This window comes from Calonectris borealis, chromosome 1 (assembly GCF_964195595.1).
Source record: "Calonectris borealis chromosome 1, bCalBor7.hap1.2, whole genome shotgun sequence".
Classification (NCBI taxonomy): domain Eukaryota; kingdom Metazoa; phylum Chordata; class Aves; order Procellariiformes; family Procellariidae; genus Calonectris; species Calonectris borealis.
This window is the reverse complement of record NC_134312.1, coordinates 87,989,568-88,106,638: the sequence shown is the minus strand read 5'-3', so window position 1 is coordinate 88,106,638 and position 117,071 is coordinate 87,989,568. Positions and strand designations below refer to the sequence as shown.

At 42.5% G+C, this 117,071-nt stretch overlaps 1 protein-coding gene across 5 annotated transcripts; it reads right to left on the bottom strand.

Moving 5' to 3' along the window:
• Positions 1-11,546: 11,546 nt before the first annotated feature.
• WARS2 (tryptophanyl tRNA synthetase 2, mitochondrial) lies at positions 11,547-63,142 on the bottom strand. Of its 5 annotated transcripts, XM_075165851.1 has the most exons (7): positions 62,988-63,123; positions 40,096-40,353; positions 25,436-25,516; positions 23,599-23,684; positions 20,846-20,964; positions 18,353-18,797; positions 11,547-13,629 (listed from the first exon to the last, which is right to left on the bottom strand). In XM_075165851.1, exons 1-7 carry the CDS (start codon positions 63,039-63,041, stop codon positions 13,509-13,511), a joined length of 1,164 nt encoding a protein of 387 aa, XP_075021952.1. In that variant the 5' UTR covers positions 63,042-63,123; the 3' UTR covers positions 11,547-13,508. The 5 variants fall into 5 exon arrangements, with proteins under 5 accessions (XP_075021952.1, XP_075021926.1, XP_075021944.1 ...); XM_075165825.1 differs by having other exon boundaries at positions 11,547-18,797; positions 62,988-63,142; XM_075165843.1 differs by lacking the exon at positions 62,988-63,123 and adding an exon at positions 62,562-62,746 and having other exon boundaries at positions 11,547-18,797.
• Positions 63,143-117,071: the final 53,929 nt, after the last annotated feature.

Here is a 117,071-nt window from a genome sequence, read left to right as displayed (position 1 = left end):
CAGCACACACATTTGCCCCCGTTTCCCTCCTTCCCCATCAGTGTGGAGAGGCGTCCCTCACCGGGACGTCCCGCCGCGGGAAAGCTCTCCAGCCACCGGGACGAGCCTCAGGCTGTGGGTGCCCCCAAATCCCCCCGAGGGGGGGCATGCGCAAGGGGGACAAGTGTGGCCTCTTAAAATAGCAGGGCCGAGCGATAGCCTCAGAGTAAAAAATGCCCCCGTAGCAATCCTGATTGGAAGTTTTCTTCCTTACAGATGTCTTGTTGCAGATCGGTCTATTTGTTAACATCTCCCTGTGCCTTGATAATCCTGCCCTGCCGCATTTGCTCGCTCTGCGTTGATGTGGTTTCTCCTCTTGTCTTTCAGGATTATAAAAATATCTCTCTCTCCCTTCCTCTCTTTTCCCTCTAAAGCCGGGTTTCAGAGGAATGTTGGCTAAACCTCCTCATCTGCTGCTTTCTTTCCCCTGTGATGGCAAATTCGGCGTCATTTGTGGACTTGCCCAATGCAAACATTGCATTAAGAAGTATTTCAAGGCATTTTGTTGTTGCTCTGCAGTCCTTTGATGTGGTCTATAGGCACCAATTGTTGATGTCTCCCTGCGACTCCTCAGTGTCAGCATCTCGTTTCTGTCGCTTCTACTCCCCCTTTCCCCCCGCCATTTTTCCCCTTTTAAAAATACGGTTTTTGAATGGTCGCGACAGATCCCACCACCTCACCCGCGGGTCAGTGCGGTCCTGTTTCCCAGGGGAGGGCCACTTCTAGCGGTACCGGACTGCCCCCTCCCCTGGAGACCACGGATTTCCCCGCCCGCAGCTCCCGCCCCGAGACTGCGGTGGGAGGCGGCCCTGTGCCTGGCCGCCAGCCGGCAGGTCTCTTCCTGTCCCCTGCGGGCACCTCGCCTTCCCGCTGGCGTGTGCTGCTCTCCCCGCACCCCTACCCCGCCGTGCCTGGCCTGCGGGGCTCCCTGCGGGGGAGGCAGCGAGCGGCCCGCACCGCGCAGGAGAGCGGGGGACTGCGGCAGCGCCGGGCCCTTCGCTCCCGGGGCCACCCGGGCGGTGACACGCCAGCCCACGAGGGGACTCAGCCTGCGGGGAGGTGTCTGCCCTGCGCTGCCTGGGAGCTTTCGCCAGCGACCGGCAGCTGGAGCCGCCTGGCCCCTTGGCAGCAGCGGGGTCGGAGCCAGGTCTCCATGGTGCAGGTGGCTCGCGTGGATCCAGGCGGCCTTACACCGAAATCCTGCTCGCAGGCGGCTGCTGTAGGTCCGTCTCCACCCGCGCCGAGGGAGAACGGCGCATCCTCCGCGCATCCCGAGCGGAGAGCCCCCGGGCACGGCAGAAGCAGGGCCCGGGCCGAGCTCCCTCCAGCGCGGGCACCCGGCGGGCAGGCTCTGGAAACACCCCCCGCGGGGGCACGACGGGGTCCCGAGAGAGCCACTTCACGCTCTGCGTGGGCTGCAGGGACAGCCGAGTCGGTACCTTCGGGATGCAAAAGCCAGGCAGCGGCAAGAAAATCACCCGCGTTCAACGCCGGGTTCAACACAACCCACGCCGGGGACACGACGCAGTTTGTTTTTCAGTGGGAGAGTGATGGGGTCGGTGTCTCTCGGGTCCGTGTCCCCCCCTTCCTCGCATTCGATTTTCCTTAGCAAAATAAACTTCCGACCTCCGCACGGGTGGGTCTCTCCCGCACGTGTGGGCCTCTCCCGAGGTGTCTGTGACTCGGTCAGGGAGGGGGCGGCCCGAGCAGCCACCCAGGCCCTCCCGGGGAGGCAGCAGGCAGCCTGCTGCTCCCGTCTGGGCGCTCTTAGCGCTGCCCCTGCCATCACCGCGGGCCCGGCGGCGGCCGTGGCCGTGACCGTGGGGACCGGGATGCCGGTCCAGGCGCCTCCGGGCAGGAGGAAGCAGACGAGACAGAGCTGCCCTCGTCCCGGCGGGCGCAGGCACCGGGTCGGGTTGGCTTTGGTAACGCCACCCCACGCATCCCCGAGCTGGGAGCCTTGCAAGAGACGCGAGGCTCACGGTTTTGCCTGGGGAGACCCATTTTGGGGGGGAGCGCTCAAAGAGGGTTGGCCATGCACCAGCGAACGCAGAGGGCTCCCCACACCTCCCGTCCGCTCTGACGAAGAGGGGTCGGGACCCTCTGCCACGCCGGGTCCTGGACCTCGCCGTGTCCCCAGCCGCGCTTTGAACAGCTCCCGGGCTCCTCGCAACGCGAGGTGTGCGCGCCTCTCTCCGTGGCATCGCGCCCCTCCGCCAGCCCCGGGCAGGCGCAGGGAAGGGAAGGTCCCTCGCACGCTCCAGCCAACCCCATGTGCACTGGCAGAGACTTTTCCCTTGTGAAGGAGGGGAGATGTAAAACTAGCCCCGAGCAGATGTTCCCGCAGCCAGGCTCGTTTGGAGAGAAAGCCCCTTCCTTCCCCGCCGCCTCATTCCTGCGCTCTCGGCGTTCGCTCCCCGCCCCCCCGGGCCCTCCCCGCGCTGCCCGATGACCTCATTCCCGGCATGTTTGCCATTACGCTCCGAGTTACCCAACCTTTTTTTTTTAAAAAAATTAAAAAATATAAATTGCTGCTTTGTGAGATCAAAGTAACGATTTCTGGTGCATCTGGAGACTGGAGAAAAAAATTGGAGCAGCAACAGTTGCACAACTTCAAAGTGGTTTTTAACAATGATTTTTCTCCTTCCTCTCCTCCCCAATCTTTCAAGCATCAGATAAAGACAATGGGCTCCGTGGCTGTTTTCCAAAGAAATAACCTGCCTAAAGGGCCGTACAAAATCTCAAGTAGACAGGAAACACCTTACACGGCTTTCTTCTTGCGATCAAATAGAAATAATACGAGACTCGTCTTTCTACTAGCCCCAATCCCGTCGCTACTAAACGGCGTCTGCGGACTGTGTTATAACGTGTAGGGAAACGAGTTTCAGGCTCGGGCTGCCACTAAGTCTTTATTCTTTTATAGAGGCTTCTAACAGCCCAGCACATGCCCCGTATAACACAGCAACCGAGTGTAACCCAATAACTTGTAGGGAAGGAGCAGAGGGCGGTGGCGAGGGGAAGATCTCACCAGCAGACGCCCTCGATCTGACAGGGGATGCAGGGAACGGAGAAAGGCAGGTCCCGGCAGCGGCAGAGAAATCTTTGTTCCGTTTATTAGGAGGAATATGCCTGCCTCGGGACCCTCGGGATCATGGATCCCAAGAAGGGAGAAGAGAGCGGGTGGGGAAACCGCTCTCCGGGGTCACTTCCCTTGGTGGCCCTCAGTGCCATCTCTTTGGTCCGTTTCCAAAGAGAAATACCGTGACATCTCCCTTCCCCCCGTGTCCCTTAAGCCCCGGGGTCCTCACGACGGGGCGATGCCCGCAGCAAAAGGCTGAGGCCGAAAAGGGCGAGCCCGCAGAGGCGGCGGCTCTAATGGCTTCGACCCTGCACTCCTGACCCTCTGCCACTCCCGCTTGTCCCTTTTGTCCCCTTAACGACTTCACGATCGTGCCTTTCAACTTGGAGCAGAGGAGAAGAAACCGCTATATGGGCTGGGCGGTTTCTTGCGAAAGGGAAAAAGCCGATCGCGACTCTTCAGTGTCAGGAGACGTATCTGGAGCCCCGGGAACAGAAACCTTCGCGAAGGAAGTTTTTACAGTTAATGGACACGCGTATAAAAGCAGAGAGGGAGAAGGAAGCACCCAGAGAGCCGGGGAGGAGAAACTGCAGCGCTTTGCTCTCTGCTCGGGAAGCCAAGAGCAGCTCCGAGACTCTCCTCCAGCACCGAAAAAGGCCGAGATGGGTCACCAGGAGCGCAAAAGCCGTTCACCTTCGGGGCCGGGGCTCGGGGCCTTTAGATCCCGAGGCGATCCTTCCCCTCCCAACGCCTATTGCACCGGCGGTGGAGCTGCGCGATCTTCAGCTCCGCTTCGTGGCCGCGGCCTCGCCCGTCGCCTCCCCCGCCGGCCCGGGGGAGCCCCGGCGAAGGCCCCGCCGGCAGATGCGACACGTCTGGGTCACACCTTCCTCCCGCCGCCCTGACAGCGGGCATGCGGGTTGGCCCGTGCGCTGCAGGTTTTACGTGACCCGCTTTTAATCTTCTCTGGTTTTCGCATTGAGTTCCCCCCCCCCCCCCCCGTTTTGATGTTTAAGCGCACGTCTCGGGCAGACGCCGTCTAGCCGGTGTTACGCGATTAATCCTCTTTGATGCTGCAAAGATTTCCAGGGTCCCCATCCCCTCTTTAGGTTTCACGACCGATCCCCGGCGACTCGGTTTCCAGGTTTGCGCGGCGCGTCTCGTAAGCGACGCTTAAAGGCCGCCTTTTCGTTTTAACCTCGGCATTGGAAAACAATTTAGCAAACACTTCCCCCGCCCCGAGAGACCGAGACCGACACGGCGCACAAGCCCCAGAGCCTCGCAGGAGAGAAGACACCTCGGCGGCACCACATGAATCGTGGTGTCCCACCAGCTCTCGGGGTGTTTCCCTGCCAAAGCGGCGGCTCTCAAGACCTCGGGCTTTGCAGCACAGTCCCCCACGGTTCGCGGCCGTAAACCTGAGCAGGGTTGCAGTAAGAGCTCGACCCCTCCCGCCTTCCCGCACTCGGTACAAATAATCATCGTAAATAGCTACAAACGTTTCGGGGTCGGGATCTCCGCAGCTGCAGAGCTTCCCTCCTCCACAGTTTCACGGCTAAACGCCGAGCGGCTCGTCCTTTCGGAGAGCACCTTTTCTTCAGCGTATTGCCATTTTCCAAAAAACGTCTGTCTAGTAACAGAGCTGGGTTGGCGGCATTAACTCTTCTCGTCCTCTAACCGTGATCCGAGATTTCGAAATTGTTCATCTCCCGTTTGCAACGGCAGCTACAACACAGAAAAGGGGGAAATACCCGGGGGGGCGAGGCGGGGGGAACGTAACCATTTCAGAAATCAGATCATGTTTATTTCTGGAGGAAAAAAACCCCAACAATAAGCCGGTAACCTATTTCAAATGCGCCTAGAGGAAGATGAATGTTATCTCTTTTCACACAATACAGGGGTTGACACCTCGTTTACACGGTGGCGCGGCTCGGGAGCTTTTTACAGGTCTATGTTCGTGTACATAAATATAAATACAAATACATTTCTTCCAAAGAAGCCCTCTGAAGTTTGACTGCTGTGATTGGGTATGGTTTGGGGGCCTTAGCTATTCAGGAAGGAGACGGGTCTTTCTTTGTCTCATTACTCAAATAAGAACGAATTCGGGGGGGCGGGGGTGAAACCCACCCAAAACAAACCGGTAAAGGACTGGACATATACTTGAATGCTCACTGATTGGACCTAGGTTGCCTCTCCCAGAAAGCCCAACCCCAAAGGAAGATAGATCGACAGACAGATGGACAGATCAGCAGGCAGGGACACGGACAGATTTTGCAAGTTAGAAAAGGAGCTTGAGTTCAGCCTGGAAAGGGGTGGCAGAATTCAGAGTGGAGTTTAGTCAGATTTATTTATTTGGATGGAAGCATGTATCGCTTTTGCAGGCACTGCCTTGCACGAAATAAAAGCGCACCGACACTTCCCTGTCAAGTTCAGAGGAAGGAGAACGGGGAATAAACTCCTCCTGAGCAGCTGAAGATAAAAATCACACTCCAGACAAGATGGCCTGGCAGCTCAGGCACAGCACAAAGAGGGGTCACAATCAGGGGCTACATCACTCATACTCACCCCCTCTGCCTTGCCTGCGGGTCGTGTGGAGACCAGAAACAACACTTCTAGATGCCTTCAAACAGAAAGCAGGCACGGACACATCCACACACACACAGGACGCTCCCACACACACGCACGCACACACACACTCGCACAGCCACACAGGCGGCGTGAGAGGCAGGCGAGCCCCCGGGTGCAGGCTCCGAGCTGGGATGAGTTTCGGGAGCGGCGCGGGGAGCCCTCGCAGCCCCCCTGCTCGCCCGGGGCCGGGGATGATTTGCGGGGACCCGGAGGCGTGATTTTGTGCCGGCTGCGGGGTTGCCAAAACGCCTCCCCGGGCGGGGAGCCCCCGGCTCCATCAGGCCGGCGGGGAAAGGCAGCAGGGGCCGGCTCAGGCCGTACCTGAGCGCGGCGCAGCCTACCCGACACCTTCCCCCCCGCCTGCCCTCTGCCTTCGCCCCTGCGGGGTGCGCCCGCACTGCACGCCGCATGGCGCGTCAGACCTCGCGTTAACGGCCCCTGCTTGCACCCACGCCCCGCGGCTCCCCCGGCTTTGCACGCGTTCTCTTGTGCAAGCCGCTTTACACGTACCTTCCGGCTCTTTTTTTTTTTTTTTTTTCCACACGGGATCTTAACTCTTATTCTTGATGCATTTGCCATTACAATTGATCTCTCCGTGCTTAGCCTATTTTCCGCAACAGCAATAACGATTTTCCAAGGCATTTTTAGCTCTGTCTTAAGGATAGACTCGCTTCCTCGGAATCCGCTTTAAAGTGCATTTGCCCGAGACTTAGTTTAATCTCTCTGCCCCAACAGATCTCCCAAACCATCCTATACCACTGCAGAGTCTTAGAATGTGGAAGGAGTAAAATACGTATAAATATTGAGCCTTTCCCGGCTCAAAGCTGCCCAGCTCGCAAGAATTAGGGGGAAAAAACTAAACCATATGTGTACACGCCACATTCCGTATTGCACGATAAGATAAAGAGCTTTGCAGCATCGATTCAATGGAAGTCATTAAAAAGAAAACCCAGGAAGATTATATCCCTATTTGAGAGGCAAATGCCTGTTTAGAAAATTTATTTTGGACACGACAACACACGCTTGGGGAAAGTTTGCGAGGCACAACGCGAAATCGCTAATGTAGGCGTCTCAGTCGCCTGAAATAAAAGAGGGAGAAAAGATACGCGGCGGGGCTGACCCCTAGGACTCCGGGAGGAGCCGGGAGTGGAGACATCCCGCCCGGGGTGAGCACCAGGAGGGGCAGGGGAGAGAGACGGGCTGCTCCGAGCCGCAGGAGTGATGAGCTGCCCGCACCCGGCACCGCAGCGCTGCGGGCTCCAGCACCCGGAGCCTCCGCTGGAACCGCGGGGAGGTCGGCGGGATTCGCCAGGCTCTGCTGCGCGAAGAATAAAAAGGACCAGCGGGATTAGCTAAGGCAACTAATGCTGTACCCTGCATGGAACGGTGCCGGGCGCTCAAGGCTTCATTTCTCGAAACGTACCAACTCTCTAATTGTTTTCTGTTTTCTTTTCTCCCCTAAATTGGTTTTCGTTGTCGGGAAGTTGCTGCAATTTTCCCCGCTGAGATGCTTGAAAAGCAAGGGCACTGCAGTCCGCTGCTGCTGCCTCCCTCGCCTGCCCGTTCCTGTGCCTCACGCACGTTGTCTCCGGGGTATTTTCACGTGAACCTGGAGTCTAACCTCTCGCGCATCCCAAAGAGCTGCGGGGAATGTTACATGACGGGGTGCAATTCGCAGATTTATTCCCTGCGTCAGCAAAACACGCTTGCTTTGGCCGAAATAGGAGGAAGGCAATCATTGCCTCGCTTTAACCCCCCCCGAGAGCCCCTGGATGGGGACACAGATGCGTGCAGTTCTGCCCACCCACGCGTTTGGGGCCTGAGGAGGACGGCAGAGGCGAAGGGCTCCGGACTAGTCCCTCTCCTCTATCACCTCTCCCGCCACGCCGGGGCTCGGAGACTTGCAACGCTCCGACCCCACGGAGGCGAGGAGATGCAGGGCCACGCGAGGTTTAGCATCACATTGCAAGGCTGAAAGAGCCTGGAGGTTGTGATACACGGCCAGGATCGGACGCGCCTTCCCAAACCCCACGGCTCTGCTTTCGTTTCAAAGGCATATTTAGCCAGCCCCGGCAGAGGCAGCGGGGAACGAATAAAGCCAAGAGGAGAAGGTCCTGTATCGGAGCTCGTACTGCGACAAAAGAAGGCGGGCGTCTTTATCTGCCGATACATTCATTCTGTTCTCGCTGCAATTAGCAGGATCAGGTGTATTTTGCCCTGTCGATCCTATTGCCCTCTCTTGAAAACAAAATAATGAAACGTTTCCCGGGCAATGTAGCACGCTTCTCTCTCTTTCCCCACGCTTCGGAGGTGACGACTCGGACCAGACTTCGGCTCGTCTCATATTTTTCGTGTTTAGGGAAGCGGGGAGGGCTTAGCAAATAACTCTCGATGGGCAGACTGATCGCGCCTGCACAGTCCCCTCCCGCATGCTTTCACACCGCTCGGCCACTGAAATCCTCCCCAGCCTCCGGCTGGCTTGAGGGAAAGTGCTGGGGAACAAGCATCGGGAGAGGGATGGACCGAGGGGGCCCGGAGTTACCCTCGTTTCCCCTGCAGGGCTTCACTGCCCCGAAGGTGAGGCAGGGTCTGCCTCGTTTTCTGCTCTGAAATCTGCCGGAGGGCGAGGAAAGTGCGCTTCGGGATGCCGAGATCTCGGAATGGCCTTCAGTGCTGGGGCTCTGCTCCGTGCAGTAAGCAAGCACTGTCCCAGAGGGAGGGAGGAAGAGGACAAGGGGTTCGGAAAGGCGCCGCGCAACTGGAGCGTCAAGACACCTCCTGTTTGTTTTTGACGTTTGGGAGGGCTCGGTAGGCGCCCAGAGGCTACGGGGGAGCCCGGGGACACAGCCCAGCCCCCGTGCGGAACCGCGCAGTGCCGGGACACGGAGCTGATGTGAGACCTCATCACCCCGCAAATAACAAGGGCCGAGCCGGGCTCCCTTCCCGTGGGGACTAGTTTGAATTTGGAAGACCGAGCTGCATCTCCTTGCACTCGTGGACTTCGCCCTCTCGCCCCGGACAGAGCGGCGGGGCACATGCAACAGCAGCCCCCGGCTCTGTGCGGCGGAAAGCACGGCCCGGGGCCGGCGGGCCCTTCCTGACAGGGCGGGGGGGGCTCTGCCCTCCCCGCAGCCCCCGCCGCGCCCGCGGCCGCCCCCTGGCGCCCGCCGCCGCGCACTGCGCTCCCCGCCCGCCCGGGACCCGCGCGAGTCGCAGTTCCCCCCGCAGAGGGGAAGCTCCTTCCCACCCACGGCGGTTGAGCAACGCTCCCCACCGCTGTTCAACTCCTGTGACACTTCCCCCGTCAAACCTGTTTTCTCCACTGGCCGCTATTTTCGCGGCGGGGAGCGGGAGAGGCTTGCAACAAAGGGCAGGCAGAGGCATCCCACCCTAGGGACACCCACCAGCAAAGCGAGGGCCAAATGAGCAGAGGGACCAGCTCCTTGAAAAAAAAAACCAAACCAAACTTTTTACTATTCAGGAAATTTAGTAATTATTTTTCCCCTCCCTGTAGTGGCATTACCCTTCTTTTGATATTAGATCCTTGCCAGAGGCCCTCATTTTCAGGCTGCAAGGAGACAAAGATGAAGGAGCTGCAGTAGAGACCGCAGTGTAAGTTTCTTTCAGGACATTTTCAGGCATTTTGCAGCAAAACAAAAAGTATCAAGTTAGAAAGCAATAGCCTACAGGTTTCTGCGAAGCAGACAACTTTGACGCTTTCACTGGATCCGTTATTTATTACTCTGGATTGAACTGTCTGCCCTCCAGCACATGTCACTATGTTTATTCATGCCACAAGCACCGCTAATAGAGCATCTCAGGAAGAAATACTATAACTCAGCACCAAGTGAGGGGATCTTCAACTGGAAGGCTCAAAATGCTTAGCAAATATTAGTTTAGCCTCCCAATACCTGCATAATGAAGTCTCCTAGGCCTTATAGCAAAGGAAACTGAGGCAAAGCACAGTTAAGCAACTTGCTCAAGGGCATCAAAGAAATAGAAGGTAAAATACATTCTTAGATTTTCTTTGCTTAAGCAAAGAGCAAAACTCTTCCTGCAGAAATAATATTAAAGGAGCAGAAAACTGCAAGGCAGACAACAAAGACCCAAATCAGATTAAAAACAACAGATCAAAATGGCCTTGCTGCTGATGCATATTTTGTTGTTTTCTATGAAGTCGATAGGAAATCTTCTTTATTTATTTTATTTCTCAGCTGCTAATCCTCAGCTGAAGATACATTACACTTTTTTTTTAGACTAACGAGAGCTAACGCCCCCCCCAATCTTCCATCATCCATTAAATCTTCTCAGGCCACCCAGAGATCTCCCTTGACGACCCACTCATCATCTACTGAAACATCCTCATAAACCACAAAGACGACATTCACACTTCAGCTAATCCATCTCCTCAAAGGCAAGCAGAGAGTAGAGTGAAGCCCTTTGAGTCAGGACTTCGCTGGCTTAAAGAAGAAAAAAAGTGGAGTTTCTATCCTAAGGCAGCCTGCCAGCATGTGATGCTGGTAAGCAAAGTGGATTAAAACAGCAGTGATGCTCACCACCTCAATTTTCCTGTTATTCTATACAGGTGTATTGTAACTCTGAAGTCTATTTTAACAACACTGTCCCTCTGTAGGAATTAAGCTCATTAGAAATACACACACACCCCCACCCCCACCCCCCCCCCCCCCGCAAAAGCACATTTCATCTTCAGTGGAGCCAGAACAACCTGTTCCCACATAGAAGTCAGCAACACACCTGAATCCAAGATCTTCAGAATCCCAGCACATCCCTGAGCCGTTTCTGCAATGGTTATTAAACACCAAAATGATACTTTCCCAACAGGTCGCACCAACACTACGCAACCTGCGGCCTTCATGCAGCCCACACAGTAAATTAATCCACTTCACAGCTTCCTTCTAGGGGGTTCATGTTGCTGAACGTAAGCCAGGAGTGTCACAGCTTGGATCAGTTGTCTTAATGGCAGCAGTAATCCTCTCCCAACCAATGTTTTCCCAAGGTCCACCAAGGCCCTTCCGCCTTGTGTGTCATCGTGCATGCCTAGCGAATGCGCTAGCTCTGAGAAAGAAATGGTTTAGTCGTTCACATCCAGTGCATTCAGCCTGTGACTAGACAGCAACTCCAGTGCTTCTTGAGAAGTGTTCTTGATGTGATGGGGAGGAGCTTTCTGTGCATCAAAACTATAGTTAAACCCTGGTGCTTTGAGATGCCTTGTCCACATGGATTCCACATATGCCCCAGGAATGTATGACTGGATTCTTTTAAAAGAGACACAGCCATTGAAGCCAGCATTCACTCTGCACACCTTGCTTCCTGCTGCAAGAAAAAAGTGTAACCTATATTTAAGAGCAAGAATCTCAGGAGCAACTTTCTGATCAGAACAGATGGAAGGCAGGACGCACAGCACATGTGGATAAGAAGTCTTGAAGAACCACAGCTACTGTAAGGTAAATACCCACTTTTTTTTCCCTCTGAATATCCACACAACTTCAATTTGGGGGGTTTGCAAGCACTTACATCATTACAGAAAGTTGATGAGGGTTGCCTAAAAAGAATGGATGCCACACTGCCACTCACAGTTTACATTTGGCCCACGACCCTAAACAGAAAATTGCTCTTTTTCCCATTCTTGCTGTAGGAACATCTGCCAGACAGGCTATGAAGGAGTAAGTGTGGGCAGAGCAAGCCCCAACCCACTCAGAATGATCTTTCTTGGCTTGAGTACTCAAGAGGCACTTATCAAGATCTTTGTTATTCAAACACCACAAAGAGAGTCTTGAAATACATTTGAACAACTGTTTCCAGTCACAATAAAAAGTCAGTCTCACAACATCTCACAACATACAAGATTTTACTTTACTCAGAGAGGGATGTGGTTTAGGGAAGGAAACATGAAGGTAAACAGGGTGAATGAAGCCAGAGACCACCTACACCAGAAACTCTGGGTAACGCCAGAGAGTAGCCTTGTTTTGATAAGTTTCATCTGTATTTAGTTTAACAGTATGTTTCTATAAATGCTGGGGCATCAGGAAAGAAGTGTTCACCAAAGATAGAGGAGAACATACATCCAATGTTTCTAACAGAAGTTTCATTAATTTTATCAGCACGTGACCATCATTTCACGTTGATGGACGACAATAAAGTCACACCAACAATGAAGACATGCCTCGGAAATCAGACTGATCGGAGAGTCGTAGATACAACAGAATGTGGAACAAGTGACACTGTCCATGCAGGATCTTGCTTGTGCTTTGTACAACCTGAAGTCCCCACCTGAACTGCAAACATCTCGTTTCAGAATGGCTGAGGACAGCAAGAGAGATCTGGTACCACCTTGCTCTGCCATAAGCTAGTGCTTCCCACCTGTAAGGATTAATCCATTAACCCTTCAAATTAGACTCTTACTGTCTTTACATTAATTGTATCGAGGAAGCAGATGGCCTACTTTACTCCATCATCACATACATCACATACATAGTGTGACTTCTTGTGTCAGCCATATGAATGAGGCTATGGCCATGCTATCATACCCAGGCTTTTACAAGCATGCTGTTAATACCAAACATTTAATAACTTTTAAGGATTTCGGTGCTGGAACTCTTGTCCTGACATTTTCATCTTGCAGATACACCAAATATAGCACATCTGGAACTGATCGAGCCTTCTGGTGTGGCATAGATTTGCTATTCCTGTCTCACAGCCATGTTGGAGTGCTGAGAGCACGACAGCACAACAGACATTAAGCTCAGTGCTTAGTTTCACGTCCACGGGCAGCATGAGACCACTCATGCAGTGGATAATCTTCATCTTCAGTCATGGTGTTCTGTGACAGCAATTTACCGCAGTAGCAAAATATCTTCCCAGATGTTAAACTGTTTATTGTACTGGGCACATGTGCTCATCCCTGAGTGCAAGAGGTTGGCATTTGGTTTTATATAAAGTAATTGTGAAACCAAAGCTGCTGCCTAAAAGCAAAATGATCAATGAACCTGACATTTGCATAATAACGTGGGACTGTTGCAGGTAGAATGATTTTTTCATTAGCACAAAACAAAATAAATACTTTTCTGTCAAACCTTCCACAATATGACCATTAGCACAACCAACAAAACTGACAGTGGGAATCAGCACAGAATCTTTTGTGACAATAAACAGAATTTTCCATTACTTCAGCTGTCATCTGGTCACCAAAGGACTATGCAACAGAAAGCTTGGTTGGAAATTCAAAGTTTAACAAAAGTCTTCTCTCACAATCTAGTAGTTAAAAAAAACAAACCAAAACACAAAAGCTTTAATTAGATCAATGAATGTCACATAAGATCACAGTTTTGCTGCAGCATTTTCCCTGAAACTGGCTCAGGCAACTAGTGAAGTCCCACAACGTAAGAGACTTCTGAAATGATGACAGGAGATGTCTGGGTCCTTCCAAGACTACACAGTAAAGTGACATTCCTCTTGCAGCTATTATTGCCAAGTTCACCCAGAAAGAAGAACAGATCAAATCATTTAAAGGAAATTAGATAGTCCAATATAGCAGAAAGAGGGTTTTTGTTTTCCTGGCAAGAACAGGTAACATCTTTCTTGAACAGAAAACCTTTTCCACTAGACTCTCTATGCTAGCATGCTAGACTATTTTTCTCTGTGACGCAATCAGTCATAAACAAACAGGTGGGAAGAATCCAGGAACTCAAATGCAGAGATATCAGTACAGGAGAAAGATCCATCTGTTGTTCTGAACATAAGTCTAACCAAGCTGGACCACTGAAAGAGCATGCTTATTAGATTCAAGACTCAAACCCACCTGGGTCCATATTGTTGCTATTGCCAGAATCACACACAGACGCTCTCTGAGTTTTGACATGATCCTTGAGCCGTATGGATAAGCAGAATGTGCATCAGAGCAGCAATGAAAAATACGAATGAGTCATTCAGAACAGACCTCTGGCTCTTACTGATCCTACAGCAACTACTGAAATTGGTATTGTAGCTTGTCAAAAGCAAGCTGTTTTGGGAAATCCCCATTTTGGGAAAATATCCAAAGGCTTTGCATCTGAGGATTAGATTTGGCTTTGGCTAATGGTTTCCAAACAGGTTTCTGCTGACACAATCATCTAGCAAACTGTGGAGACCAGAAAAGTTTAAAGTTTCATGTTATAGTACAGTCCTCAACAAATCAGATACAGAGTTCCTACATAAGCTGACATAAAGGCTTTCATCAGCAGTATTTACTGCTGTACTGTTGTCAGGATCATGATGGCCCTAACCAAGGATAAGAAAACACTTGCTCTGATAACCTATAGTCCCAAAATATTCAGATGCAGGTCAGTCCCCAAGGATCCCATTTCACTGTCCTTCCTTAAACTTTCAGCTCACTCATATGAACTCCCTAACCTGGAATGGAGGCAACCATAATCCTGCTAAGGAGTTTTGCTTGAATTGTTTGTAGATAAACACACACTGAATCAGAACTATGCACAAGGCCTTCTGGAGAATCTGAGAACCCAGATCACGGTGTTTGAAAACTAAATATACTTCAACCACATCTTTAAGAGTTACAAACAAATTCCAGTATACTGTACAATATCCATACACTCCAGTTATTTGAGGCGGGATGTATGCAGATGCTGGAGCAGTGCCAGAGTTAATTTATGAGGCCAATCATCATCTGGAGCCTCTGCTGAAGAAAACATTGTTCCTGAATCTAAAATTCCCAGTAAATTCTGTGCTCTAAATAGGGAGCACAGAACTGAGACTCACTATCAGTGTCTTCTGATAAGTGGTACGATGACTTCCTAGGAACCAATGGCCGCAAAGATAAACGTCTCAAGCGTATAAATGTTTTAGTTAGATCTTAGTAAGTTATTCACTGTGGAGTTGATGTTCATCTCTAAAGGTAAGTGAATCTCTTCAGTTATCTGGAGATGCTAGATCTGATACTGCAGATGTACTTCCCATGCACTGAATGTACAGGAATGGGAAAGGAGAAGATTTGGAGACTAAGACACAAATTACTGCACATATTCGAGGAAAAGGATTACTGAAGAAAAGGAAGCTGAAACAAGACCAACACAGCAAGTGGTAAGGATACCTCTCCACCTTTCAACTCCTCTTTCTTCAACTAGGAAAGATGCAATTGTATCTCTTTCCCACCCAGTCCCGGAAGAACACTTTACAATGACTTCCACAGCACCACAGGGCATGTCTACATGAGCACTGCAATTGGGATCAGGAGTGTGCTTCTGCAGAAACTCCCCACTGTCCCCACTAACTGTACTTCAGCAGGCATCACAAAGAAGTCTCAGAGAATATGAACTGGATGAAACCAAACATGAAAATGCATTTCAGTAGCACAGCTACTGCACTCCAGATGTAAACAAACAGTAAATCCCTGGCACACTGGACTAGAATTAGCATGAAACAAATTCTTCTGAAATACATAGCATCAAGCCTTCCCCAACAACTCTTCTCTAAAAAGCTGCTCTAACTCATCTGCACTACTTTGCTAAAGTAAACACTGCCACAGAACACCATCTAGAACGGGTGCTTACAAAAATGTTCTGAAGAGGAAACAGGGAGGTAGAAGAAGAGCAAAGAGATCAAAGTAGCTTGGTATCAAACAACTTTTACTGATAGTAGTGAGCACACGTTGCTTCAAGCTCAGCTTCTTCCTGCCAAACTCTTCCCAGATGCCAAGTAAATGGCTCAAGGAATGCAAAGAGGCAGCCAGGCTAGGTCCAGCTGGACTCTTAACCTGAATGCCAAGATGGTTAACTTCCCAGAAAAGCCACGCTCTAAGAAAACTGAAATAGGCAGCAGATAACCTGCAAACACCTACATTACAGTTGTCTCCTCTCAGGGGACTTTAATGACCATGGTTGTTAGTGGAATTGGGATTATTTCACTCAGACTCAGCTTTTATTTTAAGAATTCCTCCACAGGAGCTACTAAAATAAAAAGGCTAAGTCAACAGTCAGTAGGTGAACATACTCATTTTACACAAGTTAACTTTCCTGAAGAAGAAAAAACAGGCATATTTCCTTACTTGAAGGAAATAGGTCAGGCAAGTAAGATTTGTTTGACTGACAAGGGAAAGAGAAGGAGAAAACCCCAATCTATTCTTGAATTAAAAACAGAGAAAATAGTAAATTTGATTAAAACACTGCTAAATATGTAATGTATTAAACCCCTACCCCAAAGAAAAGGGCTCTTTTAAGCTTTTCTTCCTGCTTCACCTATGTGATTTTCTGAAAAAATCTAACAGTTTCGGAAAGACTGCTCAGAACAGCTTGGGTAACGAGCCAGAACTGCCTGTTGATGTCATCCCCTCCCCCCCTTTTTTCTTTAATAAATTGTATTGAAGACATATGAATACTCCTATTTCCTTTTCACTGCAAAGGGGGTGAGTGCTGAATGCCAATCCTATATGTTAGGTGATTTGAGTATCAGAAGTGTAAAGACACCTTGAAACTATGATTCTTCTTTTGAATACATGCTCCTATCTTTGCTAGTGAAAAAGAGGAACAGGTAGAAACTAGATACATTAGTGTTAAAGATTTTCAGTATCCCCATGAGCACTGTGCTAGCTTCTCTTAAGGAACCTATTGCGGGACCTTTGCCAAAATCAACCCATGTTAAAAAGTGTCACAGCAAACACTTTATGCCAAGTCAGTAAGCAGTGGTAACTATGTGCTTAATTTTCTGTCTTAGTTCCCATGCAGACTAATGCAGCTGTTAAACACTGACAAAAGTTTTGTAAAAATACCTAAATGTGCACAGTTATAAATGTGCCCTTTCCTAATCCGCTGCAGCTAATTTGAAACCAGGGACTATTTTTGAATACACTTATGCTTTCCAGAGGACATTACCTTGGACTTGTCTACACCAAGTTTGGTTTCCCATCATTCTGTCTCCATCCACTCTGCTCTTCTAGTCTTGACTAACTTTAGAAAAACCCTGTCATCATCAAGTTCTTGCATGGCAGTTCTCTTCTTCAGATCCCTAACAAATGAATACAGGTCTCACTCAGTACAGATCCACAGGTGCTCAGTCCACAACTTCTTGTTTTGCAGAATTAAATAATTCTTTCTGAATCACCTCACTATGATAATTAACTAAATTTAAAACTAAATAGCCTGTTTTAAAAAAACAAACAAACACACACCTGCACTACATAGAACCTCCCATCCCAGTTTTACTAACTCGGTCATGCAAGACTGCAATCCTTCATGACAAATGCCATAGGTGTATAATGGTTATGAGCTGCTGGAGTATGGGATGAACTAAATTTTCATTACAGTACAGCAATTTCAAACACAGCACCAGTTAAGTGCAATGATACACCTAAATATGCTGGCACAGGACCTGTAGGGCTTTCATTACCTTTTAACATGTACTACTACCTGTTAACATGTACTACTACTTTCAGAAGAGGGCGTCTCCTTTTGGCAATTTCCCTTTGCCACACATTCCCCAACAAATGCCATGGTCCACGGGTCCCAGTCTGCGGGTCTTGTGTGGCCTAAGATCAGTGGAGGCTGACACTGTTCTCCCATCACTGAGTTTTCTTGAGGCTCAGTACTGACATTTCATAAAGATCTATTTAATCTCATCCTGTCTCTGACCTCAGCACAATTTTCTAAACAAGTAATTTTGTAATTTTTACAGAAAGTTCTCCGATTTCTCAACCTAAGATTTCTTTCACACAGGATTACATCTTTTCCCTTGCACCTTTTCTAAAGGAATCCCAGACTTGAGGCTGAACTGAAAATCCTGGAGCTCCCTGCTAAACCAAACAGCATGTGGAATAGGAGCAGCTGAAGCACATGTCGTTTCTCACTGAAGTACCTTAGACCTGACCAGCAGGATGACACAAGTGGCAGAAGTGAAATTAAAGTCCACTCTCTGGATTCTTTGGAGTGACTATCAAAGAGGCCATCTAGCACAGTAGTCACAGGGAGTTTTAGAGTATGGATATCCATACCCATGAGACTCATTGACTCACTTCACACAAACTAAACACAGATACAAAATTACACTGAGTTTGAAGATGCAATAGGGAGAGGCAGTAAGCTCTCTCTCTTCGTCACCCTGAGCATTTTGATTTGTAAGCCTGGGCTTTTATTCTGGTTATCCAAGAACACATTCAACCACCATATCAAAGCTGAATAACCACCAATGGGATGAGTTGTCCATCTGTAACAAGATCACATGCACAGCTAAAGATGTTCTTGACAAGAATACAAATCTTTCTGCTAGATCACCTCGTCTATACCTCAGCTTCTTGCAGTGGTTAATGGAAAAACCCAAAACCCCATTTGGGCAACCTTATATTCTGCTTTTGCAGGATTTCTTTGTGAATTGTGATTGCTTCCGCCCTCCCCCTTTGACTATCCAGACAAGCTCAATGCTGGTCCCACTGGAAATATCTGGCTTCATGCACCTTTTTTAATGCAAACACCTTCAATGTTCTACTTGGATTTTCCAGGGAAAGAAAGATTTTGTTTCAAACCAAAATGATTAAGAAGATACAAATAACAAAATGTCTGTCCCAGGAAACAAAAGTCCTTGCGACTACTCAGCAGTTTCTACTGAAATCCCACCAGTTGTCTTATTTCTTGATAGATGGGGGCAGCCAGTTCCTTGGCTTTCTCTGCTCCATCCTCTAAAACCTTTATCAGATGGGATGTGTCTTCCTGGAGTTTCTTGATTTCATTCCTGATAGGTGCAAATTTTTGAATAACTGACTCTGCTACCACCATTTTGTAGTGAGCAGTGTCGAGACCAGCAGACTGATGCAGCACTTCTTTGATGCTAAGCCCCGTTACTGCAGCATGAATGGACACCAGATTGGAGACACCAGGACGACCAGCTGGGTCGTAGGTCACCTCAGAGGTAAAGTCAGTCACAGCTTTGCGGAATTTCAGCACTATTTCATCAGGGCTGTCCGCTATGTTAACAGTAGCTAATTTCTGTGGGTCTGACTTGGACATCTTCACTGTTGGATCTCTGAGGGATTTTATTTTCTTTGTTGTACCTTAAAAAAAAAACAAAAAGGAATAATTACGAACACACACAGACAACCATTTCTTATGACAACTGCTAAGAACACTTTGTAGCAGCATGACTCAGTTCTCTGTTTATCCTTGCTTAAAAATGAGTTGTGAGCAAAATCGCATACGCTCCTATTTAGTCCTTATGCCCTCCCTGTCCTTCTAAGCCACTTTTCTCTTCCCACAAACTAAATGAAAACCTGCTCCATTTCTCCTCTCCTCACTAAGCAGAAACTTCTGCCGGGACACTTCCTAATATTTTCCATGGCTACATGCTGATCTTCCCTGAAAACTCTCTCCTCTCTTGTATTCCTGGCACTGGAGACAAGTTACCTAGACAGCACAGACTGCCCATTACTGAAAGGTTCTGTAACAGTGGAGAAACAGGTTAAATCCACTGGTAATAAAGAATCCCAGAACAGTTAATCTTCCACCCAAAATCTCTTGGTAATTCTCCTAAATATCAATAAAGACAGTTATTAAAAATTCCCTAACTGAACACTAACTAGCTCCATTAGAGAGAAAGCACTGTTCAGAAAAGAGAGGTGTGGGTATTATATAAACTACTAAGATATATGCGTGTACATGAAATAGAATAGTAGCATATGGGAATATTGCAAAGTACTTTCTTGAAGAGCATAAACCCAAACAGTTTCAGTCTTTCACCCAGAAACATCATTCATGGAGTACACAAAGTACCACTGATCTAGAAAGTACTCACACCAATTGTTTTTAGACACCTAATACAGCCAACTAAATTACCTGCATACTCCTCATAGACGGCCTATGTACTCAGTGAAAGGATAAGTGTTCTTCCAGGGTACAATTCAGACTGCCCCAGAAATTGCTCTGTTCTGAATCACCCTTTGGAAGGGTCTGTCGCTTTTCTGTACATTTGAAGGAGTCCAGGTAATCTAACTGTCTGCAGCTAGTGAGTCTGAATGGGTCCCTAACTCCTCCACTCATCTAAGATATTTCATTAGTTTGCATATACTTGTCCATTTATGAAGGTATGCTTTTCATGAGGAAAGTTTAAATTTTTTTTTTTTTCTTTTCCTTTTTCGAACTGAGCTTTTTATTTCCTGGGAAACAGTCTCACCTGCATCATAGGCTACACTCAGCTCCTCATTACAGTGCTTAGTATTTAATTGTTCATTAGAAACTGCAGAGCTTGCAACACCTAGTATTCTCTAAGCTCCACTCTGGGTCTAACATAATTTTTGTCACTGAGGCTTGAAAATTGAGAAAGGTTTATTACTGCCTGTCTTTTCTAAGGTGAGAGCTCCTTGCCCTTTTAGGGGCGAAGGTCTCTGCTGTGCATTCCTCTACATTACTTACAACAAAGATGCAATGCTTCTTCCTTGCCCAATTCTTCACGTTTCTTAACAAACATGCCATTTGCGCCATCTGACTCCTCCTCACCCCCCGGCCTATGACCTTATAGCTCAAAAATGGCTGAGAAGATTTTCCTTCTAAGTCTCCCTGAATCTAAGATCAAAATGGAAAATCTAAACTCTGTAAGAGACCCTTACTGAAATATGCAAGTATATATTAAACACACTTAAAAGATTTTTGAGCATTGTAGCAATAAACTTACAAGCTGTTTAGCATGCTTCATGTAAACATCTACCACTCGGATACTGAAGAATTCTGTTTGCTAGAGGTCTCGTCTCGTTCCTTACATGTCTCCTGAACTAGCAACATGGATCAGAGACCCTACTCTTAAAAGGTCCAATACTTGAAGAGCAAGGCTGACTGGCAGCAGCAGAGTGCATCTGGCCCCCTGGACTAGAATACCAGACGTCGCATACATTCCTCTACCGGGGATTTGTAAAGCCTTATGTCTATCTTGGGAGTTCAATTTCACAGCCTTTAGTCTCTTGTTGTCAGTTTTTAATTTTCCAGTCCCTTGGCATCAGTTTGCTCCCTTTTCTTGGTCCCTGAAACTACTTGCACAATATTTAAATCCATTTTCAACCTTGAAGTGCAGTTAAGGGGAAAGAAAAAAAAAAGCAAACCAAGACCAGCTCACTTAAAATGGCTTTGGGCACAGGAAAGAATTCTCCGTATTTCTTGTTGAAATGTTGTGCTATATCTTGGGCTAGTTCCAGGTGCAGGACTTGATCTTCTCCAACAGGAACATGTGTCGACCTTTTAATAAAAGACAGATACAGGAAACTCAGCAAAGCTCTCTGGTTCTGCTGAAATGTTACTCAAGAGTGTCACAGCTTCTGCCATGACTGAGGGCCAGACTGAGCCAAACACTCACTCCCAACTAGATATAGGTGCTGTGGGAACAAGACTTCAAACTGACTGTAGCCCAGGATGAGTCTGCTTTTTGTGCTGAACTGAAGCACGTCTCCAAGAGCAAAAATAGCCCTTCACAAAAACGTATATGGTAAAGATACCGGTAAGAGTAATTCATTAAACTCAGCTCAAAGAAAGATTTTTGTAGTATCTCCTGCTGTCTTTTTCGAGATCAAAGAGCACGTGTTACAGTGTGCGAACAAAGTAAGAAAGATCTGCAAGGCAAAAAGTGCAAGCACCCTGTCCTGTCAAGTCTCAGGAAAACATAACTGTTGTTGAGAAGTTAGTACTGTGGATTTATCAAGGAAAGGAAAGAAGAGAGTTGTTCTTCCTCGTGGGTCACCATTACAAAAATATCACGTGGGCCAGTGCCTCTACTGCCACAAGTGTTATCATTCATAGATTAGAACTGTTAGGATCAAAGGATGATTTGATCTTCTGTATTGAACTCAATAGCTTGAATGCAGTTCTGGAGGAAAACACAATCTGCATCAGAAGACATGAGGAGATGAAAAATCCATTACTTCCCCTGGTCATTCTTTCCCACAGTTAATCATACTTGCTAAAAATGTATGATTCTTTTAGATAAGGCAGACTTGAAGTCTTGCCAGCTTCTGATTACTCTCCCCTCCCCCAGCAGATTTTTTTTCTAAGGCTTGTGGGGTATTCAGCTCTGAATCCTGGATATGTTCCAGTGTAAGAAAGTTCACTACGCATCTTTTAAGTTGCCAGAAAATTTCAGTTCAACACGGTACTCCTTCCTTCCGATTCTGAATTACTGGGCTGACATCCAGGAATCAATTTGTCCACCTTTATTCCCCACCAAACAGTCAGCAAGGCAACTTAAAAACAATTACAGTAGCCAATAGGAAATCACAGTGGCCCACAACTAACAGAAAGAAAATCAGTTACCATAATCAATATACTTTAAGCAGGTCAAAAGAAATGTTTCCATATGCCAAAATGGTTCCATATTCACAAAGTTTGCCACTAAACAGAAAACATATTGTCTTTGTAAATGCCTCTGCATGATTCTTTGCCCTTTTCCTTGCTGTTTTTTTAATATTTCTGTTCTGGTGCTATTTTTATTCCTTTCTGTCATATATTTACCTTCTGTCCGTTTTCCTGTTTCTTTGATCCTTGGTTCATCTGAATTAGTACTGTTTCTCCCCCTCCTCCAGATCTTAATTCTTCTTCATGACTGCCGTTCCCTTTCTGTGTTTCCATTTCTCCCTGATTCTTGTTCCCTATATTATGTTTTTACATTAAAACATTTCTTATTAAAGATATTATGTCAAATTTCTTCAAAGAGATATTGTTTTTCTTTCACTTCCTTGTTTTGTGCTCCGTCTGGACAGCCTGCTGTTAATACACATGGTAGCAAACAAACCACAGGCTTCACTAAGGAATGATGAATCACATGATCTTATTAGAAATGGAAAAGACATATACATGGTTGAGCTCAATCAAAACAAGGTGATTTCTGTTGTTGTCTAAATTTCACCCTTAAACACTGCTTGACAATCAAATGGGACTCGCTGCTTAGATTATTTTAATGTTCAAATTAATTCTGACTTTTGCTTCCCATTATTTTTAGTTAAAATTCAAGTGAATTAGAAATATCATCTACTGGTCTTCTAACATTACTGTTTTCCCTTACTAATGATCACTTAGGATTAAATTTCTCTAGATAGATTTTTCTGGGTTAACAACTTGCCAACCTTGGTTACTCTGTTCTCCTAAAGTTCCCGCCTTCATAGTTCTGTATTACTTCTCTGTCCCAACAAATATTCACAACTTCACTTCAGAACAATTCCACAAAGTACATACACTCAGAACATAAAAATAATTAATACATAGTGCATTGTCTCTGACATTTACTTATTGAGACAGTTTAAAACACATTATGAAATACAACCAGTAATGACTACAAGTTCCATCAGCTAGGCTACAAACTTAGGCAAGCTGAGTCACCAGTCCCTCATTAGAGTGTATTTCCATTGCAGCACATAGGAAATTGAACTAGCCCAGGTACCACAAGGTTCAGTAAATTACTCACTTCTTCATCAGTATAAACAGGCCTACACAGAATCCCACACTAATACGGTATATTATATACAGCCAGCTTAAGTATCTCTGCAGTACACGGCATAAAATAAAGCATAACTACTTAAAAAAAATGTATATGTATGTGTGTGAACATGTAATATGTATAATTAAACATCAGTGTGTCATAATTCCCTAAGAACTGTTTTGAAGTGACCAGCTTTTTCTCTTTACAGCCCTGTCAGTTGCTTTCAAAGCAGGCTAGATTTCAACCAGCCACTTGAGAGGTGAAAAAGCTGTCATCCATTTCCAATCTTCTGATCTAATCACACCCAGCTCCTCCACCTAATAAGTTAGCATGTTGACCTAACGAACATTCATTCTAATACAGCTGAACAGACATTGCCCATGGGCTCACATTCTGCCTCTTACTTGTACAGCAAAATATCTGCTGCTTGAAGCACAGGATAAGTCAACAAACCAACAGTTCCTTCATTATTCTGGCTGGCACGCTTCATCTGTTTGCAAAAGAAAAACAGAGAGAAATCACCCTTTTGGCTAACGGTATCAAAGTCCGTGATTTTAATTAATTAGAATTCTGATTCATTTGAGTAACTTATTGTGTAATTCTAGAGAAAAGTGTGCCACGTAAAATCCTTTCCTTGTGAATACACACATCCCATTTTATGTTCTATATTTATGAATTTCCCTACACTGTTTTGATATTGTAGTGAAGAGAAAACACAGGCTTGTGTTTTCTTTCTGTTTGTAATCTTACTAACGAAAATGATAACAAATACAGAACAATCAGGCTGGGTTATTATACTTATTATTGATAACCCCTACTTTTTAAACAGCTTTTTCAGCAGTAAATTTTTGAAACGCTTTCAAGTAAGATATAAAAAGGCATTAATACCTGTGCTTCACAGAAAAGAGATCAAGACATAGCGATCACACAAAGTCACCAGGAGAGTCAGTGACCGTTAGGAGGAGAACCTAGAACTACGGAGGCAGAGTCCAGTGTTCTCCCCATTAGTTCACACTGCTCCCAACAATCCACCCACTGTCCTGAAGTCCTTTACCGCTCTAGGATATGGATCATTTAAACCAAGACAGTCAGGCTACAGATGCTCATGCTGTTCTAGCAACGGCATATTTACTTTTTGCTTTTAACAATAGTTAAATACACTAAAATCCTTAAAATCTTAATTATTTCATTAAGACTATTCAAATATCTTTAGATTTTTCTCACCCTCTCATACAGGTCCTGTCTTCTGTCTACATCTCTAAGTGCCTAGGGTTCAGGGGACCTAATTTGCAAAGCCTAGTACCTGTAACACCTAGCTATAGAACTGGAAAGTCAATCCAGTCAAAGTTGGATTTAAGAGCTTAACTTTAGAACCTCAGGTTTGAAAAGGTTGGCTTTAATCTATGCCATGCATTAACGCTGGTTGCTGTATTTAAGTTTTACTGTTTTTATTTAATTAAGAAGAAAAACAGGAAAAAAGAAAACATCTGGAGGTATTTAAGACTGCTCTGAACTCTGCAAGCTAAACTGCTCTTACGATTTTTTTTTTCCCCCTTTTTCATACGTCTCTCTCCTGCCTTTTGGTTTCTCTGCTTACTAAATGCCAAAATACAATACAAGGAAATTAAATGCAAGAATTCAGTTGATGCAGTCATGCTGATGCAGTACCAAGATTAAGAAGATGAACACTTGAAACTTGTAAAGGCAAACATTCAAGGTGCATTTACTTTATCACTCAGCACATTTTTAATATTTATAATTTCTGTACTCCTCTTCCAAAATATGCTTCTTTTGCACCCTCTTCCATAAAATCTACAGAACAGCCACTCTTCACGGTGGAAAAAGAAAAGCTGTTTATGGAACTCCTTAATCAGCAAGGCTCAAGGTTTCCACTGCAATACCTTGTAGTTGTTTTGCATTATTAAATAAGCATTGAAGTAACTCCTAGCATTCTAGCAAAATCAGTTTAACAACACTAAACAACCCTTCTATTTAGTACAGTTTCTGCAAGTCTCTGCCAAAAATATTATTCTGTAGCTTCCAGCAGAAAAACGTTCACTGAAAGCAACAGACTTGGAAAGACACATTTTGCTCCTTCCACCATAGGACTAGAGAATTACTTACACCTAAAGCAAAGATAACCAAGCTACAGTTGGTACTTCACAGATAACAAGTATTTCAAGGACAGCAGCTCTACTGAATTCTCATACATCTCCTTTCAACTTATGAAACTCTCCATACCTTCCATTGGGGCAAGCGTAGCAGACGTGGCACATTAGTTAAGCACCCAAGAATCCAGGCAAGTTCTGCGTGCTCAGGAACCTAGAAGTACAAAGTCAGAATCTATTTTAATCTTCTGCATTTACATGCATATTTTCTCAAAATCAATATAGATAAATAGTATCAGAGATCAGAAAACCATTTATTTTTGTCTATTATTTTTTCAGTAAGGTCAAATGACAAGCGAATGGACACCGCATGGATTGAATGCACTACACTCAAGCAGCATAGCAAGGTTCTTGATCCTATGCAGTCATATTCTAAAAAAGAAAGAAAATGCTTTAGCAATAACATAGTTGAACGCACGTGTAAACTAACCAACTGCTGGCCACTGTGCCACAGCCTCCACACACTTTGCAATAATACATTAATAGTTACAAAACCTCTTTGTCTTTCTCATTTCCGGTGCCAATAAGTTACCCAAGCTTCATTTCTTCTGCATCAGGGCCCTGAATGCACTAATTTCCCTTAATTGTCCTCACCAGCCTCACCTGAGCCCTCCACCCATACCCTCTGCCCATGGCCCCAGGAGCCCCATTTAAGCTCAGGCCAGACTTCCCCTAGTCCTTGCCTGAGTTACATTACACTGCAGCATGTCTGGCAGCGTAATAACTGCGGGTCCTTCCAGAAGCCTGAGCTAACGGCAAGGGAACAAGAAGAGCTGGGTTGCTCCACAAGGCTGTGGCTGCAGACAGCCAGAAGCCAGGCAGGAACAGTTACCTCCCTGACCAGGACAACATCCTGCAGTATTTAACCAGCGCAGGGGTGGTAACGGTGACAGTCTGGTGATCATCAGACATAGCAAGGTAATTAGTCACATCTGAGGTCAATCCAGGAAGCCCAGTGAGCAAATCGGGGCAGCAGGGACAGGGTTGAGCACAGGTACACTGTGATGTAGCTCAGGTGAAGACTGGGGGCCTGAGCTTGAGCTTAACTGGAGCTCCTGGGACACTGGGCAGAAGGTGCATGGATGGAGGGTCCAGATGAGGCTTGTCAGGGCTTTGGGTGCACCAACAGGTCTTAATGACCCTGACCTGTCTGCAAAACAGGGATAATAGCTGAAGTCGAACTACAGTATGGCCTGAATTGTGGCTTAATTCAGTTCTGTAATCCTATCAAAACTAATACTGATCTGAAGGTGAAAGAGAAGGATCAGGCCTCCACGTACCTTTTGCTGCAAGGGTGGTCTGAAAAGATGAGAGAGGAAAGAAGATCCCATCTAAGCTCATACAACAAACTCTTAATTTAACATTCTAGGGAGACTGCGGTGATAGTGGAATTTTCATAGTTTCAGAAAGACATCAGACAGAGTGATTGCCCCCTCATGCTAAGAGGAAGACTTTCCACAGGCAGAGACAAGAAATGTGTTGTGCAACAACCTCTATTGGATGAATCCATGTTTAGTTTCTTTATACACACCCTTCAGGTTTTGCATTTCAAATATTCATTTTAGGATTAATAAAAGAGGCAAGCATTGCTGGTGCATATGCTGTTCTTTAATTTCTTTCCTGTCATTTTGTCTGTTGTTAGTTAGCTATATATACGATAATCATCAAAAGGAAAAGGTGATCTATGCTCTGCTCCTTTGCTTACATGTTTGATTTATTCTTTTCAATATTGGCAGGTTTGGATGTTTAAGAGCGCGCTAACTGTCTCAAAGATGTTCAAAGCTTCATGCTTGCAACATGATATAACAACCCAGATGGAAGGCAGTAAAAAGCGTTTGTTAACAAGTAAGAATTACTAGCATTGTTAATGGCAATTCCTTTGTTGTCACATATTAAATGTAGTCATTTGCTAGCTAACAGTCATTAGACTAATTTGGTTGTCAATGTTGTATAGAGGTATCTGACCTCAAGACAACAGCTCAGCGGTTAGAGATATGAAATATTCCAGGTTGATTCTCTTTCCCTTCTTTCTGCCTTTCCCACAGGCTTTTTTTCTTTTAATTTCCTCATGCTTATTTGACCTGCAATCTTCTGCAGAAGACAAAGTGCAGCAGGATGCACCAAAGGTACTTCTGCAAGATACACTTGATATCTTTATCAATGATCTGGATGAGGGGATCGAGTGCTCCCTCAGTAAGTTTGCAGATGACACCAAGTTGGGTGGGAGTGTTGATCTACTTGAGGGTAGGAAGGCTCTACACAGGGATCTGGACAGGCTGGATCGATGGGCCGAGGCCAGTGGTATGAGGTTCAACAAGGCCAAGTGCCCTGGGGTCCTGCACTTGGGTCACAACAACCCCATGCAACGCTACAGGCTTGGGGAAGAGTGGCTGGAAAGCTGCCCAGAGGAAAAGCACCTGGGGGTGTTGGTCAACAGGTGGCTGAACATGAGCCAGCAGTGTGCCCAGGTGGCCAAGAAGGCCAACAGCATCCTGGTTTGTATTAGAAATAGTGTGGCCAGCAGGACTAGGGAAGTGATTGTCCCCCTGTACTCGGCACTCGTGAGGCTGCACCTCGAATACTGTGTGCAGTTTTGGGCCCCGCACTACAAGAAGGACATGGAGGTGCTGGAGCGTGTCCAGAGAAGGGCAAGGAAGCTGGTGAAGAGTCTAGAGCACAAGTCTTATGAGGAGCGGCTGAGGGAACTGGGGCTGTTTAGCCTGGAGGAAAGGAGGCTGAGGGGAGACCTTATCACTCTCCACAACCACCTGAAAGGAGGCTGGAGCAAGGTGGGTGTCCGTCTCTTTTCCCAAGTAACAAGTGATAGGAGGAGAGGAAATGGCCTCAAGTTGTGCCAGGGGAGGTTTAAATTGGATGTTAGGAAAAATTTCTTCACTGAAAGGGTTATCAAGCATTGAAATAGGCTGCCCAGGGAAGTGGTTGAGTCACCATCCCTGGAGGTATTTAAAAGACATGTAGATGTGGTGCTTAGGGACATGGTTTAGTGGTGGACTTGGCAGTGTTAAGTTAACGGTTGGACTTGATGATCTTAAAGGTCTTTTCCAACCTGAATGATTCTATGATTCTACGCAAAGCATAAACTGAACTTTATAGAAAATACTAAGCTCAAAATCCCTATTCCATTTAGAAGGAATCACCATCTGGTTCAAAGTGGTTTCTCATTCCTTTCTTCTAGTCACGGATGGAGAGGAGATGGTGCTCTGTTGCACTTGTGTTGACAAGGACTCCCTTTAAAAGCTATGCAGTCATTGATCCAGCTCTGTCAGATGTTGCTTCCACAGCCAAGACTGCACGTGTGTTTCATTGCATCAGTGGCTTTGACATTACATCAGTTACCAAAACACCAAGTGATCTAAACAGCATTTGTTGAGTTGAATCTGCCGTCTGGGTCCTAGCAAGTTATACTCACTTCTAATCCTCAAACACACACAGTCCTTTCCTAAGTAAGGTTAAAGTGCTGAATACTGTGAAGAAAAAGCCTGATAAAAGGGGGAGAAAATATAAAAAAGTGCACAGAAGGGTAGAGATTTCAGTTGGAAAAAAATTCAGTACTGGAGCCTAATGAGTTAACATTCATCACGCAAATTGCAGTAACTGACTGTATGTTGGTCTGTGAACCAGGAGGTACTAGGTTTAAACCACAAATCATTTGTCAGACTAAATCATGGTTTAAGCTACTGTGTTTTACTTGGCAAGAGGGGCAGGTAATTGCTGCATTTGGTCGGTCACTGTTCGTCAGCTCAAATGTGGTTACTCGTTAAGCTACAATACTCCATCACTTTGATTGGATAACTTTGGATACAAAGAAACTGGAAGAAGTGAAGATGTATATGATACCAGTAAAATAAAGGCCCAGTCTACTCTTCCTTTCTGGAACTGAGCAATACCAATGGATCACAACTAGGAGAAGCCATTCTTGAAAAACTCAGCCTCTTGCCCCAAGTCCATTTAAAATTCTGAGCAAATGTCTTCATTAAACAACCAAAACATAAGAATGTAAGAAATAATATTGTACTGAATCACAATAGAGATAGCTGTAGCCTAGCACTCTGTTTCCAGGAGTGGCAACAAGAGATGGCATTTAGAGCGAGCGTATGAGCCTATGGCTTCCTATAGTATCTTCCTCTCATACTTCTCCAGCATCCATAATTGTTTTACTAGGGAATATCAGAAGGTATCATCCCTGGCCCAGTCCTGTTAGTATCCATGTTCCCCATGAATGTGCCTAATCCCTTTCTGAACCTGCTGATACTGCCCACTTCACAACCACATGCAGCAACAAGCTCCAGAGGTTCAAACCTGATGTGTAAAGTACTTTCATTTATCCACTGAACTCTTTGTTTACTAGTTTTGAATGCCACCTGTTTCTTGTACTGCACAATTTGGTGAACAATTCCACATTCAGTTTATCCAGTGCTTTTCTGATTTTGTAATCTTTGATTGCATCTACACCTCAGCCTTCTCCTCTTCGAATTGAAGCATCCCAGACTTCCACATTTTTCCTTTTAAGGCAGCTACTCTATCCCCTGTAGCATTAATTCCCCTTCTTTTTATCATCTCTAATTCACTACTTCCTTCTTGAGATGCAGACACTAAAGCTCTTCCCAATGTTCAAGATACGGGCACACTAAGGTTTTGTATAGTGACAAAACATCACCTCTGTCTTGTTCTCAATACCCTTCCCAGTGATATGGTGATGCCAACATATTGTTGGCCTTCTGAAAATTACTTGTGCTGAGCCAATGATTTCAGAGAACTGCCAATGATGACTCCCAAGACTTTTTTCCTGCTTTGTGACTCAGCTCAATACTGTGTAAAAAAGGTTTAGATTACTTTTACCTAGATGCTTTATTTTGCATTTAAAGCTCTTCTACCACTAATTTGCCTACTCACTCTCTTTTACGAGTCCTTTTGGAGTTCCTTTCTTTGGCACAGCATTTGACTACCCAAAAGAACTTAGCATTGCCCACAGACTTCTGTTCACTGCCTTCTTCAGGTCGTGAATGAAGATGTTGACCAGAATTGCTCCCAGCATGAATCCCTGAGGGACACGACTACTGACTGTGCCATTCAAAAAAAAGTGATCACTATACCCTATTTGGCTTTCAACCTCTAGCCAGCTGCAAGACTAGTAATGAACATTTCCTCCAAAACATTTTTTGTTTTTAAAATAAGAATTGATATAGAACCTTGTCAAAGGCTTTTCAAAAAATTCAAATACATTATGTTCCTGGGATGCCCTTTACCCACATGTTTATTGACACCCTCATAGATTCCAGTAGTTTAGTGAAACAGGCTTTCCCTTTAAAGAAACCATAGTGACTCTCCAAAGAGACTGTTTATTCATGCACTCAGCATACTATTCTTTGTTGAAGACTCTACCAATCCTGGTAAGACGAAAGTCAAAATCATCAGTTTGTATTTTCTGGGGTCCCATTTAGAGCTCTGCTTGTGTACTGCCAACATGACTTCAATCTCGTATTCCTCTGGCACATGGCAGACTGCACACTTTGGCCACCAGTTCTGCCATTTCACATCTGAGTTTTTTTCAGACTCCCAGCTGAATGCCAGCTGGTGTCTAAACTGTCTATCTTCACCTACTAGTTTCTGTAAATTTACAATAAACTGACTTAGCTCTTCTGATCTGCTGCTACAAAATGCATAAAGTGGCAACCTTCCCAATACCTTCGGCAGCAAAGTCCAATATCAAGAACTGAGCCTTGCTCTTAGGGCCTTATCAACCCTGAGTGTCTCCTGTACTTTGCACTCACTGATCCCCTAAATGACCTCCTGTTTTTGATGCCAGACCACTTAGTTACCAGCTTAAGAATCCTCTGCAGGGTGCCCCCTTAATTTTTTGTTTTAAAAAAAGGGGACTTGCCAATTTTATATGCTTTCTTGGTTTTCTAATTTGGGCAAGTTTTCCCTTCTGAAAATCTAATCTTTTCCTATGATTGCATCCTAACTTATGGAACCATGGAAAGGGATTTGCTGGACCAATGTTTTATTCATGGGTGGTGTCACACATTTAACTGTTGGTTTTGTTGTGTTTGGGTTTTTTTTGGTTTTGGTTTTTTTTTTTTTTTTTTAAAATACATATGTTTTTTTAAAACACGACCTCCAGGATAGTTGTAGCTTTCTTCCTTTTTGTTTATTCATTGCTGACAATTAGACTTCATTTTCACCTCGCTCCCTTTCCTGAAAAGAACATTCACCCACTTTATTTGGTCTGCTTTCTCCAGCCACAATGCTAAAGAACTGCTATATTGAGGTTGCTACTACTGAGAGCCCTCCACTAAAACATCCTGAATTAGGTCCTGCACACCACCCAAAAGCAAATGTAGAATGGCATAATTTCTAACAGATTGTAAAACTAGGAAGCATAGTTTATTGCATTCAAAAATTTTACCTGTATGTCTCATCCTGATAAAGGCTAGATGTGGATAGTTGAAGTGTAATACTATTGCTCCCTCTACTAAATTTGCAGCTTCTCTCATCTCACTTAACATCTCCTGATCACTATCATCATCTTGATCAGTGGGTCAGTAGTACAATCCCAGTAACAGATTTTCTGTTAGATTCTGGTATCTTCACCCACAAGGATTTTTATTTCCCCATACTATTATGGAGAGAGGCAATCCCTCCAGTAAATTCAAACAATGAAATGAAACAGAGAAAAGATATCTCATCTTTGTATCAATCTGTCAAATGATTTCCAGTTGCTTCCCATTCTGTTAGGTAGCATTTATCATGCCATCACAAGGAAGACCTTTGTCAAAGAAGCATCACTTTTCACGCAATTTTCATTAAAGAGAGTAGAACTGTTAGAGAGGTCTTTTGCTTGCCTTTTTTTTTTTTTTTTTTTTTTAAAGGAGTTAATGCAAAATCTAACTACGACTCTAGGAAATGAAAGTACATACAGTTCCAATCAATTAAGGTTATTCTGTGTATACTTGAACCAGTAAAGAACTTAGTTTGGTCTGTATTTTAAAATCTGTCAACAGAAGTACCTTCTGGAGCTATAACATACTTCAGGAACGCCCCACCTTCCTGAAAGAGAACAGATAATAATAAGCTCAGCTCTTCTCCAATGAAGACATCAGTTTCTCAGCAGTGCTCTCTCCCCCAAATACCCCAGTATAAAAATACTACAAAACGCAGAAAAACAGAATTACATCTCCAACAAATAAAACTCACAACCAGTGACAGTTCCTGAACTATATGTCAAATCAACTTCCAAGAATGTCACAATCATTGGTAACTCTGAAAAACAGCTATCTAATCCATTAAATCCTTCATGTCAACTCCAGCTACTTTTGTGTCCTGAAAGAATATAATAGCCTGTTTTCAATATAAACATTATTTTCTCAGGAAATATTTCTTGCAGCTTGGCTGAAAATATTTGGAGGACTAACAGTCTTGTAAGTCTTCTATTTATTGTTCCCCTTACTAAGCCAACGATTTTCCACTTAGCAGTTTTCACCAAAAAAGCTTAACCAGATCCATATAGTGAACCCCTCTTTTCAGACAGCCCAAATCATACCCTTTGCTTTTCTCAGTAAATACATCAAGGTTCTCTCTTTTTTCCTACTCTGTGCTCTCTCTCACTTTAACACAGTTTTCCTTTCTAATTTGTTACAAGTCTGTAAAAACCATCAACATTTCTCAAAGGGTCGAGATGGTCATCTCTCTGCTACTACCAGCGACACATTTCCTCCTTCAATTTCCATTGCATTAAGCAGCCTGGCTTACTGATCACTAATCAGAGAGTTATTTCTAGAACAAACTACTTACATTCCTTCCTTGTGGCTCGACAAGCCTGAGTCTGCATAGTCAGATTCCTTTTATTTATTTTTTTTTTAAGCACACTTATTTAACAGAGGTGAGCACTTCCAAATGATAATGAGCAGTTATCTAGAAGGCACAAACATCTCTGTTTCTTCACCTGGCTGAGTGCTCTGCTCCTCCCTCTTTACAGACAAATAGCTTCTTAATTGTTCACTTATGCGGCCATTTGACATTAGACTTTGCCATTTGACTCAGATCACACTGTACACTTGGATCATCTCTGGGGCTTTATACGCTGAAGTACAACCTCACGGCTTCACCCTGCAGATCTATTACTTTGTCCTTGATCCCAGCTATTCCCTACCAAGTTATTGCTGCTATTCCCTGGCCACAGCCACAGTTGATGATATATACATGGAAAACCAATAGCTACTTTTAGTCCAAGTAATTCTAGATGACTTCTCATGCTGAGACATACAGCTGAGGAGGACAGCAAGCAATGAGATTCAAGAACAATAACAGAGGGAAAGGCACGGATACTGTGAGCAGATCTGAAAGCAGGCAAATCAGCAACACTAGAACTCAGCTTTCTGAGGTTTATTATACAAAGTTGTGTGTCGGCAGCTGAAGTGCAAAAAGAGATGCAGTGTTTCATTTTCAAGATGGATTTCCTCAAGTTGCAACCTATAGCCCTTCTCTGTAAGGGACTGCAAATTTGCTGCATGACTGTTATGTGGAAACAGCTTCCCCTCAGCAGTGTAACCTCATTAAGGGCTACATTTTAAATGGGCAATAAATTTCAAAGATTTGATTTTGACAATGTAAAGGACAAACAAACAGGTCTGGGGAGGTAATTTGGAGAGCTGTGTACTAAAAGAAACCTGAACAGAGGAGGGAAAGTGTCCTAAATTTCAAAAGAAATGAAACATTTTTTTAGGATTTTTGTCTCTCCTAGAAGCACCAGTTAGTGCTTCCAAAAAATTTAAGAGGCCTTTTAGAAGAAAGTGCTGCTCACATTTATTTTTCATGAATAAGAGGTAAGATTTTATTAATACCTGAGGTTGCAAACAATATGTTCAATATACTTGGTAATGCAGCTCTATATTATACAGCTAGAGAGAATAACGGGGCCATAAACAAGAAAAATTAGACTGCTCTTGAATCAAATGCACACAGCAACTGAACACCCAGGGAGACACTTTTATGACAGAAAATTTGACATGGTATCCCAAATTCCTGTTCAAAGAAATAATTCAAGTGTAGGCAGAATATGTTCACGGTTACAAAGGCAACATCTGATTTAAAGAACATCTTAAGCAATGTATTGAATTGGGGAGTGGTTATCTAGCTGTCACTGGTAAATCTATCAGTATTTACAGCTATCACTATTACCTTTGAACAATTTAATAACCTATCCTTGCTTATATTTGGCTAAAACTTACAGAAATAAGATCTGTCTCTCCTTTCCAAAGAGCCTGACCAAGAATACCCCTACTGAAATCAGGTTATACTGGTTATAAACCCAGATAGAGCACATTAATTTGGCCCAGGCACCCTTTTCCCTCCCTTCATTCATTATGAAATGAACTTATTTTCAGAAACATTCTCCTAGTCTAACCCACAATACTATTTCAGTAATTAGCTTGGTGCATCCAGAAGATTGGTGGAGAGAGGAACATATAACAGCTACACAATAGTAAGAAATAAACCAGGTAAATTAAGGAAGAAAGAAAAAAAAAAAGAAATCCTACTGAACCATGACTTTTCTTCCCACTGAGCTCTAGTTATGTCTAGCCCTGTCCTATGGGGGAGGAAACAGAGGGATGAGAGAAGCAGAATAATTTTCTAAATTAAATAGTCACATACTTCCTCTTATGACAGGAAGTTTTTAATGGACCATGCTAAATTAATGTACTTAAATGAATTTATAAGCTATGATGCAATGGAAGCTTTTAAGCCTCTCTGAAAATTGGACACAAAGTAGCGTGAATCCATTCAAACTCTGCCCACAAAACAAAGCAGCTGGATATTTCTGGAAAATAATAGCAGTGAAACAGTTAGTGCACACATTTAAATTGTTGTATTTTGGCTTTTGGAGTTAAGGCTAAAACAAATTGGCAAATTCCCACCTCCCAGAGTTACTGCTTCAATTTGCTTGCACACTGCAAGAATACTGCAGCTGATTATACTCAAAAAATAAATCACCCCATCCAGAAGGCTGAAAACTGCAATTTTCCGCCCAGAAACTGAACGTTACATTGTCCAGAAACTCACAGGACTCCTCAGAGAAGTGTTAGTGCAGCATATCAACCACTGCCTGCTGAATCAACTCTGATGGAATTTTAGTTTCTCTTGGGACGTTTCGCATGTGTCTACTACGATAGGTAGGTGGACAGGAAGAACAGCCTGAGACCACATAAAAGCAACAGCAGTTTCTAAAATTGTTTTGACTGGGAAGCAGATGAGAAACAAGATGGTTATGGGTAAGAACTGAAATGTGTATTGTACCCACCAGGAATCAGAGAAAATGGTTTATACCATATAAGCTTACCATGTGTGCAGATTCTTACTGTCTTCCTTATTTCCCCCCCATAGTCCTTTTTGTTTTTAATAAAACATTCTAAGTTTTATGAAAGACGACTGTTACAGCTTTTATCAGTTATGGTACAATTTAAGGAATATATTTGCTCTTTCTTCTAGTATTCTCAGGATATGTTGTATAAGTCATTATTCTGTAACTTCTCTTTTATGCCTGGTAGGCAAAGGCAGCCACTCAAAGCGTATCTTGACATTATTTTCTCTACGAGCAAAGAGCGTTTCATACATCTTGCAGCTGTGCTCCAAATAAAATGCGTAATTTTGAAATATGGAATTATTTTTATTCTTACAGAAATTGTCACACTTCTATGACTTGTATTCCTACTTAAGAAAATTTAATTCATCAGCTTCTCTCACTGGGAGGCTCTTCTGGTATCCAACATATTCCACAATTGTGTTTTCCTAGATACTCTAATTAAATGTGCTTGTTTATAACCCTTTACAGACAATGCAGTTCCAAATACTACCCTAAATATTCATCATCATCCTTCTTGCTTCTAAGTATTTTCAAGTTATCATCACTTGCTCTTTGTAGCCACTACTTCCCTAAGCTGGAGTTCAAGTTTGTATATGGTAATGTAAGTGTGGGAGGTATTTGGTGAACTGCTATGTATGGAGACCACATATACAGCTGGCCATTAACTTTTTGTTTATATATGTTATAAAAAACCTGTAATTTACAAATAGTAGATTCTGAAGCATACAAACCTAATTTTCATCAAACTAGCACTTTCCATTTATAGGTAACTTAGCTGTATACCTGATACATAAGAACAGAGGCCATATACCCTCTAAGCAATACAATAAAAATCAGCCTATGCAAAATTCCTCTCACTTTTATTTCATTTTACTTGCACTGAAATCAGTTCTGGGACTCCAAGACAACTTTACCTGTATCCTTATCGTAGCAGCACCTTTTGGATCTAGTGTAAACATGAGAGGTATCTGTTCTCACCACACTTTTTCCCAGCAGTCAATCTGTGATTAATATTGTTCAGCATTTTGTCTCTTATCTGTATTGGAAAGGATGATAAAATGTGGGAAAACTCTGGAGGCAGGTATTTCAGATAGCTCTGGATTAGAGATCTGCATAAACCCTGCTGTAAATAAAAGCCTACTGACAGTGAAACCCTTACCAAATGCACATGCCTTTCGAGAAACAAAGTAATCAATATTTTTTTCACATATGGCAAACATATTCCAGAGAAGCAATACAAGAAGCAACAGAAAGAAAGAACAGAAAGAGTAAGCCAAACAAATAAACAAACAAACACCCCCCCCCCCTTCAGCAACTCTAGACCATTCTTGCCCAAGTTAACCCAGAGGAAGTAAGAGGACACAGGAGCATTTACAATAGTGACTGCATGAACAATTCCCTTAATGGGAGCTTATCATTACTAGCATACTTTTGCAGTGCAAGAATTTCGTTCTGCTATATACTGCTACAGAATCAGGGTGCTATAAGCCGTTAGTTGTAGCTGGTTTTGGTGATTAAAACCAAAAGTTTTTATTTCATAATAATTTCATCGCATGATGTTTGTTTAAAAAAAATGAACAGAAGTGTTAATCAGAAGTAACTGCAGTAGCACTTCTGTGATCTATAGATTTGGTAATTTTCAAGACAGAACTGAAAATACAGCAATAATTGTAGCACGTTAATCTACTGAGAACTCTCTTATCAGTTTGATCTGGTATTGAAAAGAGAAAGCTACTTTGCCCATAACCAAATACCTAAACCAGTTCTCTATTTGCAGCTGGATTTTCACTGCTTTCCTGATGACCTCTGGAAGTACAACCTATTTCAGTATACAGTCGGCTTTTGTCACTTTGCTTTACACCTCAGCCAAATATTTGTAAACAAACTGGTGACTTTTAGACCACCCTTGGAGACTGCTACAGTGGCCGAAAAGGAGAGGCCAGCTCCTTTTTTGAGAACTGAGCAATTACCATTCCAAAATCAAGCAATAAACTTTCTTGATTAGCAATAGCTGCAATCCATCTTACACCTTTGCTTTTGGGAACAATCATCTCAATATTATGACATTCCATAACGTACAATTTCATTATCATATTAAAACAATAATCACATTAGCAAGGTTCCTGTCTCCTTTCGTCGCATCAAGAGCTACATGCAGATATTCCTTTTAATTGCTTCCAGAGAAACGTCTGGTCCTGCCAATGCAATTGTAACAGACCATAGTGCATCTCTGGGTATATCTGACTACTACATACAGCTTGAATAGACTTGTTTTTGGGAAGTCAACAAACCACTTCAGCGTGAACCCTTACTGAAACAGGCTGAATTCACAAACAACTGTAATAGTCCTGCTTGCAGTGTGACAATGAGCTTACAAAAATCTGCTAGAATCAGCCACTTCTGAAAGTTGTACTGATACATGTGTGATAAGTATTAGTAAGAATATGGTTCAAGACATCAGACACTGCTCACAGAAAGCAAATACTTAATGGTTTAGATTGAATAAGAAGAACAACCTTTAGATCTGGACAGATAAGGACACCCAGAAAAATTAAGATAAAAGGTAGTCTACTTAACAGAGGCCAGGCTAACGACTGTAACATAAACCAGAATCATCTTTGGTGGAAACTTTTGTTTGATTAAGCTGAACATTTTTCAAGTCTAGCTAGCTAAAGTTTTCATTGGTTGTTTACCAGTCCTTCATTTCTTGAGTCCGATACTTTCTCTTTGGGGACTCAAAGACTCAATCTCTGCAATATTATATTGTGAAAGATATAACATGCTTTCCGTGGCTGACTGCAATGTAAGATTCTCACTGATAATCTGCTGGCTTCAAGGGAAGTCTCCGTGTTGGCTTTAGCAAGACCTGGAACAGCAGTACTTTAGCTTTTAGACTCATAAGAACATAAGAAAAGCAACACTGGAACAGGTCAAATATCCACCTCTGACAGGAACCAACAGAAAAGAGCGTAAGTACAAAAAAGCATAGATACTCTCCCAACTGTGGTTGCAGCACTTCCTGCAGAGGTGGCACCTCAGGTATATAACAGTCCTCAACAGATTTTTCAGATTAATTTGTCGAGCCCTTTTCTGAATTCATACACATTTCAGCATGCGTTATATCCTGTGCCAATGAGTTCTGTAGCCTAATTGTGGACTTCATGAAATGCAGCATTGTTTTACTTGCGCTGAATCTACCAGGTATTAACTTATTTTGATACCTGTTAGTTTATGTTCTTCAGTGGGTAAAACAGTTGTTCCCTATCTATTTTCTTCATTTCAGTTGCAGTTTTATAAACCTTTACTTTATTCCTCTCTAGCCATAACCTGCAAATCATCTCTCTTCTAGGCTGAAGAGTCCTCTCTGCGTACCTAGTCACTGATCCTGTGTTGTAATCAACTGAATCGTTCAGTTGCTTGAAAACAAGGAAAAAAAACCCTCCAGACTGATTTTTACTGCGTCACTGGCTTGTAACTCACCTTATTCCAGCTAATGTCAGCCTCAATGTGAATTAAGTTAAGTCAGAGTACAGCCAAACTAAAACCCAAGCTGCTGACTTATTTAAAAGGAATAACATATTTGAACAAAGGATAAATTAATTTAAATGTATCTCCACTAGAATTCTGAGCTAATCTATTTAGATTAGTTCTTTAATACAGAAGAAAAGTGAAGCAGGAAGTGTATCTGTCTTCATCATTTCAATATCCACCAGGGATATGGAGCTATGATTGTCATTTGCAGTTTGACAACCACAGGAAACTCTGCCTGTAAAGAACCATGTTCAACGGAGGGATGTAATACCATGATTTCATCTCGCACTGATAAAATTCAGACCCTGTGCACATCACCTTCGCAGTTCTGTTGCAAGTCGGACATCCATTTAAAGATGTCTTCACAAGAGCAGAAGCTATGACATATCTGCCTCTGTGGGAAATTGCAGAAGTTTGCCAGTTTAGAGACAGTTACAGAAAGCTAATCAGGCAAGAAACTAAGTTGTGTTCCAGGAAAACGCAGCATGCGATAGACTAGGCTGCCAAGTTGGGAAGGTAAGCCCCGTACCCCTTGGTGTGGGCAGGAGAAGCAGCAAATATTTCACATACAAATTATCAGATCAGGTGGAAAAAGGTGCATATGAAGAGGAGGTTATAGCAAAATGAACTTCTCAATCATGATTTCAGCCACTTCAAAACAGCAGCAAGGGATAACTTTGAAATCCAACATTGCTAACATTTTCTAGGACCACCGACATAAAGATGATAAAGGAGTTCAGTAATGCTATGCTCATTCATTAATGTGTCTGGAAAGCCACTTAATGAGAAACAAATCTTAACGTAAGAGGAGCACTAACCAGCGATTGTCGGAACAGGAAACACTTCTTTGGGTCAATACCGCAGGCAAGGATGGCAGCAGTGGTGTCCAGTATGTTCTGGCGCAGGACAGCTGGCTCCTTGGGCATGGTGAGAGAGTGCATGTCCATAATGCTATACAGCACTGAGCTGCACTCTTCCTGCAGATTCACCCAGTTCTGAATGGCTCCAAGGTAGTTGCCCAGATGAGGCATCCCAGTTGGCTGAATACCAGAGAAAATCCGATCCACGACCATATTCTGTTACAAAGCATCGGTAAAATTAACATATGCATTTTTTTGTCAGATTCTTTTATATTTTAAAGTAATTAATAAAGCCTCACTTATGCCTGTCTCTTCTCTCCTCCTGTCAGTGCATTAATGTATAAATTACCTCAGGATTGACTAAAAATAATTGCAGTAAGTCAGTCAAAATACTCTATCTTACTGCAGAAAGACTGATAACTAGCATAATTTTAAGCTGTCAGACTGCGTATCAAACAAACATAGCTGTAAACAAGATCAGTGAAAACTAGATCTCAGAAACCAAGTGGTAGATTCTTTCATCCTTTTTTGCGCCGAAGCTGTATGTTTCTCTTCAGTACATTATCCACTCTGATACAGAAACTTAGGACCACAGTGTACAGAAATTAAAACATTTTTGTTGTAAACATATGCAATATCCAAGTAGATTGCCATTTTAACTCCCATGAACATCGAAGTCTTATTTTTCTAGCTGCAAAGAGCATTTTGAGCAGTTCCTGAAAGAAACCTAGTCCTTGACCCAAAGGTCAAAGAATAATGAAAGAGATTATCAAAGTTCTGAAACTACCCATCTTGGCAGCAGTAGAGTTTCTAAGAGGGCTCTACAAATAAATACTGCTATAGCTCAAGATCACACCTGGAATACTGTGGATGCATCTGTAGCAGTAAAATGTCAACATCTGAAGAGTTTCACAGAGAAGCAGCAAAAAATGATTAAGACGCTGAGGTTGTAAGCAAAGACTAAAAAGCTTAATGTATAGCTTGGCTAAGTGACAGTTACCATCTTGGAAAGTTTGTTTTCCCGCATCCCAGCTCTCCATCTGACCATTTTCTCACTGCCCCAAGCTGTCAGCGTATGATCAATTACCTCCCCGACCTTTCCAAAGAATTCCATCATATCCAGAAAGTAACTCAGCAATGTTTTATGTGAAAATGCTTGTTATGTGCCAAGTTGTAAGAGCATGCAAGGCTGCTCGACTTACAAATGAGGGTCCCATCAACCTCAGCAGGAGTCCCAGTCACAAAGCTGCACAATACAAACCCTCAGACTCTGTTGTGCGGCAGGAACATCAATTTCATTATGCCTCTGGCTGCATGATTTTTTCTTGCTGAATTTTATAAGCAACATCTATAACAAAGTATAACAAAAAAAACAAAAACAAAAACAAAAAACCAAAAAAAAGTATAACAAAGTAGAGAGAATTCATTTACTGATGTAGTCCATTTTCGTGAATCTCTTACAAATGTATGGGGGAGGAAAAAAAAAAAAAGTCATACAACTATGAAACCACAAAAAACGGCAGTAAAAGTCAAGGCCAAGTACCATTATTTTTAACTATTAAAAAAAAGGACTTCAAATTGACTTAATTAATTTTGACTCAAACTCAAGAGAAATTAATGAGAAAGTGTTTCCAAGTGGACTTTTTTTTTTTAAACATGATCTATAGTTCAGAAAAGCCTAGCCCATTTCCTTCAAAATTTGCTGAAAAATTCTCTTTGCTTTCAAAGTAAGCCTGTTTTTCAGATCAAGACAATTTTCTTATTCAACGTTTAAGTGTTTGCACTGACAGGTAAGAAGCAGGTTTGGGCTAGCAGCATGCTAATTCCTCCTGCTCACATAAATATCTACACATTTAAGTCCAGGTGGTAACCCCCTCACCCCATCCCAAATATCTCCTTGATATACTTCTAGGTATATTCTTGAGTCAGTTTCTAAGTGCTCTTGGAATACCTCCAGCACAGGAGCTGCAAGGTAGTCACTGCAATGAAAAGCACACCATTTCCTCCAACAGCAATTCTAACTTTCAGTTCTTGTGCTCCAGTTCTTGACCACCCATGCCTCTTTTCTCCATTACACAAAAAAGGAATTATGCTATTCAATTCTTTGTTTGCCATTTGATCCCTTGTTTTTCTAGGAACCTACATCAGAGCATTCATCACCACTCGCAGAAGCCCCTCACCTCCCACTAAGCTACTACCTGGCCCAAGGACTGCAGCCAGCTTTTTGTTAACACTGAAAAGGGCCAGGTACTCACCTAGAGAAAGAGGCATACAGAATCCCAACATACATAAATTAAATGAAGTTTTGTAGAAACTTGGGATTCACTAGGCTTCAGAGCTGTACTTCTATTATTAAGGGCATAGAGCAGTTGCTAGGCAATGCAACAGGTACTTCACAGGCATAACATTTGTCTTTTGCTTCCCATGTTCCTGCTCTTCACCAAGAGAATAAGAGCTCAAGAAGAAAACAAGGCTATAAATAGATGATCACTAAGATGGTGTCCTGTCGCTACAGGGATCCCAGAACAGCTGGTTGTTTGTCAGAGCACATTTCCTCTTCTCATCTCCCTGTTTCCCCTCACTCGGTTCAAACCCTGATGCTCCTTCCCAATATTATTTCTCCCCACAGTGCTTCCTGCTTTCCACTGCCCATTTAGATGCATGTTTAACCACACTTTTCTACACAGGCTATAGCTTCTTACAGCCTACTCTCTATTTTCTTATCAGATAGTTTCATCCCTCCCATGTTCCTGTATTCTTTCCTTCCTCCACTTGTGCTTCCCCACCTCCTGCTTCCCAGAAGAGCTCTTGTATGGATTATCAAGACAGTAAGGAGGCACAGAGTATGCCATATGGTAAGGAAGCTATTACTGTCTTGACTCCAGTGACTTTATATAAAATATGTTTCCTACCTGCACTGTTAGAATAGCTGAGAAACTTTACGATGTTCTAGAAATCCACCATGGATGTGCATCAAATAAAGTATGTTAGGATGACCATGGTAAAGTATGGTGCAGAAACTTGCACATCTTTCAACTGCAGTTTAGACAAAGACAGCATCACCTGAAATGTCTCCTGATGTTATTCCTTGTTTTCCCTGGGACCCTGAAGCTAGTACTACTTCAGTGCAGAAACAGCTCTACCCCCTGGGGTAACTGTTATACCAGAAAGCGGGAATCTCTGTGCAGTCAGCACAGATCAGCTCACGTGCCAACACCTTACCCAAAAAGAGCTTGCACCCGGAGCCGGTGGAGAATAGTTCTGCCTACAAAGCTTGTCGGTCCCCAAGTTACGCAGACTCCATTCCCTTGCAGCCGCAGTCCCTGCTTCATATGCTTCCCATGACATGTTCATTATCTGCCTTTTCCCCTTCCCAGATCACTGCAGATTAAGTCACTATGAACATATCTGATGTATTGGCAAAATTATGTCCCCTAATTTGAGACTCACACACTCAAATAGATGGTACAAATGCAATAGAGAAATTTAAGTAGGTAGTTCGAGAACATTTTTCACCAAGAAAATACAAGATATCAGTGTTTCAACATACACTATACATTCAAATTCTGTACTAACTCCAAATATTTGAAGGGTAACAATGATTAAAGACAGGTTTATTGTAACACTACGTAAGTTAGCATCTGGTGACACACTACACGTTGGAAAGAAAACACCCAAGTACAATGTAAAACGGACGCAGCTTCATATAAAGAGATAACAAAGTTCTCTGTCTATCCAGTAAAGAGTATACCTGTGAAAGCAAGTATGGCATCTTTAATGGTGCTTATACATTCAAATGGTAAACAACTACTTATAAAAGGTTTGTTCGGTATATGGGCAATACACATCAAGTTAAACATGAGAAACGAACAGTAGCAGTATTATACTGAGTCTAAGCTCAGCAATTACTTAACCTAAGTATGGAATTTGCAGAAAGACGTAAATCCAATAATGAAAACTGAGCTAGGCTGGACCTGGGTAAAGCACTAGCAAATACATTACAAAGAACAAACCCACACAGGCTCCCAGCTGAGGGACCAGTTGACTAGGAGTCTTTCATCTTTAACTCCTCTGATTCCATTTAACAACATAAAGCACGAGATGTTACAGCAAATAGGGTGGTATGAAATATTCCATTGTGTTAGCAGAAGCCTATATTAAAAAAAGCCCACACAAAACACCCTTAAATGAATCCTGGATTTCTAGCACTAAAAATATACAGAGAACATTGCTCCTTTGGAGAGAGTTTATGTTCCCTGTTTGTTCACTCCGTGAGAAGCAGCGGGCAGCATAGCAGCGTGGCAGGGGAGTTCTGCCTGGTACCATGAAATCATGGGGCTGGAATGCACTTCAATGGAGCTGTTAGGTCAGGGGATGGGAGCTGTGTGCTCTAAAGTACTGGAGTTGGAAAAGGATAAAAACAAAAGGAGTGAAGACTTCCCAATGGAGCAGAGTGAAAGCCACAAGACATGCAGCTTCAGCCCACAGGCACTCACTCATTCAGACATCTGTAGTAAGCACAGTGTGAGCCTGCTGTTCGTATGTTTAACTCTGTGTGGTGTGTGCACCTACATCAGTAGTGCTGCATGTTAATCTTCACTCCTCTTAAGAGCGTGGTATCTGACAGATGTTTTAACATCTATTATTTGTTCTCTCAATAAGACTTCTGCAGGGCAATTCCAAACACCACAGTGCATTTCTCAGCAGCATTTCCAAATGAAGCTTGGCTGAAAACCTATTAAGATTCAGGTGTTCATGATGAGATGAACTGCTGCTTCTTATACTGAAAAACTGTCAACATCCAAATGCTCTCAAATAACCAGGAATAAGCGTTACGTTCTTGTCCCAGAGCAGGATGGCTAAAGTCTGGCCCTGACACCCTGCAGTATGGCCACATCCATTTTCAATGCACAGGAGTATACTGGAAAAGATGATAGCTTCCAAAATCCAATGCTGCTCTCTTGGACTTAAGCAGAGCTTTTCTCATATGCCACACCTGTATTAAGGAGAGCTACAATTGTCAAGGCCTCAATTCAGCAGTCAAAACCACACTCATTCCCTGCTCATGAGACAAATGTGCCAGAACTGGAGAACACACCGAAGTTGCTAGAGTTAAGGAAATCCTATCTGCATGTCTCCTAAAGACCATCACAAACAGCTTTATTTTTAAAGGGAAGAAGGTGTTAACAGCGTGCTTGTCTAATTGAATTTTATGAAAGAATATTAGTAAAGTCAACTTGATGCTGTTCAGTTATATAGGGAAATGTATGTATAATACACAACTTTCTCATGTTAATAATGACATGGGCAGACTGACTTGAAGACCACCGAATCTTACATCTTTAAAGACCACCAAATCTTTAAAAGAAACATGCAAACTACCCAAAATTTATACTCACAGCAATCTACCAAAGTGAAAATTCTTCGAAGAAGGGGGGGCTCAAAAAACACAGCTACCTGGGATTGAGTTTCAGTTTGGTTTTTGACCTTAGTGGGCCGAACTATTGTCACATACTAAGCATGGTCAGCCATTCTGTATCAGAAAACACCACCTTTCACTATTTATAGGAAACCCGGAGAAGGAGGGCACTCAATTTTAGGGATTAAAATGTTGACCTCAGAAAGCAGACACAGGAGTCTCTTGTCTGTTAAAGAGCACATAGAGAAGCTTCCAAGCTCTTCCACTACCCAGCAGCACTAAACCCTAAAAGCAGCTATGCAGTTCTTTGGATGCTGGTAGCTGTACATATTGCATTTCCAATTGTGTTTAAAAGCTTTTTGCAACCTCCAGAGCAGGATGCCATATGCTCCTTAAACCATCTGCAGCTGTAGAAAAAGTTTCACAATAAAGTCTCTCTATTTCATTCCATGACTTTCAGCTGACTCAAATTTACTGTTAATACCCTCTAATTTAGACATCTGTACAATCTGAGTACATATTACTCTTTTTTATATATATATATATAATTGATATCTAAACAACACAACAGCTACAAGACATCTTTAAAAAAGCTAAGGATGTACCAAGGCAAAACATTTACAAGCTCAAAAACGGAAATTAAAATATTAATAGTTACTTTAGAAAAATCTGTGAAAACATGTCTTTCTTAAAAATTAAACATTAAAGAGTTTGGGAAGTAAGAGTTCAAGATTCCTTTAAAATCAAGCATGGAAGTGTACAGCTAACGATAATCTAGAATTGTTTTTCCAAACTAAAAATCCCATTGCTGAAAGCATTTCATTGTATCACTGACCATAAAGTTACAGGGCTCCTTCCATGAGCTCAGCACCACATCTGCAACATTTAAAATAAGTCTCCCTTTGTTTATTAGTATAAGAAGCCACCTCTGCCTCCCTTAAAATTATAGGAAGTTACCCTTTTTCATTTCATTTTTTTTTTTTTAAAGATTTTTAAGACTTCACCAGGAAGATTTTTTGTTGTTGTTGTTTTTAAATCAGGATAAGCACCCGGCAAACTCAAGCGTGAAACTCTCACCATACTGAAACACAAACCATGGATACAAAATACAGCTATTTGGAGAGGTAACTAGTGATTTGGGAAGCCTCAGATTGTGTTCATTCAAAAGAAGAAACCAAATCAAATCTCTGAAAGTGCTGAGAATCCACACTGAAAAGATCCATGCAGATCAAAACATCTCATGTCACTAGCCAATTCTTAGTATCCTGACTATAACTTTCACGTTTAGCTTTACAAATTCTGTGAGGGTTAAATAAAAGTATTTACCTGTTGAATACATGTATTTGCCTGGCACAGTCAACAGAAAACTGCTTCTCAAATGTGTAGTAAAATCAGTCATAATACAGCTCCTCCACTTCACAAAGGAGTTACACAAATAAAATCAAGTGAAAGCATTCACAGGACTTAAGTTTTCAGAGCCTCTCTTCTTTATAACTCCACATAATTATTGCCAACATACACTTGAAATGACAGCAGACAAGCTACAATTATAAGGAAACCTTACGCCTTATAAACACTTTCATTTCTTTGTGGGTTTTAAAAACAGAAAAAGCTAGCATCCAGTCAAGTAGGTAGGAGAAAGCCGCCAATAGACAGACAGTTCTCGGGACTGCATAGGAAAACATTTATACAATTACATATAAGTATACATAAAAGTTGGGCTGGTTAGAGTCTGTTTTAGACCTATTATTTAACACAACAGACCACAAGATGATGACATTAATCCTGCCGTAGCAGTACAGAGGCAGTACATCTCAGCTTCTCAACCTACCCGGTGATGGGGGAGACAGACACTTATATTTTCAAGACCCCCACTAGCTAGATATAGAGATATAAAAATCGACTCCCAAAGAATCTTTTGCTAATCATATTCTTTGAGTAACTGAAGGTAAGGACAAGGCTTCAGACTAATTAATTTCTTTAGACTTTGTTCATAAAGCTGTCCAAGCAAGCTAACTGATGGGAGATAGGTTTATGCCTCTATCTATAATGTATCTAATAAATATCTTCATCTTTACATTAAATAAAGGCTTGCTCACAAGCTCACCTTTGGGCTGAAACACAAGCAAGAGATTTCAGACCTAAAAAAACCCCACCGTTACAGAAAATTATGACAGTATTACAATAGCAGCAGTACAATAGCAGCTGCAACAGAAATCACCCCACAACCCACAGTGGTGGTTACTATTCACATGCTATAGCATTTAGCTGCTCTGTTTTATTTTAACAGCTATTTAGTCAGGGCAGAACAGGTGAAGAGCCAAGTGAGATCTGCAGCATCAGAGCTAATTCTAAACACAGGTGGTGGGCACGACAGAGAGAGCAGGAAGCCGGCAGGAGAATCACTGCTGACATCTACGACAGGAAAGATTGATGGCTTCCCTCTCTAGTTTTCCCCACTGTGTAGGCACGCAGGGGGTGGGGGAAAGGGACGGAGAAGCTGCTGTGCTGGCGACATAACGCACCACACAGCCTCCACAGCACCAGCGCTGATTAATGAGACTGGAACAACTCAGGAAACAGCAAAGGATCATTCACAGACTTTGCTCTTCTTGTTATAATTTTATCCGTGGCAGTTCACTTTGCCCTAGTTGTCCCAAACCGAAGCAAGTTCAAATTTGCCAGAGGAAAAGAAAATGTGAAGGTCAAAGGGAAGAAAGAGCAGCATTAAGCAAACACAGACACGAGTAAAACACACAAATTGGAAAATCTGAAATTTCAAACATGAAGATCCTCCCAACAGGGATCAAAAAGGGTAGGGAAAAACCAAACAAAAACCAAAAACTTGCCTCAACCTCAGAGACAAAAGAAATTCTTTGGCTGACAAATGTCCCCAACTACTGCATCTTTTGCATCTGTCTATGATTTTTTTATTTCCCTCATTAATACTTTGCAACTTCAAAGCTCTCATTGCTAAAATGATATGCTCGTTTGTTAATACTGGCTTAGCAAAGCCTGTCTTCAGACAGCTATTAAGCAGCAAAATGAAGGGAAACCAGACGAGTCAGATTTTACTAGCTAAAGCATAAATTTTAAAGCCTAATTGGGACAATTTAAATGTTAATGTTATTAGAGATAGAAAAAAATTGAAGGAAAAGGGAAACTTAGAAGCAGTCTATGTACTACAGACTTCGCTTCATTTATTGCTTTTTAAGCAAGTACTTTTCCGCAAACTTGCTGTAGAAACCTTTAAAACATGTTTATCTTGATCTGGTAATTCAATACATCAAATTCATCTGGTACAAATGCTATTTCATCATGCTTAATTCTTAAAATTAGGGATTAAAGATCTAACAGTAAGTTAGAAAGGAACATATTTAGACCAGAGCAAGTTTTCAGATAAATAGCTTCTGAGAAAGGATTAAGTTGTTGCCCAGAAACTGAACTAAATTAAGGTTTAAACAGCACTGCCTGGTACCCCTTTTTTAAATGTCAAATGCATTTATATTTAAACTTAAGTAAGATTTTAATATTTATATTTAAAATGAGAAACACATTTAAAGAGGAACATTTACAGCACATTCTAACCCCACCCTATAAATTTAACTCTGCCCTCTAGGGCTAGCAAAAGAATACAGTATAACTGCATTTGGGTTAGGCTGCCCTCTCATGCTGCCTTGTTAAAGATGACTAAGCAAACGGATCCTTTAATGTGGTACGCTGCGTCCCGCAAATGTATTCTCTCATTTGCCTTTATGAGCTCCACGTGCCACTCAATGTGCTAGTGACAGCTGTACTGACAGACGCAAGGATTATCTACAGCAGGTTGCCACAGCTCACACTGCCACGCAACGGAAGGTACCTCTGGACCCAAGGCAGCCACGGACCCTCCCCTCCCGTGCCGAGTGAAACAGCTTATACAAACTCTGGCTAGGGGACTTTTAAGCAGCCAGCAGTCTACAAAACAGAAGAGCTTGCTCAAGTACTCTGCAGAGGTCCTAGGACAAGAAACAGTGATAACATTTGTCAGAGCATGAAGGTTTGTGCGCAGTCCGTGAAGGAACCAAACACTGGGTACGCAGCCAACGGCAGTCACCAATTTTATTCTAAACCATGATGTCTTCTTAGCAAGGACACAGCCTGATAGTCTTTTTTTTTTTGTGCTGTGCTCCCTACAGTTTTCCGCATCAACTGGAAGGACAGCATATTATGGCATCTGTTCAAAGCTGAGACATACCCCAAAGAGGTGCAGTTACAGAGCAAGTCCAACACATGCTGACACATGCGCTATTTCTGCACCTTCTGGTTTTCAAAGACAGACATAGACCTGCAGTTAATGGTTTCAAATGGTCTAAGACAGGCAGCAGCCTATCAGTCTTAACCCTGCATCAACTATTCTCAAACCATTTACTTCCCTTTTTTTAAGCTAAGGCATAAAGCTTCGTTAATCAAACTACCTAACCACAGACGTTAACTGCAGGCCTTATGAGCCCATTTCACCCAGACTCAGTGAAAGGGTAAATGACTTAATAACACTATGTTCTTAAAACTACTACACAAGTAAGGTGCTAAGAGATAAACCAAATTAGTGTCTCACTGATGGGAGGCTGCAGTGGGAGCTAAGCTTGCTGAACTATCAGCAGGAACATTCTGGCCAGCTGGGCAGGGCATGAAGGTCAAGCCAGTTCTGTACATGCTGCTTTCAAATCCACTAGATGATGCACACAATGCTCAAAGCTGAAAATTTGATAGTTACAGTACTGTAGGCATTGCTTGGAGAAGGTGGCACAACGGAAAAGGAGAGGGAGCGGAGACATCGTGGAGAACACCCGTAGACACAAATCCATAGAAAAACTAGTTTACTGTTCATTGAACAATGTGGCTGAACCAGCAGCAACCAAACAATTAAAATTTGAGGGCACAGTTGCCTTCTGGAAACAGTTCTTCGAAGCACCCATCAGGTCTGCCTTCCTCCTCATCCAGCTGCAGCCCTGTGGGCTGGCAGAAAGCACACTGGCACAGTAGCAATGGGCCAGGGAGCAAGCAGAGAACCTCATGCTCCACTCCGGGACCTCACCTAAGTGGAGTTACTCTGTATCAGTCAGCTTAACTTCAGTTCTTGGAAAAATACAGGAACAAATAAAGAACTTAGAAGAAATTACAGCTATAAACAGCAGACAGCAGTATCTCTTACGAACTAGTGATGTCAGATCACTCTAATAACCTTCTATAGCACAAGAGATGCTAGAATGCAGAAGTAGTACTAAAGGTTATATCCTGATTTTCATTAAGTTCAGATATTATCTCAATTTCCCACAAGCTATAGAAATAGCACCTAAAACATAATATATGCTGCAGGTGGAACTGGAAAGAAAAAACCCGAAACAGCACTTATTGATGGCTTTCAGTGGTTGTGGAAAGATATACCACATACAGTTTTACAGGGTTTTCTCTTGGATCCAGTATTATTTAATATTTCAATATCTTCATTAGTAATCTGGATGATGAAATAAAGAGTATTCATTAAATCTGCAGATGACACAAAGGTGGAAGGATGATAAGGGCTCAAAATTATATTGACAAAGTGAAGAAACGGTTTGAAAAAACAGGAAGCTATTTACCAGGCAAAAGTACATGGACTACTCAACTGCACAAACACAGGAAGGAGAACAACCGTCCAGGCAACAACTGCAGAACAGGATCTGGGGTTTGCAACATTTTTGAAGGTGAGTATGAATCAATATTATGCTGCAGCAAAACCACCACTTTTATAAAATACAGCAAAAGTTGCACAGGAATATATGAATATGATTAAAATCCAGAAAACACAAAACAATTTAGTCATCCTACTCAGGATGAGAATGGTCTCAAGCTGGAGCACTGGAACATGTTTTAGGTCCTGTGTTTCAAAACAGGGGTAGAAAGAGGACATAGAACTACAATCAAGTCCAATGAGAGACCTCAGAAATAACACTACGGAGGAAGGCCTGAAAGAACTGAGGTTTGGTCCAGTGGAAGGAAGACTGTGGAGGGACAAGGTCTTAAACATGCCTTAAATATGTAGTCTTCTACATATGACTTTTGGGACCATGGTTAATAGAGTAAGAAACAACGAGCTTAAATTGTAGTAAGAAAGATTCAGACCAGCTGTAAAGAAAACTTTCCAACAGTAAGAAAAAGAAAACATTTCAGAAGAGTACTTAGAGAGGTTCTTTATCTAAAAAGAAAAAAAAAAAAAAAAAGGTATGTCGATAAAGATGTAGGGGCAACTGATTTTTATTTTGGGCCAGGGGAAGCACCAGATCACCTCTAGTTGGGTCTCTTCTGGTCCTCTGAGCCCAAGATCTTATATAGGCATGATTAAGGTCAAAGTGTGATGACCAAAAAGGATGGAAGAGAAATTAGAGTTCTATTTAGATAGGCTAGATCTCATGGCATTTCAAGATTCAAGTCTTTCTACCTGCATTTAACAAAATTTAAGAATTGAGGCCTTTTCACAGGTAGCAGCTGAACACTGACGTGTTTTGAAAAACCATTCCATGTTGTCAAAAGATGTGAAATACAGGTTAACATTTAATACTTGTAAACTGATATATACCTACATTCAGAAGTATACGCTGCTTCAGTAGGATCAAACTGATAGCAAGAAGTGAAGAATTAGCACTCATTTTGCTACATGATGCAGGCGTTACTGTCAAAATGTAAAGAAAAGTGTATCATATTTCTAAATTATAAATATAGGTTATTTGATATATGAAATGTTTATCTGCTTTTAAGTTAATAGATGAAACCATTTTAAGTATGGAAAACATCACAATCTTAAAGCAAAACAAAACAAAAAGCTAAAGAATTCCCCCATAACTAAATACTTCCCTCCCACAGAAATTAAAGAAGTTTTATGTTTTTGATCACAGTAGTATCCAGATCTCTTAAAAACATCTGATCACTCTTGCTCCTTCTCTAACCTCTAGCTGAAAGAGAGTTTATTATATTTTTTATATATTTTGTTCAAGTGAGGAGTCTGCTTGCTACTAAGATTGCCCTATGGGATATAAACAAAGACTATCGACTTACATCTAAAGGGATGCTTTTTAAAAAATATTTTTTGTTTGGAATTACTATGTTTCTTCAGAATATTGTCCTAGAAACTCAAAGAGTAGTTCATTTCCTCTCCATTATTTTATTTGGCAATCTCCTGTAGCAAGGAAAAGTTGGCTTCATTTCACATGGGGCCAAAATTAACACAGCTGTTCAAAAACTTTCACCTTGTGGTCACTGCCTGAAATTCATCTCAGGTGAAAAGGAAAGTTTTAAAACCACCTGATGGCTGTTGAGAGGCCTTAGGACATGGAAGTCTCAGTAAATTCCCTAATGGTACACACATGCACAAAGAAAATGCTACAGCTGGTCCTCCTTGTCTGTGCTGAAGAGAATTCTGCCAATTTAAATATTTTAAACATAATAATCATACTTGTATCAGGGACTTCCACAGAATTTTAAAATCTTTTTCTGAAGACAGACAATACTCACAGACTACATTTAAACTGTTTTTATCAGTGGAGGTTGCTCCTGAAATCACCAGACTGGTCTGTTTCCACAGAAAGGACAACCAATCGATGAGGAATGGATGAGGGGGACAGAGAGGTTCATTTGTACTCAGGTCTCACCCTCCAAGAGGAGGTAGCCAAGGCATGTTCCTGTGTCCAGGAGCACAGCAGCTCATCCGGATGCCCTAGCTTAGATACAAGCCGTGACCCCAAAAAGTAAATGGTCAATAAAAGCTATAATTCTCTTCCTAGGGAATTTAATTCAAGGTTGCATTGAAGATAGGATGAGTGCAGTGTCTGTATTTCCATTGAACAAGCAGACTGAATTTACAACTAATGAAGTTTTCTGTATACAGAGCAAATTCTTTGCTTACAGGAGAGGAAGTTCTTGTAGGACTGGTATCTCATGTGCACCAGCATCTTCAGTCACTAGCACAGTAAAACACTGCTTTAAAAAGTCTGCCCCTTGGTCACGAACATCTAAGGAATGTAAAACCAAAAGCAACACACGTAAGGATTTGTAGCAGTACAATTAAGGGTTATCGTATTTGAGACCTAAAGCATGTAGAAGTTTATAGAACATTACCTGTGAGACTAGAACGGCCACAGCACAGGCCACTCAAGCCACAGCAAACTGTAGTCACAGTCCCGCTTATTATACACCTTGAGCCCAGAAACGTCAAATGAAAAGTTCCCTAGTTCTTGTGTGACACTTATTGCTTTGTTTTAAAGATGAGCTCTCCCTTGCTAACTTACCTGTATTATTCAAACTGGCCCATAGGAAACCAGGCAAATTATCAACTCTCAATTTGGATGTACCCTTTGGAGTACATCAGCGTAAAAGAAGCTGACTGTCTGTATTGCAGGTATTCCAGAGATGTGTAATACTCCATTTTTCTTTGAGTACTGGCAAGTATTCTACTAGAGACTTACAATCAATGTTGCATGGCCAACTGTAAAAATGTCCCTCTGAAGGCAGTGACAGCACCTTTGGCTGTTCTGACCTGGCTTAATGCTTGATGAACATGCAAAGTGCTGACATTGCTTTAACTCTGCAAAGATCTCAAATGTGGATATCTTCCAGAAAACAAAACAAAACAAAACAAAACAAACCAGTGGAAGTGTATGAAGAGCAGAATGTGTACTCATTCTTGGTGGCAGCAATTACACGGGCTAATTTGTTGCCAGCAGAGATGCAAAATGAGATTCCGTCAGGAATTCAGAGGGCTGGACCCCTCATTCCCTTTACATAAGCAACAAAGAGGCTTTGAAATGTTTGAAACTGTTTTGTTCTTCCATGCAAACGGAAAGCACCCTATGGATGCCTATTAAGTAAAATCTTTCCACATCTTGGCAAGTAGTGATTTCAAGAAAAATATTTGCAAATGGATAACCCAAGTCAAGTAGAAGTCAAAGACCACCTTTGAAAGAAACTTTGATGTGGCTATAAAAAGATTATATTTAGGAAGGATAGCATAACGTTGTTGTGTCATCAAAAGTTTGTAACTCCCCATATTTCTTTGCTGTTGTTAATGTAAAAATCAATGCCCGTGAGACCTAGGATTAAGGCAGAATCCCTGAAAAGAACTGTTCCTGCTGTTGGATAAGATCAAAACAGGCCATTTAGCAATCTCACCACCAAAGGACAGGGATATTAGAGTATCTACAAGTGTAAAAGGCAAGTGACAGAAATAGTTGCTATGTGAATCTTCAGTGAGATCATCAGGAAGCCTGGAGTCTTTTATTAACATAGAAATGTTGCTATATCTTTTCCAAGGCACAGCTAACATGGCAGATTGCAAAGTCAGAACTATGCACCTGGCAAAAGGAAAAAAGATGATGGAGAGCCTCAGAAGTTGTGAAGATGCTAGCAATTCCATTTCTTTGAATGCTGGCCAACAACCTTCCAAATGAGATTAATAGTTCAGCATCCAGATTGTGAGGAGGACCTATGAAGACCAAAGTATAATATTTGATTGTCACTGAGTGTATGTGACCTGAAACGACAGCAATGGGATTCAAAACCACATATACTTCACCTGTCAGTGTGGGAGTATGTATACAATTTCATCTCACTTTAGTTTCTGAATACTTCTGGGAATTAGAAGAGATATACAGGAGCTCTGAGCCTCAAAAATGGAAACTTAGCACTATCCAACCCTGGGATCTTTCTGCCCAGGAACATAAATATTGACACCTACTTAAGTAGGTGAACTACATGGGCTTCCCCCACCTTGAAATATCAACAAGAAGCACTTAATTCACCTTCTAATGTGTACTGTAAGGCTCCAAACCCCTTATCTATAAACAAGGTAATCTAAAAAAAAAAAGTTCCTAGTTTGTACAGTTATGAAAGTGCCATCTAAATACAAATGAAGCATAGCAGGGTTTTATCTGCCTGGTTATGAAGATAACATCAGCATCCTGGTAGTAGTTCATAACATGACCTATGTGCAACACCATGAAAATTGAGGAAACCCCTATTAGTGCTCCCTCCACACAACACTAATTCTTCATTCAGATACTGTGCAGACATCACTGAAGCAATCGGGTAAACTTCACCTTTCCTTTACTTCTGCCAGCTCCAAGAAGTGGAAGCAAGCCCTAGCATAATTCAAAGAACTCAAAGTTAAAAGTAAAAGCAGACATTTCATTTCTGATAGCAATCATCACATTTCAGCACAAGAATGAGGGAAATGAAAAAATAAGTATACATACTTCATTGTATATATATGTGTGTGTGTATACATATTTATTTCCTTTCCCTTGCAGTAAGAACTTCAGCACACTCTCAAGGTGGACATCTCGGGAGGCAACAATGTATTTAATCCTGTCCAGTGGATACATAGATTTGTATGATATAACAGAAAAGTATAAAATCTGCCACGTGATTTGTCTGAGTTGGGGACTCTGAGAATGGTACTGTTACAGTCAAGGGCTCAAATAACCAAAAGGAAAACAATTTCAATTCACTACTTATGAACTCAGCAGAGCTCAAAAAATATATGATCTAAGGTGACTTAACTGACTTAATGTTTAGGGGTTTTCTTCACTTCAACTTCTGATCCTACTGTAATTTGAGTCAACTCCATAAAATGTTTGTTCATCTAACCCTAGAGTCCCAGCATAAACCACAACTTGTGTCATGGAAAAAGTAATTGTTGAATGTCTAGAATAGCGCTTGCTGTATTAGTAAATGGAAATTATATCTGCCAATGAAACAGCATTAAAACAAGACCCCCAATCTGCGGTCTAGAGACAGAGGTGATCCACTACAGAGTGTACAATTCAGAGTATGTTTGTCCAACATATGCACCAGAGAAATTTACACAAAACTTCAACATCCAGGATTGCCAGAGCAGCATCTTTCATTGTACAAAAACAAGTTAATAAAAACAGAAGTCTCTCAAGAGAAAAAACAGGCTCAGCCAAGAGACTGAAAGCAAGGGCCAGAGGGGGAAAGAATGGTGGGACTCTACCCAAGCTCTGCCAAGACGCCAGAATAAAGGGCTGTTTCCTGCTAAAACAATCTACGTTTGCCAGACTTTATTGTTAGAACTCCATTATGGAAATGAATAGGACCCATTCACGCCTCAAAGATCCTTCATTTCTGTCTACAATGGGGGTTCTCTCCTGTGCAGCTACAGTAGTGGCCAAAATCCGCTAGAGACAAGGCATTAAGCAAGGCAGATTAGGAGAAGTCTCTCTACGACTAGAAGGTCTAATAAATCTGTGTGGAAATCCGAGTTCTCTCAAACCCAGTAAAGACCCAAGAAATGTATATTCTCACTGCATACTAACTTCCTTTCAGCTCTGAAAATGATATACAAGCTAATGGTTTCATTCTGGCATAGAGAACACTTCCAATGCTTTATCTGAAAGATAAGCCAGTTTCCCTAGAGGATTAAATGTAAGTTATTTAGTGATTAAAATAAAAACAAATGACTGATTAGGAAAGACTTCCATTCCAACCTGGATAGCAGACACTAAAGGTTTAATCTAAAGGCTGGAACATGTTGCTAAATTCAGCTGTTTTCAGGGGCAGTTGGGTAACTAAGTAACTTCTAGTATCTGTGTCCAACAACAACAGCCAAAGTTAAAATTCAGGAAAATAGGGAAACAGGAAATGGAAAAAAAGAAAGGTACCAATTTCTACACATGAATCCATGTAGAGGCTACCTGCATTTGGAAAGCATTTCTCAAGTCACTGAGATCTTTCCTAAAGGCCCTGTAGATAACAATATACTGAACAACCCCATACTGGACACCAGGAAACAGCATGGGTCTTTGCTGTCTAACAGGTACTTGCATTTCCAGCTTTTGTTCTCAGTCAAAAGCACTTTGCTACCTCCAACCTTCACGCTCCCTACAAGAAAGAGATGCCACGCTGGGGATTCTGACAATCATAAATCCAAGGCAGGCACTTAAAAAACTGTCTGTTCATCCATCAATCTCAGTACACGACTGCCTGGACGGACGTTCTGAAGCTGACCTGCTGCAGTAACCTGTGTATATGTGCAGCTTGTTACATGCATCTGGGGACTCATTTCATTAATGGTTAACAAAGTGATCCCTATGAGACAGAACAAATTCAAGATGGGAACGTGGATGTTAAATTGTTTGCATTTCATTCATAACACATCTGAAGGATACTAAAAATTGAGCTCTCTCTCCCACTATAGTTTTAACTACAATCTTTGAAATCCTTAAGGATTAGGGCCTGGTAATTTCAGTTACTTCCTTTCTCCGGAACCCATATGGTAACGATAGCTAAAAATTTTCAAGATTAAATTTGCAATCTGGGAAAAAGCATTTTAATGGTCTTCTCCAAAACAACCCTTCAATTTTTATCTAACTGCCTTTTTCACAGCCATCTTCATTAAAAAATAAGAAACATGACCAGTCATTAACATGACTAGCACAGTAACAATGGAGTGATCAGGTGGCCTGAATACAGAAAGAACAATACTTCCTCAAAAAAATGAATCAAATTTCATCAGAGCCAACCAGTCTGAAGATCTCTTCTTAAAGTACTGAGAACACTGGCCAGAATCATTGAGGTTCACAGAGGTCTAGCAAAGTATCAGAAGACCAAAAAAGGACAAATGTCATTCCTGTCTCCGAAAATACAGGAAAAGAGGAGCAGTCTGGGAGGTAGTCTGCTTAGCATCAATTCTCAGTGAACAAAAACCATCTTTTGCAATTCCCTAGAAGATAACTAGAGGAAAACAACAGCAAACATGGATTTGTTAAGAGCAAAGCATGCCAGATCAGTCTAACTTTGACCTTGAGACGCACTAAGCTGTCACAGTAGGGGAACACGCAGTAAATGCATCTTGATTTTAGCACCGCCTTTGGTCACAAACTGTAAAACAAGCTAGAGAAACTACCTACAGGGATCTATCCTGTGGCATTTTTTCAGATATTAACTCAGGTAAAGAAACAGGAACATTCCTAAATGAGCTGCTAAAATTACCAACACGTTGGCTAAGATTCCTTGGATTTGAAGTTCTCGTACTTGCAGTGGTCCTGACTAAACATTCACCAGAGATGTTTCCTGTGCAGCACTCACCGAGAGGTAGAAGAAGCACCCTTGGGACTGTGGGACTCAAACCAATCTTCTCTTTGTATGATCTGAACAGTGCCTGCTACAGTCACTGTCCTGAGTTTCATTACAGCAAATCCAACTTTGAGTGCCAGAAAAAAAAATACTGAATTTTAACACCAAAAAGGAAAGGAAACTATTTTCTATTAAAAAATACCAACCCTTGCGGCTGGAAAATGCAGTTCTGCATCACATAAAGCTAAAAGAGAATCCACTTCCCGATGCATCAACTCCTGTGAAAGTTGACAAGAGATGAAGGTTGTAGGACATCAAAACGTACAGCTTAGCAACAACAATACAGCTATTGTAATAGATCATGTGTGAAGGCCAGGGAAGGCTTACCTATCAAAGAGGGAAGACCAGGGTAGGAGAAAAGGCAGCAAAATGAGAGGTTCATGTGTTCTTTAAAAGACGCTCTCAGGAAGAAAAGCAATATAGATATTAGAGTATTCTTACAATAACTATAACAGTGATAACTACTTTGCTACTAGAAAAGAAAAATGGTGCCAAAGACTCCTGACTTCTTTTTGAATAATAGGCAAATAACATCTAAAAGTAGGCCTCCAGCTGGGAGCCTGGAAAGCCATCTAGTGATGCATGAGTCTCTGTAATCAAAAGCAAGACCTTGTCATTCTTCTACTTCACTGGGGTAACAGTGAAGGTAGTAAACTACCTTCTGGTATGTCTCAAACATACTATGTACCAGGAGCTATGTAGATCAGAGAGTCTGAAGGGGGTATGTGCAATGCTGACAAGGCTCCTCTCTGAACAAATTAGAAGTCCATTATGATGTATAGAGTAGAAAAACAGATACCCTATCCAAGAGCTTGAGTTCACACCACTACAGAAATGGTCCACAGTTAGTCACTGGCATTGGTAGTACTGCTGATAGATAAGATTTTCTTCCCTAATCACCTAAGCACAAACAGTTCCTATCTTTACTTCATTCACTTACTTAAATTTTTTTCATCAGCAGCTGTTACGGTTAGGAATGAAGGTCTGGATTGGAGAAAAGAAAGCCTACACAGGCTGGGATTCAACCACTGGCCACTTCTGATCTTAAATGATTCAGCTTTGCAACCGTGAGACTACAGAGAGGTTATCAGTTGAAGATACTTTTGTAACAGCTAACCCATGAAATTCACTGATTGACACAATGTGAGGCCTGATTTAGTAAGATTTAAGATATAACTGAACACTTACAATAATAGCAACAAACTTCTAGAGCTCTGCTGACAGGACTAAACCTAATTCATATTTTATCAGGTCATACAACAACAGCTGACTGACTCACCTTAGATTAAATTTTCCTACTGACAGCTTATGCCATAGCTGGATTTCTCAGAATTTTATCAGTAATTCCCTGGAGTACCTGTTAGTTGCCATTTTTAAGAATGTCTTATCAAAGAAACAGACTTGATGAAATGACTTTCTATAACCCTGGGTTAGAGACCACTGAAGAACAGTAAATCAAGGAATTTGAAAATAAGCTCTTAAAAGTCAAGATACCCAAAATATAATCAATCTCTCAAACAAAATGTTACTTTCTTCTTAACCACGTATATTATGCCTACATATTCTAGTTGTGTACTAGAAATATGTACAACAAAAAGTATAGAGGAACTTTTCCACAGCATGATAAATCCAGCATAACAATGAACTGTGCACTACAGTGAAACAAAGCTGAAACCACAGAAATTACATTTTCTAGTAACTATTATTGCATTATCAAACGCTTAAACACCAAAACTATAAGGGTGCCAGTAGGTATATACTGCTCAAGCTTGAAGATAAACACATTTCCAGCTTGAAATTTGAATTTTCCTCATTAGCAGACAGCAAGTTCCAAGCTATCTGCCACAATAGTTGAACTACTCTGAAGTCCAGTCTGGCAACAGGAACAACATAAATTAGGAAGCCAGTTTTTTTCTTCAATTCTTTTGAAGAAGCACTGAAGTACCACTTCAATTCCAGTGCAGTTCTTTCCAGATAGACATAAGAGGGCACTTAGAGAGGAAAGTGACAAAAGCCCACAGGATATTGGACTTGCAAATTTAAAATCAGAGAAACAAATTACTCTGTTATTTGGGGGCGGGCGGTATGAAGTTACATAACCAACACTAAGCTGGGCTTCTTGCTTTTTAAATTAAAACATTTAAAGAATAATAGGAAAGATGTACATTCTCAGACCTATCACATCTAAAGGACATCAGGTAACAGTAACCAGGTGACAAAGCACCTGATGAGTAATCTTGATCTGACGGACGACTCAGAGGTGGCAAAGCAGTTCATGTCAGAGCAAATACTAAGATATAACAGAGCCAAGTTCACTCAGAGCAGATTTCTCTATCATACAAGATAAACCAGAATCCTTTGCTACAGGAATGAAGGCAACGGAGGGTACCTTCTATGATACTGAATGGATCCCAAAGAGCCACGCTGAGTATCTGGAAAGATAAGCATATACAAACCCTTTCAATATTTTTCAAGGTGCATGTTGTTTGCTTTGGCAAATGTATTACAGGGACAGTGTAACTGTTCAAATTTTAAGTGTTAAAAACCTAGGCAGATTTAGGTACACATAAGTGAAATGAATTCAAAGGAATGGAAACACCCAACAAGCTTATTAAGTGTGCCATGTCAAGACTCTTTAGGTCTTCTATATGGTTAAAATTCAAAGTAGTCTTATACACAAACAAATTCTGAAACAAAAAATGTAAGTGGAAACCTTACCGCTGCCTCATAGTAACACCTAGGAGGAAGCATACAGTTACTAAGTAAAATATCGGTTGTGATAGTTTCATATGTGATAACAAGTTTTCCCTCTTTCCTTCTCACTCTACGTCATCAATAGAAAGAGCAGAATCAAGTTCATTTGCATGCTATTAGCTCTCTTGATAAGTAACTGAAATATGCCTTAATTTCTTAAGTTTAACCTTAAAAATCCTAGTTCTGAAATAACTCAAACATTCCTGCAACTTGTAGTTTACCTAGACTCACTACTATATACACCAACTTTTTGTGTATTAGCTTGAAATTCTCAGAATAACAACTCCGTGGTTGAGGGTAACAGATAGAATTCAGTTGCTGCGATGTCACAGGTAGCACCAATAAACTGAAAGCCATCTTTGATCTTCTACTTATCCTATTTCTCCTCACAAGCAACATAAGACTCGTTTACCCTGACACCCATTCTGGATAAAGTGTTCCATTATGGAAACATAGCATACCATTCAGGATTTGGATGATATATGAACATGAGCATGATTTTAATGAAAAAGCCAATTGTCCAGCTAAGGGAAACAAACATCCACTAAAATGACACAACATTAATATTATTGTAATCAGATTGTTTTAATAAATAATTCTTCCACTCATTTTAAAAACAAGACTACAAGCTACATAAAAATTTAGACTCATAAGGCAAATCATTTATAGACAGAAAACTTTATGAAGGAAGTTGCCTACAATCACATGCTTGCTGAATATATTCCTACCTGACTTGGCTGATTGCTTAGGATATCTTCCCAAATACGATCAATGCAATCAATTGCTCCTTCACTTCAATTTTGTAATAGAATGGCGGGGGGCAAGGCAAGTTCTGTTCCTTATGGTTACAATGAAAATCTCAAATGCCTTAAGCAAATTTAACCACTACTACACCCCACCGAAGCTGTGTAAGCACCAAGGCGGAGAGTTGAGATACACCCTCCAACTAATGATCAGACACCTATGCGTTTTTTTTTCCTGCTGGAGAAGACAGGAGTTTGTAGCCTGTTCGTACATTTAAAAATCGGAAGATAATGCTCTAGGGAAAAAGCAAAGACCAATGCTGAATAACGTCCAGTGGTACCTCAGCGCTTGAACGACCACCAGGACACCGACCAGGCGCGGCGGGAGCAGCCGCTGCGCCCCCACACCTCACTTGCTGGCTCAGGCCTCCCTCTCTCCCGTGCCCCTAAACCCCGCGGAGTAAAAGCTCCTACGGCTGAGAGGCGCCAGAGACAACCAGCTGGAAAGCGGGAAGGACGGGGCCGACAGAACGGCGGCCTGAGGGGGCGGCAGCCGCTCACGGCGCCCAGCCCCGCCCTACGCCACCGCCCCGCGGCCCCCCGCCCCCGTCGCCGCGGCGCCCGCCGCCCCGGCCAACCCACCGCGCATGCGCGGATCCGGCCCGCTGCACGGGGAGGCGGGTTGACGGTTGGGCCGGCCCAACCGGAGAGACCGGGAAGGGACCCCGCGTCCACGCGGGACGGAGGAATTGTCCCAGGCCGGTTACCTGGCCGAGGGTCCCGCGGTGCAGGGCCCGGATCAGTCCACTCGGTGTCGCCATGGCAAAGGCGGGAAGGGGTGGGGGGGAAGGGAAACAGGGCACAGACGCCCGGAAGAATTAGCGCATGCGCTCGCCAGGGAGTTCGCCGCCGTCATGAAGGCGCATGCGCAGTGCCGGAGTGGCAGCTTGAGGGCGCGGCCGGCGGGAGGGCAGCGGTCACGTGGCAGCCGAGCGGCGCGGAGGGCGGTTGCGGCGCGCGGGGCTGGCGCTGGCACGCCCGTTGTGTAGGGGGGCCGGGGCCGGGGCCGGGGCCGGGGCCGCGGCCTGTTAGCTCTGCCTTGCCCGCGGTGCAAACGCCAGCGCATCGCCTCTCTTCTTTTAACGGGTCGTGCCTCACGTGCATGTTGCCATTGAAACTGCCCTTCTCAGCAGTGTGCCCCCCCTGCCCCGGTATAACCTCCGAGGTCTCCCCGACCCCTGCTCCCTTCAGGCCGCCTGGCCGTTCCCGCAGCAGCTTTTCCACTGAGAGATCCGCAGCCTGGCCCCCTACTTGAAGATAGGCGGCTCTGGCCGTCTCCTCTTCACGCGTCAAACTATGTGCAGTCAATCCCCACGGAAAACTCTGAAAAGCTGCTCTCTGCCCTGAATCTGCCCTGCTTTGACCCGAAAGCCAAGGCCGAAGCAGCCCTCTTCATCTGTCACCCCTGACACGGCGCATCCCCAAATCCGGTCTTTGTGCCCACGTCGCTTCTGATGCACCAGATAACAGAACCAAAACAAATAAGTAACACTGAAGTTATAAATGAGGTTTATCATACTCCTGAAGACATTGTACATCAATCTTTCATGCTGGCTCTTTTGGGAAGGGTGCCAGGTTTCTCCCCAGTTAATTTCTACCTAGTTCAATTCCCAGGCTGGGAAGCCACAAAACGCTTGTTGCCGATGTTCAGGTGATGTGAACTGTGGCTCATCTGCAAAGCTGGAAACATCTGGGGCAGTGACTGTGGGAATGTGCTACTGCAGGATTTGGGGAAACAAACCAACAATCAGGAAAGAAGGTGCAATTGTGAGTCTTATCAGTGGCACTATGCATTGTACAGGTGATTATTTCCAGTAGCCAACTCACTACTGAGCAAGATTAGTCCAAACCCTATCACTGAGGATATTACCATAGAATGTTCCTAACTGTAAAATTCTGAAGTAATTTTAATAGCTAAAACCACTGTAAGTTTACATAACTGTTTATTTATTTTCACTTTGATGCATTGGTTAATAACCATTTTTAAATTTTAAAACTCTGTATGTACAGTACTTAGTACATTGGAGCCTAATCTTCATTTAGTTCCCCAGACTAGTACTATAATACAAATTGTAAAAAATCTGCTTTGCACAATCAGTAAGAACTTTAAGTTTAACCCAGAAATTGTACATATAATTTTTTCATCATTTGCATCATCACTTTAGATATTGTTTATAATTTGAGCTGAAACCTTCTATGTGCAATGTTCATCTTTGTCTGACATTTTTATTCAGTGTTATGTTTCAGCAAAAATGTGTCAGCCGTTTTTGAGAACGTAAATAGGCAAAAATCATGTGAAGCTAGTTGAATTGTAGGAGACATCAGGGAAGAAGCTGAAAAATGGAAAAGTCCACGTGATTTTTTTTGAGATTTTCCAGTCCTAAGGCCAAAAAATACTAGAGCCTGTGGCTGCTCCACTAATGTGAGACTGAAGACATGCTTTGAGTGGAGCATGAGGCGACAACCCTCATGGTTGATGCACAGATACCTTACCCTCTGTCTCACAACTAGAACTGTTCTCTGTTGGAGACTAATTGGAGCAGGCAGAGCTGCAGTGAAGAGGGGGATGCTGAAGACGCAAATGGAATATAAACTTAGCTTCAAAAAGTTGTGAAGAAAATTGAGATAATGTGATAAGGAAATGTTAAGACAATTTTTCAACTGTAAAGAATTTAAAACCAAACTCTTTTCCAGTATGTAATTACCAAGGAGAAAGATTTCAGCATCTGCTAAATATAAATATTATAATGTTACTATAAATCAGTAAGTCAGACATTGGTTTGAGGGAAAATGATGAAAAAAGCTGTGTGGACTTCAGTGATAAAGGCTAAAGAATGAAAGTGTAGTTAATACTACTTAAAAAGTATTAGTGTTAATTTTCAGGGTTATTAGAATTTAAGTTAATAAATGGAACGGTAAAAGGTGATACTTTTTAGACTTTTGTAATACCTTTGACTTAGTACCACAGAGCATTCTAATTAAACATACCAGAGAAGCACACATTAAATGACTAACGGCTGATTAGCTGACAGCTTTCCAAAAGTACTTGTTAAATTTGAATTGGGAGACTTTTAGTAGAGTTCTATGGTGACCTGTGCTTTGCCCTACTCAATACTGTTACTGGTAATCTGGAAATAGATACTGAATAATTTATGTTGAAATGTGCCCTTAACACAAAAATTGACAGACTTGTAAATAATGCTAAAAACATGGTGATCAATGGAGACCATTCTGATAATAGGAGTGTATTAAAACAAAGCATGTTTTAAAATCAAATTGAAACCAAAGTAAAAACTTGAATTAAGGTGGTTTTTTTTTCTTTAACCAGAACTGAGCCTGAGTTATTACTTTGAAGTCTTTGTTGAACCCAAACTCAAGCTGAACAAAAAGAAAAAATTCAATACAATATTTACAATAACTCCTTAACACAAGATTTCTGTCACTACTATGACAGAAATCTAGCAGGGGCAGAAGAATAAGCAGAGAGGTGCAGGCAGATAGGGAGAGGTGTGAATGTGCAAGGTGGGTGAGAAGAGGAAGAGGTTGGCTTGAGAAACCCAGAGAAGACGAGACGGCTTGCATCCTGAGAGATGGCCAAGTTAGGGGAGGAGGAAGATTCACTGCTCATATTTATTGTCCTCTGAATTCTGCTGCTGCTGCTGAAACTCTTCTGACCTTTCTCATGTATGATTCCTAGACACTTTTCCCCTACCCATATTACCCCAATGCACGTTGTGAATCCATACAAGACTGTTTAGATGTGCAGAATCTGCTACTGAGCCCAAATTAGGAAAATGCCAGTAACGGGTGAACACGAACCAGAACTCAGTCAAAATATCACTAGTCCAATCCTCTGTTTTTAATACCGCCAAACTGACTGTTGACTTAGAAACAAGAGTTGTAGACTCTGTCTTTCAGATGAGTGTGTGTCTCCTGGGACATAGTGATTCTGCAAAAGATCTAGAGTTTGTGTTGGACAAACAACTCTATTTGCTGGTGCAGTCCCGTTGCTGAAATGGTCAATTAAGTGATTTTTTAGTACTGCGGTACCAGTCAATTAACACTAAGTCCACTTTGGGTTTCCATGCTTAAAAAGAAATGCTGACAAATCAAGGAAAAAACTACAGACAATAGCCGTAAAATGATTTAAGAGAAGACTTAGGCATATGCTCAAATAAGTGATTAGTGAAAATGCAGGGTAGTGCTAGGAGCAGAACAGAAAGTCTGCGATTCTTTTTTCCGGGTAGAAAGACCTCTGTAGCTGGGCTACAGCCCACAAAACTTTTATTTTCATGAAGTCTTGAAGAGGCAGTTCTTTACACAGGACCCAGCCTTGGTTGGTCTAAAATGTGAATGGGGTCCTGGGAATTAGTTAGGGATATGTAGAGAGTTTTTATGCACAACCTCCTCATCTTATTTAACATAGAAATTAGAAGTTGTTTGGTTGTTGGCAGCAGATTGTAAAAAGGAAGAATGGTTGAAGAAGCTGAATAAATTTTGAAAACCTGGCTTTATTCCTTGCCTCTGTCAAAAATCATGTATGCTAAAATATTTTGTGTTCCTCACCTGAAAAATTAGCAAAAATTCTGTGCACTCCTAGCTAAAAGCTCATTTTTGCTACTGTGCTTCTACCATGTGCTACAAACATGAAACAGCCAAAAGTATTAGAACCTATGTCTATTAATTTAACATGTAAGATTTATGTTTTATGCTTAATCTATTTGTGCTTTAGCTCCCATCTTTGAAATAGAGTAAGAGTAACAGCTATTCAAGTCAGCATTGTCAAAATAATTTCACTAATACTCTTGAATCCTTCACATTCTCTGATAAAAGTAACAAAGAATAATGTAGAAGGAAATTAGTAATTTTCTGCTCAATTGAGGGATTATGACAGAAAATCCTGTGGTAAGAAAGTTTTAGGACACCGTTTTGAATAAAAAATATTTTAAAAAATGAACAATAATCAATGAAGCAAGATCCTTGCAGAAAAAATAGTATGCTATTATATAGCTAGAGACAGTATCATAATATTTATATAGAAGAAGAAAGGGAAATGAGTTAAAATCACATCACAAAATTGATGCTATCATTTCTCAATTTCTAGGTGTTTGATCATGTTTCTTAATGTAGCTTGGGGGAGGGGTAATTATAATTACAATTGTTTTTATTGTTTGCTACGGTATTGCTCAGGTGCAGTCTAAAATAGGATCATGCTATGCATTGCTCAAGCACGCACTAGGTGACGGGCCCTGCTCCAAATAGCTCATAGTCTAAACAGACAAAATGGACACAGATCAAATAGTGTATGACACACAGCGTGATAGATGAATTTGCAGAAATTGCCATGTAAATATTGTGACTCCCGTAGTTTTTTAAGTGAAGGATGTCATTAGCAAGGTACTGCCTGAATGAAAGAGCAAGGAAAGGGGATTTAGGCAACCTAGAGACGGCAGAGAAGGGAGACACCAGGTAGGGTGGCATCTGAAGAATAGAGCAAGAGGAGAAGTTGGAACAGGCAACCAAAAAGCACAGGAAAGAGTCCAGTCAACCCCTTCACATTGTCATACCTAAAGAACTTCACTTGAGACGTGTGGGTTGACGTAGTTTAAAAGCACATCTTTGAAATTCTTGAGAGCCTAGAGGTTAGCAGCAAGACTGGCTGAAGAGGGTGAATCACTTACTCTTACCTGTTTCATTTTACATTTTACACATGCTATGGAAGAATCTTTGACTGTTTTTATATATCTGTCTCTTCAGTGGAGCTTTGGCAGGGTAGTCATTTGAAAGCGCTGAAGATCTGGCAGAGAGCATGAAGAAGTGTATTATCTTTTGTATGCTGAAACTGTTGATAGTATCATAGCATTGCAGAGAGCTATATCCTGAAGTTCATGGAAAAACACTGTACTGGTAGCCACTGAGAAATAAAAACACCTAGAATCTTCTGAAATCTGTAAACCTTTTCTCCTTATAATATGTTGGGAAAAAGAAATCTTTCCTACATGTTCTTTTGTATTATCATCAGTTATGGTGACTGTGTTCTTTACATTCATTTTGAATCTGTGTTTCCTGTCATGAGCAGATTAAAAACAGAAGAGAGTGGAGTGAAAGTTTTCTATTGCAAACATCTGTGTCTGAAAAAGGATTGTATTTCCATGTCCTGGAACATCAAGGGGAAAAGCTTGCCCTCCCCAGACACACACCTTTGGTTTGCAGCAATAAGGAGTTTATAGACAAGGTTGCTTTACTACAGTAAATAGAAAACCCAATTCTGCTATTATTTCCGGTGGTTAATCCAGCCTGGGTGTCTGAGGAGACCTTAGATCATTGTTCCCAGCAGAGAGCTATCTTATTCTATATCTCTAAAATGCTTAACATATTTTTGGGTGTAACATAAGCAGTGCTTTTAATAACTCCTGTCTTTTGTATCTGAAATTCAGTTTTATATGCAAATATTGCTGTCCAGATAAGTGTTCTTAGGGACTGTCAGCAGAAATGGTGAATGGACAAACACCCTCTATAAGTTAAATGAAATCCACAGACAGAAAAAAATTGCTATGTCAATGGACTTCACAAAGAAAAAAATTAGTGCTGACGTATCATCCATATCTGTCTGCTTTTAAAGAACACAAGACTGGAAAAGGAGAGAAAAGATGTTATAAGAAGCACTGGGGGGCAGATATATAGTACTTTCTCATACTTTCTGGTATTGTTACAGGAATGTAGCCCTGGAAAGAAGGAAATTTATTGGTTTAGATGCTGCCCTGAGAGCTTCCTATCTCCTACATAAATGCCCTCCTTTTAAAACTTCAGTATACTAATATGCAGCAATGCAAATACCACCCAAAATATATTTCAATAGATGCATGTACTCCCTCACCCTGTTGTACCCAAAGATCTGTTAAGTTGTATGCAAAACTGGAACAAATCTGGAAAACAGTTCGATAAAATCATCGTCTGGACTGGTTCTTCAGTCATAATCATCTTGGGCACTGAGGACGCTTTTGATGGTATGCAACAGCAGTTCTTCTTTCTGAAGTGGAAGCACATCTTCAAGTACCAGTCCACGGACTAGAGTTTTACTTTGGGCAACATTATTAGTGAGGACGGTCTTCTCTCTCCTAATCATTTCCCCCATCTGCCAAACCTCCTTCAGGTATACCCAACTCATGGTGGTATTTCCGTACCTGTGAACATATTAAAGACTCTTAAGACTGCAAATATTATTACTAGAATTAATAGAAAAATGAAGAAAACTTAAAAGTTTTAAACAAGGTCGGCAAAGTTAAGAAATTGTCTGTTAGGAAAAATCTCATTAGCAAACATTCAGAAAATTTAGGAATAGGTAGGAATTCACACAGTCTGAACCTCTGCTTTGTAACTGGTTGTTCAGTTTAGTAAGAGAGCCTCACAGCTGCCTTTTTACAATGGCAATTAGCATGACGTCTCTCTCACTTTCTCTAGAGGATATATTACAGTGTGAACATTTGCCTGTGACTTACATGGCTGCCCAAGGTTCTCAGAAGAGACTCTGCAAAGAATAATGAAGTGAATCCCTCAACCTGTTTATTGGAATAAGGATCTTAAAGATGTGAGAGTAGGGTATAGGGAGACCTGCTTGCCTAATTCGCATTTAAATCAGGGGTCATTAGGCACCAGACACTTTTGAAAAGTCATTGATGTAAAACCTATGATTTATTTTTATAAATTGTTCCAGTTCCTAAAAAATATGCCCTATTTCCAATATAAATTAGTCTAATTTCACTTCCTAATTTTAGATTGGGATATACACATGTATAACCTCATTGCCTTTTAAGCTAAAACATGTTTTACTTTCAGAAATCTTCTCCCCTTATAATCAAAGAATGTTTTTTTTTTTTTTTTCCTTAAAGAAACGGCATGGACTGATTTTTTTCAAAACTGTCATAAAATAGGCTTTATACATTTTAAATTACAATTATGGCTCCTTAATCGGTTCAGTTTTTCAAGCTCTTCTGTTCAGGGTAAGCACCAAACTGTGCCACAATACTGTTGCTATTCTCAATATCATTTGTCTGCTTCTACTCAACCATCTGCTAAAAAAAAATAGAAGTGTTGCTAAGAAAGTTTGCAGATGATGCACAGATTGATAGAACAATAAATAACATTTATATATCTGAGAATAGCGTTAGCTGCTGCACCGCACTGAGAGCTTACATTCTTTCTATCTGATCTCTGTCTATCAATTCCAGTGTCAGTGGTTTCCACAGTCCCCCAACTTGTGAGAGTGACATAGGTTTTTTGTTTCCAGGTGTGTGACCTTCCCCATTTATGTGTGTTCAGCCACATTGCTTGAATGAGTTCCCCTTCCTACCAAACAACCTAGCTGTGTATAACTGGCTCTTTCTCAGTACTGTTTATCATTCCACCAGGCTGTGCATCATCTGCAAACTTTACTAGCAGTGCTTTCATATTTTCTTCTATGTGGTTAATAAAAATACTGATTGCTAAAATGAGATCAAGGGCTTAACACCCATTGAGCTGGTAATGATTTAACATCCATTTAATATACAGTTCAATATACACTTCACTAATTATTTTATGTTAATTTAAAAAGCAGGACTGTCACGAAGTATCAAAATAAACACTTTACAAAAATGCAGATATGGCACAGCCAAATGTATTTCTAGATACCAGAAAGATTGAAGGGCATAAAATGCAGAGTTGTTATAATTATCTCTAAAAAAATCACTCGTGTGTTAACGTAATACTAAATAACACTCCCAGATAAAGATTTTCAATGTTAATTTTTTTATTTTACCATTTATACACATATTCATGGCTATGCTCTGACTATTGTGTTCCCATCTGGGGAACGCAGAACACCTATAGTTTATGGGAACCTTCGATCGGGTTTGCAGCTGCTTTGCTTCACCAGAGCAATGAAAAGTTGCTGAAATAGACTCTAGCACCCTTTGCTTTCTGCACTCTAAATTCCTGCTGATTTGTCACCTCCCACCATTAATTATCTTCATACATGACCCCCTTGTTTGCATTCCCTTAGCCTGGCTTTATCCCGTGAATATATGAGATTCCCCAGGCTCGCACAATCCCGCTCCCCTTGTATGCCAAGCTGGCACTTAATTCAGGCAGAGAGCCCAGCTGCCTAGAGCATCAGGTTGGTTGGGGGTGACAAAACCTCCCTGCTCTGCCACCTGCTTTTCTTATGCCACAGGCTCAGAGAGTCAGGCCAGCCGCCGCTGCCGAGGGGGCGAGGGGACTGCATGGGCACCAGCTCTGGCTGGGCAGGAGGGCGGCACTGCCAAGCAGCATCGGTCCGTGTCTCCAGCTCTTCTGGCCTCTTGGTGATGGTGGCAGTGACTGATCAGCTCTTCACAGCTTTTCCCTGGGCCCGCTGCCTCAGCCCCTCACCTTTCCTCCATCTCATAGCAGAAGTGACCCTGTCCCTTCTCCTTTGGGCAGCAAAATACGATTTTGCCCACATTGCTTACAAGCCTGAAGCCAGCCGTCTACACGTGTCCGCGTTCCTCTCCATCACGCCTCCAGGGAGGGTGCTCCTGGCTTCCCCTTCAGTGCAGAAAAAGCACACTGCCTCCCACCTCCCTCTCAGCTTGTCTGTAAAGAGGATCTGGCACAATAGGTGCTTTCCTCCCAGATGCTTCGTATGAATGGCCATACTTGCTGTTATTTTTTGTAACTAAAAGTTGTTTTGTTGTTGTTGTTGATTTTCCCCCCATGCAAAATTGTTCCCTTTTGGACTGGCCACCATCATCCATTGTTCTCCATGAAACAGAAACTGCCGTTGCCCTCGGGGGGAGATGGTGGCTGCCTATACTGTGAGGCATCATAAAACACAGACCCCGTTGGGAACAATGGGGAAGAGCCTTCTCAACGTGGCCACCAGCTGAGGCCTGCCACCGCTCTCGGCCCGTCCAGAGCACTGGGGAGCGGCAGCCATGTTGAGGGGAGGCGATGGTCCACCGAGCAGCCTCTGGGCCCTGCCTGAGGGGGAAACAAGATCACATGCAATAGGAAAAATAGCCGAACAAAACCAGCTTAATTACAAGAAGCAAGTGAAATAAAGTCTTCGTGCAAGGTTACAATGCGTTCCACTTACGTGGGAGCTAGCAGAGCTTTTAGCCAGTTTTGTAGGGGAGGTTGAAGTCCTTTTTGCTGCTCTCTCCCATTGATGCCTTGACTCCCCCTTAAATACTAAGAGAACAAAATTCTTATTTGACAGTTTTAATAGGAAAAAATTTTTGTCACAGAATAATAAACGTTTCATCTATGAAGATGTGATATTTTTCCACCCTCCCTTTCCACTGGGCAGCCTCCTGCCTCATATACTCTTGGGTCGCTGGAGTCTGTATTGTTTTTACCAAGATAGGAGACAAAGAGAGGTCTAATAATGGGTGGTCCATTTTTTTAAATGCCTGATTTTTAATCTGTAAGCAAATTAGTATATTCAAATACATCTTTGAAATTACAGGAAAATTTGTTTTGTAATCAAACCATACATATTGTACTGTTAAGGAGAGTAGACTGTGTTTTTCATAGAGAGTAAAGAATAATCAATAAAGCATGCCTGAGTTTGAAAATTCTGCCCTGGCTCCAGAGTCTGTAATTGCCTTTAAAACAGGCATTCAGTGATAGAAAATATTTTCAAAGATGTTGAAATTTGAGGGCATACATCACCAATAATTTCGCACAATCCATACTGTAGGAATGTTGCGATAATTTTTGAAAACAAGCATTGTGATTCAAGGAAATAAACTGGTAAGATCTTACTTAATAGGAATTCAAAACATTCAGGTAGTTAAAAACACAATTAGTATACTCACCCAAGTCAAACTGTAATCCGTTAAAATCCCACCTACGTAAGCCTCCAGATCTCCATACTTTTACATTTACAATTCTATAGGATGAACAGTCATTTGCTGCCATTATTCTTCATAGCAGAAAATTTCCTCTTGAGCAGAAGTCTTAACCCTGCCACAGAGCGACACTAAAAACCTTTATAATTATGCCTAAATATGCTCTCCTCTCTTCAGAGTAGGGAGTGTAATTACTTTGGAAGTAGCAATTCATCTAGAATGATGAAGCTGCATTCTCAACTGAGGCACTGAGTTACTGGTTTTATGCACCTAATAATGTGAGTTTGGGAGCTGAGAGGCAGCTTTTTGGTTTTGAATCATCCATAAATCCCAGTCAGGGTGCTAGGTGGGCTCACTGCCTTCCACACTGGCTAAAAGAGGGAACACCCTGTGTTTAGTAATAACTTAAACAATGGAGGCTACTGCCCAAAGTAAACATTGAATGCAGGGTCAGAGGATCGATCAGAGTGAATGAAACAGTGGAAAGCGGGAGGAAACAGGCAGGGAGCAAACCCAAAAATCATGGTACAAGAAATTAAGTGAATACACAATGGCCTTGAAAGAAAGCCAAGGGAAGGAGCTTTTTGAGCAGAGCCCTGACTGCAAGCAGATCTGGGATCATGAGCAAAGCAACGGATTCCTGTTCAATCTTACTGTATTTCAAGAAGCGGGACTTTGTTTGTAGTAAAACAGGATTACTTCAAAGAAATACCTGGCTCTTGTAATCAATTTCTCATTCTAATGGAAACAGCCTGCGATGTCGTGCATACAGGCTAACTGCTCAGGCCACGATGGAGTTAGACAATGCAACCAGAGAGAGCAAATAATGAGGAAAAACAGGGAAGGAGGACAGAGGCAGATTTTAAAAAAAAGACATGGCAAGATGGAGGAAAAAAGAAAACTTGCAGGAAATTAATCTAAGGCACAGAGAGATAAAAGAATATGGTTAGGACGTATTCTTCAGTGTGATAGTCAGTCAGCTGGGAGATGCCAGTGGCTCTGGGGAAGAATAATCCCTAAAGCGTACCCATGTTAGAATTTCTGATAAAAAAGAAGACTCTGTTCCTCCTGTCCCATTGCCATTTCAGAAAAGCAGCCCTCTCAGACAGGCAACCAGGCACCACGATGGAGGGTTAAAACACACGAAGCTGCTGCCCATTTGGAACACACTCCGTCTCCTTTCACATCTGCAGAGCATTTAGCTGCTTGCATCTGGTTGTGTTTGCGCAAATATAATTCCATATTCACTAATAATTCCCGAGGCTAAAGGCCCCTCTCCTGTAACCTTGTTAATATTCTCACAAGGCCTGGTGTGAACGCCTCACAGCATTTGGATTAGAATTCAGTCTGGTGGTTTCCCCCCCCCTCCGTCTCTTACTCTTTCTCTCTCTCGTACTTTTCTGGCCTCCAGTTTCCTGGCCACCCACATGACGAGACACTCTCCCTCCCGCTCCCTCCCCATTCTCAGTTTCAAGGAATTTCCTTTTGTCAAAGGCAAAGTGTGATTGACATATTTCCCCCCTCTTAAGTGCAGTCTTCTTAATACTTGATTTAACTATGTCCTTATGGGGCTCATATAATCATTACCTAGGTGAAAAAGAGACCCCCTGCTCCCTCTCTACCATCCGATCATGGGCTTCGAGTGCCAGACTGCTGGCTACTTAGCACTTTTTACATGTTTTTTATTCACTTTTTAAAGACATTTTTATTAATTTGGTGGTGATGAGGGGTTCCAGATTTACAGCATTGGAAACTGAAGTCACTTGTTTGTCCAAAACCAGGTACCACCGAAGCAGCAAAACTGCCGGCTCCCCTATCAGCGTGCCTTGGGATCCCCTTTCAAAGCACCTCACCCAGGCCAGAAGAGTCACCTTCTCCTCCGGCCTTTCTAGGGAGAAGGCAATTCAATTTTCTAATCAGTCCTCAACCCTGATGCTAAGACTGGTAAAAAACTGAGCCAGAGCTCACCCTGACCGTAGTGCCACAACAGTCAGGGACATAAGCATTTTGCTCATTCACTTCTGGTTACTCCTTTCTTTAGCACAACAAACGATGGTTTTCGGTTGCTCTCCAGCCTATTTTCCACATGACCTGCATAGCATGGGCCCTGGCCAACTGCCCACCCCAGGTAGAGACCAAGGTGTGCCATGGTGTTGGGGGCAAGGGGTTGAAGGAGAGCGGCCGTGAGGCTTGGAAAGGTGGATGGGCTGCTGGCAGGAGAAGGAGAGGAAGGCGAGTCCCCAGGCCGATAGCTTGGAGTCGTTAATGATCCCCTGGTTAATTTGTACTGGGCACCCTGCTGTACTACTCCGGTTTTGTCCATGTCATGTATATTGGGACAGGAAGGTAAAACTCTGCATTATGATGGCTGTGGGTTGGCTGTGGGAATTCAGTTGAAGAGGTTGCTCAGACTGAGCCAAACATTTTCAATACAACATAGGAAGGATTATTAAGAAGTTTTTGACTAAATATTTGCAAGATCTTAGCACACCTTTTAATCAATATGAGACCTAAACAGAGTTTTGTTTTCCATTTAACAGAAATAGTCCTGGAAACTAGTTGTTATAGGATTGTTACAAGGAAATATTTACGATTAAGTATGTTGAAAATTTATGCCACATCATTATAATGCCTTGTTTTCAGTTGTGTATGAACTTTGCTACATTTGAAATAACTAGGGTGAAATTTCCCATGCCAGGGATTATTCTCTGTACCTTGCATCCTTCTTTTCCCCTTTCTTTGAAAAAGGGAGGAAAAATAATTAATTGAGTTTTTAGAAAAAAATTAGGGAGACTTTATTCTCATGTATATGCGAAAAAAAAAAAAACTGAAAGGGATACCAGTAAGAATTAATAATCCCTACCTAATTTGGATGAAAGACTTGTCTTTTGATCAGTGGTTGGGGCGGAGGATCCCTCTGATGTCAGGAATGTGTATTTGCCTATTTCCGTGAAAATTTTCCCACATTTACTCAAGTCATGAGCCTCAGAAAGTCCTGCTTTGCACAAAGACACTAGAAATGCATGTTCTCTGAAGGATTTCTGCCCATTCTCAAACCCAGGGGTGGATGGCAACCTTCTCTCTCACCGGAGCAGTAGGGTACGTGGTGTGGCCGCTCTGTCTCAGAGCTCAGGAGATGAACAGTGTTGCTGCCTCCGCTGTGGTCTCAGTGTTTGTCTGACAGAGCATGGGAGAGGAGAAGGAACCTTTCTGGCAAGACTGCAGAAGGTAGGGAGCTGGGACCGAGGTACTGGGAACAAAGACATTGGGACAAAGAGCTGCTGAGCTCAATATCCTGATGTTCTGAGAAAGGGTGGGGGGCTTACAGGTAGGACTGGAAACGTGACGGGGGAGAGGCGTGGACCTCAGATGCTTGTCTCCAGAAACAGAACAGGAATTTCCACACATTGGAAATTCAAAAATTAAATATAACAGAAAAAAAACCCTAGAAAATTAATGATTCAGGCTTCAGAGCAGAGTTTGGATGATATGCAGTAAATAAGACAAGAACCACCTATTGAACAATGAGTATAAAAGAAGACCTCAAATATACGGGATCTTCAACAGAGATCAGTGGAAAATTGATATGTGGTTATGTAGTTAAAGACGGTAAGGTGGCTCATAGGGCTGAAATCAGGTCAGGCTTATTGCTGACGATCCTTAACATCCGAATGTTTGGCTTTGCAACATTAATAGTTTCTTAACATAGTATTATTTATACAATACATAGACCTGGTATAGCATATAGGCCAGGACCTACACTGCTGCAAAGTGAGTTAGATTCTGTCTCTCATTAATGGCTTAAATTAAATTAATTAACAACTATTACCTTAGCTCTGGCTCCAAGTGACAAGGATTCAAAAGAACGCATCCTTTGCAAAGCCAGCTTCTGTATATTCTGTAATGAGATGGGACCAAACAGTAATGATATAAAAAAAATCCTTTCATTCTTGTCTTCCTTTCTTCACACAAATATGTGCAGCTGTGGCCCATATCTGCTGAAAATAGTCATCACCACAATACGGCAATGAATATTTTCAACCATTCTTTTAAGAAAGCTTTTATCTTTTCTTGGCCTCACAATGACTCCAGGCAATCTATCTCCATTGTCAGGGCCTTGTTTAGTGAAGTATTGTTTCAAGAAGCATAGTCCAGGACTTTTTTTCTGGTATGTGCCTGGAAAGGAGTTAACTTGTAGATGGCTTCAGCAGCTTATCAGATCACAGCCCTCAGCCTTGCTGCTGCCACGTGCCAGGACTGCCTCCCGTGCCACGAAGAGCCTATTCCCTGGCTTTGCGTGCATTTGGCTTGCAAGCTGGCCAAAACCTGATGTCAGGTACCTGACTACAGATATTGGTAAAATACTGTATTTACGCATTATGGGCAAGTGCCAAATTCCATTGCTGCAGAATAAATGATTTAATGAGGCTGTGACTGAAATGTTTTGAGAAGGTGACGCGAGAACTGTTGTTTCCAGCTCCGAGGCAGCTCTACATTGCTGCAACGGTTTACCTCTGGTTCAGGTTCTCACAGTTATTTCCAATTGTCAGAAGCTTTTTAAAATATAAGCGACAATTTCAGGAGTGTGATTTACAGTAGGTGAGTTCTGCATGGGCTGCAGAGCTGTGGGAAGCAGGGGCTCTGACGGCGCAGCGGAGCAGACTGTGCCCCCCAGACCAGCTCACACCGCTCGTGATTGCTGTTCTGCCCTTTCCTCTGAGAAGTTTCTATCGAACACCTTATGCCGCACACTCTTGTGCACGTCACCTGTGAGATCAGTTCTCCACCCTTGTGTCCTGTTGGGCCGCTCTTCTGTCTGACGTTTGGTGAAGTGTGTCTCGCCTTCGTATTGGCTCAGCCTCAGGACTGTGGTGTGATGTTCGGATGGTTTCTCAGGCTTGCAGGACTGCCTTGTAAACAACAGTGCTCTAGGTGAAAACACAGAAAGCAAATTCTGCAAATTGTGAAGCAGCCTTGGCTTCCAGAATGACCCCAAATAGTTCAGGAGACAAGTGACCTGAAACCTGCTAGAATATTTGTGTACTCTGTTTTTTCTGAAGAAAATCCCCTCTGTTCTCTGTTGACAAAAATTGGCAGTAATAATGTTTTTTTTAAATTCAAAGAAGCAAACAAATAATCCTGCACTTTCCCTGCCAGATTGAAATATCTTTAAATCTTTTTGTCTTTTAACTGAATGCTTGGAGGGGGTGGGGGGAAGAAGGAAGAAAAAGCGGCTGCAATAAGTTGCTGATGGAGCGTCTCAGTGTATCAGGTGTTTTCCAGGCATTGTGTAAAACAGTCCCTGCCTTGGTGTGCTTACAGTCTCAAAGAACAGGGTACAGAAAACCTGGAACTGAAAACTGAGAATGGGATGAAGCTAGTAGCAAGCAGCATCATGGTCCTGGAGAATAGGGCTGGAGGGATCTATCACCACCAGCGTCCAATTTGGAGAAATCGGAACACAGTCTAGAAAGCATTTGAATCACTCCATTGTCCTCAAGTACCTGTGAAGTCCACGGGCAAAGTATGCCTCACCCCCTTTAATGGCCTGACCAAATATGAAATGGCAGTCTGCTACTGCTGCTAGCAAATTGAGAAACAAAGGCATTTCTGTCCCTTCATTCCGCCCCCAAGCAAATAGCAAGCATGAGGGATGCTGGGCCTTTTGTTCTTAAATCAGTAGTTCGACAGCTATACTGTGAAACATTGACTCATAGCAAGGACAAATGACTCTATTAAGATGTGGAATAAGATAGTGAGAGAATCCCAACCCAAAACACTTTCCCCTAGGAACAGGGAAAACTGGGATATGGCAACTGATGCTTTTGTTCAGACACAGTGATCAGGAGCTCCCTTCCGCATCCGATTTTGAGCTGCCTGCAGACATGTAAGGTGCTGCTGCGGGCTGAGGTGCGAGACAGAGAGCTTCTTTAGGCTTTCCAGGGGCAGCTCCTGTTCCTGTGGATGCTTTGGACAGTGAATGGCATTGTTCTGGGGGCTGAAGCTCGCACTGAGAGGATTTATACACAATGTCAAATCCCTCCTGTCCTGACCCCTCCTGACTCCTGGACATCTGTGAGGGAACACCCCTGAGAGGGTATCTGTAAAGAACCGTTTATTTTGCAGTGAAGGGGTAATCTCATAATAACCAGGGAGTTCCTCCAAGTTCCTGGGAGTACCGGGTGAACGTTGCCCGGTGTTGCTGGCTGAAACGCTGCAAACACAAATACAATGGAGGCTCTGAAGAAGGCAGAGCGGCTCAGCACCCACAGCCCATGTTTATTTTCTCCAGAGATGAAGGGGGGACTGCAGGTCAGCAGGAATTGTGCATTCTGACTGGTATTTATTGACTCAGAAGTCCTTGCTGACAGACAGACAGACAGACAGACAGGCAGGGAAGGGTTCCATTACAGTGACGTCGTTTCTTTCCCTCTTCGCCCCCGAGGCTTTCACTGCTGACACTCTTCACACATTGCTGTGGCTTCTCCAGCTGGTGCTGGGGCGAATGGCAGCTGCCTTTCACCTCGCTGATGGTGGAAGCCTGGGTTTCCCAAGGGAACACGACTGTCAGGCTTTCAGCGACATACCGCAGCACATCTATCAGAGATGTAGCAACAACACAGGGCTTCGTGTTCAGCCTTCCCTCCGAGACCTGGGTTAAGACTGGAGGTCTGGGTCAGATGCTGAAGGTGAACTCTGGGTGGCTACTGGGGGTCAGTGTACAGGGTCTGTCTGAAAGAGAAATGTATCCCTGCGCTGTGCTCAGCCCCATTCCCACCTTCCATTCCCTGATGCAGTCACTGCTAATTAGGTCTTTGATTGCCCTATTCTAATATTGTGCTTTAGGAGAGATGTGAGTCCATTCTGTCAGTGACGGTGAGGCAGATCTACTCTCAGCTATTTGCAGGGATGCTGCGACACCCTGAGCAGCCTCCGTTCGAGCCAGGAGTCATGGCTTCAATACTTTTGATTCCTAGTATTGTTCCTCCAGAGGGTCCTTTCAGATTTAAGACCATGCTGGAGACTTACATCTGTTGCAAGCAGTACAGTCACCTATGCTTTTAGCCATACGCTAAGGGCAGTGTGTGGCTAAGCCAAACGCTGAGGGCAGTGTTTTTTAATGAGCCCTCACTGGCAATGCAAGATACTGGATCCTTCATCTTTTGTCAGAATGGAGAAGCAAAATGTCCGTGTTTAAATAGCATTAATTGTTTCTCTTGTCCCCACACTCTCCGTTGTTTTTTTTAAGATGAATTTTCTCACTTTGAGTCCAGTAAACCAAAGGTGGCAGTTTCTAAAGGATGCAGAAGGCTGGGGTACAGGATATCTGGAATGTTTGCAGGAAAGCAGTGCTGGATAGATCAGATCGTAGGTTCTTTCCTCACTTTAAAAACATCATACTTGCAGCGTGGACAAGTGAATCACAGTGATCTCTTGCTTAGTGAAACTGACATTAGGGATGCTAAGAAGTTGCAATATGAGGGTGTCCTTTCAGATTCAGTCTTTATGAATATGCTGCCTCTGCAAATACATGCGAATGAGAACCCAAGCATCAGATAATTTAGTCCACTTCTTGATTGCCAATGCAAGATTACGTGCAACAGTGCATGTTTTGTTTTAACAGTCTTAAATGATGAGGTATCTTCCACATTTGGATTCTGGCTGTTTTTCTAGTAATTCGATTCATGCAGTGAGGCATGGTTGCAACACTTTCTGTTCTGTGACAGAATGCTTCTTACATCACCTAACATATATGGAATTCTTTTCAGGCTCTACCTCATTAAAAACTGATGCTTAGATCTCCTGCCTCTCTAATGTACAGGGGCAGATCTAGGCATATTTTCACTTTGAAAAGATTTCCTCTCCTTTTCATTAATGACAGCTGTACAGCTGCCTAAAGATTGTGGAGATTTCCCTCTACACTGCTGGATGTTTACTGTCTTGGTAATCTGTTTGTGGAGAGCCACATGCTTTTGTTCCCCCAGTAAAGCTCCTTTAAGCATAACTTATTTTCCCTAATGTGGCCTTCCCAGTAAATAGGAGTAAAGAGGATGAGGGGTTCAATATGTGTACGGTGGATGCCAATGATGGGATGGTACTGCAAGGAAAATGCTTTCCTGGCTATTAGTTGCTGCTACTAGTCTGTTAGTTGCTGAGAATGTCTTATGTCAAAGGGCTGCAAGAGTGGAGCTCTCTTTGCGACGGTGCATATAGAGCACCTTCAGGATGCTTATAGGTGCACATCAACTTACAGTTGTAAGTATAAGAAGGCCAAACCTAAGCATTTTATCATCTAGCCTTGCTGAGCTTTATGTGTAACAGGGCAAAATATGTTACCAGCATGCAAATACTGGGCACAGTTATCGTCACTCTAATGGGCTTCCATGCCTGAAGAGGGAGTCACTGGACTATCGAGTCTTACCTGAGGGCTGACTTACACAACTGGGATGCTCCAAGCTAATTCCTCTCTAAATAAGAGCTCATACTTAGAAACAAAGGAAACCTTGATTTAAAAGCAAACTTGATGATTACCAGTCTGTTACATGACTGGGCCACTGTAACTTTCTTTTCTCTATTTTTAATCCACTGCTTTTCTCATCTTTTCCCACGAGGTGCGGTGTCCTTATGTCAGTGGCTTTCAACTTGTGATCCACAGGTTTCTGGAAATCGGGGGAACTGCTTCTAAAGAATCTGTGAAAGAAAAGCAATTTATACGTGCTGTGCTGTAATCTACGTATGTGAAATTTCTAAAGAAGATAGCGTGATTGTGTGCCCATTGGGGTGGGCAGGAAAGTAAGATGAAAGGTTTTTCTTATGGGAAGAAGCAGGGGATTTAAATCCTAAATTTGTGGCAGTTTTGAAATCTTTAGGTTTCTTTAGTTCTTCTCTGTTTCAGGAGAGGCATGCTGGCTGGTACTTTGTGGATTGATGGAACCTCTCAGGAGTGTCGTGTGTGCAGAAAGAAAGGATGCATAGTACAAGGGGTGTTCGCATTAGATTGGAATAGGTTCCCTGCTACTGAAGTATACCGTACCTGGCCCAAATTCCTGTGTGAGGACATCTTGGACATGACATTCATGCACAGGGAAGATGCTGACATCAAAGAGTAAAAGTTACCTCCTTAACAAGAGCAGGCACAGATGCAAACACGTCCTGGATTTGGAGGTGAAAATTTTTTGATCCTGTGCAAATTACTGTAAATGTTATGTTTGATCTCTAATTCATATCCTATTTAATCCCTTTGAAGGACACTCCATTGTGTTTTCTTTCTTCCACCCTCTCTCTTGGTCAAAGTGCTACCATGGCCTGTTCAGCCACCATGTTAACCTTTGATCCTAGGTTTGCTCAGCACCTCTAAGCCCCTTTTCTTCAGAGCCTGTGATTGCATCTGTTTGTGGCAGCTGTATTCTAGAAACAGCTTCTTTTGCTCTTTATGCATTCACTCCAAAATAAGTGACAGCCAGGCACAATGGATGTAACAAAAGGTTACATGCATCATTACCTGTAGCTAGATCTTAACTTTTCCTTGCAAACCTCAGTAAACTCCACTTAGCTTAGTTATCTCCGTCACTGCAGAAGGAGAAAGAGACTTTGTTGTTTTGCCTCCTACCAGTGAATCCTCACCAATGAAGGGTGCTGACCACATAGACAACCTGCCCATGTAGTGCAGGTTTACATCCTTACTGTCAATGATCCATGGCTTAGGCCTAGGAAAAATGAATTTTGGTAATGAGATTAGAGGCAGATTAAAGCATTTTTTTAAAATACCAGACCTCTGGGTTCTTTGACAGATCTCCTTTTCGTTTTGCTTCCTTCCCAAAACATCTTGTGATTTTCTGCAGTCAAACAGAATAATATCAGGTATTATGACATGTATACAATGTGATGCACCTAACTGATTCTCCACATAAATATATACTCACAATTTTGTAGGTTTATAAGTTTAGATACCTTAACTGATGCTGGATATCCACAGATACTGGATGCTGTATGTATGTACAGAATGAAATTAAGGTATAGTTATACACTGGAAGCTAATTAAAAATATCCCTGATGGGATCAAGTTTGTCTTTCAATGATGCCGGAGCATACGAGTTTATATTAACACACATTAGTTAGGCACGTGAGTTTAGATCAACAAATTGAAATAGAATCAGACAATAGCTGGTTTCTTTCTGGCTTGCACATACTTGTTATATATTTAGGTCCTACTCTGGACAAGCAGAGCTCAGTGCGGTAATGTATTTCTTTTTGCTAGCTTTGCATTTCACCTGATGATAGATTCTGGAGGACCATTAGCTTCCCCTCTTTAACGTGTTTCAAGAATGGCCAAACTATGGCTTGCAAGATAAGTATTTCCTGACACATGGTTAGTCCAGCATGCAGTCCATTTCTTGCCATCCTCTTCTGAAGGCCCTCAAGGCATGTGTACGGAGAGCAGGTTCTAGGCTTTGTGGGTTGTACTCATGGTTAGTGCTACAGGTAATCCCTGTAGTCCTCATTCCCAAAGATACTTGTAAGTGATGTGATACCATGTGATAGGACACATCAGGTGGTGGAAATCCAGCTATAGATCACATAACAGGTATGTAACAGAGAACGACCGAAAAATGTCCCCATAGGAGGCTGTAGGGCCCACCTCAGCAGAAAGGTGGGGAGTTAGTGCTTTCCCAGGGCATAATGCCATACCTCGTGCCTTCTCCAGCACATTGTCCATGCCCTTTTGCCAGATTCTTCGAGCAAGCAGGATGGCCCAGGTGAGCAGTGCCATGGAAGCTCCTCTGTGTCCTGGGGATTTCCAACTCACTAGTTCTGCCACTCTTCCAGTCCTGGTACAGAGGCCACAGTGAAATACAGCCTTGGTTTTTGTACATGGATCCCCCCCACTTTAAGCTAAGCTGGTTCAGCACAATCAGAAAGAAATCGGTAGGAGTTAAAAGATACTTTTCTAAGTAAAGAGAAAAATCACTCCTCGAGATGAATCTGGATTGAAGATTGAAATATGAATACGAAGAATGAAGAGGTAACATTGCAACCTGGTCATTTTGTTGAACATTAGGGCATTTTGACATATGCAAGGATAGGGGAAAAATAGTTAATTAAATTTTGTTGTCTAAAATAAGCAAGGGTGCACTCACCAAATCCTGGGCAGAAATGTAGTTTTTGTCACTGGCTCTTGAGCATACATATTTAAATTGGAAAACCCAAAGCTTTTGGGTTCAAGTGTTGCAACATTGTTCACTTGGATTATGAATTGGGAATTATGAAATCTGAAGTGGCAAATGATGCTTTTCTTTAAAGGCTTGACTGCTTCCCCTTTTGTCTAGTTTTCCTTCTGTATGTATCCTGTGTGTCCTACTTTATTTCCATTTCTCTCACCTGCACCTCACATGCCTGTTACTAACATGTACTGTTAATACTATAGACTTAATTTTCAGAGGGGCAGCGCAAAAACAAAAGCAGCTGCCTTTGGCTTCAGCTGGAATTCAGCACCTCTGAAAATCAGGCACTAATGTTTTTCAGTTGGAAGAACAGATTCCCTTCTATAAAATAACGCTTTGCATTTACAATTTAAAGAACTTCCAATCTATGTAGGTTTTAAAACACTGTGTACACGCTACTTTCACACAGGAATCTGGCAGCCATTTCTAGGGAGCATTAAGCAACAAGATCTTGTAGTGAACAGCGGAATTATTTTTTATTTAGAGATTACATAACTCTGACAAAATGGAAACCAGCCCCCGTGCTTCACTGTAGACCAGAACTTTCTCTTCCCAGATGGAGGATGACCTTTAATTGTGTCAGTTCCACCCCACATCCTCAGAAAACAAGGGCAGCTGCTTCACACATGAAGGGAAGCAGAGCCTGAAGCAGCCATGTTGATCGAGGGTAGATCATGACTGAGGTAACCTTACAAGAGCTACACGAATTAGGCGCCATCCGTCAGTCTGGTCTGCGAGAGTCTCCAGGCAAAAATAATTGATCTTAAACGTCACAAATTGAATTAGCCCCTGCCTACCTCTGTCCCTTTAGCAGCCACTGTCGTAGCAATACTGACGCATCCAGAAAAGCTGCCTGTCACAGTTAACCCATGGGGGATCAAGCGGGGTTTGGTGCCAGCAGTGCAAAGAGTGACACTGCACCGGAGCCGCTCACCTAGCAGCGGCCCTAGGGGAGAATTGGGCAGACGGGGAGCTGATAGTGCTCTCGGGCTCAGTCTGCTGGAGGAGGAGGTGCCGTGCAATCTTCATGTAACTGGGACTCATAGCAAAGACAGAGAAACTAGAAACACGCCAAGTATTCTGCCCTGAGTTAATTCAACAGTACTCCCATACATGCCTTATCAATAATTGTCCTAAAATCTCCAACACCACTTATGCTCCCTTCTCTTTGTTCCAGCCACTCTCTTAAACATTCAGGTTTTTGATTCTCTTTCCCTGTTCCTTTAATGTCTTCATGGTGCTGAGGGGGTGGGTAGGCAAGAGGTGCTGGGACCCCTTCTGTGGAGCAGCTGTGATTGCTTCCCGAGGATGTGTGAGAGTTGGGAAAGATAGCGAGGCATGATTTTTTGCTGTACGCTGAAAGGCTTTCTCCATCAACCTGAAGAAGGACCTGAGAAGTGGTGAAAAGGTATAGAGTTGTCAGCCCCGAAACAAAAGCGTTCGCACAGTTGGGAAGTAACTGGACAGTGTCTGCATCCTCTGATGAGCTGAGACAATTCCATTACCCACAACTTGCTATAAATCAGCAAGTCCTCTGCTCCGAAATAGGCATTCGGTGTTTGCTCTGGTATTCCTTAAAGTTCAGGGCTCTCGGTCAGAGAAATTACTTCAGTGCAGTGGTTGGCATGGAGTCACAGCAGTAAAGACTTTATCATTTCTTTTGACAAAATTGTCACTGAATGCAGTCACATGCTAAAATACAATTTTAAAATATGAATTCACTTTGACTATGTTTATGTTAACTTTCTGTGAACAGTCAAGCAATTTACTTTTATTGACAAGAAAATCTGTAAAAAGTCAATGTCAAAGATACATATGTGTGCATTTAAGTAAACTAGTTTTAAGTTCTCATGCATAAGCATTCAGTTTTGAAGTGCTTACACATTCCCTCAGCCAAAGGAATGGAAACAATACAATGTGATTTATCTGACCAATCAAACCTATCCCAGACAGCTGCAGCGCAGGCTCTCCTGCTGGCTGCCATTTCCATGCCGGCAGAAGAAGAGGGTAGATGCCTCAGATGATTGTATTTTTGTTGTGAGCTGGTCACTCGGCTCTTCTTGCTGATGACTCAGAAGCTAGAAAAAGCACAACCTGCCTCGAAGGGTCAAATGTGAAAAGCGTAGGAGCCCACTAAACCTGGCGCTGACCGAACAACTGCCTATCGATGGTATTCACTAAATTTGGCCTTTCATTTCTGTATTTACATGTGAGTATGTCGATAGGGAGCAGTTTTGAGTGCTGTGCTGGATATGAAATCTCACCTCCCCCAATTGATTCAAAATTGTTAAAAGAACTGTTGACAAGTTCCATGCAACAAGTAGCATATTAGGACAAAATGGTGAAAAATATGCTGACATTTGGTGTCACAGTGTTGTTCTCGTGTAACATGGGGGATGCATGATGTCATCACTGAAATAACAGCTTCAAGCTATACCTGGGTAACACTCCTGTGTGAATATTCCTATGAACAATTCAGAAATGAAACAAAAAGGCTTCATTAAAAAGAAAAAAAACCACCACCAAAACCCAACATCTCTCAAGGATATGCCAAAATGCTGGCAAAGCTCCTTGTGACCTCGAAGGTCTGCCGCTGAGCAGTTAAATCTTGACCGCATTAGGTAGCACAGCACGTCGCCTGCAAGATCTCGAGAAGAAAACCGGTGTGGTGTGAGCGGGATTCCCCTGCGCACCCCTCAGGTTTGTGTGATACCACAGAAATCGGTGCCCGGGATTCAGGCAGGTTATGCGCGTGCTTGTCCCATCGCCTCCTCTGCCGGTGATCCCACCCGGCAGCGCGGATTAGTTCGTATCTCCCTGTCCATGCTAGCTCTTGCCATCTCTCTTACTTGTCTTTCCTCCATCTTCATCCATCGCAGGGAGCCTCTGCAAAGAACTTGGGAGAAAAGGTAATCTGAGGACAGATCTTCTGTGTTTTCCAGGGGTGCATTTTGGGTGAGGTGTGGATGTGGAACAAAATGGCACTCAGAATACAACGCTCCTCAAGTCATATACTTCATCAGCTCTGGTAGCGTGACCTGCTTGCTGTCTAAAGTGTGTTTTCAAACAGAGGTCTCCCTTGAAAAAAAATATAGTTTTGAAAATCACAAAACGTGGGTTTTTTTCCCTTTTTAAACCAGAAATCAAACCCAGCTGGATTTATAAGCTTGTGAATACCGTGATTTTCGGCTGGCCGCTGACCCCCCCACGCTTTCAGGCGAAACCCGAGTGCAGCCCGGCGTGCCCGTTGCGGGGAAGGGACCCTTCTCCGAGGCGGGGGCGAGCCCCCGGGGCTGCCCCGGGGGCCAGCGCGGCCCGCGCCCCGCAGGGCGGCCGCTGCCCTTTGCCCCCCGCCGCCCCCTGCTGGCGGGAACCGCCGGCCCGGCCCGGCCCGGCCCCCGCTGCCCCGGCGGGGCCCGGGCGGCGGTGGCGGGCGGGTGGCCGGGTGCGCGAGGGGAGCTTCTGGTGGCCCCTGCGCGGGCGGCAGCGGCGGACATCTGCTGCGCAGGTTTTATTTATATCTGGTTTGGAACGGCGGTGCGAGTGGCGCGGTAAATCTCACACGTTTTATCAATCTGTACCCCAGGCAGGTAGGATTGACAGCTGGAGAAAACCATATATTCTGAGTGCTAAATAGGTTATCCACCGTCCGTAAGAAAGAAAAGCAGTGAGCTTTACAACCGTGCCTCCCAGCCGTGCCCTTGTTTTTGACTTTGCCACTGGCAAGGCTGAGTGCCTGACCCCTGCTAACGTGCGGTGCCTTTAATAAGGAGAGGGCGGGAAGTAATTTTATACTCAGCGTGTGAGTGATTCATGTTCTCAAAGGGGATAAAAACGTTATTAGAAAATTCTCCTGCCAAATGTGTGGCAAACGAAACCAATTTATTAATGCTGTGAAGCCAATGTGTGAAATTGGGATAAAAGGTGAGGTGCGGTCTCACCCCCGTGCTCACTGCTGCAGAATGTGCTGCGAGACAAAGGGCTCTTGTCCTCAGAAAGGGGACGCTGCTGTTGTGGCCACAAGCACTAGCGGCAAACAAACAAAATGTTTTCTTCAGCTCAGATGCACTTCAAAGTGTTGGAGTGAGAGATGCCTAGTCTGAAAGAGCAGACCTTGACCACGAGCCATCGAACTGCTGCTTGAAACCTGTAAAACATTGTCAGGACACCTTTGAAAGGGCTTTTATTCTTTCCGTAGTTCAAGGCTTCCTCTTCATTTAGGGTTATTATTTATTTTATTATGTGTTAAGCAGTCTCGGTGTGCTCTGTGTTGAACAAGACACAAAACAAAAACAGTCCCAGACCCCAGAATACTCCCGATTTGAAACAAAGTCCACACAAGTAAGGCATGGTTTTGGAGCCAAGCAAGAGGCCCAGACATGGGCCATGCTTTTATACTGATGTATTTTACATGGGATAATGGTGAAGGTGACCATATGTTCATGAAGTACCTATAAAGCAGGTGCTGTACTGTTGACAAAAGCAAGGTGAAAGAGGTTTATATTGAAGTGACTCCTGAAAGGTTAAGAGTCCTCTGCCTGGTGCCCTTAAACTGAAGAAGTCTGTGACTCTTCCTGCATCCCCCTAATTTTTGCTCTCTCTGCCAATGCAACCGAATAAGACTGAAACAGCACAGATGGAGCTATAAGCAGGATGAGCAAGTCTCAGCTCTACATCTTTTTACCTCATATGCAAATAGCGTTATCTCCCTGTTTTCAGCACCTGGAAAACATCAGCATACGGGCAAAGAACAGCCAGGCAGAGCCTGTCAGGACAGAGGAAATCTGTGGGGGAATTTCTGCCTTGAAAAACTCATCTTCTCTAGAACAGAATGTACTCCTTCATCTAATGGTATCTGACTTCAAATTATCATGTAAGTAAGCATGCTCAGTTCTTCTGGATTCCTCCTCTTCCTGAATAGCCCCCAAAACATAGATACTAATAACTCCATTTCATAGCTGCAGGTATCTAGAAATCTGGGCCTTGTTCAATCAGATTTTGATTTCACTGTGGCAATCATCATCTCCAAGGTGGGTTTTTGCATTTTTTTATACTTGGAAACAAGGCTGAAGATTGTTCTGATCAATTTCTGGAGAACTATAACCCAGCTGTTAGCTCACTTAGCCCATCCAAGCCCAATTTTTCTGCTCACCTTTCATTCAAGAAAGCACTTACCATATTATCCCCAGAGTCTGGCAGTAGGGCAGAAGAGGTGATGTGAAGTCAAACTTCGAACAAAGAAGTGAAATGTATTCAGAATGTTCCTGAGCAAGAAGAAGTGGGAAAACTGTATTGTTCTTTCAGACTAAAGAGGAATGCTCAGGAATTGAAAGCGTGTAAGGAATAAAATTTAGCTGCTGTAGTCGAGCACGCACATGCTGCACTACACACACGAGCATGCTGAGTGGCTGCATATCTTTTTTCATTTACTTCATGGACTTGACCTCTAAATAAACTTGTGCATATTTAACTATTCTCAAAACTATGAGGGTTTCTTTTGTTGTTGGATTTGTTTTTTTTTCAGTCTAGCTTCTATTAATGAATCTCATACTGGTAAATTTATTCAGATACAGGATTTCTTCAAGCTTCCCTCAGCTCCCATTGTACCACTTTTCTGCCTGCCATTGAACCAGCAAACTCATTCCACAAGATCTTGACATTATTTGTATTTTGTCTACAGCAGGGATAAATTAATTAGTTTCTGACATAATATTATTACTGTAAGTCACAGAGCACGGTAGCTCAGCCAGAGCTGAGTGATCCAGAATCCGAATTAATTGTTGGAGTTAGTATAAAGTACCCACAGTCATCTGTCAGACGAGTGTCTCTGTTTGTGGCTGGAGTCAAAGGGTGAAGTTTGCAGAATCAGTAGCTCTGTCCCCGTACTCCATATCGTCAGATTACAGCATTCAACTTTCTTGCCATTACACACAAGTCCTTAGAAGAGTGAGATAACTGCAGCTGATTGTCAGGACGTAGTATTCTGAAGTAGAGTCCAAGGTCTCTAACACATAAACAACCATAAATAAATAAAACCTACCACTGATTGGCAGACAAAAAGGATTCAAACTCTAACTCCATATATACCTCAGAGTTCTCAGCTCCATGGGAGGGTCCTGTGTCACACTCCTAATACAAGCCCCACAGTGCTTTTACCTTCATAAGCTGGTCATTGTTGTTGCAGGTTCCTGGTTCCTGTGTCTCTTAACTTTGTGGGTGAGCTTCTACGTACTCTACATTTTAAGAACAGCTTTGAGACTCAAAGCTTAATTCTAGCGTTTGTCCACCCTCTTTATGAAAGTGACCTCAGAAATACCTGGCTTTGGGCTCACTCCGTTGTTACAGCCAAGGAAAAATCTTAGGCGTTTATTGCACTTTGAAATACATTCAAGTATACACTTGCCTGGAGTATGGATGTACTTAGTATTTTCTGTCTGATTAGCTCTTTCCATGTATTCTTTGGGCCCTTCAACAACATCAAGAACCCGGTACAGTCAATCCATGGACTTTCCTAGAAGGGCCTTCAGAGCAGGTGGAATCTGTTGACAACCTAGGCAAAGGATACCTGTGCCTAGATTAAGGCAAGATGACACCTGGAACTGCATCTCAGAAGGCCTGAGATGAATAGGCTGTTCAAACCGTTCTCCAACAATTTGTTAACTGTATTCCCACCATTTCTTTTCTTTTCTCTCATTAACATGAAACTATCACTACAGTCCACTCAGCTATCAAGAAAGCCAGGAAATTGTCCCTGTTGGTAGAGGAAGAGAAGTCTTCTCCATGGGGTCCCTGGAGAGCATTATGTTGCATTTCATGGGATCTAAGAGTTTACAGCCTAGTGCTGATTCTGGAAGTGTATTCCCTGAATAGAGGCTGTTATTTTCTCAGTTCCAGTTTGCAGACCTATTATCTGAATTGGCTAATCCCTATCATGGGTCAATGATTACAGAATAGTATAGTCTGAATAGCAGTAAAGACAACAGAAGATAAATTCTAGAATTAAGGGAACATGGTTGGCATCTTGTGGTAGTTTAACTTTGGTGTCTAATAATGACACCAAAGAACTGAAGCTCTTCCTGTAATTGCCTTCAAGAGTGGCTTCCTGAATGGATTCTCTGGGGTCAGTGAAGAGCTAAGCTTACCTTGCCATCTCCCCATCAGCAGGGAAGCACTGGTAAGGGCTCTCCTCAACAGCTAGTGATTGTCATGTTGACTATCTGGAGTTAATATCGCTGAAATAGTGTCACTTGTGTCAGCTACAGTTGAAACTGGCTAACCTGTTCAAGCAACATTGTGAGAATAAAGAGAATAGAAAGGAAATTATAAGCAAACTTCCATCTTCCCCTTCGACAGCCCACATGTCTCTATAAACCTTGCTTCCTCAGGAAATGTTGTAGTTTATCCACTTTGAGCAGCAAAACCACCCAACAGTCTTTTCTGCCACAGTTTGATAATTTTATATATTGCATGGAGACTTAACAGGCAAAGCGATAGAAAGGACAGTTAACCTGTTTCTGTTGTCACCTGTGCTGGTGTGTCAATCCTCTGGAGCTCTGCTGAAGTCACTGGAATTACTCTGCATTCCCACTGGTATGAGCAGATCAAAACGTAGCCTCATTTGTGCTCTAACTTACTTTTTTAGGGAAGCATAAGAATTTCATTTTGCATTAAAATACTTAATTGGGAGTTGTTTATTATTATACCATTATTATCATATGGCCTAAGTGTTAGTGGGCAGAGTCATCTCTCAATGTAATTTTGTATTTCCTGGAATCCCAGGTCCTTGGGTGTCTCAGATACAGTGCTTTAGCCAGTAGCAGCGCAGATGTGACTGAGCTGTAACAACCTCCTGGTATTGCTTTACCATATAAACGGTGATTTATAGCTGTGTAGCATATCATTTGGATTTGTTGTTGTTTGCAGCTATATGACAGCAGTGCTCTTCACAGTGTGCCAGAACTGTATCTGGTCTTGGATGTTAACATTTTCACAACAGGACTGGGGCTAGTTTGCATTCATATGTATATGCATATATATATGCATTCATATACATATCCTCTTCTGCCTGCTCCACTGTTCTGCGAATCCATTTGATGCTGGTCTTGTACAAGTAGCACAATTGCTCTGTTTAGGGAATTCCTCAGAAGGAAGTTGTGGGCCATAGGCTGGCGCTCTCTGTTGAAGTGAGCCTGCCACCTGCACGACGATCAGTGCGTCAGCCATCAGGAGCGTTCATTACACGGGCTGCCTTCTGCATGGAGCCGTAACTGCACTCCTTTGCTCGTGTTTTCCTGCAAACTCAAAGAAAGACATTTTCATTAGTCACAGTTTACTCTGATCATAATGCTTATCTGTAGGAAACCTAGTATTTGTATCTCACCAACTAGACGTTTCGAAGTATTGAGGCTTTTTTTGTCTCACACTGCCTCAGCACGAGTGGTTTGCCCTGCAGGGAAAGATGAGGTGGGAGCTGAGGGTGACAGCAAGGCAGGCAGGGGCTGGGACCTCACCGACAAAGCAGCACAGTCCCACAGCACCCAAACAAGTTGAGCAGGGCAGGTCCGGTGAAGATAACAGGGCTCAGCCAAGAATCCAGTGATGGCCACACAAGTCCATAGCGACAGGGCAGTGCAAGGTCAAGCCAGGAGGTCAAGTCAGGGAGTCAGGCACAGGATTAATGTGGTATGAGGCCAGGCACAGGCAGGGACCAAAGGTGAAGCCCTAAGCCTCAATGCAGTTCCTGAGCAAAGGTGGGAGGCCTCCGACAAGGCGTCTTACAACTCTTTCCAGGGCACCTGATCCAAATTACGCAGCTGTGCCATTTCAGAGCTGGTTGTGATCCAGGTGGGGAGGGAAGAGGTTGCGGAGCATGTTGATACACTCAGGGCAGGCTCTGCACTTTAGTTCATGCGTTTGTTCAGCAATCATGGATATCTCATGGATTCCTTGTTCTTATCTAGTCTCCCTGTATCCGAAAGAAAATAGACAAAGTTACCTCCTCCTTCTCTTTTATTTACTTCAGGAAAGCTTTTCTTCATTATCATATTTCAGAAAGCTTGAAAATAACCAGTGGCCTTTTTGCTGTCTCATGGTCTCCTTGTGCACCTCTGCCTGTCTAGTGTCCCCGCTTAAGGACAGTCACCATTCTAAGAAATAGTAAAATTCAGAAGCTACTGTCTTGAGGTACTATCTGAAATAGTTTTTCTGTACCAAATAGTTGTTCAGGTTGTTCGTGTTCACGTAATTTGGTTTTTACATTCAGCTTTTTAGTGCATTCTTCTCTGCAGTTAGGGGGCAGCAGGGGCCGTCACAGTTCTGGTGCTTTCAGTATTTGAAGAAATACTGCTTTGATCAACACAAGGTCTATGCACAATGAAGGTATAGATTTTTCTGTATGTCCAGTATCATATGGAGCATGGTGAGTTTTAGCACATCCACTCCCTGAAGACCAGACCCTTCTGCCTTTGAAAGACTTTCCAGCATTACAGAATATTTGGACTCAGAATGTTACAGCTTTGGAGTCTATTCTGGGCTGCTCATGTGTATGGAAAACATTCACCAGACTTTCTGCTAGTTCTAGGCTGCTGGTTCCCGACATAAGGACACCTCAGGCAGCAGGGACTAGGCAGCATTGGAAGTAGTTGTCTGGAACAGAGGTAAGACAGGAAAATGGGGCAGATAATGTGTTCCCTAGTCTTACCTTTCCTTTAATTTGTAAGTAAGTAATGCATTTACCCAAACACAAGGCAACATTGAATGGAAGATAGTCAATATTTTCTGTGTGTGTGCATTTTGGAAAAGGCATGTTTAACTGCACACAAGACAAAATATGGTGTTTCCCTATATTCAGATTACAAACTAGGTCAGGATTGTCCAGTCTTCCAGCACAGCAAGCCTGCTACTTTGAACTGCTTCTGTCTCCGTGTGAGGTGCTGGGAAGCATGCCTCCTTGGGAAGCGGGTTGTAAGCAGGGGTCGTGCCTGCCCTCCTCTGTCAGAAAGGGGAGTCTATAAGCATTCAATATAGAACGAGACACTAACGTGGAGTGGGAGTTTAGAGTGTGTTTTCTGAAACTCTTTCTTTGGCCATCCCACAAACGGTCTTATATTTAGGGGAGTCTGAAAGTTTTTTTTATTTTTTATTATTAAAGTTTTGAAGAAGGCCTTCAAAAGTACAAAGTGGATTCAAGATACATCTTCCTGATTTTGTAGACCATCTGTAATAATAAGAAGCCATGTGATATGGATGCTCTGTTTGTATTGGTGGAAGGTACTAGATTCCAGTAATAATACTTAAGTATTACAATGTTTATCACCACAAAGAAAGAATGTCCTGACAAACAGCTACGCTGGCATTTCCCATCACCTAGACTGTGAGTTCCTGATTGAGGGATGAAGGTCAAGGTGGGACACGTGGTAAATATATGACATTATGATGAAGAGTCTTTCAACAGTATGTGTAGGGACAGTTGGATTTATTTACCTAAAATTTGGGAAGCACATCTTTAAGAAGTTCACTTCTTAGTAGCTGAGTATTGCCAGGGAGCAGTGAGGGCCAGCTGCTCCCTAAGGGACAGGGGGCTGGGAGCTGAGGACAGTAACATGCCTGGCAGGGCAACAGCTTTACCAAGCAAGGTCTAGTTCCACCATACCCAAATGAGGCGAGCAGAGCATTCCAGGGCCAGGTTCAACCAAGAGTCCAGACCATCAGGCAAGCTTGTGATGATGAAGCAAGTAAAAGGTCAAGCCAGGAAGCCAATGCACAAGTCAAGGTTGGGTCTGGTGGGGGGAACAGATTCCGACACAGTCCAGTGATCATGGAGAAGGTCTGTAGTGACAAGTCAGCTCCATGGTCAATGTCCAAATCAATGGGGTTCAAGATCAGGCACAGGCAAGGCTGTGGCTGATCTGGAGACCGGTAGTCCTACAACAAAGCTCAAGCAAGGGCTGAAGTTAGCCCAGGGTTGAACTTGCAGGGAGCTCCTGGGCCCATGGGCAGTGTCCAGAGGTAGGGCTGGTCAGGGCAACTAAAGCCTATTAATGCAGTCAGGGTCCTGACAGCTATTAAACTGAAAATACTGTAGGAATAGTTAGAAATTTGGCCTCATTGTTTAGATGAAATTTTTCTCTGTACAAAACGCTCTGTAAGTATCTTTCCTATGTGCTTGAATTCTGCTTGAACTAGCCCATGTGAAAAAACCATTTTCTATCAGGAAGTAGTTTTTTCTATCTAAATTGATCACTGTCTAGAGCCAATGTGAGGCTGCACCTTCCCTTGCAGGAGCTCACAGAGGAGCTTTGCTTGCAAGCTTCAACCCATTTCCAGGGAACATGGGTGGTGTGTGTTCTTCGAGTTTTTTCTTAGGCTATTGGTCTCATTTTGTGTGAAAGGGAGTCAAGAGCATGATCTCTTCTCTTCTCTTCTCTTAATAGAAAACAGATGCTATGCTTTCAGTTTGTGGCAGTATTAGATTAGGTTAAAAGAAGCACTCAGCTGAGAACAGGTCTCCAGAAGAGACTTGTTCTACAAACAAGAGAGATGTATCTTCACCTTCTCCAGAAGATCTGTAAGCTAAGTGATTCAACTACATTGGGGGAAACTCTGCTTAAAGTCCCTGTGCTGCCTGACCCACACTTATGAGTCCTTATCTCATGCATTGCCAGTGAGAACTCAGGCCAGAGAGCTGTTGGGTCTTTTCTGGAAATCCAGCAGTTCATGTGGCAAATGCCACTTTCTATGACTAAGTATTAATTGGAGCAGGGACTTGAACCTTGGTTTCACCTGCACCAGACAAGTGCCATATCTGCTAATCTGCAGAACCAGTCACTTGGAGTCAATGGGAGTCACTTTGACTCCCATTCTGGCCCACCAAATGTCTGATTGTTTATTTGAAGTGGAATCCTGTCAGCAGGAGAAATCAAAAGGTAGAAAGCTTGTCTCTTCATTTCCTTCTTTCAAAGACCAAAATCTCCTAACTTTAGAATAGCAGTAGTGAACACAGTGCAATTCTTTTGTCTCGTAGCTAAAATGGCTTCAATTGTTGGTCAAAAGTATTGTTAGTTTTCTAGTTAAAAAGGCTCTAAGTATATGCAGCATAGTTTTCATACAACCAGCAGCATGGTGTTTTGAGAGAAGTTTAAGTAATTGGGTAAAACTCAAATCCGTGGTTCTGGTCAGGAAAATAGGTCTGCAGCAAGAAGTCCTTTGCACCATTAGATCAGTATCATTACAACTCCTAGTGATTGCCATCTCTCCTAGCACTGGACTATAAGGTGTTGGAGTTGATACTCCACAACTGAGTGGAAGGAAAGAATGCAAGATAATAGGAATAACATATGTTGCTGTCTTGATAGGATGCTGAGCATTGTAAATCAGCGTGGACTTCAGCCAGAAACAGTTTTCAGCCCCTGCTGAGAGTGTCAGCAGCATAGAGTTCCCCAAGTTTATGTCCCTTTGCACAAAACTTGTGCAAATTTGAGCCCCTCCTCTCTGGTCCAATAAATTCTGAAATAGAGAAATCTTGATTCTCCATTCCTGGAACTGCTGATTTCAATCTCTAGGGATTTGGCTTTTTTTTTTTCTGTACATTTTCCCCTTCAAATGTCTTTAGTTGAATGAAATAAAATTGTTTTTCTACAGTGTATTGGCAGAAATAATAGAACATCAATCATAGAATCCCAATATATTTCTAGCCAGTGCCTACAAGCCTGTTCAGATGTGCTGAGAATGGACAGTCAAACCCAATGCTGGCCTTAACATCAGCTAGTGACACATTGTCTTCAGACGAATTGCATCACCTTACACTAAGGTTAAATAGGGTATTTGGAGGGCAGTTTCTTTATGCTTTTGCTCCTGTTTTGACAGAGCATGCCCTTTGTGGTGAGCTCTTGGAGTGAAATTCCACAGTCCGCAGCTGGAATGCCAATAGAAGTGGAAATCCTTAGGTGGTGAAAAGTGTCGTATCTTTAGTTGGCCAAAAGTCAGGTGAATAAACATAATTTCCATGACAAACGTAACCCAGAGTCGATGAATGGCATGATTGAGTGGAATGTGATCAATTTATTTTTCTCTGCCTGTAGCTGAGCACTCAAGTAGGATTCTGTATCTAGAAATAACCCATACTGGGATCTCTCCTAGACTCCTCCTTACCTGTTAAGTTTCTTCCTTTTAGGTTCATGTCCAATTTCCCTCTCTCTCAGGATTTAAATGGTGCAGCCTGCAGAATTCTTGCTGAGGTGTTACACAAAGGATATTCCTTAGGTAGCAGGAAATGCAACTTAAATATATTGTCTGAAAAGGAACTGGCTAGATCTGTTAAATCCCACAGTTAGTGCCATGCTGTAGGGGTGAGTTGTCAAAGTGCTCGTATTGTGAAGTTCTGCATGAGGCTGACACAACGTACTTCTACTGGAATAAAGTCCGTTTTTTCACTTGTTTGCGGTTAACGGAATGCTATACGCTAGTAGGACAAAGAAAGTAGGTAGCCCTGGTGTGGTGAAGTCTATCAGTTGGGAAGCAGTAACTCGTAAAGGAAAGTCCAGCTTGTGGTGAATGACTGAATGTGACCTTTTGGTGCAGTGCTATGGCTGAGTGAGCCCAGTGAGTGATGGCTGGGTAATCAGTGGGTGTATAGACAGGCAATACTCAATAAAGAGATCATATTTCCTCTGCAAACAGCGCTGGTGATACGTATCTGGCACTAGATGCGTGCCCGGTTCTCCTGTCTACACTTCAGAAAGGTGATGAAAAAATGACGAGGGTTTAGAAACAATTACAAATATGACCGCAAAGGGAGTCTTCACAATGAGAAAGCAACTCAAGTGGGACTTAGAAGAAAGCTAAGCAATGGTCTGTAGGTAACTGTACGGACAGAAGATTTTGATCAAATAGCTCAGACAAAGGCAGAAATGACCCAGAGATTGCAAATTTACACATTGTGAGATAGACAAATTCATGCTGAAAATCAAGTTCAGACACTTACGGTGAGGCCAAAAAGTTGCTGGAAAAAACTCCTCAGCAAATGCAGTGTATTCCTCTTTACTTGAAGTGCCTGAGTAAATTTACATTATGGCTGGCTGTTTGCCTGTGAGATGTCCTCCAGCTGAGCAAGAAGTTTTTGGGATTTATATAGGAGTTCTGTGCCTTGTATTGCACTGGAAGTCAAGATAACCTCCCAGTTTTCTCCTTTAGCCATAAAATCTATGTGCCTACCTGTTCATCTGCTTCTTTGGCATGTGGGATTGCTTATTCTCCTTTGGGGTGGGCTTTGAGCACGATCCTGAAAGCTGAGATAGTTTTCTGCTCAGACTCTACAGGAAGAGTGAATTAAAGTCACTGGGATCATCTTTCAAACTCTCATCATAAACAAAGAAGCTTGCCTATGCTTATTTCAGTTTTGTTCTTGTCTGAAAATGTCACGTTTGGCAAATAACTGAGATCTTGCTGCTGCTGCTGCTTGTGTCTTCACCTCACTCCTCAGTTTCTTCTGGCCAACTGCAGCTGTTGTGTCGGTGCTGAGTGGCTAGGAAAATAATGATCTGGAACTCAGCAGCATATTGTGTGCGAGCAATGAATTTATTGCCAAGAGTACGTATAAAATAAATTACTGCCACGACCCATTTAGAAATCCTCACTTTCCTTAGCTATGGCGTCTCCTGAGACAGCGCGGCCATTGCTGGCAGGCTGGAGCTCTGGCAGGGACCGGGTGTACCTGGGCAAGAGGCTGTGACTTGGCACGTGGCGGCAGGAGGGCAAGAGAGGGAATCAGGAGGGGCCGGCTGAAAGGCCGAGGCTAGATTTTGCTCTGTCGTGGTGTGGGGCCAAGGTAATTTTTCTGAGGCAGGCAGCTGTGAACAGCTGGATGAGGAGAGCAGGACTATGTGCCCGAAGGTGAGAAAGAAGCAGGACAGAGACACATAGTAGGATGGGTTAAAAGGGTCAAACTGGAAGGAAAAGGAAAAGTCTTCATTCCTTTCCAGGCTCTGGGTGAAAACTGAGAATCATGAGTTCCCTTTTTATTCACTTACCTTTGAATAATACTGTGAGAGGACTACATCTCTATATGTAGAATTAAAGAAGTTGACAACCTAATATTGCTGTCAGGTATTTGATAACACAACTTAGAGCTGTGTTGTGTGAAAAAATCTCTTATCTTGTTGGTGAGCTATACATGTGCCACTAGTGTGCCATATTTTAGTGGTTGTAATTTTTCAGCTCGAAGGTGAAACTTTTAAAGAAATCATGTCATATGTGTAATTAAAGGTAGAACCATAGTGTGCATCTGCAGGAGAGCCTAATTAATGTAGGCAGGTGCACTAGTTTATTTCTGACTTCAGATTCTCTGTCATTGCAATGGCTACTAGTGGTTTTATAACTTCATTTTCTGTTTGTTGAATAGTATGGTTCAGCCCGGCAGGTAACCTTAGTCTGTAGTCTAGTAGGTAGTGACTGCTTTTTGCAAGACTTGTGCCTGAGCACACTGGTGTTGCAACTCAGCCTCTGCCGAAATCCTCAGTCTGCCTTCATTTTCTCATACTCTTATCATTCCCTTTCTATGGCTTCCCTGAGTCCCAGCTGTCCAAAGGAGCACATGCTGAATTCTGCTGCCCATCTGTTTGTCTACACAGAGAAGCGTGACCACATCCCCACAGCCTCAACCAATTTCATTCACTTCCTGCTGTCTTTGGATTCCAGATAAAGCTTTTTTTTTAAGAAACCTTCCCCTAATCTGTCCTCTTACTGATGTTAACGTGTGTGCTTTCATTTAGAAGGAGGCTTTGTCATAATTGCACTGTATTGGCTGTATCGCCCTCCTAAAAATGACTCTGTAAGTAAGTTTGTGACTTGAGACCATGGGGAGGGCATGCATTTCTTTGAGTCTGTTCCCATTATGCATTCAATCCTGGGTGTCTCTACATTTCAGCTGTCACCTGGTTTCACCAGGAAGTTCTCGTATCAAGAATTTGCATTTATCCATCGCTATGTTAGCAGTAGCGTCAAAAGCCCCAGTCATCAATATGGCCCTCTTATGCTTGATGTTATATGAGCACGTGAAAATACAGCCTCTTCCCCAAATTGCTTACAATGTGCTAGCACCGCACAACTCATACGCCTGCAGCAAGCAGTTCTCTTCTCATTTTATTCCCTGGTATGGATGCCTGCAAAATGAACATCATCTGGAGGCAATGGATCATTTTACCTAGGCCACCAAACATATGTTCGTTGCTAATAACGTTGGTTCGCTATTCAAGCATGGCCAAGCAAAATGAATGGTCTGGGTTCAGAAGCCTTTGTATCCCAGCTCCACTCTTCCCCACACATTATTCTATAACGTAAGTCCCTGATCTATGGACGTTTGTTTTATAGCCCTATGTAAAGTACCATGTGTTTTACAGAACAGAACAATAGTGACAGCCACATCTTCAGTCAATGTGGTTTGGGATTTGTATGTCTTTTTTCTCTCGCTCTCTCCTCTTTAGGTCACTGTATTGTTTTCAGAACTGGCGTATCTCAGCAATCAGCAAGTTACGTGTGATCGGTCTCTGCTTTACCTGGGACCTCCTTGAGTCCTGTGCCAAGAGTTTTTCATAAATTTAAGACATGTAGTTCTTAGAAAAGATAATCCCAGCAAAGTGGTAAAATTTAGCTTCTTTTTTGCAGTCATGACATCCAAGCAATGAGTAAACCCATCAGAATACCTGTCTGGCAGCATACGCGACTGTTGTGCCGGTCTGTAAGCCAAAGCACTTCAAGTGATGACCAGTGAAAGCAGGACACCATTGCCTGGGAAACCAAATAAATAGAAGCACACAACCATCCATCACTGCCATCTGGAAAAGATTGGGCTGAACGTCTTCCTGTCAGGATCTGCTACAGTATTTATTTGTATAGCTGAGCTTTGACTTTGGGGATTTCAGCAAAATATTCCTGTCAGCGATGATTCGAAGAGAAGATTTGGGTCTGATTGTCAGGCTAGTGTTAATTCCTCTGTTCAATTTTGTAAAATTACAATTGTAACTAATAGTTGCATTTTTTTTTTCACATGTAGGGACTTCACATGTGGGGCAACAACATGTAAGAGATGATCTCATTTTGGTATTATGTACACGTGTTACCAAAGCACCATGAATGATCATGAGTTGGTGACATGTACAGGTGTAAATGATTCATGATGGATGAGTTTGCTCCTCCAGTGTATGTCTAAACCTGATAAGAAGCACAAGTTTTTGCTTAACGCAAATAGTCTGGTGGGTTCTCCTACCATCAGAAGATAAACAAAGGCTGAAAGATGGAGTTATTTTAAACATTAAAAATAGGAACATCTGAATGTACTAATGTACAAAGAGCTTGTGAATCAGATAGTAGTTCTGAGGATAAGGCTGTGCTAATGGATGTATATTACAACGCGGTAAACAGACCTTGAAATTTAATAAAGTGATTCTTAAAACTGGAAGGACAGCATGAGGCGTACAAGCTATACAGAACAGAAGAGGGTAAAGAGGCAATTTTAGCTGCCTACAACTTAGCAATGAAAAGTGTACTGATTCATTTTTTTAAGTGAGGACACAAGAAAAGGGAACAAACAAATGTAAATGTGCATTTTCTGCTAACCGCCAAGGTAGAAGAGAGTAAGAACAAAATGTTCTCAAACCAGCAAATGCCACAAAATGCCAAGTTTAGGGAGGAGCGTAAGCTTTATGTATGCTGATAACTGTCAGAAATTCCCTTTAGTCAAAGAAGGACACAATAGTTTCCTGAACTGAATGGGAAAAATAACTTTATTGTTCAGAAGCAAGGGAGTCCAGTCAGTGAAGACACTGTATCTGCTTTGCCATCTAAGAGGGCTGGAGAGGATGAGAGAGGCAGAGAGTAGTTTGGCACCAGGACCCAGGAGGTTCTGCTGACAGAGGACATGGAGCCAATTACTGAATTCGCTAGTGTAGTGAAAAAGTAAAAGAAAGAAAAGAAAAAAGTTAAGAAAAAAATAGAGAGGATAAAAGAAGATTAGGAAATGTAGGACCAAACCCTCAATCCCATGTTCATTGTTTACTTACTTTTTACTCAAGTTGGCTCCATTTGTTTTCCATGGGAATTTATAGGAATAAACCCACAGTAAAGTAGAATTGGGGGATTGCAATTTTGATTCTAGCGAAGGAGGGAACAAGCAGTAAAAAATTGGAATCCTCAGTGGAAGAGGAAGGGCAGCTGTGTGCATTCATATCTTCCTTTTCTGAATGGACATAGTGAGGCGGGCAAAAAGCTAGTTCTTCACTTTTATACCCTCCCGCTAGTGTTAAATGTGCAGGAGCAGGGAAATCCAGAGCTTTTGCACAGATGGCCTTGCCTTCAGTATATCCCTGAGGATTCATGTGCTCTGGGAGAGGAACCATTTTCCTTCCTGGGAGAGCTGTGTCCTTCCCATAGCCCTCCTAAGAAGTCACCATGAAGACATCCTCACAGAGTTTGCCTTTCCCCAGAGCCTTCTCTTGCAGACCCATTGTAATTACAGCACAAAGAGCTAGCATTCCTTTATGAAAAAAACATTTTCAGAGAACAAGAAACAGGCAGCATATGTAACGAGGGGCTGTTCTGAGACGGGAGATTTGAAATGCAACTGATCCATAAATGAAAATGTTGGGATACAGAGCGTCAAAGCAAGAGTTACCTGAGACTCAAAGGGAGAGGAGAAGAGCAGCAAAGGAAGAAGAATGAGTTAATGCTTAACCTAGATTCTTTAAAATCTGTTTTTCAAAGGGGAAGGAATGAAGAAGGGCAAACCATTCAGTGAGCATGAATTATTGAACTAGATTTCAAAAAGTCTAGCCCTTGGAAGAATGGCTGCTCAGGAATATAGATGATTTCAAATAATGGATAACTTTTTATGTTATTTTTTATTTCTTGCGTTATCGGTGTAATTTTCTAGACAGGAAAATGGAAACACAGTGTGCTTATTCTGTGGGAGGAAAGGCAGAGATTTAATTAACACATTCAGAGAAAGAACCACTAATAGTCAAGGACAGAATTCAGGAGTCAAACACTCTTTAATCTGCAAAGCTCAAGTGAACATATTTGAGAGTAAGAGCCACTATTAAGGAAAAAATCATGCTACGGAAGACCTTGGTCTGGCCAAAACCAAGTGCTGCTGATTTGCAGGAAATTTATTTATAATAGCTTTGGTCCAGAGAAAACTGAACATCAGAGTATGTGCAGACAAGGATCTTCCTTACCTTTCAGCTCTTTGCTAAAACTGTCATTCTTTCCGGTTGAGTATGTGCTGCCAAATAGTTTCTGAGAGCAATAATACATAGGTGAAGAAATAAATTAAGTGATAAACAAAGGTGAAATTATATGCTTTCAGGGATCAAATTATGTGGTGTATAGTTTCTGTATTATTTTACAGGAAGTGTTATGAAACTGTCAGACTTGAAAGCAATGACATGAGAGCAGGAGATGAAATTTTCCCAGCAATTGGCTTGCTTTCCAGTGGAGATGGGACCTTGGCATTCTGTGAATAAAATGTAGAAACTCCTGTCTTCACTGAAGCTTAAAACAACAACAAAAGCACCACCACCAACAACAACAGAGGGCAAAGAGGAGAATGCAAAAGGAGGAGAAGAAATAAAATTAAAAATTTCCTCAGCTGCTGGACTGTGGATTTATGTTGTTGGGATAATAACTCTGGGACTTTTATATATCATGCTGATGTATGTACTACCAATGCTTAGATGGTTAGATGGACAGATGTTGCAGAGATGCTAAAAAAATCACACCTGCTTTCTATATCCAGTGTCTCGCTTACTGGGAGGACTCATTCTAGAGATGTCAAACAGCATTGCTTCTGCATTCCTTAGGTATACTCCATCGGAGTTTTATTTTCTGCTTAGCTCTCTAGAGAAATCATGATGCACAGTTATAACTCGGCGGTTGTATTGTTACCATATCCCTAAGGACTTTTCAGCTCGCCGCTCTTCCTGGGCAATGATGCCTTCTTTGGCTGCGTTACTGGCATGTAGTAGCTAGCTCACAGTGTCCCGCCAACATGGAATGCATTATCAAGGCTTCTGGGTGCAGATGTCTTTTTATTTTTGTTACCTTATATTCTGTCTCAGAACTTGGAGAAGGGAAGCATCGGTGTTTTTCTAAAATCAGACTGAACTTCCACTGTGCCTTTGTATCTCACTTCATGCTGCTAATTCATACTATTTACCTGTGTGTCTTGTGATAGATAATATTTTGGTTTATTTGTTTTGAAGAAGGGATTGTCTATCTCGTCCTTTGCCCTGTAAAAATAGTGTATTTGTATCTTAAGAGGGGCAAATGTGAAAACACAGAAAGACATTAAAAATATTGCAGTTTATTATTTTAAAGTATATTTCATGACTTTTAAGTGAGTCTAACAATTTTCTTGCATTTGAGTCATGGTTTCTGAACTCTATGATTGGCAATGCTTTAGTCTGAAGCTAACGGGGAAATTTTGCTGTTGGCTTCCATAGGTCCAAAACTACACCACTATGTAGGGCTCAGATCAGTTGACCTAATCGCTGCTAATAAACTCAGTTTTATCTTGTTTATGTAAGCTGCCTCCAAATATGCTGTATGCAAATATGATGAGGGAGGGATTTGTGTCATTTTAGAAAAAAGATACACAGGAAGTCTCTGGTGAAAAGAAAGAAAGGAAAAAAAAAAAGAAAATTGCCTGCTTGAACAGAGGCTAGATTTTGCTTTGATGAAGCCGCAAAGAATTTGAGCACATATGAAGAACGTCTTATGAAAGTTTTTAGAACCCAAGTAAGACATACTTCACCCCTTAAAGCATTAACGTAGCGCAAGCCTTCATGTCCTGTTTGGTACATCAGCCACAACACATCAAGCACCTTCCATTTATCACTCTGACATCTCTCAAGTACCTTCTGTTCAATTGCCTCCTTCAACCCAGGCAGTTGTCCTTATTCTAGGACAGCTTTAAGTGCAGGAAGACTAGGAAGGCAGAAGAAGGACAAAAACACTTCAGCTTATATGATCCTACTGAAAATTATTTTAAAGTGATAGAAAATGAGGGAGGAAGCAGGAGGCTGAGTGAAAGGAAATGTAGAGCCCATCACCAAAAAAGGGAGCAAGATTGCTGCTAGTGAATGCTGTGGCTGTCTCAGACGGCATGCAGGCTACCAGCTGGACTGTTAGCTCTGATATAAATACTTCGGGGTTTTTTTTTGTAAAATATTCATGGTAACTTCTTGAAAACATTTTTCTCATTTCTTGAGTCACACTCTATGAACTGTAAAGTCACAGTAATGTGCTCCTTGGCCAGGAATTGTTTAGAGTCAGGAGTAGAGCTGGTAGATATTTTTCACTTGAAAACAATTTTTGATGAAAAATGGCCTCTTTTGTGAAACCTTCTGTATTTAATGAAAAACAGAAAGCAAATATGTTCTTTGAGTCTAAGTTAAGAGTAAATATCATCCCAAGGCAGTGTGAGCTCCACATGAAGGGGAAATCAAAGAGTAGGAAAGCGCGCACACTCCCTAGAGCTTCTTTCACTCAGAACCTGTCATTTCCTCCATAGGGGTGCTTTATTTAAACTGGTGCAGGATACAAATCTTGAATCAGAGGAAAATAACAGTTACAGGAGGAAGACTACAGCTGTTGAACGCCTTATCAGAGAACATCAGCTAAGAACTGAACATAGTTGTCTTTAGCTCCGGAGTATGTGGCCCACCTGTTTGAAAGACTTACCCACGCAGTGATACCTTCTAGGTACTTTTCATTTTAGTGTTATTCATAGTCTTCCAGTGATTCTGGAATATTTATGGCTTGACGTAGGTTCCCAAACACAGTGAGCTGTGGCTGAGGCATTTTTCAGTCTAAACATCATTACCTTCAAGTTGTCATCATTTCCTGATGTGCTTAGTCTCTGTTTAGAGCTAGTAATAAGCTGGATTTCTCTCTATCATTTAAGTATTTGTGTAGTAAATAGTTTTGGAGTCATATGTCATTGAACATCTCTGTGCTTAAACATATGTGAACTCTCAAGGACTAAATTTAATCCCCAACATCATGCTTTGTAGGGGGTGCCAGCCTTGCATTGTACAAGGGGGTTTGGTTATTGACTAGCTTGGTGCTTCATTCCTTAAGCACGTAATATAAGAGAGACTAATACTGTGGCTGATTGCATTTCATTGATGGACTCGTATAAGCTGATGTCTTAATTACATTACGTGTCAAGGGGAAGGGTTACAGACAGTCCCCAGAGGCACAGATACACTGAACAGGACCTCTGGTGACTTGGGGTTTTCTTGTGGGAATCTTATCCCACATAAAGGTCCCTCTTCAGAGGAGCAATGAACAGAGGCCATGGATACCTAAGAATTTAGCTGGCAGCTCTGACAGCTGTGAAATTGTCCTATCAGCAGTCTCACTGAAGGGAGCACCACACAGGTCCTGAACCGGAGCTAAATGACCAGGTATCCCCTACTGGACTTATGTCCTCATACTTGTTCCTGAACCGAGTAACTTCTTCCCTAATGGTGCATCATGTTGGAATAAACTTCATACTTTTCCCTTACGTCTGATCTGGTCAGACAGCACTGGGAACGCTCTGCGTGAAGGAGCGTGTGCTCCCTCAGGCTGTCCTGCAGGTGTAGGCGTCCTCGCTCTGCAGGACTGTCCTCCACTAAATTGCAAGGAACACATGGCGTTTGGGAAGGGAAGTCTCCCTTGGTGAGCAGTATCCACAGCTCATTGGCAAGCAATAGCAATCCTAGAAAAGTGTTAGTAACTTGCCATTGACTTCATTTTCCATTGACTCCTAGTCTAATAGCACCTCTGATGTCCAAGGTTGTTTCATCTGCACCAAGGTGAGTCTTAGATAGCTAGTGGAGGCTGAACCTCAGCCTGTCTGAAGTGTAGATGTGCTCCCAACCTCAGATGGAAGAAGGAACAGTTGCAAGTCAATGACAAAGCTTATCAGTATCTAGTGGGGATGATTGCTAAAGCTGAGGCTGCAGGATTTTTTTCAATTCAAAGCCTCTCTTTGATTTGCCCGTCACCATCTGAAATTTTCACCCATGTGACTCACATTTTCAAGTTTGACCACTGGTCAGATTTTTTAAAAAGTGTGAGCAAAAGTGATTTAGTTATTCTTGAGCATGAGGAAAAGTGCAAAACCCATGCTTTCTGACTCTATAAAGAGAGATGGAAGTGCTCTAGTGATAAAACAGCTGCAGACAGAAACTTCAAATTAGGCAGAAAAAACCTCTTCGATAAAGACAAAAGTTGTGAGTGTTGTTCTGATGAATATGGATTTGCTTTTGTCTGAATAACAAGCACTCAGAAATCGCACTCGGTCTAGGCTCCGTTCATTTTAAAGAGCTCTTGTGGTACTCTTAATAACAAAGGCCCACTGGAGCCTTTACTGTGTTCATTGTGTTTCCTGTATATAAATTATTTTCATGAACTGTTTGTCTGGCATACGCAGTAGTGGAGGGCACTGTACACGTGTATTTAAAGTAGGGGAAATGGTATGGCAGAAGTAGGTAGATTTCATTGGTGCTGTAGCATTATGATCACCATTTTAATAATTGCCTTGGTGTTCTTGTGGATCAAAATGCTACGGAAACACGAGTTATAATGTAGTTATATAAAATTAGAGCGGCAGTAAAAATGAGAGTGGGCTAGCGGCAGGAGAGGATACATGAGAAAACAATTCCTAAACTGAAACGTGGATTAAAGGTTCATTTAAGCAGGTTGCTATGTAACTCTGGACTGGCCACAAGCATGTTAAGGCAGCATTCAGCTCCTCTGTAAAACATTTGCTGGTCCACAGGAAGAGTTTGTTGCATTAAATAATTTATGGGGTGCTAAGAAGTTCCTTAAGCTATTATTAAAAACATACAAAATCTTCCCTGGTTAGGACTCTAGTAACTCAGACTTCTAACTAAGCAGAACTGATAGGGCAGGCCTTTTGATGTTTAATGAGTTCTGAAGCAGATGTGAGATGTGATAGACAGGGGAGCCGGGGTGATTTAGTGCTCATGGAACAAAATGATGAGATCCCCTCCTGAAAAAGAAAATGTAGCTAAAAAGGACAGTTTTTTTTTTTTTTCCTTTTTTTTTCCTCCCCTTCTTCCTTCTCGGTGCATGTGTTTTTGATTTCCTCACCCCGTGCCTCTCAGTGCTGGCTCGTTTCCATTCAAACACACACAGAACACTGAAAACTAATTAGCCCTGGATGCAGCCACAGGAAGTTAGCCTGCCAAGTCCCCTTTCCCCCACAATTCCTCAACTTTCTCAGCTTGCCTCAGGCCAAGGGCCTTGCACTGGGCCTCTCTGTGTAGGTTGCCAGGTCTAATTTTACAATTTCCCTTCACCTTATCAAGTGTGCCCCAGGCCCAACACGGGGGAAAGGATCAGAGCCAATGTTGTGTTGTGGGCCTTTCTCCCCTGTACCCAGTCCCCACCCACCTCTTTTCTTTTCTGCATCAATTTTGGGAGTCTTGGTCGTATCTAGTTTCAGTGTTGACTTGTTAATCTGACCTTTGCTAATGCTTTTTAAAGGAACCAAAGAGAACTTCACCATCTTGTAAAACTTGAAAGTCCCTCCTCTCCAAGACTTTTCTTGAAGGTTAACAAATTTTCCCGAGAGCCAGAGGACTACAGGTGTCAACCATTTTCAGGCATCTCATTTCAAAGCAGAGCCCACCACAATCCCAACGCGAGAAGCCAGAGTCTGATTAGAAGAAAGCAGCAGGCTGGATGCCAGCCTACAGTGGGCAGAGTCGTGACACGTGCAACTCAACTAGGAAATACCAGCATGGCTGCAAAGTTATGAAGGTCTAGAAGCATACTGGCGTTGATTCTTATCCTCAGTTGCTGTGCGACATTTAGCAGAAGTCACTTCAGCTCTTTTGACATCCCTTTCTAGGCCGGTGATAACAGGACATAACCTCTACAGAGAGGACTTTGAGCTTTGGGGATGAAAGGCACTAAAGATCATGACAGCTGTTATCAAATCTCAGTGGGAAGGGGCGAAGAAGGAAAATCAGCGGGAAAGGGTGAAGAAGGAAAAACATCGGGCAACCGAACTCCCCTCTTCCTTCTTCTGAGGTATAGATAAGTGGGAACTGATGGCCTTATTGGGCTGTCGCGCATCCAGTCCTGTGTCCAGACCACACGTGATTTAGAACAACATCTTCAGAGGAAGACTTGAGGATCCTGTGGTACAATGGGTGAGAAAAGAGAACAGGCTAATTTGACCTTGTTGTCCAGTGCCATTCAGATCTGGGAAGTGGCATAAGCCCTCAAGTACAAAATGTTTGCTACTGTTGCCTGTGACAACTGTGGATGTTCCTCAGAGCCACATAAATACCTGGTCCTTTTTTATTGCTGCTAGGTTTTGAGCCGTACCAGTTTCCCGGAGCAATGAGTTCCAGAGTGTAATTGCGTGTTGTGTGAACAAAATCCTTTTTCCATGGATGTGCTCTGTGAATATGTGGAGAAACTCATGCTACCTCTGCTGGTGCTGCACCTGCCCTGTAGACAGAGAACTCCAGCCTGCACGGCTGGGAGAGGGAGGTCATCTGGGAACCAGCTCTAAATGAACTCAGTTTGAAAATAACCTGAAGGAAAATATTAAGTACAGTGCTAGGAAGGGCTGCTGCAGGAAAGGAATAAGATCCTATTCTTGTTTCATTCTCCCCTGGTGCAAGACTTGAGAAGAGTTTTGTATGAGTTTCGTAGTGAAGTTACATTTTAAACACATTTACCACCTTGCCTTTGATTTCCATGAATGTTCTTCCCATAGAGCAGGCGGTGGCACCTGACGTACCGTGTGTGGAACCATGCCTGCTGCCAGTCTCTTTTCACAGCCCACGAAATGCCTGTTACAATGTTTTATTTGACATTTCTATGTGTTAGTCAGAGACAACCCAGTTACAGAGAAGCGACTTCACTGCACGGGCATGCTGTTCTGGAGTGGAGATCAAATGGGAGCCCAGAAATGGGATGTTCTAGACTCCTATTTGGAGCATCCTTAAAAGAGTGGTGTGGAGCATGTGAGTAGTCCATTAAGGTGAAAGGGACTACTCTGGTGACTGCCATAATACTATGTTCAAGCAGCTTACTGAACTCAGGCAGGCTAGATCATTTTTAGGAAAAGCCTTCTTCCGTGGATAGAGGCAGCCCTGTTAATCTGATTTCAGGGATGTCAGTGGCATTTGTAGCATCAGCTCTGTGGGGCAGAGTCTGGTTTTTCCTCTGAGGAAAAAACAAGTGCCCCCCAGTCTGTTTGGCCTGTCCCTATTGCAGCTCTAACAAATGTAAATTTGGGAGGATGGCAGAACTAGCAGCCCACTAGTAGACCTGTATGCTCTCCCTCTGGCTCCAAGTTCTAACACTTCTCAGAGTACTTGCAAGAAAATAGCCTCTTAGTTTTTTTGATCTTTGCCGGAGTGTCAGGACTCTAGTCCAAGATTATCACATCGCTGTTGGTTGCTCTGAGGAAGTCTGTGAATCCTAGTGAGAACTAAATAGCAGGACACGTGCATCTTAAAAAAACAAAGTGAAGACCGAAGCAGTTTTTATGCAAATATCCATATTTCTTTTAGCGGGAGGAAAGCAATGCAGAAAGTGGAATGTTCAATAAAAATTATTTCTGCCTGACTCTTGTTTTGAAGTTTTCTGAGAGGTATTACCAAGTATAATAACCTACAATTCTGGAACCACAGTGTGCGTGTGTTGTGTCTATTTTCCGAGCATGCATGCCTCTAATTCAGCTTATTTTTTAGAACTCTTCACTTGTCCTGAAGAGCAAAAGGAGGAAAACAAAAGTCTAACATAAGAATTTGGCTTCCTTTCATATCTGTGAAGTTAAAGAAAAGCTTATATTTTACTAGAGTCCTAGCAAAACGAGCCCATGTGGCCACTCTTAGAGCTCTGACATGTATCTGATTGCAAGTAGAGCTAGCTAATAAATGTCCACTGAAACTTTACTTTGTCAAAAAAAAAAAGTTTTTACTGAAAATGGAAGATTGCTCAAAATAATGTTCTTTTCTCTAAGTTGTTCACATATTCTTCTCAAAACCTAAACCCCAAACTTTAGAGTGCCATTTCTGAGCTTAAGTACTTTGGGGCCAGGATTTGTCAGCTTTTGTCACTTGTTCAAAAATGTGTGTCTGGTCTTGTCTTTTCTCTTTTCTCTTTTCTCTTTTCTCTTTTCTCTTTTCTCTTTTCTCTTTTCTCTTCTTTTCTTTTCTTTTTTTCTTTTCTTTTCTTTTCTTTTCTTTTCTTTTCTTTTCTTTTCTTTTCTTTTCTTTTCTTTTCTTTTCTTTTCTTTTCTTTTCTTTTCTTTTCTTTTCTTTTCTTATTTTATTTTATTTTATTTTTTCTTTTCTTTTCTTTTCTTTTATTTTCTTTTCTTTTCTTTTCTTTTCTTTTCTTTTCTTTTCTTTTCTTTTCTTTTCTTTTCTTTTCTTTTCTTCTTTTTTTCTTCTTTTTTTCTTTTCTTTTCTCAGTTCTAGGCTTTTAAAAAGGAAATGTTAAAAATATTATGCACACCCTTTTCTTTCCCAGTGCAGACTTAATGAGGCAGGGCTAAGACAGCAGTAGTCCTGACTTCACACTCCAAGTCACCGGATGCGTCTGCTGCTCCATGGTTACTCCAAACCTCTGCAGCATGGCAGGGGAAGCTCAGATCTGTAGCATGTGGCTCGTCTTTCTGTACGTACAGTTTGTTGGCACTGGCTTGTGTCCAGACTCCTGGAAGAGCACAGAATGTTATTCTGGCTCCCCTCTGCCTGGTAAGAGGGTACAATCGGGTATCTACATGGCTCAGTCCTCACTTTGCTAATCCTTGGGTCCCTGAAGCCTGCTTCAGTCAGAACACCACCTTTGTTTTCTATATTTGCTCCTTAAATAACTAATTATACCCTTAAAAAACTAGCCTAATCCCAGTTCTAACTGTGGCATAGTCTTTGCTGGAAAGGGAAATAAATAGGTCAGAATTCATAAGATCCTGTTCAAAATCAAGGTATAATAACAAATAACTATAGCAAGAACATTTTCATCACAATTAACCTGCTGCAATTAATTGTCCATTTTGATGCATTTACATCCATTTCGAAGAGGACCTCATGTGAAGCTTGTCTGACATGAGAAATGCTGAATTTAGCTTTCTCCCGTCAAGTTTCTCTCAGAAATTTTCACATTTCTAAAGTTATTATTGCAAAAGTCTCTTCACTTTTGATAATTCTGTGAGGGAGAAATACAAGTGTAGCCATTGGTGATGCCTGAGCATGGTGAACAGCTTCAACTGAGTGCACATGGTTGGGTTTGAGGAGATAGGATTGCCAGATCTGAGTATCTTAACAGAAAGATTAAATTTTAAAATGTTTAAGGAGCTGATCTCTCACCACTGAATCTCCCTCCTGTTAAATAGGCCTGGATATAAAAGATCTTAATTATCTTTCTGCACGTCTTGCAAATCAGTTCAGGTTCCTTCAGGATCCTCCTTATCTAATACAGAAGAGGATGATCTATGAAGCCCTTTCTCTGGAAAGTGCATTTGTGCATTAAACACACAGAGACTTACCAGAATAAAATTTCTGTTATATTTTGCCATGTAAAACCAGTGCGTGGGAATGGTATAGATCAGGACTCGAAGCCTGATGCAACACCCTCAGCTGCTGCTATCGTGTCTTGGAAGATAAAAGGAGCAGGAGGAAAGACAGCCAAGTTTGACTGCGATCCCCAGTGCTCTCTCCATCACCTTTGGTGATGTCTTCAGGCTGTGACCCTCAGAGTGTAGTTGCTGGATATTATTTTGGCATTAATAACTAGCAGCCTTCTCGACTTTTCCTCCATGTTCCTTACCCTGTTCCTTTCCTCCACTCCATTTCTGTGCCATCTCTCCTTTATATGTCCTCAGGCTTTGATCTGCATTTCCCTTCATATACACCCTGCTCTTCTAATACAGGGAAAAGCAAAATTCATATTCCCCCAACAGCTCAGGCCCCCAAAAGAAAATCAAGCAAATGAGATAATAATGAGCATAAAACACTTCCAAATTACGGTGGTTGGATGTCTTTTCTTTGTTTTCACCCTCTCTTTTTGTTTATGTGCTTGAGCAGGCTAGAAAGTGTTGAATTTCATTTGATTTGGGCATTTTCCAAGGGAGTTTGGATTCTTTCAGTAAAAAATCAACATGTCCCCAGAAATTAAGAATTGCAGTGTTCTCATTTACATGGTTTACTCGATGCCTCTCTTCTCCCTAGTTGTCAGACTAGTGTCTCACGCAGCATCTCTCTCACCATCAGTCCTTTCCTGGTGCACCATTGTGGTAGGGCATTAGGAAGTTATCTAGGACACCATACGAGAGAGGCGTAGCAGCATGAGTTACCCAAACAACAGCTCTTCACAGACGCAGGCTAACATTTCTCAATAGAAATGTCATTAATGCTGCTGGTACTGCTGTGCAGTACTGGTTATGTGGCTGTGTGCTGTCAGCTCTTCCCATCAATCTTCCCTCTGTTTGGAGCACTAGAAGGCAAAGACATCCTGTGGGCAGCTTTTCGGTGAGGGACTTTTGGGACGTGACATTTGATGATACGTTTTGAAAAGGGCTAATGATTCCGATACTTGATATCCTATGGGCATTTTACACAGATGAATGCTTGGCACATTTCTGGTACTTATCAGTCACAAACAAACAGTTGCACAGAGCAGAATGTGGCAGATGGGAACTAGCGAGAGATAAATATTTAAGTTGCTGTATGAAAAGCAAATAAATAAAAATAGTATCTCTTGTGAAAGTGAAATCACAAATTAATTACCCCTACTCTCTAACGCAGCTGATATACTGAGAAAGTCTCTGATGCCACTGTCATCTTGGGTTCCCACTTCTCAGAAGCTATCTGTCTCTCTCTAAAATATATCCATGCATATAAACATGGCTTTTTATTTTTGAAACACGTGAAATAATTTAGTACAAACTAGAAAATAACTTCCAAATGCCCTCTTTTGCCTGCATTCTTCTGAGAACATATGGGGAAGATAGCACATACTTTTCTTACAAAGAAAATGAAAATGTCATTGTTTTCCCCAAATGAATTTGAAAAATTGATTTTGAAAAAATGCATCTTTGAGATCAACCCCTCCCATATCAATACATCATACGAGAAACCAGTCACCTCTGCAGAAACGTTTCTTGGTTTCCATCATGTTGCATCGTTTAAAAGATGAGACAGCACGCTCTGCAGAGTGCAGAACTTCCTCTCCTCTCTACTTTAATTGCATTTCTGTTTTCAGCATTACATAACTTTAAAGGCATGTTATAAATATTGTTCTGCGTCATAGATCATGTCTATAATTTATACAGCATTTTCACTTTGACATAGTCTCCTAAAGAAAAAGCAAAACATGGGAAATTAAAATAAAAGAAGCTAACCTGCCCATTTGAAACACATTTTGCTTTTATTTTGCAGAAGATGGTATGTTATATGTTGCATAGCATGATTATTCTGCAAAGTCAGTTCGGAAAGGTTTGATTAAAAACCCTGAAATTTTTTAAAGTCAGAAAATATCTTTTCGGAATTTTTCTCCCATGTTTATGGTTTCATGTAATTGTTTTTGTTGTATTATTTTAAATTCAAGATGAAATCATGGCTGATTCCCACCCAGAGTGAGGTAACCAGATTAACAATAGTGGGGAATGCCACACTGAGAACACAGGCAGATGTGAGAACAACCAGCTTAATTCCATGAGTTTTACATACTGGAGCAAGAAAGAGGGGTGCTACAGGTACAGACATTTGCTCTTTTCTCAATTTGCTCCAGCAAGTTAAAAGTTCAAGTACTATGACAGAGAATAGGGTAATAATCTCAACACATATTACTCCTCCTTACAAAATCCATATTATTGATAGGGAGTGTTTTGCTCGATTAGCAACCTTGCAAGCTAGCCTACATTTTCCCATTGTTTTTGCTTATGAAATGATAACTACGCAAACTGTCACCTGTATCATTCAGGGTATAAATATATTAATATTTGTCTTACAGTTGAATCTCTCCGAGTCTCATGTGGCTGATCCAAAAGTGGATTTTGAATTTTAGTAATGAATGGAAATAAATATTTAGGTAACACATTTTTCTAAAAATAGCTTTAACATTAGCATATCAAATGTTTGGAGCATCCACCTTCCTGCAGAGTGGAAGTTCTGAAAGGCTTTACCCAGAAAGGTAATTTTTTTTTTACATCTTCACCTAAAACACAACATTCCAACATCCCTGGATTATGTTTTCTTTTGATTTTTTGAACCATATTTCATTATTAAAATAAGCTTGTGTATTGCATTGTAGGCTCTGTAGTTCAAGTTACCATTCTCTCTTGGAGGCTGGTTTCTCTGGCTGGACAACATCTTTCCATGATGTACCCAAAATATAGTGATTCCCAGGACAAACTTTCTCAGGAAGGGAGCAGTATGGGAGGTACATATGGAGGCGGGACGGATCTCATCTAACAGTTTCAGTAATGTACAAAACATGAGAAAGCACTGACAGCTTTTGCTGATGGCACAGAGCTGGGGACATCATCAGTACCGAAAAGGTCATGATTCACACAGGAAAAAGCAGATGGCTGTGAATATTGGTGCATAGAAAGGGGTTGGCAAGTTTGCTTAGAACACGGTAAAAACTGGAGTTTTTTACTTGATTGCAGGTTGGCTGTGAGCTGCCAGTGTGATATGACTGTGGAGAAAACAAATGTCATCCTACAGTGTATTGAGGCATTTCTAACAGAGGTTGATCATGATACAAGAGCTCAGTGAGAACACCCCGCAAAGGCTGTACTGGAAGAAAAATTGCAGAGGGTGCCTGCTGAAGTGGCTGTGAATAGGAAACCTGTCTGATGTGCGGAGACCAAGACAACTTGTCTTTTTTAACTCGGCTGTGAGAAGACCAGGAAGAAGATACTCATGTTCTCTATGCGTAATTCAGGGCCAAGTGGCCGGGGTACAGAAGACCGATATAAGCTGAGTGACCATCCTGGCATGAGAACAAATGGCTCTGAGCAAATGTGTGCTGTGAATTGGGAGAGTGAGGAAAAGCATCAGTAGGAATAATGGAAACTGGAAGCTGAACAAACTTTGAGACAGGGCTGGTAAATATTTTAAAAGGATTACTGATGCAATTGCCTGCTTTGGTGACTCGGGAGGTTCATTACGGTCCTGTGTTCTGCTTCGGCTCAGCCCACATAGTCCTTCTCTGGACGCCAGCCCTTGGAGGAAACAAGGGCTAGAAGAGAGTTCCTGGGGTAAAACATCTGCCCACAGATCGCTCTCACGGGTTGTGCCAGTGGCCCCTTTGCACGTTTTAAAGGATGGGGATCGTGCCTGTTGCGTCTCCGTGGAGCGCTTCTCTCTGGTCCCAGTCACACAGCATCTGCCACAGGTTTGCCAAGAGCTGGGTAGAAAACTTCCATTTCATGTTCTCCATATGGCTGCTGTCTAGCACATGACATCACCTAAATGCCCGTAGACCTGGCTCTCCCCTCAAAAGGCAGAACGATTAGGGAAAAAATAAACTAAACCTCCTCCCTGCTCCCCCTCACCCCTAAAAAAAGTGCAGAAGTCAAAAGTCTTAGTGAATTGTGTTAACTCAGGAGCAATGACCCATCTTCAGGGTTCACAATTTGTTACGGATACTTAATTGC

What these genes read in the sequence shown, in the direction of transcription:
- WARS2 (XM_075165851.1), bottom strand. Translation starts at nt 63,041, where the DNA reads ATGGCGACACCGAGTGGACTGATCCGGGCCCTGCACCGCGGGACCCTC. An exon ending in GCAGATATTTTGCTGTACAA is followed by an intron (nt 20,965 to 23,598) that starts GTAAGAGGCAGA and finishes TTTTATTAAAAG; the next exon opens with GTCGACACATGTTCCTGTTG. An exon ending in TGTGCCCAAAGCCATTTTAA is followed by an intron (nt 18,798 to 20,845) that starts GTGAGCTGGTCT and finishes TTTTTTTTTAAG; the next exon opens with GTACAACAAAGAAAATAAAA.